The sequence below is a fragment of the Vigna umbellata genome, chromosome 1 (assembly GCF_029865625.1).
Source record: "Vigna umbellata cultivar VRB3 chromosome 1, Vumbellata_1.0, whole genome shotgun sequence".
Classification (NCBI taxonomy): domain Eukaryota; kingdom Viridiplantae; phylum Streptophyta; class Magnoliopsida; order Fabales; family Fabaceae; genus Vigna; species Vigna umbellata.
In genome coordinates this window covers 97,993,596-98,129,549 of record NC_142165.1, presented here as the reverse complement: position 1 = coordinate 98,129,549, position 135,954 = coordinate 97,993,596, and the positions used below count along the sequence as shown (strand labels likewise).

Sequence of the window (135,954 nt, the reverse complement as noted above, 5' to 3'; positions counted from 1 at the left end):
TTACAAAATTTTATACAAACTTTATATTTATTTTGCTTTCAGTCTTTTTTTTTTTTACAAATTCAAAAATTAATTTTTTAATGGCTAAAATACTTTTAAAAATGGGTTGTCAACCATGCAAGTGGTGTCAAAAAAAATATTATAAATTTGGAGTTATCTTTTTGTATTTAGATTATATTCTAAAACATTTTCCATTTCTAAAAGACATAAAAGCGACTAATATTTCTTGTTCCAAAACAATTCCAAACTAGCTTTTCATTATGCTATTATCATGTCTCATTCTCTTCAGAATTTAATCAAATTTAGTAATATATGAAGAAATAGCATTTATAATAATTGCTTACAAGATTATACTTAGAAAAATATCTGTTATCGATGATGACTAGTGTTTATAATAATTGGTAAAATCAATTTAAAACATTTTTTTCTAAATAATTGCAAGTGGATAAAAGTTTCAGAGTTGCATTATAAGAGATGGGAGAATATATCTTGTCTCTTGTAAAACTACATTACAAGATTAAGATTGGCACAGAAAAATGGCAGTTAATTAAATTGCATTTATAAATGGAACCATTTACTATTAATATAAAAGGGGACTCGTGATGTCAATAAAATATGTAAGTTGTTCTAAGATTATGAATACTTAACGAAAAGTTAATATAGTAGGTAAAAGGCAGAACCACTTAAAAATATTATCTTTCACCATTTCTATGTTAGGTTTTGTTTGGGATTTTGTCCTTTAATCATCACTGCATGTCATAGGAATTTTTCATATTAATGTTGGAAGCTTATGATATGGTCAAGTATAAGAAGTAACATCATTTAATACTCAGAAAATATTAAGATCGGGTATGACAAAGAACATCAAAGCAAAAACATGATGTAAAAAGAAAAAGAAAACTTTCAAGCCTCAGTCCAAAAAATTTAATGCAGTAATATGTACCTTGACTATTTAGAAGTGAGAGAATGAAACGCAAAGGTGGATCATGTGTGCTGCAAAGCTTTTCCGTTTTGATAGTCAAAGTTATGAACTATAACTAGGTATTTTTACCTTTTCTCATTAAAAAAAATAGAGAAAAAATATATTAAATAATACAAATAATTTTACGATACATCTACTTATAAATTTTTATTGGATATAATCAGTATTGAAGACACAATACCAACGAAATCAGAGTCTAAACATATAAGAGATTGACATCACTTTCTATTCAAAACTCTAATAAAACAAGGTTAATGAGTCTTTCATCTTTATATATTATTCTACTTTTCATTTTTATCTAATATAAAACTTATAGTCAGACTTGAATCCCCAACAATTTTATTACGTTATATATTAATTCATTTTCATAATTAGTGTAACTTAATAACATTCTCAAAGTTATTTTTAAGAATGTGTGTGATGAAAAAAAGATATCCACCATGTTTTAGCAAAAAGATTTGTCTAGTTTTTCCTTGTAAAGGAGAATAAGTGATTAAAAATAAGTATAATTTGTTTTAGAATGGAATATAATTAATTTAGTATTAGTTGGTAGGGTTTTAAAGTAGGATAATGAAAACGAAGGCTTTTGGTGCGGTGCGGCGGGGAAGAAGAGGGGAGGCTGGACCAGTGCCCATTAAATCTATGCCAGCAAAAGCACATGCATCCACTTACTATCAAAACTCATCTCTATCTTCTTTTATTTTACTTTTTTTTTTTTTACATCACACTCTTTCGAATCTTTCTTTCTTTAATATAAACTTGAGTAGGTTTCAAATAATTCAAAGTTCGATTCTTTTAATTAAGTTTTATTACAGAAATTTACATAAGATATTTAATTTTTTTTTATTTATGTGTTTTACTATTTTGCTTTTGTTGTGATGTTAGTAAATATTTTTTAGTTAAATTATATTAATATAAAAAGGAAAAAGAAAATTGCGACAGCTTGAGATACCTTGTCGATTCAACTTGCCGTGCCAAATAGCAAATAAAAAGATTGAGAGTGAGTGATACTGTGACAGTGCCCATATCCCTTTCGCTTTCCTCTTCCGTATGCCACTTTTTTTTTCTTTCTTTCTCCATATCCTTTGCCTTTTCAACTATTCATTCTTTAAGCTTTTTTATAAAGCCACTTTTTATTTATATAGAAGAAGTCTTGCTTAAAAAATTACACTTATATCATAATAATTCAAATAACTATTTTTATTTTTATTTTATTGTTATTCCTTTGAATAATTATATTAAAAAACATAATTTAATAAGATTTTTCAATTTTCTTATTATGAAATTGTCCAAACCTATGAAACTATATTCATGTATTATAATTAAATTTTAGTAATTTAGTATGTTATTTATTATTTACCAATAAATTATTATTTACTATATGTTATTATGTTTACGTAAATATTATTTCAATGAAAATACAGATTTATGATTCATAATAATCTTATAAATATAACTAATATTTTTCAAAAAATAATTTCTTTCTCATAAAGACTCGTATACTATTTATACAAACATTATAATTTTCTTATTAACTTAAACGTGGAAGAATATTTTACAAGTAAATATTTTCCTTTAATAATCAAATCACCGTTAAAATTTTATATTTATCGAAAAAGTCCATCCAAATAATAATAGATTTTAAAAAGTCAGAATTGTTGCTTTAAACGAATTTATCAATCAAATTTAAGAAAAAAAAAGTGTTTTATTTTATTTCACGTTATATTAATGAGCATTTCGTGAATAAAAATTGAGAAATATTCAATATGATATTGACATCTACCCAATATCAGTTCTTGCATTTAATCAATGGGATTGAGTTAATATGGGAATTTTAATAAATTTGGCTATCAACTGAAAATAACTTTATTCATTGTTTTTATGTATTTACAATTTTTTTAGCATGTTATATCTATAAATTATTTAATAATATTAACGTCTCAACAAATCCATTGCTGGTCTTATACAGTGTTAAATTGAAATTTCGTTTTATAATTATTGAATGTGAAATCTTGTGTTTTTACAAGTTAGCTTTATAAACTATAACATGGTGGGCCAGGGAGAATATAAGAAGGGCTAAGAAGAAGGGTAGTGTTTGATTTTTTTCAAAAACAAAACTACTTTTTAAGGGAATCCAAACAAACATCCAAAACATGATTCCGACCATTTTGTTTTTCTATTCGGATGAGAGTTGTGAAAGCGATTTATAATATATTTCCAAAATGGCATACTTCATATGAATAATAGTTCACCTTGGAAACAAATTTCTTCTAAGTTTATTATAACATTTTATTATCAAAATTTTTAATATCAACATCTACATGTTCTTCTTTTATCACATTCTGTCAAAATTTCACTCGATGTCTATATCTATTTTTTACTTTGCAAAACATTTATTAATTTATATTCATTGACATGCATTATTTCGACAACAGTGTCATTTAATTTATCGAAAATCAGAAATAATATTTTTGTATTTGGATAATTGGATAATATTTTTCAATGTCATCAGTGTTGCAGGATTTATAAAAGTTCAAAATATCATTAGAGGTGGAGATAAAAAACTTAAAACATCAACTGTCAGAACGAGTAAAAATCCAAGCACATGTCGTTAGTAGAATTCACGTGTCAAGAGGGAGGCTCGACACTCAGATGACGAACGCCAGGTGTCAAGCGAAGGAGACCCGGAAATCAGTCAGTGGAAAGCAGGTGTCGACAGATGAGGGGACGTCCGTTTTGAAGTGTGAAGCAAAACTTGGATTTTTAGAAAAACCTACCCCACTCTCTGCATGCACCCTCTTTTCAAAATTTCTGATGAACCCCATTCTCTCCTCCTTCTCTCTACATCTTCTTCATCTTTTCTCTGAGAAAAACACTCCCTTTCTCTCCTCCGATCACTATTCCGGCACCGTAGGATCACTTCTGGCGTCCCAAGCTTTAGTTTGATCCGATTGGTTTCAAATACTGAACGGGTAAGTTTTTCTTGTCTTTAACCGTTCGTTCTCGTAAATATGCAAACCAAGTTCTGGTTGCATGAGCCCTTAGTTTCATTCTGAACGAGCTTGGTCTGATGTTTTACTTTGGTTCGAAGAGTCGTTGAGCGTTGAGGGTAGAAAGGATCGTAGTTCGGCGAACTGAGTCTCAGTCTGAGGGACGTACGTTCACGCTCTCAGGTAAGGGAAGCTTATTTAATTTAATTTGTATATTGTTGTAATGGATGAACGTTCGTTGAGTTACTAAATTAAAGTGAAGTATGATTATTGTGATATTTGACTATATGATATATGATGATTGTCATGTTCTGATGTATGAAATATATGAAACTTATATGATATGGATTGTATGAAGTATGAAAGTTGATTATGATATGAATGTATAAAGTTATGAAACTATATGTTAAGAAATGAGTTTGAGAATAAATGAGTCTGGTATGAAATTTCTCATATAAAAGTGTACGTTCGTTACTGAACGGTCATTGACCGTTCGTTACTGAACGGTCATTGACCGTTCGGTTTTCCTGGTGAACCTAGTTGAAAAGGGATTCTTTCATTTGGAGAGAATCCTAGTTGAGGACGAGCGTCCTCGTGTGGTAATACTAGGCTTGAGCGTTCGGCCAAGCACAGTTGTATCTGGGTATCCTGTGATAAACTAAATTTATATATATATATATATATATATATATATATATATATATATATATATGTGTGTGTGTGTGTGTGTGTGTGTGTGTGTGTGTGTAATGGTATATTCTCGTTGTTCGTAAACACTACTTCGATAGTATCTTATTCTATTTATCAGGCCTTTTATTTTAAGTTCATTAGTGCTCGGTCTTACACCAAACACTCGAACTGAGTAGTGCTCGGTATTACACCAAGCGCTCGTTCTCGTTTCTTACATAATCTATCTTGATGAAAAATAGCGTTCGTTTAACTTAAATAGAATCTTCTTCTCCACCGTGCTCGGTCATTTACTGGCATTCGGATTTCTTGATGTAAAATCAAATAAGTTAAATATTCATAAACGTTCGGTTTCTTCATGAGAATTCTTCTAAGTATTATTATTGGAATATCTTGAAGTGTCTGTATCGATTGGTTCCAGCATAGAGTCGTAGCCTTTGACGAGGTCTTTTCAGCGTTCGGTCAGAGTTATCAAGAGTCAGTTCATATAATTGATTCACTTTGTAATGAATGTTCGGTTCATTCGTTCCTTACTATATCTATTACACTCGGTTTCTCTCTCAAACCGACAGTAAACCTCTCGGTCTCGTTCTAAGTGTTCGTCCTCGTTCTGAGTGGGGATGGAACGTTCGGTATCGGGTGTCGTTATAAATCTTTGAACAAAGAGGAAATTGAAATGATTGATAATGGAAAATGAAACTAGGATGATTGATAATGGAAGATGAGGAGAATACAATATGAATGAAATATGTTGGAATTATGAACGAGCGTTCCGGGGAGGAACGACTCACGTTTGAATATTGAAATTGTAAAGTATGAATGTGGTAATGCTTGGCTGGCGGTTCATCCTGATGTTCCGTGAATACTCGTCCTCACGTAGAGGAGGGTAGATCATGTGTGGGAACGACAGGAGGTCCTAGTCCTTAGGGGTACTTTGGACGGAACGGACTAACCTCGGGTGGCAGCTGATGAGAGTATTCCAGTTACTACATCACCCGGGTGCACGAACGTCGTAGCTACACAGAATTCATACAGTCCGGATAGTCAGTTTAGTGTTAGGCTTGGTATGATACGTATGTTGAATTTCCCTTGTGTGTGTTGGATTGTTTAAAATATATGTTGAGGCATGAATTAAATTACATAAGCTTACCCTTTGTTTTTATTGTGTTGTCTCGTCCTTGTACGTCCGTCTTGTCATTGCAATGATCATCCGTGTGGATGTGAGCAGATGGAGACGCGCTGTTGGAGGATGCGCTGGAAGAAGAAAATTTGATAGAAGTGAAAGTGAAGGTCGAGCCATAGGAGCGTTCGGCTAGTTTATAGTAGTTTTGTTATGAGGTGATCGTTCGGTCACCTCCCCTCTTTTGTTTCTATGTGACCGTACGGTATTTGATCTTTGTAAACCGTTCGGTCAAGTTTCCTTTTATCTGGGACAGATGAAGTTTGTAATTCATGTAAGGCCGTTCGGCCGTTACCGTTCGTTGTTTAGTTAAGACTGAACTAATTTATTATTCGCTGTAATCAATTATATTATATGGTTTTATTACTGTATTTTTGGGATGTTACATCAACAGTATAAATATGGTCGGAATTTATAGTTAATTAAGATTTGTGAACTTTTATTTTATAATAAAATTGTAAATATTTATTTGAATTCTGAGTATAAATTAAAAAGAGTTCATAAATTAATAAATAGGTTACTATTATTATGATCTTATTTAAAATATGTAATTTGAAAATTTGTAACGGATTCAATTTAATAGGATTTATTTTGCTAATTTAAAACATTTCATAATTGAAAAAAAACATAAATCAATAAATAATTACATAAAATGTATTTACAAATTTTGATTGAAAAATAAAATAAACTTTTGAAAGATAAATAATACTTTGATCTATACAATACAAAATTTATATATCTACATGATTTTTAATATTTATTGGCAAGTATCAACATGACTAGATGTTGTACAATTCTCTCCATGGAGTATTATATAATCAAATCCTTTTAAAATAACTTTTCACTCTGTTTGTGAAAAAAGATTTTGTAAAACCTAGTGCTTCATTCATTGTGTGATTAAAGAAAGATGTTGGATTGACACCACTCTCTACCCACAACCTTAAGACAATAGATTAATGAGTATTTCATCTTTATATAGTACTTTACTTTTTCATTTTTATCCAATGGGAGACTTAGAGTCATATTTTGATTCTCAACATTTTCCTTATATTTGTTAAAATGTTATTTTTTTCTCAATTGCTCCTTAGAGCTTTATTTTTTACAAGATGATCTAACTATCTATTATAAATCTAAATATATAACCATAATCATAAAGCGACCAAGATTCACTTCGAGTACATTTAAGTCACATATATTACTATAGATATACATGCAAGCTCAAAGAATAAATTCATCTCAAAAAAGATAAAAAAAATAAATTACTCTATAATTAAATGTGATAGGATACATATGTAAATATATCTTCGCTAGGAAAAATCCTACTCTTCTTTATCTTTAAAATGATGAAGATTAAAATTAGAAATCTAGAAAAAAATAAAAGAAATATCTAAAAAAAAGTCTAAAAATATTATCGTTTTATAAAATAAAGTTCACTTTATATATATAAAAAAACTATTAATAACTAAACCTTTTATTTTTAAAATACTTTAGTTTCATTTTTTTTAAATTACCACTATTCTTATATAATTTTCTAGTTTCTGACCCAATTAATCATTTTCATTCAAATGTTTTATGTGATTGTTCAACTTCTTTGTATATTTTTTTCAATAGTTTACTTTACATAGCTCATTGCTTTTATTTTACTTTGCTGAATATTATTTATAAGAGCAATTCCTTTTTTTTTAATATTTTACTTTACCCATTTTATCCACTCTTTCTATTATATTTTTTAATTTGTTTTCACAATCTCAAATAAATTATATTTCGAAAAATGTTTTCATTTTAAAAAATATTTGTAAGCATTTAATTAAACAACATATGTACTTTATATTTTTCTTAATGATTTATTATATAATTCTAATTAATATGGGATAAAATAAATTTACTTGGTCATGACAATTTTATTTCGAAACTAACTTTGTTATGAAACATTAAAAAAAAAAAATTATCGAAGTCAATTGAATAAAATTTTGCTGTCACAGGGATTGTTAAAAGTAAGGAAGTTGAAACCTTATGGCTTGCGAATTTGAAAATAGATCAATGATAAGCAATGATTTAAAGAAATCATTGTGATCGACCATATATATGACTTCATTATAAAAACAAAAATTGTGATCAAAACTAGAAATCAATTGAAATTAAAATTTATGTGCTACTTTTGATTATGACTTTAAGTATTTAAAAATTATGAAATATTTTCAATTGAAAGGAATAATTGTTCAAAAAACAAAATCATTTTGCTGAAAAATTATGAATATTCGGTTTTTTATTAAGAATTTGAAAATTTTAACTAAATAAAAATATATTACTGAATTTTGATTAATTTAAGTAAAAAAAATATTCTAATGTTTATTTTGTCATTATAATCATATTAAAGAACCTTTATTGACAAATAAATTATTTCAAATACAATAAATTTTATTTTATTTATAACAAAACTAAAAACTAATATTTATTAATTTGTGACAATATATTAAAGGATTGCTGTGTACATTTTATACTTCTATTTTATTCTTAAATATACTTTTAAATGAAAAAAAAAAGTATATCAATATACAAAGGAGATATATATTTAATATCTCTATTTTACTTCGAATTATATTTTAAAATTAAAAAAATAAAAGTAAACTATTCATGTATCTCAATGTAGTGTCTGACCTGTGAAAGGGTTTAAAATAATAAAAGCTTAATTCTTAGTTTGCACAACCAGTTAGGTGAAAAGTTGTTGAGAAAGACCAAAAGGTGTGGTAACGAGTACTTTTTAATCTTAATTAAACTTTTAAAATGATTAACTTTTTTTCATAAGCTACGTGTGTATTTTATTATAGTTTTTTTAGTCAAATCGTTATTATGAACAATAAAGTTTTTCTTCTAAATACTCAACATACTTGCATTAATATAACCATTTAATATTTTCTTTTGTAATTAATTGCAACTCATGTAAAATATATTAATGCTCTCTTTTTGAGGGAAAATAAATGAAAGTTGGAGGTGTTTAACTGTAGAAAAATTAAAAAAAATATAGAAAGAAAATAGAAAAAAGAATAAAAATATATTAGGATGAATCTCATTATTAAAAAACTTTTTTATTTTTTTACCAAATAATTTACATTAATTTCATCATTTTTCACTAATCTGTCAACCAATGTAATTTTGTTTAAAAAATATAAAAGTGACGTAAAATAGTTTGAGTTTCACATTTTACTTTTCGCAAATCAGTGTAGTAATTCAAAAATAATAACATTTTTCACCAAATGGTTTCCAAATCGTCATTTAATTTAAAATTATTTTATTTGAAATTTGTCACTTTCAAAATTACTTTTCTTTAATAAAATATATTTCATATTTACTTGTATTCCATTATTTTTGTAATTATTTTTATATTTTTCAAATACGTTTCAGGTCCCAAGACATTCCAAATTTTTTCTTTGAGTATGTAATAAGTTTTTCCAAGGAATGTAATGCCTAATGAATTAAATATTTTTTCCACAAAATCAAATATATATTTATATTTTTTTATTCAAGTCCGTAAAATATTTTCTTGATTTTTATTTTAGTCTATTAATATTTTTTTATGACAAAAATAAGTATATTGTTAGTGTATTGAAACGAAGCAAGTAGTCCAACTCAACTCGGCTCATCAGTGATTGCTCGCTTAGTGAGTCAATCTAACCCAACTCATTTATTAGTGAATCGAAAAAAATTGAACTTAATCCAACCCACCACGGATTGGTGGATTAAACGAGTTGTTCACTTAATGACAATTTTTTGTTTTAAATTCTAAAAAAATAACATTTTTTCTAATTCAAATATAAATAAATTTCAATCCAAAATGATGTTAAATTTAAAAAACAATTCAAAATAAAAGAAATATAATACAGTTTAAATACAGTCCAAAATCATCTTAAACTCCAAATATAATATAAGAACAAACACAAAAAATAAAATTAGGTGGATTGGCGAGCCAACCCGATTCACCATAGGTTCAATTTGGATAAATAAGATTCTTAATAGATCGGACTCAAAATTAGCTCGTATCAAAATCTCAATTTATTTTTTAACTTAATCCAACCCAAATCTATAGTAAACCAGATTAACTCACATGTTCTAATCCATTTTAACAACACGGTATATTTGACATCAACTAGTTGGTAACATGTTATATTCATGTGTTCAATTGAATGGAGATAATATTTATCATCAATATCTCAAAATTGCGTGTAACTTCAAATAATTTAATAAATATATATGGACAATAGATCGGACTTGAACAAAAAATGTGCAATGACAAAGCTCATAAGTATTACCTTTTTCTTTTCTTATTCTTTTCATTCCTTCTTAATTTTTCTCCTTTTCAATTTTTTATGCCTTGTCTCCTATACTTTCTAATATATTTCTTTTAACTATTTGGAGTCTTTTCTTACTATTTTATTTTTTTAATAATTATTCTTATATCTTTTAGCTTATCTATAAGTGTCTCAATGAATTTTATCAATTGAGAAATGTATTGTATTTTGGTTGATTTAGTGACATTTCCTTATATTTTTAGGAGTCTGGTGAGATTTTAGTTTTTTTTTTCTATTACCCAGAAAACAAACCATTATAAGGTAAAACAACTGTACTGAATCATAAATTAAATTTTATTTTAATTATGGAATGACTATTAAATTTAATGGTATCCGATTTATTGATTGTGTGTCTTCATAAGTTTGACGATGTAATATTTGAAATTATTATATGTCATTGAATTAAGTATGTTTGTGTTGGATTCTTCTTCTATAGTTTGAGTTTGCATTTAACCAAATATCATATGCAATTCGATAAGAAAAAATATAATGACATTAAATAAAGTTTTAACTTTTTATATATTATCAAATGTCATATAATTGATTATATTGTTACTCTCATTTAAATTCAATGAATCAAGTAGAAATAAAAATTTTATAAATAAAGATGTTTCTTAAGTTAAGTAGGTATTCCGATTTAATCATTTTTTTAAATAAATTATCTCAATTAAAAATTTAATCATTGCTTGAATGTCAAACTTGTCTTTTTATATCATTAAAACACTTGGTTCAACTAAACTTTTTCAAATTAAGTCTTTAATATTAATATTAATTAAAATAACATCTTTCAATTCAATAATTTAAAATAAATAGTAACATACATTCTATATAAATTTATTATTACCATAACAAAATTCTAATATTATTATAAAAAATTTAACAATTGAAATTTAAAATGAACTACATTATAATTAAATTCACAAGTTTCTATCATAGAGTTTAAGGTCTTCAAGATTTCACACTCAGCATTTTCAATATTTTAAAAATAGAAAATAAAACTAGTTTTACTTACTTCTCTAAACCTTTCAAGAAATTTCTCTCAAAACATAAAAAAAATTAACGAAGTCCTTAATATAAAACCTAATTCTTAAACTAAAACAAATTAGTATAATTCTATATTATTACGTATTTATATATTCGATTCATTTCTCATATGTGGTAAGAAAAATCCATGCACGCAAATCTAAAACCATGATGTTAGTTTTAGTTTCTATAAATAGGAAGCAAACACAAAATTTAATTCATATTTATTCAAATTCATATTACTTTAAGTTTATTTTAAATTAAAATTCATATTTTTTTAATTTCAATCTAACCAACTAGTTGGATTTAGATTAGATATATATTAAATAATTTTTTTTGTTTTTTGAAAATCCAAAATCTATATAAAGTCATGTCAATTAAAGTTACACAAAGGTAGGTTAGATCAAACATAAGTAAGGTAATATCATGTTAGTCTTGTCCTAAGTTGCATAAGACTAAGTCATGTTAGACTCAAGTCATAAAAGGTTCGGTTAATGTGGGCTTTGGGGCATGTTGAACTGGATCACGAAAAAGTCAAGCTAAATTAAGTCATACCTAAACCAGGTTGGAAAAAGTTAAACATAAGTCATACTAGATCAAGTAAGCTTATAACAAATTAATTTCAGTTAGCCCAAACTTAAGTCAAGTTGGATTAGACTAAGCTAAGTGTGCTTGAGGTGGAGAGGTCATGCCATGTAAAAATCATATAAAGTTCGTCAAGTTAAGCCTGTATAAGGTTAGGAAGAGTCAGACTAGGTTGGTGTCTATTGAGTTGGGCCACACGTGTTAGGTCAAGATTCTTACCAAGGTTTGACTGAAATGGGTAGAACTTAGGTCAAGTCAAACCCAAATCGAGTTAGGTTATGTCAAGCCAATGTTGGGACAACATCAAGCTGGATTTAATTTTTAAAAGGTTTAATGTCTCGGTAGGTCCCTATTTTCGGCGTGAATCTCAAATAGGTCCCTTTTCTTTTCGGCGTCTCAATTGGGTCCCCATTTTTGTAAAATTGTAACAATTAGGGGTCTGCCGTCAAATTGGACAAACGGCCGTTTAATTGTTTCTTACGTGGCATGAACAGTGTTTTCAGTAATGACACGTGGCATGATTCCCATCTGACACGTAAGCAACAATTAAACGGCCGTTTGTCCAATTTGACGGCAGACCCCTAATTGTTACAATTTTACAAAAATGGGGACCCAATTGAGACGCCGAAAAGAAAAGGGACCTATTTGAGATTCACGCCGAAAATAGGGACCTACCGAGACATTAAACCTTTTTAAAAAGTTGGACTAATTAGACCCAAGTCATGCAAAGTTGAGTTTGGTAAGGCGTAACTCAAATCAATTAGCTTGGGTTAGGTAAGGTCTTCTTGGACCTATTTTAAGGTTGGACCATATGGACTAGGTCAAGTCTACTTCAAGTCGAGTTGGGTTGGGTTCTACTTAAGTAAGGTCGGTTCGAGCCTAACGAAATTCAAACCAAGTTATGCCAAAACTTGGTCATGTTTAGTTTTGTTGAACTCATGTTATGTCAAGTTAGGTCATACTGTGTCAAATTAGGTTCAAGTCAAAATAAATTAGATTAGTTGGCCCAACTCATAAAAGACAAAGTCTAAGTTGAATTGATCTAAACATGTTAGATGTGGTTAGGTCTAAGTCGGGTTGGATTAAGTGAAATTAAGTTTAAATTAATTAGATTAGGTCTAATTTATGTCAAGTTGAGAACATTAAACCTATATTAATTTGAATTAAAATTAACTCGTGTTAAAATAAATTAGATAAAATTAAAACGGATTGACTTAATTGAATTACATTTAATTATAATTTAATAGAGTCAAACTGGTTAAATCAAGTTGAAATTCAATATAAATTAAAAAATAATGTAAATATAATATAATTTAAAAGTTATATTCAATTTAATTTAAATTAAAAGCTATATTTAATTTAAATTTAATTTATTTTAAAAAAAATCATTTTAAGTTGATTTAATTAAAAATAAAATAACATTTGTTTTCTTAAATATAAAATAGATTTATATAAATTTTTGAAGATAAATATTAAATCTATAATCATTCCTTACCTTCTTCATCCATGTGATGCATTGATCTATTTTTTCTTTTTTTTTATATCTGTATTGTAGAATCATCCGGTCAGCTAAAGGATTGGACGACTGACCGTCGAACAAGAAAATGATCTACTAGTCGGAAAATTATTCTAAGCAATAATAGTCATTAATAGACAATTAATGAAAATAATAGTCATTTATTGACAATTAAAAGATATAATGTCATTTATTGATGATTAATTAGTCAAATTTAATGATAAGCTTATTATAATAATTTATAAATATTTGTCTGACGAAAAAGACAAGTAATTTAACTATAATTACTAATTTTTATTACAATATTATTAAGCAAAAGTGATGGGTGTGTATTCGGCACTCCCCAGGACTAGGACAAAGAGAAGAGAAAGAATAACACAACCTGAATAGAACAAACAACTTAAAATCTTTTGGGTAAGGAATTTCAATCGTACCGAAACAATATTATTGTTTATGTTATATTTTTTTTTTACTGTTTGGTTTGGTTTGGTTTAATTGGGACATAAATAGTTTTAGGTTTTATTATTATTTCGGTATTTGTGCATAATCTAATTTACCAGTATAAACACACTTTATTTTTTTTTTTACAATTTAAGTTATGTGTGATTTTGGCTAATTGAGACATTTTCTCTCACTTAAATTTATTTGTTTAAAAAATTAATCATTGGTTCAAATATTTAAGAGGATTATGTACTGAATAGTTTGGTCAATAGAAAGAGTTTACGTTGACATGACATAATATAAGAAATTAAAATTATTTATAACTCATAAATTATCGATGTGGTCAGGAGTTAACAGGTAAGCTCAAAACCATCTCAGTATGAAGTTTCCATAACTAAGCAATAATGATCACTTCAAACAAATTACCTTGCTTAAACAATAATTAAATCACTGTAAAGAATAACGAGTCACTAAAAATATTATGAAATCCATTGAAAGTATTATAAATAGACAACAATTTCAAAACATTTTTTACTTATTTATATTAATAGTTTTCTACATGATAATATATTACATTTCGTGCCATATCCTCCCTAAGCTTTCATTTAATACTCAATTAATTTCTATTTCACTAATACAATCTAGTTGAAGATAAAATAGTTTTTTCATCCACTACTTTACATTTCGTCTGAATAAAATATAAGTTTAATATTTTTGTAAAAAAAATATTGAATTTAAATACAATTAGAAGAATAAATTGTACTAATAATCTGAACCAAAAGTTTTTATGAAAAATAATTTTATATCATTAATAAGATTGATAAGTAGCCTAGTCTTACTTAATCAGCATATATGCATAGAGACAATAAATGTGACAGAAAAGGGGCCCAAAGGCATGTGTAACGGGCTTAATTGGGCAATGGAAACGATTAGATTTAAAAGCAGATCTATAATGGTGGCCAGCCCACCATCCACCTATCACATGATGTCTGTCACTTCAGCAGTACCTTCCGTACTCTCCTCTTCTGTCGCACCTTTTTCGCAACCCTGCCTTTTTCATCTTCTTCTTTCTTTCACATTCTTTTTTTTTTTCTTTCAGATTACATTTTTATTGTTTAAAAAATAAATTTCAAGTCATTATTAAGCGAACTTAATATTTAATTTTTCTGTCATGTACTTTTATCGTTGACCTAAAAATTCATACATCACAAGAATAAATTTAATCATTTCAATGCTCTATCTTTTTTTTATTTAAATATAGTTCAAGAATTATTGTAAGCAATAATTCCGTGCATAGATTTTTTTATCACGAAGGTAAAACATCCTAAATGTCAATCAAATTTGAAAGTTAATCAATTTCCAACCAAAGATACATGAATGCATGGATTCTCAAACATATTCTAATTTTAACCACGTCTAAATAAACAGTAGAACCTACTTATAAATAAGCAACTGTTTGAAATTTATGCATTGTTAGCTAACAATTAATACCTAATTCTTATAACCTGGGTCAAACCATGAAAAAGCATGGGTTTCCATGTTAAACATACATATGTATGTTTCGAGGTTAGAATCAAGACATTTATTATTTATAATAAGTTTCATTATTTTGAAATATATTACTTTTAAAAAATTATTTTAATAGAGTTCAAGAATTTTTTTCTCTGTGTTAGTCTGATTAAATAATAGAGTTTGTATGATTGATCATTGTGATGAGCTCTTTAATTTGAACTAATCAATTTACATGTTTGTATAAATTGAGTTTCAATTTTTTTTCATGATTTATTTGTTTTTTCTTTGCATGTGAATCTTTTTTAATAAGATGTAGTGTTTCCGTTTTCTATACGAATTTCTAATGATTAGTGTTTCTAGTTGTGTGTTCTGGTCGTATTTGTGTCATTTCTAAGTATAAATAGGATATCATGTAAACTGAAAGGGATTTGAGATTCCTCGAAGCAAGTTCATCTATCTCACAGACAAAGGAAGCTAATTGCATTGTTTTTAAAGTTGTAAATACCTTAAAACTTCTAATTATATGATTGTATGGTGAATTGATAGAATGTCTGATTTGTGTGGTGAGTACAACCTGTTGAACTGGTGTTAGGTTCTTAAATTGCATAATTGAATTGTATGATGAAATTTGATGAATTGAAATTTTGGTTTGAATGTTTGATTCATGAATTTGTTGGTATAGGTTTGATTTTGTGTGTTTAAAAGAGTTATAATTTGAGTAAGTGGTACACGTTTTCATATTTAACTGTTTTGAACTAATTCACTGATAAAAGATTACCCATTTGATCAATTGAACAAATATGCGTTCTCTTAAAAAGTACAAAATATAGGTTTGATATTTGCTATAGCGTTGAGCGGTGTAAGGGTTACGCTGAACGTCCTATTTTATGAATGTGATAGCATTGAGCAATGTCAGACGATGTTGGGTGTCCGATTTTTGCGAATGGTTTCACGCTAGTGGTGACGGAGTGTTGTTGAATGCCATACTTTTACTACAGGTCTGAAGCATTTTAACTTCAGGACACTGTGCACCAAAAAGTTTGGTTGAGCACCTTTTTGAGAGAAGAATAACGCTAAGCGTCATTTCTGAGCGTCAATGTTTGTGTTTGAATTATCTTATTCTTTGACTGTTTGAAATGAATTTACAATGGACTTTATGTATGTTTGAGAGTATTATGTTGTTTATTTAGGTATGGTTTGTTGAATGTTAAAATAATTGTTTATTTATAAAGTTATTGCGAGAAATTAATAGATTTATGAATAAATATTCGGGCAAATAATGATGTATGAAATTGTGATGATGATAATGGATATGAGTATTGTATGTGCTTGGCATAAATATAGGGATCTCATTTAGAGATTCTATGATGACGTTTCTTTAGTGTGCACATTGATGTGGTAGTCCAGATGGGTGGAGGTTATCATGTCACTCTAATAACCATTTAAGCTCGGGTAAAATAGGATGAAGTGGTGAGATGTACAAAAGGTTATAGTTTATGGACTTTACCTTGACCAAAGATGATAATACACTAACCTTGAGTGTGATAGGGAGAAAACCTTTGCAAAGTTGTAGAAGTCCACAAGTGTGAGACTACTCGAGTTTTCACATAAATGTTTATATCCAGATAATTGAGTATAGTATAAGTTTTTATGTGTAATATGATTATTTTATGAATACGTGATGTATGAAAATATCTTTATATTTTCGTTATGAAAACTCTTTTGTAAATTAGTTTACCCTATTACTTTTTGTTATGTTTCTTTATTCATTGTAGTAATTTTTTTATTGGTATAAACAGATGACTGATGATAGGTGTTCAAACAATTTTAGTGACAGACAGTGATGTTACGAAATATTTTTCCTTATCATCTAATAATTTTTCTGAGTTGCTTTAAATATATTATATTATTATGATTATTTAATTTTTTTAGACAACTAATTAATAATATATATATATATATATATATATATTTTTTCTGAGATCATCTGTTTTATTATAAGTCGTTACAAATCCAATAAAAAACTTTATAGTTATGACTATTTAATCTTTTATTATTTGATAATTCAAGATTGTTTTTTCTTTTTCAATAAAATTGGTGACACTATCAGTTTTTTCTTTAACTTATCAGTTTTTTTTATTTTTATTTGAGACCTATCATACCTATTTTCTTTAACTCGTTACTGTTGCCTTATAACAGTGCACAGTAAGAAAGATTTTGAGTACAACATGGTTTGGGGACGACTTTCGTACGCTTGTTCCCGTCGAAATCTAACATGCATGTGCTGCAACTCATCATTTTCAAGATTTTTCTACACAGTTCTCTTCTTCCCAAAACTCATTATAATATGTAAAATCGAACAGTCTTTCACAACTAACGTTAAACATAATTTGCACTTCAAAAACCTACAAAAAGCTTCTCACCTCCTTATACGTGGCACATATCTATCCTAATATTTTATCCCCTTTTTACTTTGAGTATACACTTGGAAAAATTCACTACTCCTAAGATTTTAGGATGCTTCTTAAGTGGACTTTAAGGTATATATATCCTTTCCATCAGTGTCAAAAACAATTTGATTACATAATATATATATATATATATATATATATATATATATATATATATATATATATATATATATATATATATATATATATATATATATATATATATATATATATATATATAGTAATAGGAACTATACAATTAGTGTACGACAGTGTTTTAAGTACATGGCTTTGTCCTTCGTTTTTTTTTACAGTATACATATGTATGATTTCTCATAAAACGTATTTGAGATAGAGAAATGTGATGAATGAAGGTTTAAATTATACGTTGATGTTGAATATTTGTTTAAGTGTTTTGGTGTAAGATGTAGAATTGTATAGAATAGAAAGATAGAGGGACCTACGTAGGTTGTGTTAGGACCCATTATTGAAATCACGTTACATCCAACCATTAATGTATCTCTTCATTGCGACACGCTTAGGCTGGCACCCTAATTTTCTCTCCCTATATATCACCAACCATATCACACTAACTCTCCTATCACTTTTTTTCTTTCTCCTAAATCCATTTTAAATTTTTTATCAATATTCAAATTTTGGTGAAATTTTAATTTACCCACTGTCAATAGTATTCTAATTATAACAAATTCATTCAGATTTCCGTTATCAAATAGTCAAATTCCATTCAAGTCTTCTAATTTTCTTTTCAAAAATTAATCAAAAGCAAATAAAACTTTTCAGAAAAAAAAATCTCCATTAGAATTTGTCTTCAAAGTGGTAGCGCTTCTTCAGAGCATACGAGACTCTGACCCTCCAATTTTTTTAATATATATAAATTGATATATAAATCAAAATATTATATTAAATAATCATATATTTGATTTATTTAAATTTGTATGTACTCATAAATAAAATTTTAACACCCCTAATATATTTTTTAAGATCCACTGGTGGTTTCGAAGATCAAATTCTGATCAACGCTATTTTACAATAAGAATTCAACTTCTTGAAAATTGAATTCTTGATGTGAATAATGAAAAAGCTCTATTCTGAAAAATAATACTGGTATGAGTTTATTTATTATTTTTTAAAATAAATTTATTATAAATAAAATCTCTTACTTTATCAAAACTATTAAATGCATCTTTCTCTATTTCACTAATATTAATTTTAGAATGTATATTAAATAACACTCATCCTTTCTTTTGTAATTTATGAAATGTACTTTGGTAAATTTTATGTCTAACATCTTATCTATGGACCACACGTATTCTTTTTTATTTATAGAAAAGATTCTATAGTTCATATTTATAACTACATGAAAATGACTCGAATTCAAAAGTGCTAGTTAAATTAAAAATATTTTTGTATGATAATTACTATTGATCCACATATTCAATAATGCATTAGACAACATCTTAGAACATATCCAAATATTAAGAGAGTTTAACTTTCTATCACACAAGTAATAAGGCGTGATTTAAATCAAATGCTGATGTTGCACATCTAAATTAAAATAAGTCATGATCTAGAAATTTTATATTTTATATTATAAACGTTTTTTTCAAAATAAAATAAATTAGAGTAGAAATATTTATTCATTCTTAATAAGTATCGATATATAGAATTCTGCTTCCCCCATGGAGTGTAAATGCTTACGTTTATGTTATTATTATATGTACATATATTTTGTGTCTCCATGTGTCATTATGGATGAAAGATCATTAAATATCAGGTGCACTCTTTACTGAATTTGTACATTAAAGAACTTTCTATAAATGTAATTTCTGTCAATTTAAACGTCAAATGATGTAATCCTATTTTAATATTAAATTTATATAGTGTGCATGATCATAAAATATATAAAACTAATTTTAAATATTGTTTTAACTGCTATTTAAGGATATCCCATCACATTATCAATCACGTAATAATCACTGTGATTATTTTCTTTGCTTTGACTCTTCTTGGTGTGACAAAAAAATAAGTTATTAAAAGACATGAACACGACAATATATAGTTTAAAATTGAGTTCAAATTCAACAAATTTTTACACACATGAGACGAAGTTTAGAAAAAAAACATGGGAAAGTAAAATATAATTATTTCGGTTTCTATTTTTTTTAATCTTTTTCGGTTCATAATGAAAAAAAATCACTGAATTTGTCAAAAAAGTGAATTACATAGTTCGTATGATTCATACCACAATATTTTATTTTCTAGTTGTTCCTGCATTTTTGTTTTGAGTAAAAATGTTCTTTATTGTTAGAAATTTCACATCGACTAGAGATAAGACCAAATTATAATATATAAGTGGGATGTAAATCTCATTATGCAAGTCGATTTTGTAGGATTAAGTTAGGCTTAAAGCTCACTTCTTAATATGGTATGAGAGTCATGGTTAGAGCCACCCATTGTGAGGTTGCTATCGGATCACTCCATTAATTTCTACTATGACGCTCGAGATGCCTATACCTCGATGTGAAGGAAGTATGTTGGTGCAAACCTCATCTTACAAGTCAGTTTTGTGGTGACAAAAATTTTCTCGTTTCATAGATATTATAACGACTGAGAGTTATGAGCATGAAAAGGGATCACATGGCAATGACAAATTGGAGGAAGATTCACATAAGGGAATTGCTTTCTGTAAGTGGAATCGCGGCCGTAGCTCATCAAATCAAAATTCTCGACCACTTTATCATACTTTTACACCTTTTTCATTGACATTTTAAGCACTTAGGAAATTATTTAAAGTACAATGTCTCTACGTTTGCTCCAACTCAAGAAAAAGAGAAAAGTGTCATCCACTTTACCAAAGCAAAGTAGCATTGATTTAAATTACATCAATGCGACAAAATAAAATAAAAGGCATGAGAGGTGAGAATACGATGTGAGAACATTGCAATATTTTTGGTGGATACGAACCAGAAATCAATCAAATCAGTAACAGGGTTGCATGCATGGCTTGAGATTTAATTGAGCAATGACAAAATATGAATTTGTACGCACAAATCCAAGCTTTGACCTACTGAAAAGCTATATGATGTTTGAAAAGTGAGTGAGCTTGGTCTAGCTTTCATTCATTGTCATGTTGACATTTTTGCATGGGTTTTCACTGTGATACCTAATATTAATTTAGATCCTAGGTTTTGTTTGATTTACCATTGAAGTTTTTTTTGAAGAAAAGAGAATGGTATTTATGAAGGCTTCAACCACTTATCCATATGTAATGAATTTGTGGTGCGGGAGTTTAGCTAGTTGGGGAGGCAAGTAGCTGAAGGTGAGTTATAACAGTAGGTCCATTATTTAACTCACCATAACATGTTGCTATTCTTAATTTATGCTGCCTGCCTACACCAACAATATTAGCTATCATATTTCCCATATATATAACTTATATCTGTAAAACCAACATCGATTTTATATATATATATATATATATATATATATATATATATTTTTTTTTTTTTTTAAATGTACCAAGTGAAATATATTGATAGGAAGAGAAATCATAGTCAACTGATAATGAAAAATGAGAAAAATAAAATATATTATTATATAAAGAAGATTAAGTTTTTTTTTTACATTTTTTTTCAATTTTACCATTTAATAAGTATTATTTAATAATTTTACTCTTTAAATGATTTTTTAAAAAAATTTAATCACTTTTTTTTAAATTTGAGCATTTTTAAACTAAAAATTATCTACAATAAAATTATAAAACATAATTATTATAATAATAATTTTATTATTTTTATTATCACATTTGCATATGGTTTTCATCGGTGATAATATAGAAATGGATGCTAAATGTAAACAGTTAAAGAAATAAAAAAATTATTTCTGACTCGTCTATCTTTTTGGGAAAAAAACTTAAAAACACACGTAGAAAATACAGAAGAAGCACGCTCTTCTCGTATGCACCTTCGGCCTTTTCTTAATGGGCTTATTCTTTCTTTACCTCGATGACGGTGATTCTTCCTGCACCCCATATTTTTCTTCTTGCACCCCTAACTTTTTCTATAGCAAAGTTTGAAAAACCCCTGTCCAAACAGTAATCGCTGGTTAAAAAATTTTATTCGCTAAATAAATATCTCTCCCTGCAATGCAACCATAGATTATATGGTAAAGGAGAGGAAAAAACTAACTATTAAAACATCATTTTCTCTATTCGGGTTTGCGCATGTCAGAAATTTCCATTTCCATTTTTCATTCCCCTTTTCATTATTTGTTTAATTTTTTATTTGTAGGTTGGCCTGCAAGGTACGTTCGCGGGCCTGTAAAAAGCTTACCATTTATGTTGCGGTACAGTTTGGGCCTAAACAAAGGAGTTGTTAAATTGTATACCAATTTTGTTAGGGGAGTTGCTCTCTCCATCACCCAAGTACTCCCTACACCTTCTCACTACATAGAGTTCCACAGTCATATCCACGTCAAGAAAAACTACATGAGGCTTTTAATTTGAAGAACCATTTTCCCAACTTGCTCTGAGCCACTCGAAGAAGGATATTTCCAGGATGTATGTCTGCATGAATGAAGTTGTCCACCTGAAAGAAGACATTGCAATGTCTTGAAAGTTAAAACTTTATATGTTACAGTTTAAAAAGAAAAGGAGAAAGTTGCAGCATTATTTAACAAATTGAGAAGTAGCAAGAATAGTTAACTTGTTGGCTTTATTTCTCCATCAGAATAAGGTTGTATCAACCACCTTAAAAAGCTGCAAACCTCAATGTCAAGAGTTTGTCAGATTAAGTTTGCCATGTATACCTGTGCAGCAAAGGAGAGAAACAGAAAACTTAAATACGGATATCAACATCAGTTTCAACGGATGTCAATATCCGTGCAGGGATGTAGACGTCCGTCTAATAATTCAACGTATATTTACATCGTTAAATATTACTCAAAGGACAAAAAATGAATGAGGAAGTGTAGGAAGCAGTATGTAGTGGTAGAGGGAGTAACTCTCTTTTTGTTAGAGACTTGCAATACCTTTTTCATAAATATTTCAAGAATTTAAGCCCAGGTTAAATTTTAGTTGAATGTTAACATATTATTTAATTGATATAAAAAAATATGACCTAGTGTCAAACTCAGATTAAAAAACTTATGTGTATTAGTTATTAATGCATCCAAAAAAAATAATCAGAGACCGAAGTGCTGTCCGTTCGTGAACATAGTGATAGGAGTAATGTATTTGAATTCATTAAAATGCATCACAGTTTTATATATATATATATATATAAATTAAACAATTAAAAAAAGAAAAAAAAAACTGGGCACAGGATATCTATGTTGTTGTAGGACAAATTTGAATTATTTTTACAGACACTTCACATTCTCGGATATTCAGAGACAAACCCCATACAAAAAAAGTTAGACAAATGACATTTACAAATGAAATTATGGAACACCAACAAAGATATACAAAGAATACGTGATGTGACATTTTTAGGACAGCACATCACAATCTATCTATCAAACAACTTTACTATGCAGCCTCCAAAGCATACCCTATCCAACTGAAAAACCCACACAACCCAAATCTCTATGCTTCAAAACGCTCCAACACAAAACTCCCTTGCTTTCAAGGAGAGATTTTTCAAGCACAGTAAGTAGAAATTAACCGAGCGTTACACAAAGAAATAATTTCTTCCTCAAACCACCACAGCTTGACCACTAATTCCGTCATGAAGCTGAAGTGACCCATCCTTCATCAAATTTATGCTCAAGCTCTTGAATCTCTCCCTTGAATACTGTCTAGATGCTTTTCTCCAATCGGTTCCAGTTTTCATCATCGCCACAAACTCTTCATAACTGATGCGACCATCCTGTGTAAAAAGAAAATTATAAATATAGGACTACAGGTTGTAACATGATTTGTTCTAAACTATGTAATAAAATCTTATAAGAGAGAAAATTAGATATGTAGGACTACAGGTTGTAACAGCCTATCTGCTTTCTTTATGTTGCATTGGCAGTGTTTGTAAGAAAAAAAAAACCTGTAAAATGGAAAATAAAACAAAACAACAGTTATGAGCAAAAATGTCAAACCTTGTCAGTGTCAACTTCACGCATGATGTCATTCAATATAGCAGTGTCATTTTCTCCCGACTCATCTACTAATGCTGTCTCTAGCTCACCAAACTCAATATAGCCACTCCCGTCTTTGTCAAAAAACATGAATGCTTTTCGGAAATGTTCATCATTCTCCATTCTTTGCAAGTGAATTGTCACGGCTACGAACTCTCCATAGTCAAGTACTCCGTTCCCATCAACATCGGCCTAAGCAATTAATAGAATAGAAAACATCCTCGAATCACAAATTTGTTATTGCAAATCTACATTACAATTCAGAACTCCAGGCTTAGGGTGTGAATAGCAATTCGATTAAAATGTAGTCTATCCTTTTAGATTGATAAAGCTCCATTCAAATGAAATATTGGTGTTATATGAATTAGTTAAGTCATTAAAAGTAAAAGGTTATGTAATGTAATAGAATTCAAAGCCAATTAAGACACTTCTACTTCTTTGTAGAACTGCATTCCATGCCAAGAAATCATGCAACAGAAAATAGTTTCAAAGAGCTGCAACAGATCACCAAATAAGCCATCGTAATGACAATCAAAGAAGTGGATTTATACTGAAAATTTGCAATATAGATAGTATACACAGAAGCCTACCACATCCATCAGCATCTTAATCTCTGGCTCAGCCAATTGTGAACCAACCTTCTGCAACCCAGCCTTCAGTTCCTCGTATGTTACTTTGCCATCTTTGTCAGTATCCATCAATGTAAACATGTCTCTGATGATTTCTACCTCTTCAACAGATAAGTGCTCTGCAATTACCTACAGCATTCATTCAAAGAAACACAAATCACCACCATCCAAACTTCCTTATACTTCCAATACATACCAAACTCGAGTTAAAAATTATGCACAGACTGAAACAGATGCTAACCCGAAGTGCTCTCTTTTTGAATCTATTCATGACAGAGAACTGCTTAAGCCTCGTCCTCACAATATCTCCTAACGGAACATTTGAAGCTTTCTTTGCATTCTGCAACCAGGGATGTTCTGCAAACATTTTTGAGGACGGTAAACATTTAGCATCACTTTCCAAGTAATTAGGCCATTTGGCCTCCTGGTCGTAGGGTTCAAATAAGCACCAATTCTTGTTTTCTTTTACGAGAGGGCAATGGAACAAAGGGCACGAGAGAGAATACTCTTATCAAACAAAAACAAAAGAACAACGTACATGGAAAATTTGAGCAGCCTAAACATTCTGATCCCATCTTGCTTCACAAACCATAAAGTACTTACCAAGCACCTGTTCAGCCGTCAAGCGCTTCTTGGGATCAGGCTCCAACATTTGGCGCACAAGGCTCTTCGCACTGTCCGAAATCTGAGGCCACGGTTCTCTCTTGAAGTCAATCACTCCCCTCAAAATCGCCAGAGCCACCCCTCGTTCGTCGTCTACACCAAATCAAACCATTTCACCAGAATTCAAACACCCCACCAATCAACCAAAACACAAAAACACAACAGCACATTAACTATCAACATTTGTCAACGAGAAAAAAACAACACACACCTGCCCAAAACGGAGGAACCCCACACAATAAAATATAAAGAATCACACCAGCACTCCACACATCCACTTCTGGCCCATAATTCCTCTTCAATACCTCTGGTGCCATGTAGTAAGGACTCCCCACAATCTCAGAAAATCTCTCCCCTGTCCAATCATTAAAAAGAAAACATCAGCACACCGAACCCGTATAAAGAAATCAACCCACACGTAAAATCAACGTTTAACCCAACTTAATTAGCAACATCGAGTTCAAATCTTAAACATGAAGCTTTTTTTAATACCCAAAGCATTCATAACGCTCCTGTCTGATTTGATCGAAACGAAACAAATCCATTCACTCGCGTACCAGGTTTGAAAAACACGGAGAGACCGAAATCAATGGCTTTAAGTACAGAATTCTCCTTCTTATTCGCAAAGAGGAAATTTTCCGGCTTAAGGTCTCGATGCATGACGCCATTGGCGTGACACATTCTGACGACCACAGCAATGGTTCTGGCCACGTGCGCGGCCGCACGCTCGCTGTAGTGGCCACGTGCGACGATCCGGTCAAAGAGTTCGCCACCGGCACAGAGCTCCATGACGAGGTGAACGTTCTCCTGGTCCTCGTAAGTGGCTTTGAGCTTGACGACGTTGGCGTGGTCCGGAAGAGTGGACATGATGGCGACCTCGCGCCGCACGTCCTCCACGTCAACGGCGGTCCTGAGCTTGCGCTTGGAGATGGACTTGCAGGCCAGCTCCTGCTTCGTCTCCCGGTCCGTGCACAGATACGTTATCCCGAACTCCCCCCGACCTAGCTCCCGACCTATCACGTACTTGTCCCCGATGAAGCTCCGCGACGTCACGTCCTTCAGCACGCGGATCGGAACTCCCGAACGGAGCCCCTCCTCCGCGTAAGGGTTGGTGGGCTTCGTTTTCTTCTTTCTCCCGCGGTTTGACTCTGCCACGTCATCTCTCACGCACGCGTTGCAGTTCCCCATATCTCCGGCTAACTGAAACGGAGAAGAAGAAGGTGGATGGTGACGATAAAGACGACGACGATGATGATGATGATGGGGTGTTGGAATAATAGTGAAGTTTTATTTCACTTGGAAGGTGTTTGACTCTGAGAACCTTATTTGACCGTGATATTGCATTTATTGGTTTTAACAAAATTAAATCATTCTCTTAGTTGTTTTAAGGATTGCTTCCACATTATGGATAAACAGTAGACGCCGCAGGTTGTCCTAATTCATTTCTTACTTTCCAAACATGGAAATCAACCTTCTTCTATTTTTAGTTCAATTAACTCTCTCAATTTTAAATACATTGAATTATATATATTTTTAATTTAGCAGAAAAATTGGTAGAGCAATTTTTGCTGGATTATTATGGATCATTCCGTGGGGCAATGACACCTGGAAAATGTTTTTTTATTATTTATATTTTAATTTATAAAGTATAAAGTGTATGATGGGACCTATTATTGCCTTTTGGCTGGTTGGGGCCTCTGCGTCACGCTTTTTAGATTTCTAGTTATACATAAATGTTGTTCTTTTTTTTTTTCAAAATTCACATGCAAATTTATTAATCAATCATTTTTATGACCAAACATTATAAAAATAAACTTACGGTTTATTTCATTTGCTGTTGATGGAATCATATAACCGTTGTATTGGTCAGCTTGAAGTTTACTTGAAAGATTCAGTGATATAAATAACATTGCAACACCTATCAAACTCACCCACTAATTCTGAGACTTGGTCCTGATCTTTTCTTTCTACCGACGTCATTGCATATTCTTTGGTGCAAACATTGAAAATCTTGCATTAATTGTCACAACAACAATCGATTCTTCAATGATATTTAAACAATACAACCTAATACTTCCAAGTGATGTTTGTTTTTGACAAGGTCAATATCTCAACGTTAATAGAAATCCAAAAGGTATGTTCTATTTACATTTTACAAAAGCTGTGACCCACTTGGAGCAAAATAATATTCCGCAAAAGTCAACCAATTATGATGCCTTGTTTTCCCCTTTTCTATAGAAAAAAGAAATAAAAAAACAAGGATATGATTAGCTTTTTCTACATCGAAAGGTTATAAAGTGTTGGCTACTGGGTAATGTGCAATTTTTTCTCCTCTGAAAAGTTATTCCTTTTAAACCTTATCAACAAATTCTTGATATTCAATTCATACACTGTAAAATCAAGTTCATTTTCTTTATATAGTTTAATCGTTTAAGTAACTTCCTTTCTTGTATTTAGAACCAATCACTTCACAACCTTGGTCCACTCCAATAAGAGGAAATACAATAAAAAAAATAGTGCGTTTGTCTTGAAAAGTTAATTAAAAAATTTAATTATAGTTTAACTATATGACAATTTTAAACTACGTTTCACTCACAACTCGATTTGTGGAAGAAAAAAAAACAGAAGGAGAAAGACCACAGAAACAAAAATAAAAGAGAATCAAAATAAAAAAGAAAATGCACTATTTTTTACGAAATCAAATAGAAAAAGTTGGGTTTCTTTATTTCATTTAAATAAGTAAAAGAAATAATAAAATTACACATCTAAGCAAAGAACAACGAGAGATAAGAAAATTTATCCTCTCATCATTTCTACGTCAAGGAATTGGACTGTGCAACTTTAATTTAATCTCTAATTTTTTAAATGTAAAAATGTATATTAAAATAGTATTATGGTGTGAGAATGTCTGAATGAGATTATGTGTTACCTAACAAATGCACGTTGAATGATAATGTGGAGAACCCATATTTTTAATGTATGAACTTCAATGTCTCGCTACTTTTCCGGTTACACCAAAAGTAGCCAAAAACCCCATGTTAAACCATCATTGTGTTGGATCAAAAAAATTACTCTACTTTATATCATTTGTTTATTTTAAATAAATACAGTTTACAAATTGAAAATTAGAAAGTTATATCATAGGCATTTATTTTAGGTTTGTGTGTATATTTTAACTTCCATATAAGTTTTTCCTAGGAAAATTTATGGTATCGACTCGTTGTACGCACGCGTACACGTGTTTATAAATTCGTAAATTTGTGTACACCTTGCATATAAGGGAAATAAGACAATAGATAAGGTTGATGGACCTAGAAAACTGATTAAGGGTTATTTCTTTCTGCACCCCACACTGTTTGTGCACTCTTATGAGCTGTTTAAAAAGACTAAACTGTTTTCTTTGTTGTGTCATCCTTTGTCGTCATTCTTGTCTTTTATGTTCTACTGTGGATGGGTTAAGGAATAAAGTGTTTTGGATGGTATAATTTGAAAATCTTTTTTCCTGCAAAATTGTTTTGAATTTTAGATTGTATAGTCTAGAGACATTTTTTACATGTGGTTTATAAAATTTATAAACTTTTTTTTAGAAAATGATTTATGGGTTGTAAAAATTATAAATAAAAAATGACTTCACATTGAACAAATTGAAAGTCAAATTTTAATGATCCGCTTATTGTCTAATAAAGCCCAACTTTCTATAAGCCATCTAAGTTTTGTATCTTCAAAAGAATCCTAACTTCTTTTCCAACTAATATGTTTATGATTCTTATTTCTTAAAACTCATTGCAAAAAGTTTAGTGCTATAAAATTTTAATAAAATCATGACATAAAATATTTATTTTGAAGAATATGTGTAAGAAGAGAAAGATATATGGATGTACGAAAGCTTTTTTTTTTTTAATCGGATAAAATGATAAATTTTGCCGTAAATAGAACTATGTTTAGAAACTTTGATGTGTTAAAACAAACTTTGTATTTGATGTTTGTTAGATACAATTCACTAAAAAATTGAATATATATTTATAGTATATTAATAGTTTTTAAGCCTAATTCAATCCATAAAACTAACTTGTAAGGTGAGGTTTGTACCTCACTTATATATTATAATTTTGTCATGTCTATAGTCAATGTGGTACTTCCAACACTAGCTCGGTTGGTTTATTTGTTTGCCATTCTAATAACAAAATAATTTATGATGTTTGAGGTTGATTTTTGATTGGAGGGTTGTGTTATATCTTTTCATTTTGATTGTTATTAAATTTCGTTTTTAAATTTTAGAAAGAGTAATTTATCTTTTGGGAGGTTTGATACTTTGACTACTACTATGTGTCTCCCTTGTTTGGTGACTTTCTTTATTTGCTTTGCTTAACATTTGAATAACTAAATAATTGATTGAAGAATCATTAGTGTGTGAAAATTCATTACTCATGTTTATTTTATTTTACTATAGGTTGGACTTTTCTCTAATTTTTCACACGCATAATCACATTCGAATGAATTGGTTATTGGCTTGAAGTGTTTTTTTTAGAGATGATGATTTGGTGAAATTGGAGAGGTTCGTGAAAATGATGAAATCAAAGAGATTTTGAATGAACCTTTGTCTAAAGGCGAAAATGTCAATGACTCAACTCTTTACAAAGACAAATGGTTTAATAGATGCTTATAATTTCTATTGTTATTTATGTTTCTTAAATATTAACTTTTGTATTTTCATAACTTTTTTATTTATTATATTTTGATAGTTTTATACAGGAAAATATCCATAAACAATTCTAACTTTGTTATATTTTTAGAGTTTTGTACGTTTTGTTATATTTTCATAGTTTTGTACGATAAAAATGTAAAAAACTTTAGAATGCATTCGTTGTTTTGGATAATTGTTTCTCAGTGATATCTCGATTTTATATATCATATACAAAAATATATGATAGATTCATTTCTATAGAATCTTGGTAAAAGTTTTTTCTTTCTTATCTTCTAAGTTCTTATAAGTAAAGTAAAGAGAAAATTTGGAATTTGATACTACACCTCCTCAAAATATCAGGGAATCCACTTTATTACATAAGTGATTCCTACTTCTTTATTTATCATGAGATAAGGAAGCAGTTTTTATTATATCGATTGAAAACCGTGTTAATTGATCCTTACGATGCTTCCTTTATCAATTAGATCTTTTATCCATAGAAAAAGAGGATATCTAGACATATCGATCTAAAAGTTAAGGTGTTTTATTACACTCCCTCTTTACTTAAAAAAACTGTTATAAACCGATAACAAAAAAAACAAATCTAAAAGTAAAGAATATATATATATATATATATATATATATATATATATATATATATATATATATAGATTTTATTAATTCATATATTACGAGGAAATAAATAAGCAACTATATTTATACAAGTATTTGAAGAGACATAAAAATCATATAAAAATTATAGAAAGTGTTGAATAATGGGTAAGGAAGGATTGATATCTTGGTTATATATATATATATAGTTGTGTAGTTATATATATAATTATATTTTTTCATTTTTAGATTTGTTGTTTTTGTTATGGGTTTATGACTCATTTTTTTAATTAACGGTAAAATAATTACTAAGAAATAATCCTCCAAAACGCATAAGATATAGCTTATAAAACTTTGAAAATATAACAAACCCTGGACATTTCTCTTTGTCAAAGTGTACAGAATTTTGAAAATATAACAAATTTCATAAAATATTTTCAACTCTATAATATAAATATCTTTAATAAAATATTTAGTAATAAGTATAGAGAAAGAAAAACTATAATTGGATATAGTTATTGGTATATCTTCTAATGCAAGAAAGAAATAGTCTTTTATGCTTTAATAAGATATTATTTTTAATGTAATAAGATATTATTTTTAATGTAATAAGATCTTATTTTATAAAAAAAAATTGATAAAAAATTACAATAAACTATGTTACTTAGTAATAATAATTTTTTTACCACATTAATCACATTTATCACAATCTTTCTATTCGAATATATTTACTTTTAATTAATTTAAATAACTTTCCACCCTCTTTATCCTTAATTTTTTCCCCTTTCTACTCCCATTCCAATTCAAATAAACTAACATGTTAATAAATAAATTGTAAGTAAAATTAGTACTAAAAATACATCAAATTATAAATTTAAATAGTAAATATAAATGTTTTTAGAAATTATTATTTAGATACAATGATTTAAAAAGTTTTTCTTTAATTTAATGATTTTATGTTATTTATTCTAACATATTTATTATCTTTAAATTTAAATTTAATTTTATTATTTTTTGACAGACATAAAATTTAAAATGTTTTACCATACATTTAAATGTATAAATTATTTATATTTTATAAATTATACCCACAGTATAAAATTAAATGTTAAATTGTTCTTCATTATCAACTTAAAACAATTAATTTTAACTACAAGGAAAAAGCTTATGCATGCTTCCACATAGAATAATAATTATTCAACCAGATAAGATAAAGCTTGTATTTTATATCATTTTCAAGAAAGTGACCCGAAATTATTACAAAATAATACGTATTACAAAACTTGTGATATATTTTACTAGGACTATAGTATTCTCAACTTTCTATTTACTCTGTTTAATTTAATATATAATTTTGTTAAAATATATGTTTATTCTTGGTCGGTCGTTGAAAGATGACGTGATAAATAATCTGACCCATGATGTAAACCCATGTCATTCCTTAAAACAACAAAATTAAATGTCAACATTCATCTTAAATAAAATTATTCTAGAAAACTAAAATAATTTATTATATGAAAACTAAAACTTTTAATTTTTCTGTTCATGTTATAATAAAAAGAAATATGTAATTAACAGAATAGAAAAAAGAAAATGAAAAGAAAAGTGGGTGAGTATTGATCTGATTGATTTATTATTTATAAATAATTCAGTAATTTCTTCACTGTATTTTTATTTGATTAATTTATCAGTATTTTCCTGCTCTGCGTCTCATCAAACCCCACCCCTCTTGTGTGGGTAGGTGCTCTCTATTCTTCTGTTCTCTTCACTGTCTTCTTCCCTTCTCAGCTTCCCAAACCCTTCTTATTCAAATTTCTCAGCACCTTCTAGATTCTTCCGCCGATCCTTCTCCATAACCGTTATCGCCGGCTACCACCCACTACCTTCCTCCGCCACTTATCTAGGTAAGGTCACTCTTTTTCTCTTTCTCTACCTCTTCGTAGTTGGTATCGCTTCTAAATTTATTCGCACAGCCACGCTCGCTTGCGGATTCTTACACGGGTGTTTATGCACGCGAATCGGATTTGTATGAACTCAATCGATGGGGCACAAAAAGCGAAACCCTGCTCCGCGCACGAAACAACCCGCGGCGGCTTCTCCGGCGGTGCAATCCGGCGTCGGCGGAGCCGCCAACGGTGCCACCTCGCCGGACGCTGATGTTAGCAATGTTTCCGATCACAAACCACATAACCCTAGCAAGATCGAATTGGCTCCGCCTCTATCCGAGGGTTCTGAGTACTCCACAATCAAGCTCGAATGCGAGCGCGCTCTCACGACGCTCCGCCGAGGGAACCACAACAAGGCAATGAAGCTGTTGCGGGAGATTTGCGCCAGAGAGGAGGGTTCGCCTCACTCAGCGTTCGTCCACCGAGTTCACAGTCTCATGTGTTTCAAAACGGCGACGGTTATCACCGACCCTAGTTCGAAGCAGCGACATTTGAAGAACGCGCTCGAGTCAGCGCGCCGCGCGGTGGAGCTTATGCCGAATTCTGTTGAGTACGCGCATTTCCGTGCCACGGTAATGTTGGAGGCGGCAACTGAAGGTAAGGATTACGAGGATGTGGTGCATGAGTGCGAGAGGGGGCTGGCCATCGAGAACCCCAGTGATCCTGCCAAGGAGACGTTGCAGGATGAGAGCGAGCAGAAAGCATCATCTACTGAGGAGCGTATTGCGCATGTGCAGAATGAGTTGAGACAGCTTATTCAGAAGTCGAATATAGCTTCCTTGTCGTCTTGGATGAAGAATTTGAGTAACGGGGAGGAGAGATTTCGATTGATTCCGATAAGGAGGACCCCAGAGGACCCGATGGAGGTGAGGCTGGTTCAAACTAGAAGGCCTAATGAAATCAAGAAGGTGACCAAGACGCCCGAAGAAAGACGGAAGGAAATTGAAGTGCGAGTGGCTGCTGCCAGGCTTTTGCAGCAGAAGTCAGAGGCACCACAATCTCCGAATGAAGGAGATAGGGATGACAGACCGTTGGATTCTTCTGGAGGATCTGGTCAGAGGATTGGTGATAGGAGAAGGCATGGAAATGTGAAAAAGAGTGGCTTTACAGCGGAAAGGATGAAATGGGTACATTCTTATTGGAATTCGGTTAGCATGGATAGGAAGAAGGACTTTCTTAGGGTTAAAATTTGTGATCTTAAGTCGCACTATGGGTCTTCGAAGGATACTTTGCCGAATGATATCTTGTCAGAGGCTTTGTCTTATGCCGAGGCCAATAAAACTTGGAAATTTTGGGCTTGCTGCAACTGTGAAGAGAAACATTCCAACCCGGATTCTCACAGGCATCATGTTGTGCAAGAGCATATGGGGAGTCTGTCGCCACAGATGCAGAGACTTCTGCCCCAAAATGTGGATAGTGAATGGATTGAGATGATTCTTAATTGTTCTTGGAAGCCCCTGGATGTCTTAGCTGCAGTTAGAATGCTTGATAATAAAGCAAGGTTCAAAAGTCCATCACTTCCTGAGGATTTGTACTTGGATCATCATACTCTGGACTATAATGTTTGTTTTAAAGAAGCAAGCAGCTCTTACATTGAGAAGGAAAGTTCAGGGGACACTCTTCGTAATTGTTTGGAAGAATGCAATAACAATTGCAAAATTATAGAAAATGATGTAAGAGAAGGTGTTGAAGACCAACTATCTGTGGTTGATCGCATTATTGATTGTTGGCCAGTATCTGATGATCCTGAGCGTGCAAAACTTCTGGGGAAAATCCATGCCATGTTTGAGACTCTTATTAGGCATAAATGTCTTGCTGCTAGTCATCTGAACAAGGTCATACAATTTACTATGGGTGAGATACAGGGTCTCGCTGCTGGTTCGCAACTTCTAAATCATGGCGTGGACCAAACACCAATGTGCATATGCTTTCTAGGACCTTCACAGCTTAAGACAATTTTCCAATTTCTGCAGGAAATATCTCACGCATGTGGGTTGGCCAGACATGCTGATAAAGGTAGTAGTCCCACAAATGATTCACTGAATATCACTCAGGGTCCCGAGATTAAAGACAAGATTGTACTCGATGGAGATGCATCACGACTCCTACTGGATGAGTGTTTACTGCAAACACAAGTCACTGCTGGTACAAATCAGGGGTCTGTCTTGGATGATGTGACCACCCCAAGGTCTCCAGATGGAATTTCATGCTATAACAATGCTTTGCTATCCTGGATATTTTCAAGTTCCCCTATTGGAGATCAAGTGACATCATGGCTGCGGATCAGAGAAGATAAAATAAATAAAGGGAAGGAAATTGTCCAGATGCTTGAGAAAGAGTTTTATCACCTACAGGGACTATGTGAGAAAAAGGGTGAGCGTTTAAGTTATGAGGAAGCACTGCAAACAGTAGAGGATCTATGTCTTGAAGAAGGTAAGAAGAGGGAAACTCTTGGGGAATTTGTTCAGCGAAGCTATGAATCTGTCTTAAGAAAAAGAAGAGAAGAGCTCATTGAGAGTGAGAATGATATGATGTATGTCAGCAATAGGTTTGAGTTGGATGCTATATCAAATGTTTTGCAAGAAGCAGAAGCAAGGAATGTTAATCAATTTGGTTACAAGGAAGCTTATGCTGGTGTGACTTCTCAATTATGTGACTTGGAATCTGGTGAAGAAGATGAATGGAGAATGAAGGACTACTTGCATCAAATGGATGGCTGCATAGAAAATGCTATTCAGAAACTGAAGGAGCATTTATCTATAGAGGTCAGTTTCTATGTTTCATATGTCTATAGAGATAACAGCAAGGATATCCTTCTTTGCTTTTATGTTCTAACGCTCCTTTTTCACCGTGTAGCTTAGCAAAATTGATGCCCGAATAATTAGGAGTGTCACAGAGATGCAGCAATTGGAATTCAAGCTTGGGCCTATTTCTGCTAATGATTATCGAGCAATATTAGTGCCTCTAGTGAAGTCGTACCTGAGGGTTTGTATTGAAACTGGTGAAGCATGTGCTCTTGTTTTACCTTTATCTTAAGTAATTGTTCCTTTTCTATATTTTAGGCACTTTTGGAAGATTTGGCCGAGAAAGATGCAAGAGAGAAGTCTGATGCTGCTAGTGAAGCATTTTTGGCTGAACTTGCTCTAGATTCCAAGAAGACTGTTAAAAGCGGAAGTGAGAACACAAAACATGTCGAGAAAACAAAAGATAGGAAGAAGAATAAAGATCACAGAAAAGCAAGAGATTTGAAGGTGTTCGTCAAGGATGTTTAATATGTTTATATATGGAGGTCATTGACTAATTGTCTTTGACAACCGACTAAACTTTTTTTCTCTTACAGGCCTCGGGTGATCATGTGCAATTCTCAGTGGGATCTACAATTCCTGAGTCAGTTTATGTTTCCTTCTTTTTTTATTTTTTATATTTTTTACTGTGCTATCCTCTAAAATCACTGTCAGTCTTAAAATTGTTTTTGATGTGTTTCTGTAATAGTTCCAATCTTGTTGCACCTGAAAGTGACTTCCTAGATCATGAGGTTGTTTCTATGAATGATGATGACCTGGAACAACTCGAAGAGGAATTTAGACGTAAAATTGAGCTAGAAGAGGAGGAAAAAAAGCTTGAAGAAACTTTGGAGTTCCAGCGAAGGATAGAAAATGAAGCCAAACAGAGGCATCTTGCAGAGCAACAAAAAAGGTCATCTGGGTTGTACTTAGAAGTGGAAGATCTTCAAGATTTTCTGACAAAGGAAGATATGGGTTCCCCAGATTCATACAAACATGTAAGAGAAACTATGCAAATAGGAATCTCTCTATTTTTAGTTTCTCCTGCTTCACTTAGGGAGACAGAAGTTGCGGTGGTCATTAATCTTGCTGTTACTTGGTTTGCACGGTTACCAGTAGGAATTATACTACTTTGCAAACAAACAAATGAAAGGAAATAATACTTTATACATGAGAATTTGTTATTAAAGGAATATACCTCTGAACTTATGCATATTTTTCAGGACCAGTTGGTACAGGATAATGGATCCCGAAGTAGTCTGGATGGTGTGCTTATGCCCACAGCAAACGGTTCCATTTATTTGCATCAGTCAAAAGTTAAACAAGGTTGGTGGTTTGGATGTCCTAAAATGTGAAGTTTATTTATTTATTTTTTCACTTTAGGTTCTTTGCATTTATTTGTTTCATTTTTGCAGCAGATTTGCCTAATGGAGTTATTCGAGAGAATGGCCTACCTGTGGCTGATCGGCGCACTGGAAAAAAACATAAACGGAGGAATTCCTCCAGACCAGTCGATGGAAAGATTGAATCTTTTTCATCAGAAAAAGAGAGTACTGAGGATACACATCCTGAGTCTCACTTAAGAGAGAAATTTAAATTTAGTAACAGTCAAGTCAATAATAATGGTTAGTTTAACTTTGCTCAAATACTCTTTTGATGTTACGCAGTGCTGCATAATTGCCAAATTGGGGTCTTATTATCATATTTGACTCAATTCTTTTCAAAAGCAGTATTCACTCAGAATGAACTGTGTTACTACTTTGTGGCACTGTATATACTTGGCTTACAAAACGTACATTGTTTAGACATTTTGATTGCAGTGGTAGAATTGTGGGTTCAATATCTTGATATAGACCTCTTGTTTTACTTTTTGCACCACGAAGTATCCTAGTCCTTTTACATGTGTAAGTCAGTTGTTGGGTGTTTGTTTACTCATCTTTTTTAACCGAGTCCATTCATCTGTCATTGTGTCATCATTCTCTTCGAAGACATTATAACTTCACTAGCAGTAATATTATCAGGTTCATTTTGTGGCTAATACTGTGGTGGGAAATTTAATAGCCAAACTTGTCTGCGAATTATATTCTCTAATGACTCTGCTTATTTGTTTATTTTTTTGATGGGCTTAGTTATAATGATTTATCTGTTATGGATTGAATGGTTGCATGGTTTGGGATTAGTTTTCAAATAATACTTATTTACATCCTTTTCCCCCAATGTACTTTCTTCTCATAATAAAAGAAGTTTCTGGTTAAAATGTAATTTGTCACTATTGCTTTCTTTCCTGGGAGGATTCTTTCAATATTAGTTGCAATGTTTGTTCATGCTGAAATCTTATTTCAGTTGGTAAGCCTAGTCGAAGGCATTTATAAGATATTTTATATAATACTAATAATAAAAAGCATCTTTGGTGTGTGAAAATTGATTTTCTGTTGCTTGGATATGGCATCAGTGTGGAAAAACAACGGATCAAATGCGAAGAGAGAGTTGCCTGTTGAAGATGCGGAGGAGGAAAGATTCCAGGCTGATCTTGAAATTGCTGTACGCCAAAGCCTGGGTATAACATTTACATTCTAGGCTTGTATAGTCCAATTGTTTTTATCTTACATACATCTAAGATGGATTCTTATACTTAACACATCTCTTTATTAGTGCGAAATCCACTTCATTGTAAATCACTCAAGAAATAAAACGAAACTGCTTGAATGGTCTTTTTTTTGGAAGGCTTACCTTTCTCCTATTCTGACCCTTTGGCCTCTCGTTTTTTGTGCTAGCCTCCACAGGATTAATTATGTGTGTGCGTGTGTGATTTACAAACTCTAAAAGTATATTACTAGGTGTCTACAGAATATATACGATACCTAAATAGGAGAGATTTCCTCTCAACATGAGAGGCCTTCCACCCCATGCATAATTTCTACTTGACCTACAAGAAAAAGTTGACATAAACTATTAACTGAATTCTGAGAATGATGCGAATGTTTCCTGCTCTAAAATGTAATTCTGGGTTTATCTTTAGGTTTATGGAACCTGGACGATTCTCTAATACTCTAACCTCAAAATATGTTCTTCTTATCAGACACGTTTCAAGCTCGGGGAAATTTGCCTTTGGCTTCCAGTTTAAGGATGTCCCAGAGAGCTTCTTCAGTGGTAGATAGTGTTGATTGCCGGCCTGGAGAAGACCCAACGGATAATTTGGATGGAGCTACTTTGCTTGGTACTGGACTGAAGAATGAAGTGGGTGAATATAATTGTTTTCTCAATGTTATTATACAGGTAGGTCTTAGTTTTCCACATAAGGATAATATCTACTGGTGTACTATTTTGTTGATTATTATTTTCCATGGCCTAAAGCAATTTTGTTTCTCTGTTGAGCTCAGTCATTGTGGCATTTAAGACGCTTTCGAGTAGAATTTCTTGGCAGATCAAGAACAGAGCATGATCATGTGGGCAATCCTTGCGTTGTCTGTGCATTGTACGAAATCTTTACTGCACTGGACATTGCATCAAAGGATTCAAGGAGAGAAGCAGTTGCACCTACATCCTTGCGGATAGCTCTAAGTAATCTGTATCCTCACAGTAGTTTCTTCCAGGAGGTAACTACATTAACATAAACAAAGAATGAAGATATATTTTTCTTTGAATGGTTTAATTAATATACGGACTGACATTTGACAGGCTCAGATGAATGATGCTTCTGAGGTACTGGCAGTGATATTTGACTGCCTTCATCGGTCATTTACGCGTGGTTCAAGTGTTTCTGATGCAGAATCAGCTGAAAGTAACTGCGTGGGATCCTGGGATTGTGCAAATGATAGTTGTATAGCACACTCACTTTTTGGAATGAACATTTTTGAACAAATGAACTGCTATCACTGTGGTCTTGAATCCAGACATATGAAATATACTTCCTTCTTTCACAATATAAATGCCAGTGCCCTACGCGATATGAAGGTAGCTTTATGAATAATTTCTTTTTACACTAGACAAATTTTGGTGTTCCTTATTTTCTGCTGTGGGAGCACGGACAAAAAATTATGCCTGTCAAGTACCTTATCTGGATCCCTTTCACTTGTTAGGAAAAGTCTTCTGCAAGTTTCTTTGATAATCTTTTGAATCTTGTGGAGATGAACCATCAGTTGGCTTGCGACCCAGAAGCTGATGGTTGTGGCAAGCTGAACCACATCCATCACTTTCTCTCAACTCCACCCCATGTTTTTATGACAGGTACCTAAGGTTGTTGCTTATGGAATGTTGACATTTTTTTATATGCTTTATAGATACTTTCACTTACATGTTTATTATTTACAGTACTAGGTTGGCAAAATACATGTGAGAGTGCTGATGATATAGCAGCAACTCTGGCTGCCCTGAGCACCACAATCAATATCAGTGCCCTTTATGGTGGTTTAAATCTTGAATGCACCCATAACTTGGTGTCAGTGGTATGTACTTTAATGATAAATACGTAAGGAATGTTTATATTTAATTTCATTTCAAGCATCTAAGATGAATTTGGCTTTATTATTAACATTTGCCCATGAAAATTCTTTTAAAAATGTTGCCTTCTCTGAAGGAACTGCTCTGGCGGTGAAGGGTTCCATTTGCATACTAATGAGCTTATTCTAATAAAATGAAGGGAAAAAAATCTAAATGAAAGCTTGAGCTAAATAATATACTTTTATCAACGGCCCCTACGTCATTCTGCTATTTTTTTTTTGATTTAGCAACATCTTTTTTGGGTGAAAAAAACAGTTATGACAATAACACTTGCCCCAATTGTCTGTCTTATGTTTGCTAATCTGTTATTTAACCTTTTAGGTTTGCTACTATGGTCAGCACTACCATTGCTTTGCTTATAGTCATGACCATGAACAATGGATTATGTATGATGATAAGACTGTCAAGGTGAGTTGAATTTAATAAACAGATGAATTTTTTTTGTCATTCTTGGTGTTTAAATTTTTTTATTAAATGACCAGGTAATTGGTGGATGGGCGGATGTTGTTACAATGTGTGAAAGAGGGCATCTACAACCTCAGGTTCTTTTCTTTGAAGCTGTAAACTAAACTTTTGGTGGAAATGATAAAAGATCATTTGCTGGACTGAAGAGTGTTGAGTTTGGCATCCTATTGGTTTCTGGTGTGGCCTTGTTTATGCAGATGCATTACATTTCTGCATAACAGTAAAGTGATTTAGGCAAATAAATTTGCAAAGTTGCAGTGATGTCACTAGTTTTGGCATACATGTCTCTGATGGGATGTATAGCATTTTAAAATTTATGATACAATTCAGTTTAGATAGAAGCAGGTTCTGGTGGGGGAGAGTGACGACAAATGCATTTAGTGTAACAGAATGACGTAGAAGAACCCAGAGAGTGGTGTTTTGATACCGAACACATTTGGTTCGTTTTGAGGATATCAGATTCATTCCTTGTATCCTACCAATAAGAAGGTTTTGGTATTTGCTAGATGAACTACAATTTGTGGAGGTTGGGCAGCAATGTATGAAAAGATCCTAGGATGTTTTATGATGGAAATAATTGCCCATTATTATCGGGAACATATAACACATGTAAGAGGGGAGTTTATTCACTAGTCGTCGAAGAAATTTCCCTCCCACCCCCTCCCTCAAAACAGAAAAAGGGATATGTATAGTTCTTATACAATTAGATTTGTCAAAATGTCAGCTTCTTGTCACTTAAGCAGTAAAAGGAGTGCCGTTTCCTGGTCTACTATTCTCCCTTTCAAGATACATTGTGTTGGAACGTGCTGCATGGCAGATTTTGTGCAACAGTAAATTGAGGAGCTTCTATACTTTGGATCCACAACACTGTACTCTATTTTTGTTTACTTCCGCTTGGGTGTGGGATGGGGATCCGTAAGTTGAGTACGATTGAAGGTGATTAACTATCGATTTCTAGTTGCAGATGTTAACTGTAGTCTTGAGTGAGGAAAAAGCTGAGAGGTTTTGGCACAATTTTGCCCCACACTTTTTCGGAATAGCGTCATGTGAGATGGATTATTATTATATACCCCATTGTTCTATATACATTAGTGCAAAGTATTGTGCGGTTTAACATCTAGAATTGTAGTCGTGTTCCTTCATTCTGTCAGATTATTTTGAACTCAGTGCAAACATTTAAGCTAAATTACAAATGTATAAAGACACTTTTTTGATATCTTTGGTGTCATTGTCGCTGACTACATAATTCAGATTGTTAATCTTGATTTCCTGACGTGATTTCGTATTAGTGTTATTAATATTGATGTGTTAAGCTTGTTAGAAGCAATTTTAAACCCTAATAAGCTCTCTATAAATACACAGTAAGGTCCATCTGCAACTTGTATCTTTTATCATTTCAGCAATATAATGCGATGCGTTTTTTGAACTCCTCTTTTAATTTTATTTCTAATTTTTCTTTTATGATATGTTTAGCTAATTGAGGAAACAATGATTTTGTAGCAATATCAGATGAAAAAAATATTCGGTCAATCTTTTATGGTCTCTTTGATAGCTTGATTCAGTGGCCAATTTTCTATATATCGTTGCCCCAAGTTTCGTTTGTGTTTTTAGGCTCTTTTTTTCCTTTTTTATTTATTTATAGCGACGATGATATTTATGCTCTCTCCTATTTTGGACTCGTGTAGTTATTTTTGTTGTGTGGAAATGGATGGTATTGGTAAGTTTGTGGTTTAGTTGGTATAACCACCAATTTTCAATAGGAACTTCAGAAAGCGATTTTCATTTTATCCGAAAGAGGAATGCCTTTGTTTAAGTAGTTCTGGAAGGTCAAACATTCACTGACAACTTCTGTTCCTTTGGGTTACACATGTTATACTTGTTGATTTGAAAGGCATGTCTTACAGATGCATATTCTCGATCGCCTCTCTCTTGAAACGTCCAAATCTTTCTAAATTTGGATTGAATATACAGTGAACGCATAAAGAATACTTTTTTTTACTTTCCTCTTTATAAGTAAAAGGAATTGTGGTGATACGATACCCTTTATAAACGTGCGAGGGGGCGCAAGTATCAATATTTTTAAGAATGGAAATAGGTGTTCATCATGAATCAACAGAACTTTGAATGTCTATTTTTTATTTAGAGGACTGAATTTTAGATATCCCAGTTTTCAACAGTAACACACATCATTTCATCCCGTTAGATACTTTCATCCCTCTCACAAGGTTATCGGGTTTCTTAAGATAATATGACTAATGATGTGGGTTCATTTTCACCCAGTTTCATCAGTGGCATGAGTATGATTTGAGTATCTTATTTTCAAATTAAAAAAATATTTTCATTTTCATTTTTATTTTTATTTCAATTTTATTTCATTTTCGTCTCCATCGAATAATAATATACAGTATTTGTCTCCTTAATGTTTTAAATATTAATTAAATATTTTTAATGAAAAAAATAACAAAAAAGTAACAAGATGTTATGTTAGAACTTTAAAAACCCTGTGTGAGTGGAAGCCAGGTGTTAGTGAAAATCAGAAAGTGAAAAACAGGTGTGGACAGCTGAGTGACCGATCGATTTTTGACGGTGGTGTAAAACTCAAACTTTCAAATTTCGTGTCACTTTTTCTGCATGCACTCTTCATCTTCAACCTTCTGAGTTTTCATTTTCTCCTTCTGTCTACAATTTTCTTCTTCTCTCTACAAAATCTTACCATTTTCTTCTTCCGATCATCATTCAGGCAGCGCCTGAGTTCTCCTGGTGGCAAAGGCTTCACTTTGCACTGATCAAGTAAATAGTTTGAATTGGTAAGTTCATTCTCTCTTTTAGAACGGTTGTTTCTGGCACATGCAAGCCAAGTTTCTAGTTGCATGAGTTTATCATTTTCCTCTACGAAATTCTGATAACAATTCTGGTCTTTTACTTAGTTCAGTTTCGTAATCGGTGAACTCTAAGTGTACAAGATTGGTAGTGGTGAGACATATCCTGCAACTGTGAGAGTTCGGCTAAGTTTAGAGGTAAGGGAAGCTTGTAATTTAATTATGATTCTTTGTTTTGAATATTGGCTTGGATGTTTGATGTTTTGTATATATATTTGGTTGAGATGAATTATAAATGTGTTATATGATTTTCTGTATGTGAGTGATGGTTATACATGGTGCAAACTGGGTAGAAATATGGTTTGATTCTAAATCTGCAGTATTATGCATAATTTTGTAATTGTCGCCGATAGTCTTTCTTGACCGTTCGGTTTTCCTTTGGGCATTCGGTATGGACTGGATTCTTCTTTTGGAGAGAATTTCAGTTAATGACCGATCGGTTTTCTATTAGTTCAATTGTGAATAATCGTTCGGTATTGTTCGGTCTAAGTATAACTTTCTATTTATACTTTGTAATCAGCTTAGTTGAGGTATTCAATAATATTTAAAGTCGTAGATATTGTAGATATCCTTTATTGAAAATAAGTGTTATGTGTTTGTATTATATATATATATATATATATATATATATATATATATATATATATATATATATTACTTCATTTTGGTATAAGCTCAGTAGTGCTCGGTCTTAAACCAGGCGCTCGATCTCAGTAGTGCTCGGTTTTGAACCAAACGCTCGGTCTCATCATAATACTCAATTATACTATTTTTGGAATAAAAGTGTTCGGTCCTAGTTTGTAGTGTTCGGTTTAAACTCTTAGGTCTCAGATAAAAGCTGTCATCATTTTCGGTTAGGTTTAATTATATGTATTCTATAGTATTCCATACATTCTTTGAGTTCTGTCTACTAAAGACCTTTCAGTCATAATTGTTGAGTAGCTGGTAAACGTTCCGTATTATCATAAGTGTTAGGCTTCTGATGAGTCTTATCTCATATGGACCGTTCGGTCTTGTTCTGTGGATAAGTGAAAGACCGCTCGGTCTCACACCAAGTGTTCGGTTATGTTAGTCTAAAATGTATTCTCTTGTTCGTTCCTACTTCTAAGACTAAGGTTATCTATTTTAGTTCTGTTCTAAGATGGGATCTGGTTTTTATTGGTTCGGTTTGACTGTATTGATGATGAAATATGATGGTATTTAAAATGTAATATGAATGAAATAGTATGGAAATGAAAGAGTATTCCAGGGAGGAATATCTCAGGATTGGTTATTGGAATGGTAGAGTATGAATGTGGTTATGCTTAGCTGACGTTTATCCTGATATTCTGTGATTACTCATTCTCAAGTAGAGAGGAGTAAGTCATGTGTGAGAATGACAGGAGGTCCTAATCCATAAGATTAACTTGGGCGGAACGGACTAACCTCAGGTGGCAGCTGTTGAGGGCATCCCAGCTATTACATCACCCAGGTGCAAAAACGTCGTAGCTACACAGAATTCATACAGTTCGGACAGTCAAAGTAAAGTGGTTGGTCATTGCATGCATTGCTGTATGATTATAGTTGGAAATGTATGATTGGTTGTTGCATGATTGACCTATTGATTTATCTCAGAATTGTGTGAATTATATGTTCTACTGAATTAATTAAATTACATAAGCTTACCCTAGTTTTCTGTCTTGTCTTGTTGTCCGTCCGGTTATTCTTCCTGTTGCAATGATCATCCTGTGGATGTGAGTAGGAGGGGACAAATGTTTGTTGGAATAAGCTTTGGAAGAAGTGGAAGTGAAAGTTGAACCATAGGACTGTTCGATCGTTAAAATTGGTTCTATTTTGTATAACCGATCGGTGTAAGCTTAGTCTTGGAACCGTTCGATCTAGACTTTTGTTTTGTAAAGTTTAAATTTTGGAGTGTTGTTGTAAGGCCGTTCGGTCATAAACGTATCTCTTCTCTTTCAGAATTGAACTATAATATTGTTAATTGTGAATATTCTATGGTATGATTTTATACTGTATTTTTGGAATGTTACATGTTATAACGATTTAATGTCATGTGAAAAATAAATAAAAGTATTACAAACGAATAGAAATAATTAAATATGTGCAAAAAACTATTTAATTTAATAAAATTGATATTTGTGTTTTTTAAATTGCATAAAATCATTTAAATAAATCTGCACAAAAGAATATAATCAATGTTGGGATAAAAGAAAAAATATCGTAGGAATTGAAATAAACTTTATGAATATTTAACAAAATAATAAAAGAAAAAATAATCCTTTTTAAATAAAATGAAACTAAGTACAAGAGAATATAATGAATATAAATTTTCTAATTTAGTAATTTAAAATAAAGATAAGTATAAGGATAAAAATAAAAATAACAATGAGACAAATAAGTACACACTAGTTTTCATATCTAATTTTTATATTTAGTCAATATAAAAATTTCTCATAAAAATTGGAACCACATTTTAACAACACTCACCAGAAATGAATTTATTTATCATTCTTAATACTCTCATTTGATTTTAATATTGATTTAAATGTTTTTTAAAATATATTTAAAGATCATATCAATAAAACATAGATAAAATAACTTAGCTTTCATTTTTTATCAGCCATCATCATCATCTTATCTTATATAAATCACTAGTAAAAAAAAGATTTAAAAGCGCTATATATGCTTCGGTTTAAGCAAACCCGAAGCGTATAAAAGCGCGGTGGCAGAACTATAAATAAAGCTAACATATATGCCTCGGTTGCTCCAAACCCGATGCCTAAAGCATGATACTAACTCGGTCCTACGCCAAACCGAAGCATAAACCTACCAGCTGATGTGACTTCCAACCTCTGATCGCACTTACTAACTCGGTTTCGAAGAAACCAATGCCTAAAGAGAGCTACGAACTCGGTTCTGCGCTGACCGATGCATATGTGTCTGCTTCAGACCTGCCCACACCTGCCATGCCAGAAAAGACGTGCCATGCTACTAACTCGGTTCTGATGAGAACCGAGGCGTAAAGCTCTGCTCCACTGCCAACCTCTGACGTACACAGTTTAGGCCTCGGGTTTAATGAGGACCGATGCTGTTTCTTCATGATACTAACTCGGTTTTGATGAGAATCGAAGCCTAAAGGGTCTGCTCGACTTTGTTTATGCACCGGTTGGCTTTTTGACCGAGCTGGTAAGGTATTATGCCTTGGTTAAGTGAAGAACCGAGGTAGTAATATGTTTAAATTTCTTCCGCGAACAACAGCAACTGCACCACTTTCGTTCATCTTCTTCTCAGCGCAAAAAACCCGCGAGCAGAAACCCTCGGTGCCATCTCCGTTTGCTTCCATCTCCGATTGCCTCCATCGCCGGTGACCGTCGTTTATCGTCGTCGTCTCCTCCTCTCCGCGTGGTCACCACTGCCAAGTGCTTTGGTGTTTCGTCTGCTTTGCTTCCATGTCCGTCGTGTCTCAGTTTCGGTGGCTGTTGCGTCTGCTTCCATCTCCGTCGTCGGTGCTTCAATTTCAATCGCGGCTTTCAGTCTCGCCAAGCTTGCTGCCACGCTCCCAGGTATTGATAAAGAAAATTTCCATTGCTTGCATTGCTTGTGTATAGGTTATTCATCCAAATCATTTGTGGTATTGATAAAGAAAATTTGGCATGAAAAAGGAGCACGTAGTTAACCAAATCAATTTGCTTGTTTAAAAGTGACCAAAAGCAACGGAAAAATAGAAAATTGCGGAAGCAAAAATGAAGCCTCACCGGTTATTATTGATAAACTTGATTTAATTATAGATATATATTCTTAAAATTTTATGATATGCTTGAATACACTGTTTGTTGTTTTGAATTAGCCTTAGTTTCCCGTTTAAGATTCAGTACAAAAATTATTTACTATCTCCATATTTTTTTAACAAACGTACTTTTACAAATGAAAATAGAGGAGATGGTAATAATAATTTACAAGTATTGAATCTTGAATTGTTCGGTTGGACAGTTTAAGAAGAGTAATAACTTTTTCATAATTTATTATAACATATCAATTTTAATATACATTTCTTAAATTTCACGAAAATTTGTCGTTGTATTTTTGTATTGATCTTCGGGTGCATATTTGATTGTGATTTATAATCATTTTCATTTCGTGTAACCTGAAGACCAATGCGAAATGCTGGCAAAATTTCGTGAAATTTAAGATATGTCGTTTAAAATTGATATGTTTAATAAACTAAAAAAAGTGAATCTTCTTGAATGGGATAGGGTCACACCTTAAATACAAACACGATCAAAGTGATAATTCAAGATTATTGAAATTGTGTAAACAATTTCAGTAAACATGCGTACGGATAGAGGGTGGATTAATTTACCACGCATCAACACTGAGTACGAGAGAGGGGTAGAAGAATTTATAGAGTTTGCGCAACGTAATGCGAGTACAAGTGGTGATGATGAAGTCAAGTTCAGATGTCCCTGTGTGAACTGTTTGAATGGGAGGAAGTTGAATGCAACTGATATTAGGGATGACCCTCTTGGTGCGTTAGACGAGCTTGCTAAAATCATTTCAGATGCGCTGATGAATGTACACTAGGATTGTACTACATTTGGAAGAGAAGCTCAAATCCCATTGTACTTGCATCATCAAGATGTTAGGGAGCTTGCGTCGGGGAGAGAAGAAATTAATATTACACTCATTCAGCTGTGGATGATGTAAGTTTATGAAAACTTTTTTATATAATTCTGTTTCATCAACTTACTTATATCAGATTATTTCTTCATTTTAGGTATATGTTTGATGTTAGTAACAAGAAGGGGTTCAACGATGTATATGGGTTCATTGACCCCTCTATGACTCATGAAAGAAATAAATTTGATGATATCCAAACATACATCACCACCTGCTTTGGAATGGGGAAGGAGATATATTTTCTCCCTTATATACATGGGTAAGTGAAGTTTGTTAACTTCAACACATTCATTTATTAATTTTGGTATATGATTCATAAGTTATTACCAATTTCAGGTGTCATTGACAGCTACTTGTGATCTCCATACCGGAGAACACTGCAGTCTGGTTTTGTTCATTGCAGAAGTCTCCTCCCAGCCCTCTTAGACATGTAGTAGATTGGTAAGAATCTCAATGTTTCGAATTTTTTTTTATATAAATGTATGCTAAAGGAATTGTTTTTAATAGTTCCCTTGCAACACATATGATGTTATCTGGGAGATCTACTGCTACAGCTAAAAAGCTTGCATGGGTTACCCTTAAGGTTTGGTATTTTAGTCCATACTTTGTTACATTTGGTTCCATTCAATTGATGTTACTTAACATTTTATAATTATGATGATATATTGTAGTGTAATATACAATCGGGGTCATATGAATGTGGTTACTACGTCATGTTTTGGATTATGACCATTATTCGTGCACATTACACCAGTGGATGGGAAACAGTATTATTTAGGTTTCAATTTTATTATCCCTATAGTTTAGATTTCAAATACACTAAGTTAAATCATTGTATTTTATGCAGAGATTCAATAGGACTGCTCCAATTCCAGAGAAGTCACTTCAACTTGTGAGGAAAGCACTGGCTAAATATGTAATTCATTTATATAATAATATATAGTAGATATTAGGATATAGTAAGTTCTAAGTTTATGTTTCTAAGTTGTTTGATGCTTTTCTACATTACTATTAGTTTAACTTTGTACATTACATTGATTTATGCTTCAAACTTGATTTATGATTATAATTGGATTGATTTATGCTTATAAGAAGTTGATTTATGATTCAATTGAATGTATTTATGTTTTATTATAATTTTCATTCAAAATATACGTGTCTGAATTATTCTTGATTGTTCTGACTGTAAATATATATGCAGGTTTGTTTCTGTTGTTGGGAATGTTGCAGAAACAGACCTCATTTTTTTAAAAAAACAAGGATATATGCCTCGGTTAGTGTCAAAACCGAGGTAGAAAAGCAACTTATGATGACCACACCAAAGGCAGAAAGTACTGTGTAGAAAAAAAAAGACCTCTACTGCCTCGGTTGTAGCTTGAACCGAGGCAGTAGAGTGGGAAATACGGCCTCGATTCCCCTAACCCGAGGCATATAGTCCTTCGAAAAAAAAGAAAAACCAAAAACTTTTTTGCTTCGGTTGTGATTGAACCGATGTCAAATCTTCTCCCTTTATGCCTCGGTTCAAGCCCGATGCCAAAAGTAATCCACTTTTTGCCTCCCATGTATATGTCTCGATTCGAAAACCGGTGCCTATAACGTATAACAACCGCTGTCATTTCGCCTGACTGTACTAGTGAATACAAAAATAAGCTTTCTTAGCAAGTAAACAAATATTAATTATTGTTATGTTTTATTTAATAACAAATGTTACCATTATAAAATTACCATTTTTTAAACAATTTCTTGGCGAAATTTTATATAAATATCCATTTTTTAATAGTAATTATATACTATTTTAAAAATAAATATAATCATAGCAATGACTTTCAAATTTTTACTATCAAAACTTTAGACCTTGTCGTCGAATTAGCACACAAGCACTACCTTTCCAATTTCAAATTTTCTAGAAACATATTTACTCCGAAATTAAAATAAGATCTTGTTACGTAGATTATTGTCCTACGTTAACCTAAACCTAAAAATGAGACATAAATCACAATCACGTATTGAATTTTACATTAATATTTTCTCTTTCAGATTATCAGTAGAATAGATCATTACATCTTATATTTTCTTCTTACCGTTAGACTATTAAGTTAAAATTCGAAAGCAAATAGAATGTAAGTACTTCATGTTGTTGAACCATGATATGATTTATTGTGAAACTCAAATATGATTTCAACATATTCTTTAAGTTTTACCTAACTCTTTCATTATTATTAACTTTGTTGATACAATATAAATAGGATGTCAGTACTGTACTTTTGTGTGTAATAACCCAAATATTCGAGACAAAATATTTAATAGTGTTTAATTATCACATGTCTCTGCAGTATTTTGAACAATGAACTCTATAAACCTATTTATAATTGAGTCTTTTATTAATAAAATATTTATGTATTATTTTGTTAGAACTTTTATAAATTTTTAAAATACCTATTTTCTTAGTCTTCAAGTTATATACATAATTGTACATATAAATTTTAATTTTTTTTTCAACACATTTCCTTGTTCTTCACATTCTAAAAATTCATATAATTTTTTTTCAACGTATAAGTTAAGGATTTAATATAATATTTTTTTAAAAAAACAAAAACTACAATCCATCAGTCTTTATAATATTTCTAAAATAATTTCTTTCATCTTGATGCAGGTGTTATCATCTTTAGTTCCTATTTTTCTTCTTCTTTATATTTATATATTTATATAATTATCGCAAAAGAAAAAGAAAGAAAACAAAAGACGCAATATAAGTGGTAAGCTAATTTTTACTAGAATAAATTCAATCTAAATATATTTATATCTTTTACAAAGGTGGTATAAATAAACATTTGAGATATATAAAATTTCACAAAAGAGACCAATGATTTACCATATGACTACCATACATAGGCTTTTTGCTTTATGAAATAGTGAGATTTTTCACCTGTCATATTGATTCTCCTATTCTCTTTCTCTACAATAAAGATTAAGTGTAATGTTATATATCTCAACCACTGCTGATAAGGTTAACTTCACTAGCTTCTCGAGTATAATTCTCTTTCATATCATATTGTTTGTCTTTTGAAGTCTCCTTTGACTCTCATCACCTAATCATCTTCTTTTATGTGAGTTAGATACTATTGGAGTTAGGATAGTCCCACACCACAAATCCCTTCAATTAGACACAACCTAAATTTGCATTTTTCCTTAGAAATAACCAATTTGACATTCACAACATGTTCATTGTCAAACACATGGTAAAATAATCATAATTATAATGGTAGCATAGAAGGAAAACCATTTAACAAAATATAAACCACTCCTAGTATGTAGGGATGTCAAAATAGGTCAACTTAACCCATTTTAGCCTAACCCGCTAATGACTTGAAAAAATTAGATCAGGTCATGTCAACCCTCATCATTAAAATGGTGATTGCTTGAACAGGGGTGACCTTCAACGAATTTTGAAATTCGTTAAAGGTTTCGACACATTTCAAAACCCGTTGAAGTTTAGTTCAAACAAGTGTGCAGTGAGAAGAAGGAATAAGAAAGTGGATGTCAAAATAAATGTGCAGTAAGACAAAAAATGAAGAAAAAGAAAATGGATGTAAGACTCTCACTCTAAATTTGAAATTTGTGAGTTTATTAGGAAAGAGAAAAGGTTAAAAAATTTTAGCAAGGTCATATGTGATATAGAAACAATCAAGATTCGTTAAGAAGTGTTTTTCCTTGCACTATCCCATATTTCTCTCTACACTCCCACATTCCAAAAATAAATTTTTTAATAGATTTCAAAATCCGTTGAAGAAAAGAAATGGAGTGTAGGGTTTTTTGAAATATAAAAAATAATTTTGAAACTTAAAAAAAATGTGAGGATATAGAAAAAAATGTGATAGTGGTGTAGAAAAAAAAATTCTTTATTAAGCTCGTCTAAGCTCCTTAAGAATGAAGTGATGTGAAGGAGAGACAGAGAGGAGAATGTGTGGAGAAAGTGAAGGATCATGGTGTGGAGAGCGGCCCTAAAAGGAAGAGCTGCACTCCTAAAGTTTTTAATACATGGAAAGGAAGAGCTGCACTCCTAGAGTTTTTAATATATTTTAATAAAGGATAAAATTGAGAATTTAAGAATTTTGGTGGTGTAGAAAAAAACATGAGAGTGCAGGAAGAAGCATCCTTATTGTCTTGGCATTTTGTAGGGTTCTTTTATATACACTAGGTTTTTTTTAAAACATATTTACATATTACATTTTTTATAATATTTAAAAAATTTAGTTTTTTGGATTTGTTCAATAATTAAAAAAAATTATTTACATAAAATTTTGATTATCACGTTAACTTTCAACTTTACATGATAATTAGTTTTTATAATATTTTTTAAAAATTAATTATTGTTTTGGACTTGCTTGATTATCATAAAATAATCTTGAAAATTAATTATTATAGATTTACTTGATAATTAAATATTTTGTAATAATTTCAAAATTACTAATTATTATGTAAAATCTTGAATTTTTTTGATAATTAATTTTTTTTATCATGATGAGTTTTAAATTTACTTGATAACAGAACGATTAAAATTTTAAAATTAAAAATATCAATCCTATCAACATTTATTTTTAATAAAAACTATATTATTCTTTAGTTTTGAATTGGAATGAGAATACATAACAAAACAAAGTCAGTCTTTTTTTTATGATTTTTTTAAATAAACTATGATGACGAGTTCATATATTTTTATAATTTTTTTATTCCGTTACTATTTCAGTTACAAGGTTGAATTTGTTTGATAATTATTTCTTTTATCATATTGAATTTCATATTTATTTAACAATTAACAATATTAAAATTTCAAAATTGAAAATATCAATCATATTAAAATTTCTTTTTAATAAAAAATAAGTTAATCTATTTTTCATTTAGAACGAGAATACTTAAAAACAAAGTCAGTTTTTGAAACCGATTTGGTTTCACGAATTATCTTATTTTAAAATTTTCGATAATTTTTCTTAATAAACTATAGTAACGATTTCATATATTTTTATAGATTTTCTTTTTTCAGTTTCTATTTCAGTCCGGACAATGTCTATTAGAAAAAGATAAAATAAATTAAAAAAATACAATAAGATAAAATAAAATAGATATTTTTTATATGTAAAGAATTTTATTAAGATTCGCTCCAAGATAATAAAAGTACTTATTACCAAAAGTCACAAAAAGCTACCCCTTTTATTAACGTGAATTATGAACATGTTTCAAATTGAAGAAGTCCCCATATCATCTCTTCACTACACAAAATTCTCTTCACTACTACTTAACTTTAATTTACAATTATATTAATTTAATGAAAACATTGCACAACGTTTTACCTAAAGTGTTATAATCTTAAAAAGGTTTTAAAATATCATGTGTTTTCATTATAACTAAGTGATAATTGATATTTTTCATATTATCATAAGGTTAATAATGATTATAGGAATTTCTTAAGATCTTTTAATGATTATAAAATAATGATTAGGAATTTCTTAGGTATTACAACATATTAGATGATATATGAAATTAATGAACAAATATACTAATTTAATTAATACATTACACAGATTTATGAAAGTTTAAAAATAGATCTGTATTTGTCATTTGTTTTAATAGAAAGCCTCTTTCAATGTAAAAGTCGTTTCAACAAACACAAAGAAAAGCAAATATGAAGTTCAACAAATCGATCCTAACAAACAAAAGAAAAACAAAGGCAGAACAAATCAACTTAACTTATGAATCTGTTCACGACTAACAATAGAAACACTAAGAGCATCTTAAAATAAATCAGAAACTAAAAATAGTGATTTATTTTAAAACATGAAAATAACAAGTAACATTTTAACGAAATAAAAACTATATTTAAATCACATTTTATACACGAGTTTATCTTTTTAAAAAAGAATCATCACAATCACACAGTCTAATTTGACAGTCAAAATCATATTTAAATCTGAAATGTGAACAGCAGGCAAAGTAAAAATGGTTGTTTTCTATTAAACGTGAGTTGCGCTATAGTTGACATGCAAACAATAGAGAATATTTAGTAAAAAGATAAGTTATTTGAAGAATAGATTGTTTGGATGATAAGAACACAGTGTGGAAAATCTATGAAAAAATATATTACTGCTTAAAATCTGAAGCAGCAGAACAAAAAAGAAAAAGAAAAAGAAAACAACCTAGACAGAATGAGCAGATGGAACTTAACCCTAAAACCTAGGAGTTATCACATTCTCCACAAACCTATCCCTAACGGCATCACTCTTGAAAACACCATGTCCCTACACCTGGCGTTTTACTGGGTCTTTCCATGCCCAACAGATCCGCATATTAATAAAGCATGCTACCATTCCACTCTTACCTCTCTATCTTTTTCTCTTCCTCTAACTGCATCCTTCATCTCTCTCACTAATGTTCTTCTCTTTCTTCATCCATTCATTGAAATCACCACCGTGGAAACGAGGGGTTGCAGCATCGTCTCCCAACATAGCAGCTGCTGGGGGATTCAACAATGACCCTTAAGGGTGGCACGACCCAAGCCTGTGCGGCATGCAAACATCAGAGGAGAAAGTGCACTTCTGAATGCCTTCTTGCACCCTACTTCCCCGCAGACCAACCCAAGGTTTTTCTCAATGTCCACAGGCTTTTTGGAGTCAGCAACATCGTTAAGATATTGAAGATTTTGGAGCCTAACCAGAAGAAAATAGCCATGGACTCTATCATTATTCAAGCAAATTATAGGGATAAGTACCCTGTGCATGGCTGTTGGGAAGAGATTTGTAGGTTACAATACCAAACATGGCTTGCAGAAGAAGAGCTTCATGCAGTTTATCAACAGCTTCAAATATGTAGGCAGCAACAGCAACAGCAACAACAGCAACAGCATCGTCCTCCTCCCTTGCCGGATGATGTTACTTCACAATTAGAATTGGGCATGACACCATGTACTAACAATAATGCACTCCCATTGTTTAATCATCATACTCCACAACCAAACACTTACAACAATAATGTCACTGCATTCTCTGTGTCACAGCAACATTCCTATTCCAACAGTAACAGTATGGACTATAGCTCCCTCTACTTAGATTCCAAGGATAATGCCATGAATCCTTTGTGGGTTCAGTACCCCTGTTCAAATAATGACAATTCTGTAGGAATGCAAACTCCAATGCTTTCTTCACAGCCATTGCCCATTCAACAAAATGTTGTTGAGGATTATGTTGACATGCCTCCCATTTTTGATTCACTTGATGATAGACAATCGTACATTTATTCCAAGGAAGCTTACGAGTCAAGGTAGATTCATTAATCATGTTTTTCATTTGGTTAGAAATGAGGTTGATTGAGTTTCAACTTTTACATGTTCTTAAAGCTAAAACATAGTTTCGTCGTTTAATAAGGTTTTAATTTGATTTACAGTCTACATTTTATTTTTTTACTTTCGTTGAGTGTTTATCTTAGATCAGAGTAATCCTTCGGTTTCAGGCAGTTTATATGTAGACTATAGCTTATTTGAGGGCCTCTCAAACAGTTGTCACCATATCAATGTAAGAAATTAAGGAATAAAAACCAAATAATCGGAACTGATTCAAAACAATGTATCATTTTTATAATCAGAAAGAAAAAACCGTGGATAAAAATGCAACTATACATCTCTAAAATATCGAAATGGAACAATTTTATTTTAGTTTACCTTCAATTAGTTAGCAAAACAATCAGCTGAGAGTCAATGCAGAAATTGCATAAAAGGAATGCGTAGTAGAAATTTAAGTAGTTATGATGAACTTGAAGTGAGATGAGATGTTCTTATTTGATACAGTATTTGTATATCTGTGCCTGCAGTTCAGAGGAATCACTGAAAGACATAAGAAAGTGCACAGAGGATGTTTCTGAGAATGAATTGAAGAGTGCTGCTGCCTGCTTTAGCCTTACCAGTGTCAACTAATGGGCAATATGTTCCCTCTCCCACATCAAATGAAAAGATATACTAGGTTTCCTTTTTGGATTCTTTTATTCTTGGTAAGCTTTTGATAGATTTTTTTCATAGACTTTACAACATTCTCTGTAGATGTAGATACTTTCCATTGCATTGGTTATATGCAAAGACAAATAATACAATCCAAACTAGATATTTCATCAATCTTTGTGCTAAACAATTCTTCAGTTCTTAGTTGCTAAACCTTTTTAGAGTTAAGTTTTCGAGTATGATAGTATTACATTTAGTTAAAGTCCTGAAAGTACTGGGAATGTTTCTTTACTTTTCTCTCTCATCTAGTATCTTATGAGGTGTCTATTTTCAATTATATTAATAGAAAATAATACTTAACATATGTATAGAAGTCTTCATTTGATAAACACATTTTTATTTAGAGGCATCTGTTCCATACGAAGCATTTTAATCAAATTCGACAGAAGATATCAAACAACTCTAGATATGAAGTTGAGCAAATCATATTTGTTTGAGGAATTTAGAAAAATAAAACAAAGAAGTTATAAATTTACAAATCCGAGTATTCTTCTTCTCATGCAAACTTTTCAATAATTTTATATTATCATTTTATTATTATTTTTGTTTACTTTTAGCTGGTAGATTGTAAATACAAACAAATTGCATAGCTGTGTGTATGAAGTGGTCAGGTACTTTATAAAAGCATAACGAGAGTTCATTTTACTTTCTATTACTTTATTTCAAGACTATGCAAAAAAAGAAGCAATTGACATGCTCTGCATGCTAAAATATTCCCTAAATAAAAAGAATAGTTTGTTGTCGTTTCCACTCTATTTATTAGTCTTTATGAAAAATAATCAAAGTTCATTTTTCAGTTAAGTTTATAATATTTTAATTCGTATGTCAATATCTTGAGGGACAAATTTATATTGATAAGTAATAAAAATATATTTAAGTCAGTTATATTATATAATAATCAATGTTTTTTTACTGTAATCAATGTTACTTTATCACATTTTATTTTGTGACATTTAAGGATGATATTGGGTTTAGGAAATAACGAGTTTAAGCATTGAAGAAAAGATCAAGTCTGCAGAGAGATTTAACCAATTTCATGCTAGACTCTCAAAATTACTATTATAATTATATACACATTGAAAAAATTAAAAGCAATCTATTAATAATTTATGCAAATAATTGTTGAAAAATGAAATCAATAAGATAATAAATTAATTTAAAGTTAATATATATATATATATATATATATATATATATATATATATATATATATATATATATATATATATGAAACAGAGTGAACAACGAATGTCTACTTGTAGAAAGTTGTCGGTCATGACATTTCGTGTTTTTCAAACTAAAGATGCATGATTATTCTGGCGTTTTGCAAAGAGAGATAATTTAAATGTGATGGACCACAAGGGATGATTATTTAGGCACAAGCAATGCAGATAAAGATTAAATGTTTTACAATCTATTGTTTAAAAACAGGTCTTGATGGAGAGGAATCATAGAACTCTGGTGTTGTAGGAACCACAGCTAGGGCATTTGTGGTAGAGCCAGTGGAAGGGAGTTGATCCTTTCTTTTCACAGTCATTACATAATATAGCCTGCAGCTTTATAGGAGGATCCATCAAAGTATGCATTTGAAAAAACCACACAATAAATAACAAAAATAGCTCACAAACCTGAGTTTGACCTGACATCTCATCGGAAATACTCTCTTCAGCCAATAACGCATCTAACATCCTAAAATATACCTGTGTTTCCAACAATATGAAAAATGTATCTTCATATGGATTTTATGAATTCACTCTCTCCAGTGCGTGTTAGTATGTGAAATTCAATGGCAAACGAGTTTTCAACAATATGATCAACATATATCCTATTATATGATACGTGATAACATTGAATAATAACTAACCTGCATGTCTCCAAGTGACTTGCTACATATGGGGCAGATATAATTAAAGCTTGTATATTCCTGAAAGTACCGTTCACAAATGCTACTAAAGTTGTTTCTGTACTTGTTGGATGTTTTTGAGGGGAAAAAAATACAAGGAAGTACCTGAAAACATGTTGAGTGCATCACATGACCACATGGGAGGGCTTTTACAGGAGAGCAGGATGTGAAAATATATTCATGACAAATTGGACAGTAGTCCTCTAAATGTTTCTCCCTGCATGTATGCGCCATAAGAGAACGGGACATACAAGCATTGCAATTCATACAGTGAAAGTAGTCTACACCCAAACCCTTTCCAACTCGGCACAGGTTACAGTAAGGACAATGGTAGATTTCCCTGTTGACCATTTCAAAAGAGGTTTTCATTAGCAATAGCTAAAATAAATTGTTAAAGAAGCAGTAACAAAAATTGAGAAGTTTAGCATAGAAATGTAAACACACTCGGGTCGACCTTTGTTGTTTCTGGTAATTAATTATAATGGGAATAATTTTTCCACTTCCGATTAGGATCCAATTTTATCGAGGAAATAATCACTTTCCAACATTCAAAATATCACACATTTGAAAAATGATATCATGTATTGCACACTAACACTAGCAACTACAATAATACCTTTCTGGGCAAACTAGTAACTATGTAGACAAAATCAACAACTACTGCAAATACAAGAGCATTCTTGTCTTCTAGATAAAAAAAGATGAAGAGAGTATGGCTAGCATTCTACAAACTTATGGATCAAGATTGCTCTATTTCATGTAGAGGCAGGTTTTAGTGCTGTGGTGTCCTCGAGTGAAAGAAATCACTGCACTCTGTTTTCGGACTAAAGAGAAAAGGAAGGTCGTCATACAGTGCAGCCATCAATACATGAGCTCTGAGTGGACATTCAACATTTACTATAAATATAACCAATGTAATCTTTCAAAGTTTGGACAGTCCTTATTATACAAGTCTTTTCTTTCTTTCACTTAAAATCTAAACTTATATTCTAAAATTGTAATAGAGTTTATTATAAATCTATAGTTCAGTCTATTTTTAAGTTTGATAGTTCTCACCTTACAAACCTATTTATTGAGGTTTAATTAAGTTCAAAACCCAAATTTTAAAAATAGGCATTCACATATTTGCTAGCTGATAGCATATAATTTAAATACTATCAATGAAAATCAAAATTGTTTATATAGTTACACAAAGTCGCCAATCAATAACGTAGTTATATTTGGCCTTTGATCAACAGTTTTTACGTTAAGTTGCTGATGTCAATTAATTATTTATTAGCTCCTTCCTAGACTCCGATTATCTCTTTAACTAGTGGGATTTATACCATAAAATAAGAGATTAGTGTGCAATCGCGGACACACAAATCTCAAAAACTATTGAATGTTCTATAGTATGGGTAATTTCATAGAACCCGCCAATGAATTAAAGTGACAAAAATATGAAATTTTCTATTAAGGTAAAGTATAGAAAAAGACCAACAAAGCTACTACTACCTTTCATCATCAAATAATTTGCAGATTCTGCAGTAATATTTTGCCATCGATAAATTGCAAGAAATTGTTGAGCATGTGGCACCGATTGGTTGAATCATCAAGCACTTCATACACATCATCTTTGTAATAGATTTTCTATATATATTTAGGCAATTGGCCAATGATCAAAATAGAAGTTATCAGTTCAAAAAATTAAACATTTAATTTTTTTAAACATAATTAAAACATCAATTGAACACAATAATTTTACCTATCAATTGAATGATCTGATTCGTCGTTATGACAATGTATGCAGGTATGAAGTTGGTTGCAACATGGAGCAAAAAGCTTACAATTCCTCTTGTAGTGTTTACATCCGTAGATTAGTTTGAGAGGATCCCTGTACGATGGATGCTTCCCAGGAAATTCCGGTTCATCATTTTTTATACTGACTTCTGTAGAAGAGATCTGCTGGCTAATAATCCAACGGCTGAAATTATGTGGAAAGTAAAGTTAAACTCCACACGAGCGGATCTGTTGCGTGAAATAAATTACTGAAAGCTGCAATTTAGCTCCCCATATCACATTTCAATATATTCATTTACGCAGTAGAATCCCGGCTGCTAAGAAATGTGTAGGTGCCAAATCTATATCAATATTCTATACTGGTGTTACAGTATCCCATTTCTAATTCACAGGCATTCAATCAACTATCCAAGGCATCATTTGATTCACAAGGACTACGGTAGGTTTACTCTATTCCAAATATTAATGGTAAGGAAAATCACGCTAAATTGCATAACTTTGTCATTACTGAATGTTAGAATTAGCTTATTTTAAAATTTGAAAAAATTGTCTAAAGGATCATTCAGCAGTAAAACTGACAAATGAAACCAACCGGGTACTGATAAATTGTTACGCTAAAATTGAAGATGAAACTGTAGTTTCCCAACTCTTTCAAAAGCTTAAGTTGGTTATAAAGGATCTAAAACCATGTCATTTACCAACTCTCCCATAAGCTTCAGATGTTAGGTGAAGGCATGTGAATGGATTTTTAACTGACATCTAAAAAAAGAACACCAGAAAATAACCAATAAAACCAACCTCATCAGTAGGTTCTGTATTATGTACGACTTTTTCTGAGGATCTAAGCAAGAGTCACGAGACACCCTTCTTATCACAGTCTCCAGATCATCTTGGCTCAATTTCAAAAGTCGGTCATAACGCCCAGACTCGTCACAAAGCTTAGACGACTTACCTACATTGACTACCGGATTCATGAAGTCTGCTACCTCATTGCAAGCATGTTTGTCGTGATCATGAAATTGATTTGTGCTTTTTGAACATTGATTATCTTCTTTTTCTGCATTATGAACCTTAACATTATCATTGTGGTTGCAGTTAGACAGCTCAACATTATCACCGACACGATCCTTCTCCAAAAAATTTATGCTCTTGTTGGCAGATGATTCTTCTTGCAATTCATTTAGAATTTCTTCAGATAAATATTTGGATATGATCTCCATTGGCTCAACAGGCTGAGGAGGGGCATCATTTGAGCCCTCCGTTACCTTAGCTAAACTGTACCCATCCCACCATTCACCTAACCATTCACCAAACATTGTATTTTTAGTAGCCATGGACCATAAGAACATTGAAACGTGTTGTTCTTCCTGTGTCAAAGATGCCATTAGCCAAGGTATCATATCTTGTAATATTTCTGCTCTTATTCTTCCAAGCATGCATCCCATGATCTTCCCTTGCTCCTGATTTGTGAAGAATTTTCTAATTATAGGCCAAATTTCTATTTCCTCACGGTTTATATGATTGGAAAGCGATGTATGCATTGATTTGCACATTTCTTGCAGCTTCCTGCATAAATGCTGATACCTCCTCAGTCCCGCCTCCTTTACATTTGAATCAGTTGTAGAAACTGAAAGATGTAATCTAGACATCTTATCAAGGATGTGAGATATTTTATTGAAGTGTTCAATTTCATGTTTGTGATCAAAAGTGTAGGCATGGCTAATGTTTTTTAGTTTTCCTCTTGCCTCCAAGGCTGGAAAAACTATCTCATCCTCAGCATCACTGTGGATTTGATGAAGAAAATATATGAGATGGAATCGTTTTTGGAAATCCATAAGCAACTTACCATTTTTTTCTAGCTGGGCTGAGCCAAGAACTAGGAACTCCAAATCTTTCTTGATAGCTTTGTGAAAGAAAAATATTAGGTCAATTGGTTTCGGATCATCAAGAAAGGAAATAGAAGATAGTTCTGCTGCATGTAATGCAGGATACTGATATAACTTCCCAACTGTGGCAGGAAAAAATATGTGCAGATTAATTCCTATAGAATATGGTATCTCATGCTTGTTTACATTACTGGATCCAGATGAGGAGGAACAGGACAAAGAATTCTGGTCTGAGATTTTATAAAGCTGCTTCTCAGAATTTAAGAAAGAAAATCCATGAGCTTCCTTAATTTGTTCAGGTGACTTAAAGCATCTTCTTTTGAACATGGTTTGCAAGTCTAGTCTGAATTTTTCAATAGAGGTTTTACCTGAATAACCAATGCGGAACCACTCATGTAACAATGATGAAAAAGCTTTACAGACAGAATTGTTTCCTTTCTTTATGCAATAGAGAATTGACCTGGACTCTTTTTCAGACAATCGAACTGAAAACCAAGTTATAACACATTTGAGCAACCCCAGAGGCATCATATGTAGGCTCAAGCTTAGAAGTCTCTCTTGCATTCCATTTCTGCAGTTCTTTCTAAATATGGTAAACACCTGATAAAAAACATAAGGGTTCCAAATTGGTAACTCTTTTATATGTTAGCATGTAGCATCCCTCTCGGGTAGGAAACTCAATTTGTTGAAAAAATATGAAAGTCTAAAAATTGATTTTCTAAAACAAATAGAGATTTGTTCTATTCTCTGAGAGTAAGAAAATTTTCATGGATGAGAACATTACATCAATGTTTTTTATTAAGTGGATAGGTTAGGTACTCTACTTGCTATCTTAATAAAAAAAATGATACCATATTACTAATTTCATTCCCTGCCTTCCCAGGTAATGAAATTAGTGATTTAAATATTATACCTCATTTTCTTGAAAAGCAAATTGTTTGTTGACTCCTGACACAAATGATTCAAGTTTTCGGCAAAGCTTCTCTACGAACTTGGTCAAAGGTATTCCACTTTCTGAGTTATAGAATAGCAACTGTTGTATATCTTCAATGTTACTTTCACTCAGAAATTGTTCAATAGACTTGGACAACCAGCCATAAGCATATTTACTCAGTACAGGATTAAAGAATTTTTTCTGAGCATTGCTGTAATAATTGAATTACATCAAGTAATTAGACGATTGAGAACTACAATAATAAGCATTTTAGATAGCAGAGAAGAATAGACCTACAGGAACTTTAGTAAATAACATAAAACAAATTAGTCAGATTCCAGTCACGCCAAAAAAAAATTGTCAGAAGCACTACCTATAGAAGATGAGGACATCGGCAAAGAACTTTAGTTGGATAAGTACTGAGTCTAAATTCTGAAAACAGCTGGATTTTCTTAGTAGGTAAAGTTCTTTCAGAATTTCTTTCAAATCTTTCTTGATGGCATTATGCCAAAAATGAAGGACGTTAACCTGGTTGGCCCCATCTTCTATTTCTCGGCCATTAACTTCCGTCATACTTGAAGTTTCTTCGCTTTTCCTAATAGAACTCAGCTCTAGTGATCTTTCTATATGTAGGAAACCCTCAACACCTTGAAATTCTCCACTCTGAAAACAGGTCTCAGTAAAGGTTTGTTTGTTGCTTCTAAGCCAAGAAACCAAAACCTTCATAATGGTATCTAAGTTAGTATAAAAAGGAAGTTTATTCAAATACATGAATTACTGAACTGTGTGGCCTACCTCTTGCAGGGCTTTTTCCATTGGAACGATTTCACTTAAACACTGGGTAACTTCTGATTGCTTACTTGCAGAAAGGAAGGATACCATCCATGGCAAAACTTCCTCCAGCAACATTATAGGAACACTACATATGAATTGCCACACAAGAGAGGCCTGTTCTTCAGTTGATAATTTCTCCATCAACAGGGGAAAAACCTGCAGTAGCAGTAGTGCACAAAATTGATAATACGAGTTTCAGAATTCCAGACTGTCTATATACTTGCTCACGTAAATATACACACACACACACACATTAGATAATACGGTCATAATTTAAAATACGCCACAAAATGTAATTTAGTATTGCTTGTTTGTCTTGTTTTTCCCCATCATACGTTTTCTTATCCTAGAATGAACGTAGTGATGCAGATAGTTGAAATTGACAAAGCATATGTACAAGAAATTAATTGCTGCAAAACTAAATTTTAACCATGCATCTAAGATAAAGGTGTACCAAGCCAAATAGCTAGTCATAATTGACACCAACGTGAACACTTTCATTGGTCGGATTAACGTCTGTTGAACATAGGTTTTGTCTTGCACATTCAATAAAGAAAGAATGAGTTCTCGTCCTTTTCAAATGTCAGCGAAAATAGATCTTAACTCGATCACTCAATTAAGAGTCTTCAGTGATAAAGATGGACGGTTTGACCACTTGATAAAGTGTACATAACTAAAGTTGAAAGCAGGCTTTTTTGCATTTTACCATATATTGTTAGTTGTTTTCTTCAAGTGAATCTATTCATAACAAGCTGTGACCTGAGTAAGCTCCAAGTTAAGAGAATGTCATAATACTCATCAAGACTAGTTAGCATATTAATATAGATTTGTTTTCTTATACAGCAATGCTATAATTAGTCAGTTATAATTACGAAAAATAATTAGCTGCGTGGTCAGTCCTTTATTCGCCTCTGTTCTTAAACATTTACTACACAAGTTAATTAGGAGTAATGTATAGTGTTTCTCCCAAAAGCTCCTTATTTCTAATAAAATACACTATATCACCATAAAATCTACCAATAACAACTTAAAAAGAGTAGTCATGATAACAAAGAGAAGTTAGCTTTCGCAATAATGCAGTAAAGGGCTTTGGGGCAGTTTGATCTTTTTTAACAAGATAAAAGTGCCTACCTACTCATTACAAGATAGCGCTAATTTCCCAGTATAGTTGCTTTCAACATCATGGTCTGTATCCCATAAGAAAAATGGAAGCAAAAAATCAAATATTTCCTCCAATTCTTACAAGACATATTTTAGAAGAAACTATCGACCCCTTTTAGAAACCCTTCTATAATTTAAATACGATTTTATATTATTTTTCTCATTTACTCCTATCAAATATTATAAGTATTTGTGTTTTGTATAAATCAATAGTAATAAAAGTTTATTAGATTAATAACAAAAGCTAATTCGAAATATTAAAAATTAAACTAAATTAATTCTTTTCATTGATAGTGTGTTTATATTAAAAATGTCTTACATTAAGAATCAGAGGAAGTATATTACAAAAAATTGTATTATATGCAATAATCCAGTGTTGATGTCAACAAATTAATGGAACGTGTTTAAACTGCACTTAATGAAGCAAGTATCTTTCACAATAGGTTCAGATTAATGGGAATTAAACAAAACAAAAGCGAAACAAATTAACCAAATAAATGCCTTTCTGTCAGTAAAAAATGACGGAAGAACATTTCATGTAACTAGAGTATATTTTCATAAATCACAAAAAATAGCAAACAGCCACCTGTTTTTCTTCTTTCAGCATATGTTTGTAGATGCAGGTTTGCAAGATACCAATACAGTACACAAGTTCTTGGAACAGCTTCGAAATATTCTCTTTAGGAACCATCAGCTCTTCCAAGAAGTGGAAAACAGATCCAAAAAGCTCCGAGGTGCTGTTATGTTCAAGCGAATATGTACAAACGACATTTTTCACATGAGCATCCAGTGCAAGAAAGATAACCTGCCAAAAAAGTTTCAAAATTGATATTCAGAAGTGTCAACTTGACTAGAGATAACAATCACAAAGCTCATCGTCAGTTGTCACAGACAGGCATTTCAGCTCCAAACATGCGCTTGCAGTCATGAAGACAAATATTTGAGAAACGTATCGAGCGAGAAAAGAAGGCAATGCAATCCTCTTTCCATACTTTTGTTTGTAGAGATGATTGAATAGGAATAGAACGAGAAAAGGTCAATTTAGTTCTTAAAATTGCATCTCACTTTCATATTCCCTTGAACAAAGAAAAACTCAAACTAGTCCCTGAAATTATCTAGAGTTTCATTTAAACCTTTGAAATTAACTTCTTTTTTACTGTAGGGTAAAGTTAAATTATAATAATGGCATATGGTTAGCGATAACATGAAAAAATAATTGATTAACTTTGAAGGCTTAATGAAACCTTAAAAATTTCAAAGACTTATTTGAGTTTTATTTAATTTTAGGAATTAGAGAATTTTATAATAAAACAATGTTTTTATTAATTAATAATTGTATTGATCAGTTACTCAACTAGTGGCAATCCAAGTGTACCATCAACATTAGTCGATAGGTACCAACATGTAAAAAGTCAAAAAAAGATCATTTTGTCACAGTTAATTTTAGGATTTGACATTTCTTATTTAATTTTCCTTGTAAAAAACAAAAAATACTGAAAACTACATAAGTGAAACACCAGTAGCAGCAGCAGTAAGAATATTATTTTTGCATCCCAACTCAATAATTGTATACCTAGATAAGACAAATAAAGTATCCATGAATATTATTAAATTTAGTTTCTGACTTGTAATATTTAGATTAGTCAAACATGTATCTAATATGTCTATAGTAACATAAATATTTTTAAATTTTTTAAATTAAAAATGAACAAAAAAATAAATATCTTTATATCTATTTTTAGCTTTATATAAATTCTTATTTTAAATTATAAAATTATTTTATTCTATTTTTACTTTATTTTGGAATTAATAAAATTATAGTTTTCTTAATTGTTATTCGGTATTGAAGAGAAAAATTATGTCTTCTTTTTACATTAAATTCTTAATAATACAATTTTTTATAAAATATTATTTAATACATATTTGAATAAACATGGTACCAGAACAATATGTATTACCTAATATGAATAAATTTAAGACATAAATTTTACATTCATTTCATATAAAAAATAAAATATAAATATAAATTGTTATTTCAAAAATGAAAAGATAAGCATAATCAAATCCGAATCACCTTAAATAATTCAGTAAATGTGTGTATATAAATTAATTTAAAAGAAGTATAATCTCTATTAAAGCGTAACCAAAAGTAGGTTAATTCTCTAGACATTACTATATATCAAATATCCCATGAACTCTGTCTCTTATGTCTCTTCCTATCACCACATATCACCTGTTATACCTACATTTTTCTCTCCATCGCTTGGTTGGGTAGGTAATGCAATTTTATTTATTTTTTGCCTCATGTCTATATCCTACAGTTCACCGTCAAAACATAAAATTAACAAATTAATTAATTAATTAAAACTTACCCAGAAGATGAGTAAAGGGATTTAGCACATAAGAATCAAGCATTTTAAGAAAGAAATAATGAAGTTTGAAATCAAGGGTTCATTTATCAAATTACTCAAACTAACAGGAGAATCTGGACACAAACAAATTATATTTTGCTGCCTCATTTGCAGTAGCAAAGTTGGAAATCATAGCTGAAACAATAGCACTCAATACTTGATCATTTTAACTGTTAATTACAAACTAAACTACTTTCACAAGTAACGTGTATTTCGTCAACAACATATATTTCTTAGCAACGAAACAGAGCGTAGACTGAAACTGACCTCGTCTTCCGCAGCACAGTGATACTTATGTGCTAATTTCAGAAACTGGAACCTACGTTGAAGCAGAAGGATCAGTTGGTGGCAACGGCGTGGCTCGTTCTCCAACGACGCCGTTTCCGCCAAGAGACGAAGGTGATCGAGTTCAGAGCGAAAAGCCTTGTGAAAGCAAACAAAGACGAGTATGGGAGCATCGACGATCGGAATTCGCAACAGAATGTCTGCCACGTCTTCCTCATCGTTCTCCTCCTCTTTATCGGACAGGGAAGGATCGCCGTCGTCCATCCACGGCGGAAGTTCCGGCAGCAAGCACCATCAACGGCGAAAGAGGGAAAAGGGAGGTTCTGGTGGGAGAGTGGCATGGAATTTATCTCTCCCTCTAGTAATTTTTTATGCGGAAAAATAAAAAATGGAAAATAGAAAAAGAGATTGACGCTGACAATTGGAAAGAGACCTCGTAACTAACGGCCAAGAGCGTTTGCGTCTTGCGAAATAAGGAGAGAGGTGGCATGAAGAGTGCCTGTTCTAGGGTTTAATAATTGCCGCGTCACTGTCACGCGCGTTTTAACTAATGCCTTTGGCGCGCTGAGAATTCCTTTGAATAATAATGGGTCGAATTCTCTCCTCTATTTACTTTCTTTATGGTGTGGTTTTTCTCTATTTTTTAAATTTAGAATAAAATTACTTAACAAAAATATAATGGGGATTTTTTCACTCAATTAACACACTTTGGTTTCTTTTTTAATAATTTATTCTGTCAATTATTTACGCAAATAACATACTTTATTATACATATTCAACTTTTTCCATCTTTGAAAAGTTAAATTATGAACGAAGTTATTGAATTCTAGTAAAAAAGATAAGTCGAAATTTGATTTCCCACGGATTTGAATTTTGAATTGGGTTTTAATATTTTGTGTTTTTAAATTTAAAATGGAAGAAATGAATTATTTTAAGAAAATATTAAAACACAATTGGTTTAAAAATATTAATTTATAAAAATAACTGCAGAGAATATAATAATTTATAAAAATAATTATTTATAAATGCATATATTTTAAACCATTTGTAATTTTTTTTAAACGTGTGAATAAGAAAAGATTGTTAAAAAAGAAAGAAATAGTTGTAAAAAACAGTGCGAAGTATTTGTATAAATTATTAATTTGTAAACAGTGAATATAATAACTAAAATGTTGATAAATTGAAAAAATAAAATAAAACAATTATGCAAAGAAACATAATAATTTGTAGAAGTATTTTTTTAAGTAACGTTATTTCTCCTTTTTATCTATTATTGTTATTATCATCGTTATTATAATAATTATACTCATGAATATAAATTAATTATAAAATCATATAAGTAAGAAATTTGAAATTTTATTTGATATAAATTAATAAAATTTTGGAATGATAATTGAAATGAAGTAACTTACAAATAAAAAAGTTGCCAAAAAAATATTTGAATATTTAGTTGAGAGTAATTAAAATTTCATTTAAAATTTTTAAGTGAAAGATATCAAATTAGATTAACATAAATATATTTGAGATGAAATGAATAAACACTAAATCAAACATGGAACTATGTTGTGATGGTTGATATAGGTAGTGTCTTATAAGTCATAATAATTTCTTCTAGGTTTTTTAGGTAGATCTTTGGTTTGAATAAATTGTTTAATATTGTTATGAGATTCTTTACAACGCACGCTTAGGTATAAAACTTGAATCGTTTTTTTATGGAATAAGCTCATCCAATAACTTAAATACTATGGAAACTTCCAATGGGTTAGTAGTTATGGAAGCATAATGGTGGTGGGAATATGGTGCATATATGGTTAGTTTGATATGTGAAAAGATGGTAGCTTCTTCTCCAAGTAGTATTGTCAAAACAGACCACCTTGTTCAACTTGGTTCGATCCACAATGTATTGACTAATTAATGAGTTAATCTAATCCGGTTCACTTATCAGCGAGCCGACAAAATTGAAACCTAACCCAACTCACCACAGGTTGATGTATTGACTCATTTAATCACAATTTTTTTTAATTAATAAAAATAACAAAAAAATTACAATTCAAATATAAATAAAGAGGAATGATCATAAACTATATTTATGATTAATCAAACATAAGATTTCATTCACACAAAGAAATCATAAAATCTTTTCAACAAAATTTTTAGTAGATTCATATCGATTCAAAATTGTTTTTGTATAAAAATTGAGTTATTAGGTATAGATTTATGGATTTTTCATGTTGTCAAATTGTTTCATACAAAAATAATTACATGCGAGTCTTGATTTCAATATTTTGTAAATTGACTAACCCAACAAAACATACTTATTAGAAAAATTATGTGGGTTATTGAGTCAATCTAGCTCAGTACAAGTTCAACTCGGATGAGCCGAGTTCAAAATTAGCCCGTATCGAAATTTCAAAAAAAAATTCAACCCAACTCGGCCTGAATTCGTGGTGGACAGGGTTTGCTCACGGGTTGTTCCAACCCGTTTTGACAGCACTACCTCCAAGCTATATGACTCAAGTAAGATAAGAGATCGCCTTGGTGTTTAATGTGCTCTTGATAGAGGTTTGATCAACTCTTAAGGAATGATGACTAAAGAAAACAAAAATGTGGTGTTCTAGCCTTGGTGACCTAAGTTAAGTAATATGACACAAATTTGACATCATAACAATACTTAATTCAAAGGTAAATTTGCTTGGGAAAGACACCTCTTAGGTAATCCTAAATGTGTTTTCAAATTGTAAAATTAAAACCCCAATACTTTAATTTGGAGACCAAGGTAAAACCCTCTCCATTAAGAGGATGACATATGGTCACTACTAAGAAGAAATCATCTCCATTAGGAGCATGACACTTGACCATTACTAAGGAGAAATTCTCTTCATTATGAGCATGCCACATGACAAAAGTATGTGTCTTGAAAAAGATAACAACTTGGAGACTACTCTAGCTAAGGGCCAACGAGTTTCTAAAAGGTTTGCTCACCAAGTTAAGTTTTTACTCTAGATCCATGTTGGTTCATCCCTCTAGACCTAAAACCTTACACTACAACCCAAGGCCCAAAAGAAATCATAAACTATTTGACTCGTTATACAAGGCTTGACCTACAAGGGACTCATTGATGACCCATGATAACAAGAGTTTGGGTCCACCTTCCACAAATGACTTCAACTCTTTTTTAGTGTGTTTGGCTACTAACTAAGGGGTATGCCATCAATTTTTCAATGATTGAGCATTCATGCAACATTGATATCATACTTGATATGTAAGTATTCCTGGACAATTTATTTGTTAATTGATTTAAGTGAATAACATACTATATTGGAGTAATTAGATTATGTAATCCTTGATAAGTCCAATCATGTTGGATTACCATTGTTATTGGGTTGTAAAATGTGTAGGTAAAATCATAACTATTTAAAATTTTCATTATGGTGGCTATTTTAGATAAATCATCCAAAGTAAATTATTATAGTAGTTTAATTAAATCATCAGAGAATTATAACTCATTTTGTCATATTCAATCTTTGTACATTGAGACAACATTGTATGTTTCAAAGTTCACAAATTCATCATGAAATTGTTATTAAAAAACATTTTAAAGGATGAGAGAGAAATATGTATTAAATTGACATTAACACCAACTCCTAAATTATGATAAACTATTGAACATATTGAAACATGTATTCTAATAAAATTCTAAAGAAAATAGGAGTCTCAATTGTTTGCTATAAAACTCAAAATTTCGTTATGATTTTCTCCAAAAGCTTAAGAGACTACTAAAGAGAGAAAGATATATTCAAATTATCTTTGGTTTTAAGATATACTACTAAACATACAAAAATACTAAATTTATTTTTCTAAATTACTATTCTTTAATATTTCTTTTCTAAAATATTATAGTTCGACATATTTATCTTTTTGAATTTTCAATTTTATTTTTATTTTTCTAAACTTTTATTTTCAAAATATTCATTTTTTTAGTTACTTAATTTTCAAATTATTTTATTTTAGTTTATTTTTTCTTTAATTTTTCCATCATTGTCCTTTATTTTTAAATAAAAACAAAATTTTAAATTGAAAACTAACACGGTATTCGATTTTTCGGAAATCAAATTTCATCTTCGATTTTTTGAAAACTAAATTTTAAATTATTACAGTAGACCATATTATCTATATAAATAAAAGTGTATACCGTGAAGAAAAGATCTACAATGGGAGAATATCTTAATTTCTAACTCACACATAATATATATATATATATATATATATATATATATATATATATATATATATATATATATATGTGTGTGTGTGTGTGTGTGGGTCCTTAAAAGGTGTACTATGTTTTTTAATTCACAACCTAAAATATTATTTGACTTCACTCGTTAATACGATTTAATAATGTCACCTACTCATACTCCATCTTACATTATTTTCATTTTAACCCTTATCACTTAATTAAAAAAATTCATATAGTTAGCTGACAACTAATAATGGTAAACTTAATTTATTCATTTTTTAGTCATTAACAGTTATTTAGTCATTAATAACTATATAAGACCCATCAAAAATATTTGTCTTAATAGTAACAATTTTATTACTAGTAGTAATAAATTTTTTTTGAATGGAAAATATAATAAGTTTATGTAAAAATAAAATGTGAAAAGCTAAATAAGAAATTTTGATAGCTTAAATGGTAGAAAATTGTGGTGATTTCAATAACATGGGTTCAAACTTTTTTCTACCTTTTTGTTTTAAAAAAAATTTAAAATATTGATAGTAGATAAGCACTCCACGTTTGAAGACATTATTGAGAAATCCAATATGCCAACTGGTGATTAAAATATTAATATAGTAAGATAATATTATAAAATAATAAATAATATTAAAAAATTGTTAAATAGTAAAAATTTTGGACTATAAATAGCCATGAGAGGGGAGGTTATTCTGCATAAAGAGAGGAAGAATCAAGTGAGAAATAGAGAAGAAAGAGTTAAGAAGAAATTTTTAGTTGCAAGAAGAGTAGAGGTTCTGGAGGGTTTTCGGGGAAACAAATTTTGAGTAAGAGATTAAGTCTGGAACAAAGGTAGGGGAGCTAACCTTTCTAAGCTTTTATATTATGATCTAGTATTGTTTTATTACTATTCATGTCTAGAAATTATGTGTGAATACTGTTAATGAAAAACATATGTTATTGTATATCTATCTATATTGAATTTTTGTGTTAATATTATATGTTGTCCATTATGACGCACCTCTCTTTCGTGGAAGTCTACTCGACAAGTTTTTAACTTAAATCTTTTTGAACAGATTATGTACTGTTAAATTATTGTGCAATATATCTTGTTGAAATGAAATTTTTTGATGAATTCATGTTATTGTGGTAGATATGGAATTATGAATTATAATTGTGATGGTAGGATAGAGGAATCCTAAAAACCGGAGTTGGTAAATCCCTGATCATAGAGCAGCCCTGGTCAAATCCAATAAGTTTGTGAGTTTGATTCGTCAAACATTTGATTCTTCTCCGGTGACCATTTATGGTGATATTTTAGTATTGTTAATTTATTTTGTGACATATTCATTTTGTATGATTTCTGTGATGATTGTATTTTATTATATTGGATTTTAATTTATGCATATGAACATGATATGAGTATTATGCAGAGATTTTGTAATGGTATAATATGAGTTGAGGAATATGAGCATGGTATGAGTCTCGTGGAGAGATTCTGTAATGATATGGTATTAGTGTATATGTTGATGTTGAAGGTCCTGTTGTTGGAGGTTATCCTGATACTAGTATTTTGGGGAGATTTTGTAATTGTATAATATGAGTTGAGGAATATGAGCATGGTATGAGTCTCGTGGAGATATCCTGTAATGATATGATATTTGTGTATATGTTGATGTTGAGGGTCCTGTTGTTGGAGGTTATCCTGATACTCTAATAATAATTCAGTCTCAAGTATAGAAGGATGAATTATGTGTGAGAGGGGCAGGAGGTCCTAGTCTATATGTCAGTTTTGGACATAGTGTTGAGGACTAACCTTGTGGATGGTATGGAGTATTTTGGAAGTGTATTTGTAAGAAGAAGTAGAAGTCATCACAAGTGCATAACCACCCATGACCGCTCATCAACGTATCATCCGAATGAGTGTCTACTGGGTATTGTGGGATGAGCGTCTATTGGGTATTGTGGGATGAGTGTCTATTGGGTATTGTGGAATGAGTGTCTATTGAGTATTGTGGGATGAGTGTCTATTGGGTATTGTGGGATTAGTGTCTATTGGGTATTGTAGAATGAGTGTCTATTGAGTATTGTGGGATGAACGTTTATGGGGTATTGTGGGATGGGTGTCTATTAGGAATTGTGGTGTGATGGGATGAGTATCTATGGTGCGATTGTTGTATGATGATATGAGGATGTCTGAAATAATTATTATGTGATGTTTGTTGAGTGTATCAAAGTAATTATGCATGTTTTATAAATGATTTGTTACATGTTAGCTCACCCTACTTGTTTGTGTTTGTGTATGTGCGATGATCGTACAATTCGTTATACGGGAGCAGATGAAGGAATATCGTCTGATTCAGTGCCAATGAAATAAGATATAGAAGAATAAATTAGAAGAATTCAAGTTATATTTATGAATTTGTAGAAATCTGAGTTTAAAATATATATATATATATATATATATATATATATATATATATATATATATATATATATATATATATATATATATATATACACATACATATATATATATATATATATGCATACATATATATATATGCATACATATATATATGTATGCATACATATATATATATGCATACATATATATATATATATGCATACATATATATATATATGCATACATATATATATATATGCATACATATATATATATATGCATACATACATATATATATGCATACATATATATATATATGCATACATACATATATATATACATACATATATATATATATACATATATATATATATACATATATATATATATATGGGTTTGCTAACGCGCGATGTTCAGTTAGTACATTTTAGCAATGTGTACCGGGTTTTAGTAGACAAAAATACTCTTATATATCATGGATTCTAAGTTTTAAGGTTAAGGGTATTTTAATAATTTTCATTCTCAAAACTAAAAAAAAAAAAGAAACCCCCTAAACCCTTACTCACCTCTCTCATTCCTCTCAACCATTTCTCTTTCATCTCTCTCACTCCAACCTTTTCTCTGTCATCCCTACTATAGCCCCAATTCAATGGAAAAAATAAAAAACACTCAGCTGTTAAACAATTTCTTACAAAAAATGATTTTATAATGAGTTTTCATTTTATAATTTTTGTCTTATCTAATTTTATCTAATTTTCACAAGCATAATGACATCAAAGGAATTGGTAATTAGCCTGGAAAAAATCAAAAACACTCTGTTGTTAAACAATTTCTTACAAAAAATGATTTTATAATGAGTTTTCATTTTATAACTTTTGTCGTATATAATTTATCTAATTTTTAGAAGCATAAATCCGAAGGAATTGGTAATTGGCCTGGAGGGTTTTTTTAGAGATGATGATTCAACATATGTAGATGATGAAATTAGAGAGGTTAGTGAAGATGGTGAAATTGAAGAGATCTTGAATGAACCTTTGCCTGAAGGTGAATATGTCAATGACTCAACTCTTTACAAAGACAAATTGTTTAACGGCAAGTGTTTCTGATTTTTTCAATTAGGCTACAGTTTCTGATTTTTTCAATTGGGACTACAGTAGGGATGACAGAGAAAAGGTTGGAGTGAGAGAAATGAAAGAGAAAGAGTTGAGAGGACTGAGAGAGGTGAGTAAGGGTTTAGGGGTTTCTTTTTTTTAGTTTTGAGAATGAAAATTATTAAAATACCCTTAACCTTAAAACTTAGAATCCATGATATATAAGGGTATTTTTGTCTACTAAAACCCGGTACACATTGCTAAAATGTACCAACTGAAAAACAGACTATAGTACATCAATTATGAATTATCAAGTGTGAGATTATAGGATGTTACAAACTATGCTCGCAAGCATTTGTTTAATGATTTTATACTCTATAAATGTAATTCACATAAATATTATGATCTACAAATTATCCCTAGGAATTTTTAAAACTATGCTTGGTTACACTTTAAGGATATTTTAAAATTAAAAACTAATTAAAATAAGAAAAAAAAAATTGAAGTTGGTTATGCGGGACGTTATAAAATATCTCCTTAATTATAAAGAAGATTTAATTTATCCACCATTTATCATGGGAATAGAAACCATACAAATGAAAAATATGTATAACTTTTTTTCAAAATAAAACATCCAAGAGAAAAAAATATAACCTCTAATAAATATTCGCACTTTCATATTCTTAAAATTATGCAAATATTCAATAAAATAGACTGCAAAAACTTAGTAAATTGTTTAGGAATAGAGTTGACATAATCAATATGAATATTTTATTAATTACATATAAAACTTAAAATATAAAAAATATTGAAATTTCATTTTAGAAAAACCTCCACTTCTCTAAAACACATTTTCTTTATCTTTTCTTTAGATTTTTTTAAGAACTCACTCATATTTTTTATAAATCATAATACACCTCAGAAATTATGGTGAAAAAACAGAAAAAATCTATCTGAACATGATTTTTTTTAGTGTAAGTTTTCCTTTACCTTGTTATTGTGTTGATTTTGGGAGATTTTGCATGTTGGAAGTTAGGAAATTTTCATGTGTGGTTCTTTTAGAATAAATATAAACCTTTATTAGAAAAATTTATAGAAATATATTTAGATAATTGATATGAGTTTGATGTGTAAATGTTTAGTTTTCTTTATTGGAGTTAAAAACTTAAACAAACAAGCAGTGAACCTAATTAAGATATGATACTATTTTAATGTAGATGATTTGTTCGTAAAACTCACGTAATTATTGTGTGATTGTAAGAAATATTATTTTAATGTATTAAAATTGTTTGAATATTGAGATGAATGTTGATGATATATATGTATTTTTTAGTAGTGTAAAGTTATAATATTTTAATAAGTTATTTTGGTTCAAGTTGATATTATTTTGGAACAAAATAGTCATGGTTGGAAAAAAAATGAAAAATATCAATTTGAACCAAATAGACCCCTTATTATATATATTGTACATTTTTTTTAAATTATGCATAGTTATTTTGCTAGCAAAACTCTTGTTAAGTGAAATTCATTTAATTGAAAACTCAATATGTTTGATTTATGGGTTGGCCAAATCTCTATCGACAATATTAATTTTATTGAAATTTCAAGAGTTTAGGTTGTTGGACAAACATTTCCTCGGTTGGACGATTATTTTTGTTGAAAACTCCTCAAGGTTTTCATTTATAATTTTGGTAAGTGAATAAAAATTCATTAAGTGTGTTAAGGCCTTTGATTAGGTGAGCAAAATGTTGGTTTGACGAATTACAACATATATAACTAACCGGATGGATCAAAGTAAGGGGAGAATGTTTATGAACTTAAAAAACAATCTGTAAATGTTTCTAAATGTCAAAAATGACTCAAGATGTATATCTATTGATGGAAGTGTATGATGTTATGATTGTGATATTGTGAATGTACTAGTATTGTTTATCAATTTTGATTATATATGTTACATAATAGGGATTCACCAAATAAACACAACAACAATGAGCATGAGTTCAATCTACATACAGGATTAATACTACATCTAATTCAAATGAATTTATGGATTTTCTTTCTTATATGTTGTTTAACTTTCTCATTTTGACTTGATGTGAAATTTAGACTCACACTTGGATACCCAAAATCCCTCCTCTAAATGCTGAGTCCTTTCATATTGGTATATCCCCTCAAACTAACCACAAGTACCATTTACTTGTATCGTCGTTTATCATATCGAGACACACTTACTTGAATATCTATCAAGAAGACTTTCAATACATATTTGTACTTTAGTCATCTAAGTCATATAAGTTTGATATCATTAATGAGTCTTTTTAAAAAGTATTCACCAAAAAAATACAACCATAATAAGACATAAATATGAGATACACAATACCTCAAACCTAAAACTTTAAAGTAATGAATTTATATTTACATTATTTATGTATTGCTCAACTTTATCATGAAATTTATTTTTATTTTTTTTATAAAAATATTTGAATTTAAACAAAGTTAAAAAAATGAAAAAAAAAATATGTATTTATACATTATTTATAATTTTATTTTTAAGATATGTAAATATAATATAATTCCTCGCAAATATGAAAGTTTCTTTAAACAAACCTTTAAATGGTAATGTAAATATTATATACATTATTTAGTTTATCTCCTGTAATTATTAGTAAAATGTCATATAAATGACATGAAAAACTCGGTATCATTTTCATATTTTAGAAAATACGTTTTCTTTACATATTTATTCACTTGACATTGAAAACAAAAATATCTAAAAATAAATAAATCCAATGATTGAGAAGGCGTGCCTTAACTCTCTTAAACATTTACTATTCAAACTCAAAGTATAATGATAGTCAAAAGAAAGGTAATAGTTTAGTGAATTAGATTCATTTCATAAAGAATATTAGTAAAAGAAGTGATATTAGCTCATTCAAATTATACACACACATATATATAAAAGCAAAATTATATCAAATGAAAAATGTAAAATGTTTTTGAAAGTTAAAATAATTATGTTTTTGAAGTGTTTATGAATTTTTTAATTGGGTCACTCTACATCAAGTAAATATAACGTTATCCTTTTTGTAAATTGAATTATAAAGGTTTTAAAATCGTCACAGATTATTATTTTATAACATTCAAGTTACTATGAACTAATTTCAGTGATTTAATAACAAAAAAAATACAATCTTAATATTTATCATTTTTTTTAGTTTAAAGACCTGGTTACAAAATTTAAGTAGTTCAAATCCTAAAAATTGATTTAACCAAATTTAAATTATATTTATTTATAAAAATGGAAATGAAAAATTAGCATATTTACAATAACTTAAACACTCTAATTAACCGTAGTTAAGTTAGTGGTTAGATCTTGATAATGTTATGAAAAAATAGCTGGAATTTACAATAAAAAAACTCTAATTAACCGTAGTTAAGTTAGTGGTTAGATCTTGATAATTTTTTTATTAAGTTAAACACCGAAAACTTACTTATAATTTACACATTATTTGTACACAGAGTTTAATATTTGGTAACAATTTTTTATTACATTATTATTGTTTTTTTATTCAAGGATTTTGTACGTGTCTGCATTAGCATTATACACGTCCTTGTCTGTTCGGTTAATGGATGGACGTTTAATATGCTTAGCCTTGGTGGGTGAATCATTCATGTGTCAAGGCATGTTTCATGTATTAATTTTCTCTTACGCAATAATAGCATAAGTAAAATACAATGTATAATCATAAAGTCGTAAATATTATATATTTTTTTATAAATACACGAATATATAAGGATTTTCATAGTTTTAAACTTAGCAATTATATATATAGTTTTTTTATTTCATTAAAAAATACTTGTAATTATTTATATTATTTTATTTTTTATAAATACCAATCGTTTTAGTAATATAAAAATTATATATATATATATATATATATATATATATATCCTGCTTGATGCATAAAATTATATTATAATAACATTTCTCCTAAATAGGTTTAATACTTTCTTTGATTCCTACTTTCATTTGACAATCTCAATTCAGTCTCCATTTTTAAAAGTGTTTAGAATATGTCCACAATTAGTAAAATTTGAGTCTAATTTGTCCCTTCCGTTAAGTATAACCAAACGGAGTTAGTGTGTTAATGATGTAGCACGAGTTATTGACAACATGTCAATATATTGTTTTGTGCATGCTGACGTGTAACTGACTTATAAAAGATACAATGTTTTATTAAGATAGGGTTTTTTTAATTTGGGAAAAAATTTATTTAGGGCAGAACCAATTAGGGTCTTCTTCTCCTTTCGGTTGCAAGGGGTACTGTAGTTCGGTTCCGACTCATTGGTGTCACCCTCTTTTGGGCTCGGGCTCGGGCTCGGTTGGGCAGAAAAGAGCCCGTGAAAATGATAGTGTTGCTGCCGTGAGTGGGGCTGAGGGTGGTTCGTCACAGAGTGCGTCACAGGAAGAAATCGGCGAGAGGAGGAGGAGATACAGAGGGGTGAGACAGAAGCGTGGGGGAAATAGGCGGCGGAGATTCGCGATCCTCACAAAGCGGCAAGATGTGGCTTGGCACCTTCGACACCGCCGAGGCTGCTGCCAGAGCCTACGATGAGGCCACATTGAGGTTCAGAGGTAACAGAGCCAAACTCAACTTCCCCGAAAACGTTACCGCAGTTCGACCTCCTCCTTCCCGATTTTTCGGCAACCTCACTCTCGGGCTTCGGTGATGTTCCAGCGGTGACTGGTTATTCTCTGACGGTGATGCAGGAGGCGCCACTTCAGAGACTATTGGGGTTATTCTCAGCTTCTACGGAGCACAAGGGAGTTCCATGGACTCGATCAGTGGTTCTATGATTTGCAAATGCCAGCACTTCAATCCTCTTCATCGTCGTTGTTGTTGCTATCGCCTGCGTATGCACCATCCTCTGCTTCCTTTCTTCTTCTTTGCAGATCGACAGTGCGGATTATGGTTTCAATTTGGGACTTTGGGGTCCTGTTATTGGGTTCTTAATTGGGAATTTCTTGTGTATCTGCAATTGCAATGAATGAAATTAGGGTTGTGATTTTGTTCTATTTCGTTTTGCGATTTTCGAATGTGAGATTTTCCGTTTCGAGTTTGGGTCTGGGAATTTTGTTTGATCTGCGTTTGGGTTTCTTTGAGAGCTTGGTTGCGTCTGCTTTGGGTTTAACTGTAGGGATGTCCACCTTCGAGATAGCCAGTAGGTTCAGACTAGATGGCAGTGAATTCTTGGGTTGAACCTAGATGGGGAAGCTTCCCTAGCCAACCTCTCGCACGAGTCAAAGAAGCATTTCTATTATGGCAGCCAAATAATAACACGTAAGCACTATATGCTGCCAGATCATCACTCCGTTAACATTGTTCCCTTCTATTTAACGGAAGGGATGATTTTGACGCAAAATTTAATAACTGAGGATCACTTTTAAACACTTTAAAAATGGGGACTAAATTGAGATTATCCAACGAAAGTGGAGACCAAAGAGGGTATTAAACCAAAAGAATATTACCTTATAATAATTACAACACTCAAATCAAATCATCTCATCACTTTATCTCTTTATCTTAATATCAGTTTCTTAAAACTATTATCATAATCTCAATATAATTTGACATTAATTTCTCCATAATTCAACTAGTATATCAACTCTGTATTTAACAAACTCATTTAGTGATATTACTCACGCATCTAATAATAACTAGATGTCTCATCCAATAAGTCAAACATTAGGACAAAACACAAAATAATTCACCTAGTGATAATAGACTTATTAATTAATGTGTCATCCTGCTTTGACTTTTTGTCAAATTTGAGTTTGGTTTTCACTCAACGAAAGTATACTCGTCCAACGAACATGCCTCTTCTAACTCTGCCAAACTCAATTTTGGAACTCGTCAAGGAATGAGCTTGCTCAACAAATATTCATGATGTAGACACCAAATTCAATATAATTAAACCATACCTCTAACCTCAAAGAAGTGTTTTCCTTCTCTAATCAAGTCCAACATAACAAAATTAATCAAAATGATCCATTGGATTTAGGAGTACCAATCCACAATATAAACTACAAAATTACACACTTCAACATATATGCTTTTTTCAATCAATTACAATTCCATCAATCAAATCAACAATGCAAAAAGACCACCATGCAAACAATTCAAGTAATGGAATTGAAACACACAAGACTTATAATTAGCTTCCCTTACTTCGATTAAACACTCATTTTCTCCTACAAATGCTTTCTAAAGTTTTATTGAACACGAGATGTCAAAACTAGACAAAAATATCTTAATTAAAAATCTAAACATATTATCATGATCACATAACAATAAATATTCACTTAAAACACCTTTTAGTCACATGCATACCCTCTCAACCTCCATACAACCTAAAGAGAAAAATATATATCTTAAAAAGAATAAAAGTAAACTTATTTCATTCTTTCACTAATAGAGTAAATGTATAAGTTTTTCACTAAGATGTTAATCTTAAAAAAAACGAAAATTAGGATAAAAAATCTAGAAAAAATGAAGAAAAAGTTGAGAAAGAAAGTTTTAGAGATTTAGTCATTTTTAATGAATGAATTTTAATTAACACAAAATATATTTACATTTTTAAACCTTTTATTACTAAAATATTATAGTATAATTTTTTAAAATTACTATTACTTTTAGATTATATTATAAATCATCCTAATATATATATATATATATATATATATATATATATATATATATATATATATATATATATATAAATATTTTGTGTGTTTACATAGTTTGAGTAAAGTCTCATTCTGGTATTGAGATTTGGTTGGTGGTTTTTTATAAAAGTAAAATAAAATTTGAGATTTCATTGAAATAATCGTTATATTTATTGAAAAGACAAATAAAACTAGTAGTAGATCATTGTGTACGTACGAATCGATTTGGTTCGAAGAATTTTATTTTTCAAGACCAGCAATAAATGTAAACGATTTATCATTCACGGGTTAACGAGACGAAATATTGTACTGAGTTAAATATTAATCAGAATAAATATTACATTAATCTAAATATTGAGCTAAATTAAACACTGTCTCAACAAATTAAATATTTTCAAATGATTTTTTCCGCATAAAAAATGAAATAAATAAAAAGATTGAATAGGCAATGAAAATACATTTCTATGTTTTGATATCCAATAAATTTATTATATCACAAACGTATAAAAAAGAAGAAGCCAAACTCGTATTGTTCACTAAGTAGTCGATTAACATATAGTGTAAAAACAACAATATTTTAAATACTGTGTAATAAGATTTGTCAGACCCTTAAAAATCCACTAAAAATTCAAGTAGTGGGATCCATGTGTCAAGGAGTGAGTGAGTGTTTCAGTTAGTGAAAAATAGGTGGCTACAGGAGAGTGGTCGTTCGGTTTTTGGTGATGACAATACTTAATGCCAAATTTCAAATGTCGTGCACTTCTCTGCATGCTTTCCTTCTTCTCCAAACTGCTAAAACCATTTTCTCCTCCTTCTCTCTAAAATCTCCACCTTCTCTCTAAAAAAATCTCACCTTTTCTTCTTCCGATCACCTCTCAGGTACCGTTTGAACACTCCCGGCGTCAAGAGCTTTCATTTAAACCGATCGGTTGGTGGTTCTAAGTCAGTGAGTTCCTTTCTCTTTAGCACGTTCGGTTATTCTCGCATGCGAAACCTCTATTTCTGGTCGCCTGAGTGAATCGTATAATTCTGAGTGTTTCTGGTTTTCTGTTTGGTTCAGTATTTCTAAAACGTGACTGTCGAACGTTAAGTCTTTGGTAGTGGGGAACTCTATTCTGCACCGTTGAGCGTTCGGTTACGTATAGAGGTAAGTGAAGCTTATATAATTTGATTAAGATTCTTGTTTTGAACGTTGGTATGTTTGCATGATACATTGTTTGATTGTTTGATGAGTATGAAATATGCATGTAATGCTTGTTTGGATGTGTGGATGAATGATTGATACATGTTGTGAACTGAGTTGAGATAGGGTTTGATCTTCAAACTGTAGTATTCTGAGTAAAGGTGGTAGTATGGTCGAACGTCATTAGTGAGCGTTCAATTCTTCATGGAAGTGCATGGTCTTAACTGATTTCTCATGCGTTAGGGATATTGTCTAAGAGTCAACCTGTAATACTCTGTAGGATTAGGTAAACTGTGACCGAGGGTTAGTATTAACCGTTCAGTTTTCCTTTGAGCGTCCGTCTATACTAAGTTCTTCTTCTAGAAAGGATTTCGTTATTAGTGCTTGGTCTTGGACCAAGCGTTCGATCTCAGTGGCGTTCGTTCCTGATAAGTACTTGGTCTTGGACCAACGCTCGTTCCATAGTGTTTGGTTTCTACAGGGCTCAGTCTTAAACCAAGCGTTGGGTCTCGTTTCAGTAATATAGTATTACCGTTTTTAAAATAAGAGTCTTCAGCCAAACTCGATATTGTTCGTTACCTCATAGTTTCTCATCAGTATTAGTATTGGGTGTCAAACAATATTGGTTTTAAAAGGTGTTCGGCCTAGAGTCTTAGTACTCGGCCTGGGCTTCGTGGCGTCTAGTTTAAGCTCTTAGGGGTTTGTTTATGGAAGTGGATAAATTCGTAAATAGCGCTCGGTCATGTTAGTTTTTAAGAAGTGTTATTCCAGTCGTACTTGTGCTATGATGAGAAAGTGTGATCTTATTTTAGTTTAATATATTGATGATAAAGTATGAGAGAATTTGAAATATGATGTGAATGAAATAGTTTTGTTATGAACGAGTATTCCAGGGAGGAATATCACAGAAAGTGGTTATTGATTTGTAAAGTATGAATGTGGACAAAGCTTAGCGAGCGTTTATCCTGATATTCCATGATTACTCATTCTCAAGTAGAGAGGAGTAAGTCATGTGGGGGAATGACAGGAGGTCCTAGTCCATAAGGTTAACTTGGACGGAATGGATTAACCTCGGGTGACAGCTGTTGAGGGTATCCTAGTTACTACATCACCCGGGTGCATAAACGTCGTAGCTACATAGGATTCATACAGTCTGGATAGTTAGAGTCAAGTGGTCGTTCTTTGTATGCCTTTACGCATGAATGATGATTTAGGTGTTGTTGACTTAATTACGAATGTTGTATGTTGTTATTGAATTAATTAAATTACATAAGCTTACCCTGTTTATCATTGTTGTCTGTGTTGGGCGTTCGGTTGTTGTCTTGTTGCAATGATCATCCGTGTGGATGTGAGCAGAAGGAGAAGAGCTGTTGGAATAAGTATTGGAAGAGGCGGAAGTGAAGGCCGAACCTTAGAAACGTTCGGTCAGGTGTTGACTTCATCTTTTGTAAGACCGTTCGATAATAGTTTATTTTGTAAACCGTTCGGTCTTGTTGTAGTTAGCGTACAATTTTTAATTCTCTGCTATTATGTAAGGTCGTTCAGCCATAATCATATCTTGTTAAGTGTAGATTGATCTATAGTATTATTAATATGTGATTACTCTCGTATATGATTTTATACTGTATTTTTGGAATGTTACAAGATTCTCCTTAATAGTTAAAATACAATATCATAGGATAAAATACAAAAATACAACAATAATAATAATAATAATAATAATAATAATAATAATAATAATAATAATAATAATAATAATAATAATAGTGATGTGATATAAATAGAGCGAAAATATGATATGATAAATGTAACATCCCAATAAATAGTAATTACCATTAATCAGAACTAATCACATTTACAGAAAATTACAGTGCAGTCTTAATATTTACAACAGCTGCTCAAAATTTAAAACTGAACGTACTACAATTTACAGTGTTCAGAATCTACCAAAAATAAAACGAGTCCCTGGACAAACGTTCTGCAAAACTATACACCTAACGTCCCAAAATACTATACAGAAAGATTAACAACTGCCACAGGACGAACGCTCTACTGCTCAGATTTAACCTCAACTTCTACCAAGTTGGCATCCTCCAAATTTTCTTCTTCCAGCATTGTTTCCAGAGGTGCCTCACCATCTGCTCACATCCACAACGGATGATCATTGCATTGACAAGACGGACATACAGAAACAGCAGACAACACAAGGAAAACGCAAGGGTAAGCTTAGGTAATTTAATTCATACAATCAATATGTTTTAACATAGTAAATCAGTCATACATTTCTTACAACAATAAATAGATATCCAAGCATACAGTAACTCATTCAAACTCTCTTAATTAAGGACTGTCCGGACTGTATGAAGCCATGTATCTACAGGCGTTCTTGCACCCGGGTGGTGTGGTAACTGGAACCGTCCATCAGCTGCCACCCGAGGTTAACCCTATCAGTCCAAAGTACTCAGTAGGACTAGGGCCTCCTGCCATTCCCACGCATGACCTACTCCCCTCTACATGAGGATGAGCACTCACGGAATATCAGGATAAACAGCCATCAGCAGCTTTACCATGGTCATACTACACTACTTCTCATATTCACATCATGGAGACGTTCCTCCTTGAAACGCTCATTCACAATCCAATCCAATAAATCCATTCACACTATCATTCGCACATTGTTAAACATTCCTCTTATTTAGATTTCCATTCTATGTTCCACTCTCTTAATTTAAACCAAGTTTATCGTTTAATCGATCCAGACGAATGTATTACAGTACACTGATGTCACGTTTCTGAACAAAAGAAACGAACCATTACCCATTCACGGACGTTAAGACAAAGGAGTAATGTAACTGAGATTGAGTTTAAAATATCAGAATAATACTTAGGAAAATTCTAAGTATAAGGACTTGAGGTTAAATGAAAAGGACCATCACGGTTTAAGTGAATCCAAATAAATAATCAGAGTATTAATAAATTCGGAAACGAGCACTGCCAGTCAAAGACCGAACGTTAATTAATAAATTGAACGAACACTATTGAAGTTCGCTCACGAAGCAATGATAAGGACGAGCGTTCAGTATAAACCGAACTCTCCTTAGGACGAACGCTAGGTCAATGACCGGGCACCAAATAGAACGAACGCGCATTTGAACGATCATTCGGTATCAGACCGAACGCTAACGATGACGAACGCTCAATCTAAGATCGAGAGTTCATTTGGACGAACGCTCAGTATAATACTAAGCGCTGCTTATGACGAACGCTGGTAAACAAAACCGAGCGTCCTAACTACACTTCACTTTATTTTCAATTGTTGGACACACTAGGCTAAGCCGAACGCTCACACCTAACTCTTGACACCAATAACGCTCGTTCTTAATCAGAGTCCTTTCCAAATGAAAGAATCCTTATTCCAAGTGATGTTCCAGGGAAACCGAACGGTATAAGACCGTTCGATAACGAGCGTACATGATCAATCAGAGAAGATAAGATTTCCAGATTTTTCATTCATATTAACTTCACAGTTTTCATACGAACCATAACTTAGGATTTATCTCCAACATAATTCTCATACATTACAGAATTCATATCATCATCTCATCAATACAGAATTTTCCATTTTCCAGTTCAAACATATCATCAATACAGTTCAAAACATTTTCATTCCAAACCATACAGAAATTCAATCATATTCAACCTCACACATTTCATTCTCTGCATACAGTTCAAACAACATTAATAATATACATCCAGTGCAACCATGCTCATTCGCGCATACTTAAACATCAATTGTTTCATGCAGTTCAGACATCCAATACATTTCATTGCTTTCATACAAATCAAACAAGTATTAAATTAAATTACTAAAGCTTCCCTTACCTGGTCTAGCAGTGCACTTCCAAATGCTTAAGGTTTTCTCTCGATCAATAACAGCTTTCTACCCAATGAATCACTCCACGACTTTCACTAAATCTAAGATACCAAAAAGGACATCAGATTCAAACCTATAACCCATGCATGCAACCAGGATTTGGTTCGCATGAACTAAAACAGACTAAGTGCAGGGACGAGAACTTACCAGATCAGTTCTCAGTTCTGTTCGGATCAAAATGATGCTCACAGTGCTGAGGAGGTTTCTACGGTGTCTGAAATAGGATTGGAGGAATTGATAGTGAGTTATCTTAGAGAGAAGATGGAACGGTTTAGAGAGAAGTCAGAGATGAAGAAAGGCTAGAGTTTCGTAAGGAAGAAGGTGATTGCATGCAGAGAATGGGAAGAGTTTTCCTGAAAATTCACTTCCTTCCTTCACAGAAACTAACTCCCATTCTCCACACACCACTTGTCTTCCACTAACATTCTCAGAGTGCTCTAACCGTGACACATGGCAGGCGCATGCAGTGTGAAGGTGAGTGGAGTTTTGACGTGGCACAGTGCATTAATTGATGATCAGAGAATGAATTAGTGTGTATTAATTTATCAGGTTCTCACAATAAAAGTAAAATAAATACTAATTTTATTTAGTTTTTATGGGTATAATATACTACCAACATAAAATGTTAATAGGTGTTGCGATGATAATAAAAATAGTATAAAAAATGATAATAATAATAATAATACATTGTTTTAAAAACAAAAATATTGATAGAACAATAATCATAAGAAAAAAATAATGACAATATAATAATAGAAATGATAACGGATAATCACAATAAGAATAATGCAATATGATAATGATAATATTTTGAATAAGAATAAGGGTTAAATATGATAATAAAAGTAATAATAATGATAATAATTATTATGATAACAAACTGATATTGATAATAATAATAACACAAATACTGATATTAAGATATGATTACAGAAAAAATAATCGTGAAAGGTTTTTTTTATAGAACCTTAATAATGGTAGTAGACCATCATTAAATTGATGAAATAAAAGGACAATGGGATAAAAATATGTATCTTATCCTATCTATATAATTAAAATATGATACGATAATTATCTTATATCATATCTATATCAGTGAAAAAGTTTGTAGGATTAAGAGGCGATAAGCCCAAGAAGAGGAGACAGCGTTAGTGGGCCGGGCTTTAATTAATGTATAATATGGTCCTGGACCTGATTTCGTTCCTCCTCATTTGTACAGAAAAAGCATCACAATTTCGTGATACGGATATAGATATACATAAGTTGTTATTTAGTATTCTTATCATTATTACAAACATTAGTCGATGCGTGAAGAAGGGTCTTGTGTTGTTTGCGTTTTTGTCCCAATTTTTAAAATCGTGACAGAAGAGAAAGAGCGAAAAGGGGAAAGGGTTTCGATTTCGGAAGAGGAAGATTAATACTGAGTAGCTTGTGAAAGAGAGGGTTCAGTCTTCCACAATGAAGACGACGAAGGGTGGCAAGGTCATGAACCCAACCGATGCTTACCGGAAGGAGCTTCGGAAGAAAGAATTGAAGAGGGTATTCTTCACTTCCTCAACCCACGCTCCATTTCTCTTTCGCTCTTAATCTCTTTTTCTTGTTCCCCTTTTTCTCTTATCCCTGCCCTAATTCTTGTTTTACCCTTTCACTGCTCCGCTGTTCTTAATTGATTGATAGTGCAAGTAGTTTTTCTCTGAATTTGATAATGCGCAAGAGATGCAAATAGGGTTTTAAAACAAAGGAGCTGTTTGGTTTCGTTCAAATGAACTTAGCTTAATTTGTGACGATTTCTATGTTCCTTAAAGTGTTTGTTCTTGTTATGTATTGCTTGTGTTTTCGAAGAATTCAGCTCATGGTCGGATTTTTTATCCTTGACAACTTTTTTATTTGATTTGGACAATAGAATAAGAAGGAAAGAAAGAAGGTGAGGGAGGTGGGGATTTTGAAGAAAGATCCTGATCAGTTGAAGAAGCAGATTGAGAACTTGGAGATGATGAGTAAGTCGTGCTTTTGTTTTTGCAGTGGAAGGCTGTAAAATTCAATATACTTTCTCTCACTTATTGTTATTATTTTTATTATCGCGAATTGATTGTTGAGCATTGATAAAGGGCTGCTTGATCGTGCATGTTGTAGTTGTTGTTTGAATGAATCTCTTATGCCTTGTTCACTTGAATGGATTTGGGGGAGAGGAATTGAGGGGATTTGAGAGGATTTGAAGATAAATTTTGTTGTTATTTATTTGAGTGAATTTGGAGGTAAGTGAGAATGAATTTGGAAGTAAAGTTTGTGAGAATTAGTGTACGATTTGACGACGGGACAGATTAACAAAATTTACTTCCAAATCCACTTTCATTTACCTTCAAATTCACTCAAATAAACAACAAAAAAATTTATCTTCAAATCCTCTCAAATCCCTTCGATTACTCTTCCCCAGATCCATTCAAGTGAATAAGGCCTTAGTTATTGTAAACACGAGAACCCATTTTCATGGACTAGGAACAGATGTTGAAACTTCTATTAGAGTAACAAATAAACTGTGATGATGAAGGAGAACAAGCTAATTAGATTTGTAGAGACTAGCAAAACATTCAGATTAAATTTGGTGAACTTGCAAATGCTTACGGTGAATAAAAAACATGACATTACAGTGGGTAGGGAAGTTCATTTGAATTCTGTACGAAGTTTCTTTTATCCTTGAAGAATACCCTTTTTGTCTTCATGGAGCACGGGAAAGATAGTTGTTTTCTGGGATGCAGTTGTATAATTACAAATTAAGTATGATGTCTTTTAGGATGATTTTACCATTCAAATTCACTGTGCATTGTTGGTTGTGGCAGAGGCTGATGGTGCTTTGGATAAAGCAAGAAAGCACAAGAAGAGACAGCTACAAGACACACTTAACCTTGTCCTAAAGAAGAGGAAGGTAAGAACTTATTATATGTTCTTTCTGTTGAAAATAATCATTTCATAATCCAATGTGCCCTTTGTATGATGCAAAATATCTCAGTTCTTTATTGTCTCCAGTATCTTTTTCTCTGCCATGATCAAAATCCATTGGTTTCCAAGAACATAGGCTTATGTACTATTCTTGTCATGGGCAAGTCCCATTAAGAGTATCTGAATAGCATCCTCTCGTGTTTATCTCAATCTGTAAATGATGGTTTAGGTTGATATTTGCTTAGACCCGTGTAAAAGGTTGCTTGGTCATGGCTATAGTCTTCAATTAGTTTCTATTGACACACATCTATTGTGGGTCATTGTTAATCTGTTTTCTGAGAGACACTTTTTTTACTATGATTTTAAGGCTTGAGTGTTACAGACAAGGCAAAATCAAAACTTAGTGCATGTTTGGTTTCACGTCATATCAAAGCACATGTGGATCCATTATCCATATTCTAGGTGAAGCTTCTTTGAATAGGTTTCATTTTTCACATTGAAAATTTAGATCTTAGACTCCAACATCAAACCAAACATGCGCTTAATGTAAGTGGAAATTTATGAACTGATTTTAATATTGTATTAGTAGTAGAAACTGTCTGGTTTAGCTAGTGGGAGACTGAAAATTTAATCTTCAGGATTTCAACATTTTATTTGGATATATGCTTTATTTAGTTAAATGGTTTCTGCCAATTGTTAATTAGTGATGATCTAGGTATAATCCTTCTTGTATAGGAATATGAAGATAAAATGCGGGAGAAGGGTGAGGCCCCAGTTATGTTCAGGTGAAGAATTTTTTTGTCATTTTAAAAACATAGATTTATTCCCTATTTGTGTTTGTGTGATTTACACATTCTAGGATGACTTTTTGGCAGTCATTTGGGGCCTCCTCGAAGGAGAACAACTGCAGAAGAAGAAGAGAGGGTTAAACACCCAAAGCCTGAGGTAGGATTTAAGCTGTTTCCGAGTGTGTGCTTTATTTTTTCCCATGCTCTTCCTTCTGAACTAAACTGGCGTAGCTGTCATTGATGATTGGGTGACTTACTGATTTTTCTACAGGACTCTGTTTATTACCATCCTACATTAAATCCTACTGGGGCTCCACCACCAGGGAAACCTCCTATGTTTAAATCATCTATAGGTATGCTGAGCTTGTTTTTCATATTTGTGTTGTAAAATCATGGATTAATAAATGGTGTTGGTTTGACTCTTCTGTACTTATCAGTCCACTATTGTGCTCAAATGCAGGACCAAGAATTCCTTTGTCTGGTGCTTCATCCAGTGCTGGTGCTTCATCCTCGGCAATGGAGACAGAGGATGATGTATTAGCTGTACCTCCACCTCCTCCACCGCCTCCACTGCCTGATGGTAGCAATGCAAGTTCAGCAGATGGCACTGTTTTACCTGCATCTTTACCATTGCCTCCTCCCCCTCCCATGCCTCCAAAGCCTGCTAGTGCCGTGTCTACATCATTACCACCACCTCCTTTGCCACCTCCACCTCCTGGTCCCCCACCTAAAGATCAAGTTGCAAATCGTCCTATTCCTCCTCCACCTCCTCCCCTTCAACAGTCTCAGCCACCCCCACCTGGCACTAGTGGAGGTGAAGGGAGAAATCAGTCTGCATTAACAGATGATTCGCCTTCCAAGGATCCTAGTCAGGTATATTTGTCTTACTAAATGACTTTGTTTTCTCTGTAAAGGCACGACCTGATTATAAAGGCATTGAAAGAAATGATGTTAGAGATATATTGAAAGCATTCATGGTGCTGGTAGTATCTGAAATGATTAAGTATGCAGATACAGTGATTTTTCAAAATTTAGGATGTGGAGATGGCAGACAATATTGAATAAAATACTAAAACATATCTTTATGCTTACAGAAAAAATAGATATATTTTTAAATTTTAAAATTATCAAATACCGATTTTACAGGGTGGATAGGGTTGTCTACATTTTTTTGCTCTATTTTATCATGTTTTAGCTTTAGTTGGAACCTATTTTCTTTGTTTTGAAACATTGCAAAGCATATTTTGGATTTTGGACACATTAGAGACATTTTGTAATGGTTAAGACTCAAAAAGGGACTGGATCTTTTTTGTTTTTTCTTGTATGTGTTTTGGTCTTGGGTTCAGTCATGCCTATGGTTATTTTGGTACATTCGTGCTTTGCTGATGGGTAGGTTACTTAATAGATGGGAAACAGTATACCTTTATCATGGTATGATTCTTCAAAACAAAAGCTTGGACGGTAACAATTTCTAAAATGCAGGGGCAGCTTCCTCCACCTCCTCCTCCACCAAAGACTGGTATGGTTCAGTCTGATGGTTCTGTTTCAACGGAGAGTAAGAATTCACTATCAAACCAGGAGATTCCAAAAATGGTTGCCGGGCATCCTCCTCCAAGGCAGCAACCTCCTGTTCCAGGGCCTGCTTTAATCCCAGGTTTACAGCCTGATGTATTACCCCCAGGAATATCCCGTTTTCCACCACCCCCACCACCACCTGACATGAGGCCTCCTTTACCTGGGGCAGTACTCCCTGGTCAGGCACCACCACCTGGAATGATGGTTCCCCTAATCCATAGGCCACCATATGGCCCTCCACCTGGTCCTCCACCAATGATGAGGCCTCCACTTCCACCTGGTCCTCCTCCAAACTTCCAGGAAGAGGATCATATGGCAATTAGGCCGCCTCCCCCCCCTCCGAAACCATCTTATGTTAAATCTGCTGCTTCCACTGTTGTTAAAAGGCCATTAGCGCAACACACTCCAGAACTCACAGCTATGGTAAGTTGAGGGACTTTTTGGCTTCCATTTATATTGGCTCTTGAATTTTTTGCTTTTAGATTTGCCTGATCTATATTATTTATTTATACTTTAATTTTGTAACAAGTTTTTGAGTAAAAACTTATTTCTGTTGTATTTTGATAATAAGCTTTCTTGAACTCTAACTAACGAAGTTAATGTCATCATACTGTAATCAAGTCTGGTGTTAATTTTTTTTTGCTACTGCATTTAGTGTTTTGGATATCTTATCATGAACCAAACTAATAACAACTAAATGATTTATATGTGCATTTGCTCATACTCGTACGGGGAAATTTTCTTAACGAGAAGAAATGTTGCCTGTGAGTTTGAATTTGTCTGAGCCTGAGGAAGTTAAATAAGTTAATTTAACCGATGAGAAACAATGTTTTGATAATTCCTTTCCATGTATAACCAATTAACACATCTTTTACAAGAATAATATAATAATATCTGGGCTAGTCAATGATGTTTTCACAAGTGGTTAAATAAGTGATTGTTGACTGGTTATATAGTTTTGTCAAATTGTCAATATAACAATATCCCGAGCTCTTAACAACTGAGAACTTAAAAGTAGGATCACTTTGTTATTATTTGAATCTATCGTGTATTCCTCTAATTGCTTTATCTTGTTTTTTACTAGGTTCCTGCATCTGTGCGAGTGAGAAGAGAAACTGCAATGAGTAAAACAAAACCGAAACCAGCAGTGCCAACCTCTAGGACCGTCTCTGGGACATCAGGGCCAACTATTGTAAAATCAGAGTCAGTGAGCTCGTCATCAGCTCCAAAAGGCCCGAGCATTGATGACTCTTATACGGCTTTCTTGGAGGACATGAAAGCCCTTGGTGCACTTGATGGTTGAGATTACGACGAGTGGCGGTGCGGTTAATGGTGATGGATGTGCTCAATGTAATTTGTTTATGTTCAAATATTCACTCTCTTGACCTCACTCAATTTTTTGTTCTTGATGAAAGTTAATCAAGATCGTCTACACTCGTTACTTCCAATTTTTCTCCTTTGTTACTCTAGTTTAAATTAGTGAACTGTCTTTTAGTTTATAAAACAATGTTCGTTATTAACCAATGTTGTGTAGATACTTAAAAAAAGGTACATTATATATATTAAAAACTAGATTTAAAATTTTGAAAAACACTTTTTAAAGTAAAGTGGTACAAGTTTTTTACCTATTGGAAGTGTAATGGGTATGGATTCTTGTATGTTGAATTTGTACTATAGTATGTTATTTGAAAATTGAGTCTATTTTATCTTGAAAACTAAGAACACCGAGAATTTTATATTCGAACTCGTGGACATTTAAGAAGAAAAATAGTCAAATTTTACAGCATATTTATGTGAGAGTGTAACTTTACGAGAATGTATCTTGAAGCATAACCTGGGTTGAACAAAATTAATTACGTACCCCTTTAACTAAAATGACCAATTTTAGATTAAAAAATAAAACAAATCATTTTAAATCTCACGTGACCGATGGGACGTAACAAAGCATGAACATATCGGCATGGATGCTCGTAATAACCATAAAAAGGCTAGATTGTTTTTTCTATTAAGGAAAGTTATCTGGGAAAGTATGAACAGAAAATTAAACTAATTTTGCTACAGTATCCAAGCAGACCATTTATTATGTGGTTAATGATGTAACAATTTCAGTTATTATATTGATGAACAATAATGCAGCATCTTACAATTTACTTGAGGTCAAGCTAGAAGAAGTGTATTTCATTATTTTGTGAATCCTTGATTAATCCTTTTTAACTAAATTAGAGGAATAAACTGAACAGCATGCATTCACTTAAATTAGTTCATCGCTTACTGCAATACAAGATTCCGCTTAAGACATTTTATAACCTTGTATTGAAAGCAGCCCAAACAACTTGGATTATACAATATGACAACATAGTTACTAGCAGGGTTGAATGAAATGAAACTATGCGAGCTGATTTAAATTGGATTTCATTTTTTAGTAGAAGGAGACAGATTGAAAGGGACCGATTCATTAAAAAAAATTGAATTTGAGAGAGAAGAGAAGAACTTTTTTGGTGGGGAAACCATAAAAGAGGCAGAAAGTCAGAAAGATGAAGCTCTTTTCCTCTAAACATCATCTGGGTGCTTTTTCCATCAGCTTCGTGCTTTGTTGCTTCTTGCTGCTTTTGGATTCTTCAACTGCACTTCCTCTCTGTCTCAACTCAACTCAGGTCTGCATACTTTTTCTTCATTTGCCATTAAATTTTGAGTTTTGTGTTGGTTACGAGGGATCAGGAGGGCAATTAGAACATGATGTGTCAAGTCCCTTTGTTGATCTAACCGACCAAGTTCATTTTGATACTCAACTTGGAATGATGGGAATGACATTTCATCCAAACTTTGCAAACTATGGTCGATTCTTTGCTTCATTTAACTGTGATAGTAGTCCGGATATATTGAAAGTGTTGATGCACTTGAAGCCACAGTACACAGAGCATTTGAGAAATCATAACTCCACGATCAGCATTCAACAATAATGAGCTTGGAGTGCAAACCTTGAAAAGTGTTTGATGCGTCTTAGCTATACCATTTGTCACAGTCCAAACAACTGAATAGTGTTGCTATTTTTGAAAAAGATATCATTGAACTGAGGCTGAGCAACTGTTTGCAGTAATTGGAGTATGGTAGCAAACAACAAATGTCGACAATCTCGTCCATACAAGTGGCAATGTTGGAATGACATAATAGTTTGGGACGGTTTGTTACAGCTGGATAAGCAATTACGACATGTAGAGGTAAAATCAGTTTGAACATTCAAGAATTGACAACTCACTGCAAAAGAACACTGTTCAACCTGACACTGAATTTTGCTTTGATCAATTGGTGTCCTTAATTAAACAGAGAAAGAGGACAAGACAAGGGAATCAAGACTAATTTCATTTATACACCAATCAAAACCAATCATCAATCAAAATGCTATAATGGGGTATTTTTTTTATCTGCAGTACAACACAATTAATGGTACAATGCATTATTTTATCATTCAACTCTTTCTTGGAGACGATGCTTGCCAAAAGGACTGAAGAGTTGAGATAAGGATCAAATATTTTGTATTTATCAATTTCGAGTTATTCAACAAAAGTCAAGTTGTTATATTGCTAAACATTTTAACGAATAGAGTGTATTATTAAGAGTTTAATTGGTATGCTAGTATATATAGTTTTACACTATTAACTAATAAAAAATATCTTTAGTACAATTTAAAATGGTTATTGTATTCATAAAAACTATTACTGTAAAATACAATAAAGTTAATATATTATAATTAAAATTTTCTGTCAAATGTTGTTTCAAATGTGAAAATGGTTATGCATGTACTAATTAATTAACCACCTATGATCATAAACCAATGTGGTGGTATCATTCCATTTGCATTGCATGCAGGCGAAGTTGAAATTCCCTATCACCATGGCATAGTGAAAATCTCAACATCAAATTACATACTCTTTCTTGTCTTTACGGAATGCATATTTAAGGTTTCACCGATAGAAGAGAATATGTTCACGAAGAAGAAAATGCAGAGAAAAAAAGAAGAAATAAACTTCAAACATTAATTCAAAACACTTTGATTTTTTAATCACTAGTTTTATAATATCATTTTTTTATTGTAATTAATTTTTGGTGGAACATTTGCACATTTCCGTTACACTAATTAGTATGAATGAGTTAGTCGGGTTAATATATTTTTGGTGGAACAATCTTCCTGTTAAGGGTGAGTCCCTTCATATAGGTACACTCCTTATTCAGTGGAAGCATTTTTATTCAACTACAACCATGAGTAGCCCTTTGTAGCATCATTCATCTTAATATGATTTACTTACCTGAATATCCTTTTCTAGGAAGACTTTCGGTATAAGAACCAATAGTCACCAAGACGAACCATCGACTCTGATACCACTGTTGGTCTATCAAGAGGATGTTTATCGGGGAGACACAAACACTAATGAGATCTAAACCCAATCATATAAGAGATTGACACCACTCTCTACCAAAAATCTTAAGACAATGAGTTAATGGGTCTTTCATATTTATATAGTGATCTACTTTTTCATTTTTATCCAATGTAAGACTTAGATTCACATTTGGATTCAACACAAAAGTATATGAAATAAATTAGGAGAATACAATATATTCAAATTTACTTAATTATAAAAATTTATTTTTTAAAAATTCAATTAACTTATTCTTAACTAAATTCATAAGGAGTTAATTTATGTTAAATAAGTTGTTTCGTTTTAATATTTGTGATATTGAATATTCAATTTACATTGAGGTTGTTGGTGATGTTGTTTTAGAAAATAAGTGTGATCCTTTTAGTCATTTTAGTATATGAGTGTTTAGTAAAATCAAATCGATTTCTTATTTTTGTTGAATAATATTTGCTTGTTCTAATGTGACATTGTTATTAATATGTCTATTTTTCTTTTATGATATACTGTGACTCTAATTTTAGTCAATACAAAACTTTATCCTCATGATGTATAAGATAATCATGGAATCATATTTATCTGACAAATAAAAAAGAGAGTTTCTTCTTATTATATTTATATAGATAAAATTATCTTTGATGTTTCTTAATTGAAGCTCTGAGTTTTTTACCTAGTTTTGGTTTAATTCACAATATAAGTTTTAAGGATATCTATATGTGATAACCCATTCACAATTCATGACTTTTTGAGTTGTGAATTTGTTGATTCAAACATCCAATATTTTAATAGATTGTATTTCTGGTGTAAGGTTGGATGTTCATTTAAAATAATTTCCTAGTTTTCACACTTTAATTCTATCCTCTCTGTGTTAAAGTAATTTATTCGTCAACCAATCGAGAATACTTGTTAAAGCTGTTTTGATGCTAAAATTAGCTTAGATTTGATCCGTTAAAACAATTAATGTTATAATAAAAGTGAAATTAATATCCCAACAACCATACCTTTTTCTGTGGATTTTTTGATTAGGGTCGGCTTAATTACGACCAATTTCCCTTTAAGTCTAATTATTGATATGTTTACGCTAATTAGATGTTTGACTAATTTTAATCGGTCACACTATTGCGGTTGGTATGTATTAGTTGGTGTTGGAAGTCCCACATCGACTAGAGATAAGGTCAAATTATAATATATAAGTGAGGTGCAAACCTCACCTTACAAGCCGATTTTGTGGGCTTGAGTTAGGCTTAAAGTCCATTTCTAACATGGTATCAGAACCATGGTTAGAGTCTAGGATGTTGCTATTTTAAATAATTTGAAACCCTAATTTTACTTTCCCAACACCCACCCACGAAACTCTCTTCCCCTTTCCCCATTTCCGTTTCACCTCCCCACCTCCCGCACTTACATTCCTTTTTCTTCTGAGTGTTTTTTTTGGTTTGAAAGCTTCCATTGCCGCCGTAGTGTGAAGGAGTGTCGCCGCCGTGGTGTGGAGGAGCGTCCAGAGCGTCGATCAACGTGAGGAAGTATACATCAAAGAAGGTGACATCCTTCAACGGATGTCCCCTAATAAAACAAATCCTAAAATAAAAAACGTAACCCGAAAAACGGATGTCGACATCCGTTTTACCTTAAAGATGTTGACATCTGTTGAAGGATGTGACCTCCGTATGTCGACATCCGTTTTACCTTAAAGATGTTGACATCTGTTGAAGGATGTGACCTCCGTATGTCGACATCCGTTTTACCTTAAAGATGTTGACATCTGTTGAAGGATGTGACCTCCGTTTAAAGGTTACATTTTTTATTTTAGGGTTTGTTTTCAAGGTTTATTCGAATACGCACTTGGAGGAAGCACGACAAGCACTGCACCACGAGAGCGAATGCATACTTGATAATTCTTTCCGCTACCACCATCCTTTGCAACTTGTAGTATCTCACAACGATGAAAGAAAGAGAGAAAGAAATATAATGTTAAAATGAAAGAAAAATATTTTACTCATGTACGGGACTAGAATATGTTATTAGTAAAATAGGTTATGAATGGGTAAAATTAAAAAATAATAACCCTAAAAATAAAATTTTAGTGAGGGGCAAAATAATAAAGGGGAGGTGGAGGGAGAAAGGTGTGGTGGTGGAGGGAGCAACACCCTAAAGTCTATCCTAGCGATATTTGTTCGGATGTTGCTCCCTCCACCACCCCAAGTGCTCTTGCACCTCTCCACTATTTTCTTTTATTCCAAAAATACTTTACACCTCCCCACTATTTTCTTTTATTTCAAAAATACCCCACACCTCCCTATTATATTCAACAATATTTCTCTTTCTCTCTCCACATTAATGGAGCATTCACATGGCTCAGATTTAAACTTGTGATATATTGCAAAATTTTATTTACATTTTCCTTTAAATAAGTTTGATTCGATCTTATTTTCACTGTTAAATATATTTTTTTTTTCAAATTACTTAATAAATGGTAAAATTTTGTTCTAAATTTCTAGAAAAATGTTTATATATATGTGTGTTTTTTTTTACATTTAATATCTATAATTTTTAACATTATATTATGTTTTAACTTACTCACATGTTTGACTCAAATAACTTGAATAAAGTATTTAATTTATTAGATAAATAATATAAAAATATTATTAAATACTTAAAATATAAAAGAAAAGTTATTTGTTAAAGATTTGGAATTTATTTAGTTCTTTCGTCGTTATAAAGTTAGTATATAATAATAATAATAATAATATATTATTTATTATTAATATTATTATGTTTATTATTTTGTATTTGCATCTAACTTTTAAGTTTATAAAATGGAAGTGGTAGAAGCACTAATAGTGAAGTTTCCTCTGAATTTTATATTTTGCAATATATCACAAGTTTAAATGTAAGCCATATGAATGGTTCATTAATGTAGAGAGAGAAAAAGAGAGATTGTAGAGGATAGTGGGGAGGTGTAGGGTATTTTTGGAATAAAAGAAAACAGTGGGGAGGTATAGAGTATTTTTGGAATAAAAGAAAATAGTGGAGAGGTGCAGAAGCACTTGGGGTGGTGGAGGGAGCAACACCCTATTTGTTGTTTGTTGGGCATATTGTTTCATCCCCTATTGGGCCACTATCGGACCACCCATTAAAAATGTCTAGTCCCCCGGTCAAGTTAAAAATGTCTAGTCCCCCGGTCGAGATGTATATACCTCGGCGTGAGGGGTGTGTGTTGGAAGTCCCACATAAGTGGGCATTCTATTATTCTATTTCACCCGCTATCGGATCAGTAAGGTGCAAACCTCACCTTACAAGCCGGTTTTTGTGGGGTTGAGTTAGGCTTAAACCCACTTTCTAATAGTTGGAACATATAGTACATAGATGGTCAAACCTTAAGTACAATTATAGACTTGGAACATATAGTACATAGACGGTCAAACCTTAAGTACAATTATAGACTAGAAGAGAAAATCGTTTGTGGTCGCATACATGGATGCCTCGCGAATAACGCTATTAGCGCTGACACCAAATTTGTAACATCATGTTCCTTCAACTATCAGATGGTGTTGGATATGACGATCTTGGTGGCACTGATTACATCATTCTTTCTTGGACTATAATATGTTAACAACTTTTTTTAATAACTTTTTGACAATAGACTATGTGTCACTATTTTATTGGTTCGTATATTTAAAATAGACCAATCACAAGCTATGTAAAAAAGTTATAAAAAAAATTTGTTAAAAATACATTTTCATTCTTTCTTACTTTCCTTTACCTACTCTCTTCCTTCATTTCCTTTCTTATTCCACTTTCTCCTTATCCCTCTGCAACAGTCACCTTCAAGTTGTTTTGTAATTAAATAAATATAAAAAAACAAATAAAAATGTATTTTACAATGTATTTATAAAGAAGAGAAAGCAAATAGAAGATTTATAACTTATGATTAGGGATGATACAGCATAAAAATTATATAAATAACATTTAAAAGAGATTAAATAAAAAATTAAGTTACAACTGTCCTTATTTAAGACAAACAAGTTTCACAAGGTGGATAAATGTTCTTAAATATTGATTATTAGGGTATACTAACTTTTTTTTCTACTTTCTTCTACATTTATTATAACATGTAAGGTAATGCTTGGTACAAAAATGATGAATATATAGCTAAAAGAACTCATAACTATAATCGTAAAAGATACAGTGTTTTCTTTTTTTCACAAGTTGATATAAATAAAAGCCTACTTAAAGATGACCCGAAACAAAAGAAGGAAAGAAGTACTGAAGATCATTATGAAACGTGACATCCGATCAAATCCAAATGTGCAGTTTGAAATCACGTTCATGCTAATTAGGGATTCTGAAAAAAGTAAAATAATTAATAATACTGATAGATATAGGTGAAGTAAAAAATAACTCAGTTGAATTTATCTAAATTATTTTTTTAAGTTCAGTTTAATTCTTTTAAACTATTTTATAATTTAATTATAAATTTTTATAGTACAGGACAGTGCAGATTTTTCATCCTAAATACTGTTGTCCTTTACAGTGAAATTTCAGTACAATTGTTGTAATGAAAAGCTTTACAGATAATTACATAGCTATTTCTTTTCACCAATTTATTCAGTTATTTTTTGTAATATCCAACATTTCGTGCATTAATTTCCTATTCTTATTATCTTGGGGATGATTCTTTTTCACAGAAGAATTTGTTGTGATATACTGTGTGACCGTATCAGAATCTTGCAAAGACAGACCCAATCAAGTTCAGTCATATTCCATTACATATCATCAAGAGTGGAATATTTGACTCGACCCAATTCACTGAGTAGGCTCGTACGAACCATAGCTTTAATAATGACAATTTCTTTTTCACGTTTCTGACTCTAATTTCTCTTTTTCATCTTCTAACCTCTTCCACAAGGAAGCTATAAACTTATTAAAAATAAAACCAAAAGAAGTTAACAAATTTCAATCTAGCTTTGTATATTTGCATGATGATGAAGAAATTATGCCCCACATGCACAGCAGAAAACCTAGTATTAATTATACTTTTCTGTCTCTCCACTCCCTCGGCAATTATGGTAAACAGAACATTGATAGTTAGGGAAAAACTCCCTCACATTCTTCAAACACTTTTTTTCTTTTACTTTAATCAGATGAATTGACTAATAAACTTAACAATATCTATCCCTGTAGGAATATGCAATCTGATATTATGTATTACTTTACATTACTTGCTTTTTTCTTCCAGCGACAAGAAAGTTCAACTTGTTTTCATTCTGGATCAAGCTTTAAACTTTTGTTGCACTGATGAATTTGCAAAAATGCTACCTACCTTTTTAAGGCAGAAAGGAGAATCAAATCAGTGATGTCGAAATTCTTCAGTTTGAACACTTCTGTTCGACAAGTTAGAGCTTTCCGTTTTTAAACTTAACATGTCAGATTTAGCTTTTGAGAAGTTGAAAATCATTGACTGAACAAATTGTAACTTAGTCAAAACTATAGTCTTACATTTTGAAAAACAAAACCAATCTTGTTTAGCCTCTTGTGTTTACATCAAAGTTTCTCAAGCAGCACAGTAACAAACTGTTTCAACTTACACACTTGGTCATGGTTAAAATCTGTTAAATAACACAGGAAAAGATAAGAAACAGTTCAGATTTTATTGAGGTAAGGCTAATCCAAATTCAGTCAACTTATCGAAATAGAAGAATGAAAACTTATCGAAATAGAAGAATGAAAACGTGTAAACTAAATCAACAGTGTAATCCAAAAGGGAAGAAAAAAGTAAAAAATTTTCAAATACCACCAAAGTAAAGGCAATGAGCAGTGTAATCCAAAAGGGAACAAAACAGTAGATTTAATCTTTCTTAGATTTGACCCAAGGTGAAACCAAATCTAACCTCATAGCACCAAATTTCAGGTACTGTCCCTCTCTCTATCATCACTGCCAGTGACCACTCTTTCTATGTCTTCAGTCTTTGTTTTTCGTATTTTGCAGTTACATTCATCCACTTGAGCTTCTCATAGGAGACACTCAGCTTTGGATTTGAGGGTTTGGATTGGACCCTTTGGTCCTTCCCATCTCCTCTCTCTTTTCTCTTTTCTTTTTTAATTTCTTCTCTTGCTCTTTCTAGTTTCCGCAATCTAATGCTAACTCATCAATCATGATTCTCCAACTCTAATCTCAAACTCACTTCCCTAAACCCTAATTTAATATCTCTTGTCATGTCCAACGGATCCCCTCCTCCGGTGACTGGCGAACACTCCCTGCCACCGGAAGCCGACCCCTCAAACCATGTTTCCGATTCGAAGGAAGAAACTGCGGTGACTCCTCCCCTAACCACAAGGAGTACCCGCCCGTCCCGGGCGTGCACCATGCGCGCCGCCTCTCGCCTCCTTTCCTCGCCCGTGGCTGCTAAGAAGGAGGTTTCTCCGCCACCGACGCTGCAATGCAGCAAGATTGTTACTCCGCTGGTGGAGCCGCCCTCGCCGTCACAGTTGTCACGGTGGCACCTGCGGACGATGTGGGAGTTTGCTTCCGTACTGAATTTCTTGCATGTGAGTTGGGAAGTGTAATCTTTGACTTTGGTTTGCTTTTGTTTGTGTTTTTTGTATGTGAAAAGTTGTGCCTTGTTGCAGCTATTTATGCCTCTTTTGAATATCTCACTGGAATTTTCTGCGGAAGAGTTGGAGACAGCCCTTCTTAACCCCAACGATACTTTGTTTCATGTTCATATGCCTTTGCTAAAGGTTGGTTGGTGTTATTACTAATTTTTGTTTACTTTTCCTTTTAGTTTGTTTTTTGGTCCTTGGTTGTTGTTTATGGCATTACTTTTTTCTTATGTGGATGTATATCTTAATCTTTGTGGTTGAGTTTGTTTATTGCTTGTTGTTGTTGTGATTACTCTGCACGTGTTTATTATGATTCTATCATCATGTTTTTTCCTGTTTTGGGCTGAATTCTCTTATTTTGAATGTTTATGCTCCAATTTTACACCTTCAATTGGAGAATATAGTTTTGTAACCTGGTCGAGTTGGATGCTTGACTGTGAGAGAGATTTTAGAGTTATTAAGTAAAATCTTTGTTATTATAATTTGTTCAGGGAAGCTTCTGTGTGGTTGAACGAGAGTAGAGTGGATCAGACAAATATTTTGCATTGGTGTTATTTAGTTTTAGATCAAATATAATTTTAGTCAGCTGTTCGAATGTTTTTATGACCAAGCTAAAAAAGAAACCTGTGTTTTGGGATTGCTTATGAGTTTTGGCTTAGTCCCCTTGTGTCGTGTTTTTTATATTTTCTTTTTCAGTTTTACATATTTTTGACATAATGCAGATGATTGTTTCTCATAGGGTTGGCTTCTGTAATGCTGGATTTGATGGGTGGAAGAAGGCCTGTTATTTTTTGTTTTCAAATTACATTAATGATTGATGACTTAGCAATGAATTTGACCAATTTAATATTCTGAGATGAGATGGATATAATTCCTTGAATGATTGCAGGCTTGAGGTTGACCGAGGTTTGTAAGTAGAGAGAAGATTCTTGATTTTGAAAGTTTTATTAGAATTATGGAAAGCCCTTTATTCAGTAGCTAAAAGATAAATTTGAACTTGCCTTGTTCTTTTCATCTGCATTAGTGTTAAATTAGGAACATGTGGGGATTGTGATAAGCAGATCTGAAGGCACATTCTTCTGCTGAAGCATTGAATGCAACCATTAAGTTTGTTTATTCGATGCAGTTATAGCTTTTAAGAACGATAATGACCCTGTTTTCTTAATGTAAAGGTTACAATATGCAAAACAGTCTGAGTAAGTTTTAAAAGCTGTCACATTTATACATATGTTGACTTTGAACTCGCCCTTGATGTTCTGGATGCAAATCAATCTCAAAGGTGCTGTTGCAAGGAGTAATATATATATATATATATATATATATATATATATATATATATGTATGTATGTATGTATGTATGTATGTATGTACCTTGGATAGCATAAGGAAAGGCCAACTTAGTAGAATTTTCTAAACTTTGGGGTGCAAGTGACATCTACATACCTAGTTATTACTCAGTTTTCTTATATGAGTTCATACATGATTTAAATTATATGACTTGTGATGATTTAGCTCTTTATTGTATTGTTGCTTGTAAATGTATGTTAAAGGCAGGGTCTTCAACCAGTCTCTGATCTAATGAATCATCTACCTATGTTTATATAACTTTTGATTTTGAATTATTATAAAAAAAACCAACCATGATTTAGAATATTGGTGAAGGAAAGTGAAGGTTGTCAATTGAGTAATCACACAGTTTCAAATCTAATAATAGTTGTTTGAACTTGAATTAGTCATTTAGCTGTAATTCTTCTGCAATTATCTTTCTCAAGGTTTATTCCATAGCGAATCAGTACTTGCTTCTCCACGTGTTTGCAGAGCTGCTACTGGTCTGATAATAACATATATTTAATGTTTTGATAGGCAATCCCTCCTATTACCCGAATGGCACTCACACGAGATACTTGGATAACCGTATTGTGCAGGAAATTGAGAGATTGGTGGCATTGGGTAATAAGTTACTTTCAATCGGCAAGCTGATATTTTATAATAATGTCTATTTTACAATTTCTAGAGTTAATAAGAGGTTGGAATCCAAATGTAGGTTGCTGATGGGGATCTTCCAGTTGTTGCTTCCCATGGGTAAGCGCTCATGCAATTTTTGTAATCCTAGAATCTTAATCTTCAAATATCACAGGTCTTACGTTATGCTAATGTGACAGGCTGGAGATTGAAGTGTATAATTCACTTGATCCAGGGATCCGTGTTGTCATCTTAAAAGCAATATGCGACATTCGTGTTGAGGTATATTTTGTTTTTTAGTATTCATATATTAATATCTGTTTATCTCAAATGGATGAATTTTGGAATGGTAGGATGCGGCCCCTCTGTCTGATGTTTATATCTTAATGGATGACTGTATACATTTATGCTATGTAAAAGTTGTTCATGTTCTAGCATGGCATTTTCTGTTTTTTGGCATGCTCCTTGCATCTTTCTCATAAGCGAGTCCATTATACTTGTCTATTTAACGAGTTGTTCTAGTTTCTGTTTTTGAGGCCAATGCCTTTTGTGGCTGATATTCACCTACCATCCTAAAACTCACTTGGTGACACTTTACTCAGTTTTGCCGTTGTTTTGGAACCCTCCATAGATAGCCCTTTCCAAGACACTAACAACAACTCTGATACCAATGTATAAGCACTGAAGTATATGGGCAACCCACCTGTAAAAGCTAACCATTAACTGGAAAGAACTGAGCGCTTAAAACTCCATCAAGCATCCCATACTACTCAATTTAAGACATAGGCATCCTCCTAGGATTTTTACTTGGTCATGGTCGTGGGGAGCCCAATATCAAAACCTACTGGGTGCATCCACGATTCCCAAATTTTTTTACTCTATTGTCCCTTTTTGTATTATACCAGTGATGTAATAATCCAATTTGAGTAATTATTTTGCAGCAAGAAGACATCCGAAGTTATATTGACAACTCAATTAAACACGGTGTTAGGCTTTCAACGTTCCGTAAAGAGCGTATAGGAGGTGATTCGAACGGAATTTCTTATTGGTAATAAACTTTTTGTTTTGGGTTGTCATGGTCAAATTTTTAAATCTTATATTAGAAAGTATTGTGCTTATGGTTTTATTCATTTGAAATTTGACTGGTGCAGGTATGAAGATGATCCCATTATTGGACATAGGCTGTATCGAGAAATAAGGAAAACTGAAGTGATTCAAATGAAGAAAGGGAAAGCAAGAGGTTCCCAGGTTCTTTCTAGCACATCATACCAGTGGGAAGCAGTTGCTACCAATTTTGATGAATTTCAAGATGTTTCTGTAAGTTACTAAAGCTGGGGGTTGATCAACGTTCATTTTAAGGAGTTACTTATCACTTAAGCCTAGAACAACTAACATTTGTTGTAGTTGTCTTGATTGGAGTTGAGACTTTGGTGTTATAGATTTGAGATTTTGATAATTAATCACTTGTTAAATGTAAATGTAAATTACACAATAGTTTGTCATGCTAGAAAACACCATAAATCTACTTTATTGTGATTATAAACCCAAACATATAGTCTTATCAAACTTTCTTAGAATTTTAACTTTGTTGGAAATCCAAATTAGGCGTTCTCCTTGAAATCTGATGTTAGATTCAAAACTTATTTATCAGAATCTAATTATAGATCAAATGAAAACTTGCATGATTAAAATTACCTAAGGTTTTTTTCTTGCGATTTTTGTTGATTCTTTTTATTGTTTAATTTTGTAAAATCAAGAAGAAAATCATTAATTTTCATGGGTTCAGATTGTCTGTGCTAGAAAGAGAAATTTACTTTTGCAATAAGAAACTACGATAGAAAGGGTGGCACATCCTTTAGGATACAAATGCATACATAAGAAAATCAAAAAGTTATGTTGTAAGATATCTGTAGGGAAAAAGACATTGAAAATAATACTGAAGAAGCAAACATAAATGTGATTTCTAAAAATTCTGCGTGGAATTTGTTTTTTTTCAATTTTATAAATTGCTAGATAAATGTTTTCTTTTTCTTTAGTTGGTGTTTATTGGATTTAGTAGTTTTACCTCCGAAGGGCTGACAAAATCTTCTTTAATCATGTTGTGAGTGGTTCTCAAAAGTCAAAGACACCTTCATAGTAAATTGCTTCTAAACTAATCTGAAAGTTATTTGATCTCACAAGCAAACATTTTATATTCTTGTAGCTAAGCCTTTGTTGATTATATGATACGATCCAGAGATCAATGTTAGCGATTCATGAATCTGATGTTGAATGTGGAAGCATTTGCATTGTTCAACTGTTTGATGATTTTGCGCTTTAGTCATTGTTATTTAGTGAATACAACTTTATCCAGATGATCGGTTTGACCCTTATTTTTCTTTTTCATTTTCAGTAAGAACTAGTGTATCCTGCTATTGTTATTAATTAGGTTCATTTTTTTTCTTTACATGAGCCACGTCATGTATGAATTTAATCAATTCTTTCATCTGCTTACACAGGAGAAGCTTTTCTCAAGTAAAAACAGAACAGAGACTTCTCTGGGGAAAAAGCTGAAGATAGACATGCTTCCTGAAGTTGAGAAAGCTCATAAGGTAGGGGTTGAGAAATTTGAGAAGAATTGGTGTTTCTAAAATTAAATTCAATTTTTTTTTTAAAAAAAATATTGATTTATGGCCCTTGAAGGATCTTAATTGCATTTTCATTCAACTGTTACCAAATTGGTTTGGTTGGCACAGAAAAAGGAGAAATTGCTGAAAAAGCAACACAGACAAGCTCTTCTGCTTGATAATTACTTGGTTGTTGATGGGCTTGGTCCAGGGCGTTCTCTTCGTGACAGGAAACCTGTTACCTACACTTTTGGTAAGAGCTAGAAGTTTAATTATAACTGGAGCCATCATTTTCATGGTATTGGTAGTTGATACCTATAATTGGTTGATTTAAATTTTGTTTTAACAACTGTACTTTGTTTGTTAGTCCCGGCTCCTTCTGTATAAATGTATAAAATATATCTATATCTGGATTCTATTGTTCAGTTTCTAGAGCAATTTTTTTATCTCAACACCCTGCAAAGTAATCTGGGGAGTTGTTTCCAATATTTCCTAGTTGTTTTTATTCAATTAAGATTAATAACTTTGTCGTATTAGTGAGCTTGGGATTGTCTATTAATTCTACCTAACTATCTGGATAAATAGGACCTTTGGATATTTTATAGCACTAGATTGCAAAACATTTTGATGTAATATAATAGGTTGCTCTCCTTTTCCAACATAAACAATATTTCTTAAACAAAAAATGAGTTTCTGTGATTGCGCTCTGCTCCCAGGTACCTCCTATTTTTCTAAGCACTTAGGCTGGATCCATTGACCCATAACCTGCGGCTTATCTGGTTTTATTAGTAACCCGTTGCCCGGGATTGCCAGTGCTGCCATAGGGATACTGCAATGGAAATATTAATTGCGGCTCGTCTTTGTATCATCCAATGAGTATCTAATATATAATGTCATGTTGAAATTTTCCTTTTTACCCAGTCAGCCTTTACAACATGGTAGACTTCTTTTATAAAAATCTTATATTCTGTTTCATTCTCGGTTCTTGAGTAATTTTAAGAGGGTTAGCCCTTTTGCAATTGTAAGATAAACCTTGTGATTTGGTGGCCCCCAGTTTTAGGCTTGGAAACAACTCCCCTCATCTCATGGGTTGAAAATGCATATGTGACCCTCCCTGTTACCGCAATGGTTGTAGATTTTTCTTTTTCAAGCCATGATGCTTCAAGATCCAAAAAAAGACAACTCATGTTGCTCCCATCTTCACCTGTAGATTTTTTCATTTTCAGCAAGATGTTTGTGTCCTTTTTATTACTTGGGACATGATGGTTTGAACCTATGACTTGCAAATTAACCAAAACACTCACATCTAACCCACTCCTATTAGTTTTGTTCAAATTGTTGACTGAATTTTCTGATTTTCTTTTTTATTGAACTTGAATCAACTTACCCTTAGAAACCACTATGTGCTTGTTCTAAACCTAACCTGAAATTACTGTTATTGCAGATGATTTTGACCGGTCAATCAATGAGGCAATTAAAGTAACCAAGTATGTTCTTCTATCCTTTCATTCTTTGTTTGGTGTATGTATGAGGAGGGAGACAGGTCAGTCATACGCATTTACTTGTGCCATGTACTCATTTCTTGTATATATGTTCATTCCATTGTCAGGCAGAAACAGCCATCTCCAGAACGTATGCCCAGGAGAGAATCGGTAGCAAAACCTGAAGCTTTGACTAATGGTAAATATGGTCCTCTGCATGCCACACAAGATGCGAATTTTGGTATACCATCTTCAGAATCAGCTGACTCTTATGATGACAAGGAAGACCATGAAAATGACAACTTGGATCGAAGGTGTGTATTTTTTGTTTCTTTCAAATATGCTGAGATGTTTCTTCTCAAATCTAATTTTCACTAATTATCTGATTTCAACGTTAGCAATCGTCAAAGACGGAGACCTAATCGATATTCAGAAAGGGAGTTTGTTGGAGCAGTATCATACAATGAGGCAGACTTCGATAGTGATGATGATATTGTTGGCGAAGCTGTATATGATGAAGAATATCTAGAGAAACGCAAGCATAAAAGGAAGTCTTCCAGTAGCTCTGAAGGAGAAGAAGAACATGAGTGGGACGAATACAATGTTGAAGATGACGAAGAAGAAGAAGATGATGATGATGATGATTCCTTGAGCATGAGTGAGGATAGTGACAAACCCCGCAAGGTCAAACAGGTGCCAGGCCGTACTAGGAGAGAAACCAAACTGAGATCTGTGGGTGAGATTCAATCAAGTCTAAGACGCAGTAAAAGGGCAACTAGAAATTCTATAAATTACCGTCAATATGAGGCCTCAGAATCAGAAACCGAGTTTATCAAATCTGACAAGTCTGATACATCAGCTGATGATCACTCAGAACCCAGTGAGAATGGTGAATACATGATGGAAAGTGAAGATTCAGGTGGAAGTGATGATGAAGAACAAGAAACGAAAGTAGATGAGCCTATTACATATCCTGCAATAGAAGAGAATGAACAAAACCAAGCTCCTGAAAAATTAAGTAGTCCTGGTCAGGAGGATCCTGGTCAGGAGGAAGTTGAGAGCACAGGAAAGAGACGCTTCCTTGATTTGAATGAGCTTGCTCCTACCACTGGTTTTGATGATGGTCCAAACACAATAATGAAAGATGAAGACAATGATTACTGAAGCTTCTCATTCTGCTCGAGAGCAGGAATTGTAGTTTTCTATCAGAGAAGCCAATGTGTATGATAATAGAACTATAAATTTTGTTAAGCCCCAGAGAAAGTTACGATCAGGTTTCTTCTTGAGGCACAGTCTGAGAAGCCCTTGGTGCATGATTTGCCACCAGAAGCAGCGTGATACGCAGTTATGTAGATTAGGTAGTCACTTTTTCTTTAATATTTTTACTACATTCAAAGGGTCCTCCAAAATGAATGAGAAATTGTTGGGCGTTATTTAGCCCGTCCAATCCGTGTACAATAACTGTCAACAGCTACTGTAACTTTAGAAAATATGTGGCTTTCAGATTATTAAGCCTCTGTACTTTCTCCTTTTTATTTAATTTATACTTGTTTGCATTAGGTTCAAGAGATCAATTGAATCGAATTAATTCATCAAAGTTAGTTTTTTTATTTGACGAAATTTTCATGATTTATTTGGTTAAATGCTATTTTATAGAACTTAATATTTTATAACTTTATGCATTTCCTTTCTATTTTGTTAGTTTGTAATAAAATCGCATTATGGTTCTCATAGCTAAGACTAGAGTATTAACGTCCAACTAAATTTCTCATGTCTATAAAAAAAAAAGTTTTGAATATTTCCTTAATTATTTTGGATTAGGTTAAAATTTGCTTATCGGTCACTTTCTTTCAATTTCAAATCACAATCAACAAGGACGTGAGTCTAATATTGATAATCAGATTATTGCAAAGTATTAAAGTCTAACATCAATTATTTCTTCTAAATGGTAAACTGGCAACGCATGTGCTGTTTCTATGAAGAGATTATATTCCCATTTCAATTCGCGGTGGAATCTAATGCTATATAAAAACCAAACCAAATTGAGAGGTGAACTTCGAATTTATTTTTAATATTATAGTATTCGTATATTGTACTCTTTAATCTTGGCTATTCTTTCACCGTATATACTTTTCAATCTCCTTTTAAATTATTAATTATTTTATATTTTCTCTATGCACTTTCTTTTGGAGGTGTTATCGTTTTCAAAATAATCACATTCTATTTTTACTGCTTTTATTTTGTTTTGTCTATATCTCAACTATACTTATATATTATTGAATATTTTGCTTTTAATTTAAAACAAAAAAATACACTCACTTATATTTTTATATTTATTTGAATTCACTTGCAAGTTTCTTATTTTATAAATTAATGGTTTAAAATTTTACTCTACTAAAAAGTACTGATACAATGCATAGATTTTTCATTCAATTTTGTTTTGCTTCCATAAAAGACAAATAGATTGCAACTCATTTTTTAAAAGTAGCTCAAGAAAGTAGGATTGTGCAGATCTCATAAAGAAAATTTTGGCCATATTTTTACCAAAGATGAGACATCTCAGCACCCCTTTCCTCAGTGATCAATCAGAGCTAGTTTGCTTTTTTCCGTTTGTGCAACCTCATTTACTAAAAACCAGAGGACAAAAATTGCTTTTCTGTTTACATGTAACAAAAAAGCACTCACAAGTACTCCCTCTTTCATGTTACCTTGTGCTCTTACCTCTCTACATTTCCCTCATTCATGATTCGTATCATTTATATCAGTGCATAATAGAAACAATATTCAGCAATAGCCCACACAATATAAGGTTCCATTATGAGAAACAATAGCCTTCATATTATGATTATGTTGCATTTTGAAGGCACCTTAACAGCAAGGTATTTCAAGGGAGAAAAGAACAACAGGGGAGGGACCTATCCCAATAACAATAAATCTTCTCAAGTCTCAATACAAGTTCAAAATTAATCAAAAAAGTAGGAGGATTTAGCAAACCCTTTGTTGTTGAAGTACATAATCCCTCCCTTTTTAATAATCTCATGGAGTTGACTAACATAGATACATAGTATAATAAGAAATGTGCCTGCTTTGTCATAGCTGGCATTCATTCACTGCTTTGTCAGGTGGAAGCTCACCGTTTTCCTTAATGGAGCCATTTTGTTGAAGAAGTTGGTCATGTTGAATGGGACAATTCTGCTCCAGCTCCTCAGCTTTTGCAGCTTTCTCAAGTGCTTGAATCAAGGTGGAGAGGCACTTGTGAGGATCATCCAGTGGGGACTTGGGCATGAGATTTTCAGCAACATCAGCTGGGGTGATGTTGGCCTCATCTATTAGCCTCTTGATGGTGTCAAACAATGGATGAGTTTGTAGCTTAAAGTAATTATTTGCAAGCACTTTAAAGCCATCAAAAGTGCAATAGGAGAGTTGAATGTGTTTGTCCATTCTCCCCCTTCTAATGAGTGCAGGATCAAGTTTCTCCACATAATTGGTTGTGAACACAATCAGCCTCTCCCCTCCACAGGCAGACCAAATCCCATCAATGAAATTCAACAGCCCTGAGAGTGTGACTTTGCTGCCACTCCCTCCTTCTTCCTTGGCCTCTTTCCTTCCAACAACATCCTTATCAGTTTCCTCGTCCGACAACTTATCTGCCTTCTTCTTCCTCTGCCCTGTAAGATCAAGAGAGCAATCAATGTCTTCAATAACAATTATAGACTTACTGGTTGTCTCAATCAGAAGCTTCCTCAACTCTGTGTTGTCCTTCACTGCAGTGAGCTCCAAGTCATAGACATCATAGGCCAACAAATTGGCCATTGCAGCAATCATGGTGGACTTGCCTGTCCCAGGAGGGCCATGAAGAAGGTACCCCCTTTTCCATGCCTTCCCAATCCTTGCATAGAAATCCTTGCTCTTGCTGAAAGTGATCAAATCCTCAATGATCTCCTTTTTCTTCTCAGGCTCCAAGGCCATTGTTTCAAAAGTAGCAGGGTGCTCAAACACAATGTGGCTCCACATCGTCTGCTTGTAACTTGGCCACTTATAGCCAGGGCTATTAGTGTACAACTTCCTCTGCCTGTTCCTCAGACGAATCTCCTTCCCCTCCCTCATAACATGCTCCAAATAGGACTCAGTTATCAGGTCTCTATACTTGTTGTGAAAAGTGAGCTTGTAGAACCTTCTCTCCTGTTCTGGATAATAGGACATTGAAGACCTGCTTGGTGACATCACTTTGCTAGAGACCCACCAAACTTTGACACCCTTGTGCTCATCCGTTACCCTTTCATACTCATCCATAGTCAAAACCAAGTTGCTGCTATCCTTACCCATTTCAGCTTTCAGCCTTTTAGCACTCTTTGATGTGTTGGCACTGAGATATGCCTCCACAGCCGCATAGGCCTCACTGCGCTTTAGCCTGTCTCCCATGTACTCATGGAAGGAGATTCGAATATAAGGGGAAAAGTAACTCATGATCCTATGTGTGTACTTCTCAAAGAAACGTTGAACCCCGTAGGGACAGTACTGTCTCATGATCGTCCACAAGAACATCAAGCTAGCTAAGGTTGACCCCATTGTTGTCCACATCTCACTCATCATCTTCATGTTGCCCTTCTCTTTTCAGGAGGTGGCTGTCAAATTGCTGTAAGGTAAGGGAAAGAGAAAAACTAAAAGGTAGTGAGAGTGAGTATGTGAGTGGGTGGGGATGAGAATTGAGAAAGAATACAAAGGCCAGCCAGTGTTTATAACCAAAATGAGTCAAATGACACTACCAAAGCAACAGTGGAGTAATTTTAAAATGAGAAAAGTACAAATGAAATAGAATATTAGGTTCCACTGAGTTATTTTGATTTGGTGGGACTATGTGGAAGGTGGCCCAAAAGCTTAAATTTATGAACTGATTCATGGTATGTTGTGTCTTATTGGACACTGCAGAGAAAAAAAGCTCTGAAACTGAGCAAATTCCTTAACAAAAAACAAATGTGGCCCCTATCTAGCAAGGGTTTTTGCTCATCACTAGTGAAAGAAACTCTCTCTATTGAGGTTGCTGCTTGGCTGTCAATGGAGATGACGAGCTTCTCAATTAAGGCTTAATGGGGTCCTTCTCATGCTCACAATACTTAAATTTCATGTCCTTGTGTCTATTTCTCATTGTTTGATGCACTTATTGTCATTTTCCTCCTCAAGTTGTAAAACATAGCACAAAGACCAGCATAATTCCAAGTTAATAAAGCTATACCACTAATGTTTTCCAAATTAGATCCATGTTACATGTTTGTTTCTTATCCAGTTTTACAATTTTTTTCCACTAACCATTTTATAAGATTTTTTTCATTATTGAACTGTCTACACAGTATGTGACGGATTATTCACTTGTAATAATGACGCAAAGAACTTTGAGGTCATCAAATTGATGTATAGGGAGTAATTTTTATTTTCCTGACATTATATTTTCATCGGATTTGATCAATATCATAGGAGCAATTGATGTATAGGGAGTAATTGATGACAGAATCAAACACACTTCTGCTAAAAAAATTAAAGAAATTTAGAAGCACTATCATTTTGTGTTTCATTCTTTTCTCCCATGGTTGAATAATTTCTCACTTGCAGTTTCACGAAGAAAACTTGTGGACTTGAGCATATTCTGTTCACACTTCATACCTGCCGTCACCTTTGAAATTTGAAGAGGTTGGGTTGACACTTCCATCACATCTCAATCATTTCGAAATAACTTTTTGAAATTTATATTTTGTTGAAATAAGTCAGAATTTAAGTTTTACATTAAATAAAAATAAAAATAAAAAATATTACTGTTCCTGCTAAGGACATGGACCTCGCATAAGCCTCACAGTAGTAAACCTAACTCTCGTCTCTTAATTTATCTGCTCTTCATGTTCTTTCCTTTTTCTTTTCAATCCCTTCAAAGGTTTTACATTAAATAAAAGTAAAAAAAAGTAATCATTATATAAAAAAATTAAATCTATAAGTTTATTGTTTAAATATTTGAGTTAAATATAGTTTTAACAAGAAGTTTAACTCTTAACTATTTGTCTAAAAAGTTAATCAAGTTCATTTTCTCATGTCTTTCAGCATTTGAAAAGTGTTATTTTTTCACTATTTGGTAAAGATAGAAAAGAGAATAAATTTGTTGATATATTCATCGAACCACATCAGTAAAATTACGATTTTTTTCAATCACCGATTTTTGTTTCATTTATGGTTAGATCAAGTTTAAATTTTGACAAAAAGTTCACAACATAGAATTCTTCAATTTTATTATTGAGATCATCAAATAAAGGTTTTTATTAAAGAAATCGGTTTTACATTATTACTCTACGTTTAGGTTCTTTTTTGTTTTTCTTTATATTTAAAAACATTACTAAATTAATTTATTAAATGAATTTATGTGAATTTTATCATGTTTTTGAGTTGATTTTTTTATACTCATAAAAATATTAATGTTTATTTTATGATTATTGTTATCACTTATATTTATTGTTGTTAAGAATTATGTTCGCTTCATATCTTAGTTTTTTTTTTTGCTGTTATTATTGTTCTCCTATAATAATATCTTTATGGAAAACTGACTTTGATCAGTGATGTGATTGTTATAAAATCCATAAAATCAACCATGATATTTCACATGTAAGAGTGAATAGAAGATGATAAAATATGAGGTAGACAACAAAAGAAAGTCCAATTTGTAAGTGAATTATCCTACTCCATTCTCCATTATAGAGCTCCATTTAATAAAGCATCCAAAAACTCAAGTTGCCCATGGGGAAGGGATATAGGCCTTTTTCGGTTATGATGACTTTCATTCAAAACAATATGATATCACAAAGTTTTTCATAAATAAGAAAGAAATAGGAGGAAAAGAGAGAACAGGATAAAAGTATACTGTATAAATTGTTATGTGACTGTGGTATATATTTAACCAAAAATATATGTTAATTATTCTGCTTCAGCTTATTTCTATCTGTATTTCTTTTAATTAAAAAACAAGATTAAAGTTTTGATTAAGTTGTTATTTATAAATATATTTTGTTAGCGACATAAGATTTTGTTTCCTCAAGACTAATTGGGTATGGAAAGAGAGACACATGGAGGGAGCAACACCCCGCGGAATTTGGTATGCGGAACATAAAATTATTGCAAACATGTAACCATACGAATCAGACACTATTTATTCCTTTTTTTCTTTTTTATTTGTTCTTTTGCATTTATTATATTTTGGAAATAATTTACTCAAAAATAATAATAAATGTAAATATCATTTATTATTTTCTTAAATACATTTATTAATAAAAATAATCAGTGTCTCAACTTGAACTAACTTTTTAAATCTTAAAATTAGACTTTTCAGCCAAATCCTCATCCAATTCTCTTTTCATTTATAAATCATGTTATTAATTTTTTTAAAAGAATTCATTTAAAAATAATTTTTTTATTATTTTTAATTTCAAATATATTTTATCACGGATAATTATTTTAAAGAAAAACAACTTACTATTAAATTATGTATATAAAAAGTTAACTAACATCCAGATTATATAGAAACATATAATATAGTAAGTCCACATTTTAATATAAGAGAACAGTTAAAAGTGGACTGGAAGTAAAATATTAAAGTTATAGTTAGGGATGACAAAAAATTGGCGACCGCGGATATTCGCGGATAAAATCTGCGACGGATAGTTGATACCCGCAGATATTTACTACCCGCAACCCGCGGGTAGCGGATATTTTAATACCCGCTTATAAACGGGTCGGGTGCGAATATTATACTATCCGTACCCGCGGATACCCGCTACCAGCAAAAAATAAAAATAAAAATTTAATTTATATTTTATTAAGTTAAATTTAATTAAAATTAACATTAATTTATATTTTACAAGATTAAATTTAATTAAAATTGAATTTATATTTATATTTAATTTAATTTATATTATATTTTATATATTTTTTGTAATTCTATTTAAATTTTATTTTAATAATTTATTAAAATATATTTTTTTTAAATACTTGCGGGTATCCGCGGATATCCACGGGTATCCGCGGGTATCCGCGGATATCCACGGGTATCCGCGGGTTTTAAAATACCCGCGGATATTTTTAAGCGAGTATCCGTGCGGGTAGTGGGTGGATTTTTTTTGTCGGGTCGGGTTGCGGGTAGACACTATCCGTACCCGACCCGACCGTTGTCATCCCTAGTTACAGTCATCCCAAAATAAGTCTTATTTTAAAATTTAAACAGAGTAAAGTATTTCAAAATGATAAGGAATAACTAAGAGTCCTAACTAGACTAAGCTGCAGGATCATCTCCCTCCAAAGCTTGCTCCAAAGGCACCTCATCCACCTCTACTCACACCCAAGTGGATAATCATTGCAAAAGAAAAGCATACCCAAGCATAACACAAACACAGAAGCAAGTGTGAGCTAGATATACAAAATCATGTTATAATAATCACATACAATATGCAAATAAAGATAGATATACTATACTATACAAACATGACTTGTTTCACTTTAAACTTGACTCGTCCGGACTTAGAATGATTGTCGAGCTATGGCGGGTCATGCACTCGTGGTGACCTCTACTGCTTTGCAAAGCCATTGTCAATGGGTTTCACCCTGCCACACTCACGAGGTTAGTCCGTTATCACTCACCTTGGGCCATACTGGAAGCACCCAAGACTATGACCTCCTGCTACTCCTCACCACATGGATCAATCCTCTCTACTTAAGAATGAAAGACTATTGGAGCGCCAGGAAAACCCCCAAGACTGAGCTACCATGCAAATCATTCTAAACACTAAGGGCACCACCATGAATCTTCTCCTTGAAGATCATGGAATTACGTCCAATAATATAGGGCACCACCATGTAACCTCCCTTTGAGATCTATGGAATTACGTCCAATAACATAAGGCACCACCATGTAACCTCCTTTGAGATTCATGGAATTACGTCCATCAACCATACTGTCACTTTGAAACTTAACTCAAGACATGAACAACCAAATACCATAATATTATCACATCGAATCCAAACATATAGCCTCACCGATCATACAATATCATAGATACTTTTACACCATTCTAATAATCAAAACATAGTTCAAGGTTATCATAAAACAGGAATAAAAAGAATAAAAACAGGTTCTGGGCAAGTCGCTCAGCACACCAAACTCGTTGTGCAAATAACAAAAACAGTGAGTTTTACTCACTCACATTTGCTCAGCGCACCAAGCATGTGCGCTATGCTAAACTGAAAATTCTGCTACACATTATCAAACCCTAAACCCTCGCATAGCACCCCAAATTCTCTATTCGAATTAAACTAGCATTTTCCAGGAAACCACCAGTCGCATAGCGACCATATTCTCTATGCGAATCACCAAACAGAGAGAAACCTTCTCTAGTCATTCGCATAGCGCACCAACTCGCTATGCGAATGCCCTGACAGAGAGCATCTCGCCAGGGTGACTCGCTGTGCGAAACAATTCGCTCAGCGAATCTGCATAATCTGCAAAACGCAAATTCTGCAAAATTATGCAACTCACACACTCTTTACCATCTCTAGTCATTTTCCCCAACTTCTAACACCCGTAATTCGTGTTTTATACTTAATTAAACTTATCTAATTGATCCTAAACGTTCCTACTACATTTCAAAAGGGATTACTACTCAACTTTTACTCCTTAACATCAATTTCCACAACTTGAAGATCCCAAACCCAAATCTAACTCTTTGTACCTATTTGGACCACTTTGGTGACTCAAACAAGTCACAATGCACTGGTTAAGTATGCCCCCAACAGCCCAAAAATACTTTAGACCTCTAATGCTTAAAATCACTATCTCACTTCCTCTCAAAATGAACTAAACCCTAACAGAACACCAAGTTTTTTACCTATTCACTATTACAACAAATATCTCACCTCAAACACTTCAACATGATTATTACAGAAATTAGATACATCCAAAACAATTTACAATCATCACACTCCAGTTTCACAGTCATACATTCCAGCACATGCAACTAAATCTTCCCCAATCAAAGCACAACGCCAACAACATAGCAGTACAAAAATCAATATACATACACCACATGCAACCCATCTAAAAACGTATTGTAGCTCCCCTTACCTTAGGGATTCACAGCTAAGCTCACAACTTGATTTAACAGTGCCTGACTCAGCAAGAACTCAACCAAACCCTACAAACCACCCAATGAGTGATAGAACAACTCTTTAGAGCTAAGTTTTGACAAAAAATTGAAGGAGAAGGTTTCTAGTTACATGAAATCAGTAGAATAACATGTCTTAGGTTCCAAAACAGAGGAGGAAAAGGGAGAACTACTTACCGGTCCGAATGAAAGAAGTAATTGGTTCAAAATAAAGCCCTCTACGCTGTGGACGCTTGGGCACCACCTAAACGGACATGCACTGAGTCAGTGAGTGTGGAGGTTAGAGAGAAGGCACATGAACTTAGAATTCTGAGTTCTAGAGAGAGATTGGATGTTTATGCTAATGAACCAGGATATATTTAAAATCCATTTATATTAAAATAAAATCTGATCTCATTAGTATAATACACATATTCATTCTTTAACCCTTTTCCAGGTTCTCACATTAACAATTGACATCTGACATGATAACAAAAATAAAAAATGTCTTTAAAAGATAATACAACAATAATTAAAAAATAATTGAATATTTTTCAATATATATATATATATATATATATATATATATATATATATATATTACTATTTCAGCTTAGTGTTGTATAATTCTTTTATTGGGATGTTTAGACAAATATTTCGAATTTTTCCTACAATCTTTTAGATAACATAATTGATTAAATTCTTTTAAGACAATATAATAGTTATGTTGACAATATTAACATCAGTTTTTAATTCAACAAAACTGTAAATAACTAGGAATGAGAAACTTCAAGGGGATGACTATATTCCAATGTTTGAGACTTATTTGTTGTCTCTATAGTCCAACATTTATATGATATTCTAGATCACTAGGTCTGTTCAATCATTATTTTTCTTTCACTGGGACAAAAAACTTAGCATTCCTTACATATATAGTCACCAAAATAAAGAATTCGTTAGGTGAAATTGATAGGGTTTTGTTCATGATGTTGTAATGGTTTGTGTTATTGTGTCCAGGGTGCTTTCTTCTGTCAAGGGTGCCAAAAATGAGAAGTGAAAATTTGATTTATCTTATTGATAGGTAATTTTTATTGTAATATAAAAATTGAAGTTAGGTGTATTGTTTTAAATACAAACATTTTTTGGTTGAAAAAATTAAAAAGAAATCTTTAAAATATTAATTATTAATTTCTAATTATAATTATAAACAAACTAAATATTTAATATAAAAATAAAATTATAAATTTAACAAACAATCCCTACAAATTTATCACGTTCTTTCTCTTCATTTCACACTTTATATTTTCTTCTCAAAAAAATTTCTAGAAATTATCACAGATCACTTAAACCAAATCACATTCTAACACATCATTTCAAATCAATCCCCTCAAATCCCCCAGAAATAATAAATTATATCTACCAAACATTATATAACTCAAGATATTATACCATATTACACTATTGGTAGATTTGGTGCCATAAATAATACAGAGAACAATTATGTTTGAAAAAGAAAGTAAATCTAACAAAATTAAGAAAAGAAAAATAACTAACGTATTTGACTATTTTTTCATACCATCTTAATTTTTTTTTTCAAATTTGAAACTATGTTTTAAACCTGAGGATTATAGCATCATAAATCATATCAATACATTATCCTAAATACTATAATATTCAACTGGGATAAAAAAAAATTACCTGCCAAAAATGGATTTCAGAGCAACACATGTAATTATCTAATATGCTTAATACCTTATTTTGTCCCCAATTACGTCCTTACTTAATAAAATTTATATCAATGAAATCTCTTCCGTTAAATCCGTACAAACGACGTTAATTATTTTTTTCTGTCTTCTATTAACGCTGTTTGTACGGATTTAACGAAAGAGATTTCATTGATATAAATTTTATTAAGTAAGGACGTAATTGACGCACGTTTTAAAGGATAGACTAATTTGACATTGTCGAGCGAAACTGGAGACAAAATAAGGTATTAAGCATTATCTAATATAATGACTAGGTAAAAATAAAAAAAAATGTAAAAAGATATAATCGATGAATGTTAACTAATTAGAACCATCAAAGATAAGAAAAGAGACAAGAATAAAAATATCATGTTAGACAAAGAAATTGATACAATCATAAGAGCGAAAAAGTCACAATTTAATTGAATGGATTGATAATTCAAATAAAAATTCTTATAAAATATTAATTTCTTTTAAGAATTAGAGTTTTAACTTAAAAATTAGAAGAATTTTCTAACTTCAAAATGTTTACATCAACTTTTAGTACTTTTACATAAGTTTAAGAATAGAAACTTTAAAATAAAGTTCAAAGTCCCAAATAAATAAAAATAACACAAAATAAAGTTCAAAGTCCCAAATAAATAAAAATAACACAAAACGAAAATTATCATACTTTTGCTTAGCAAGACTCGCTAGCCCAACGAACACAAATTGGCTCATCCAGCTAATTTAAAAGTTTGTTTTCCTTTCATTATTATTGTCATTGTTCCTCCTTGATGAATAAATATTTCCTATGTAATATCATTCTTTCTTTTTCCTATTGTTAGTATCACTGCTTCTTGATAAACAACTATTCTCTATGCAAGAAAACAAAACAAGATGAATTAATACTTCCTTTAAATGACAAATCAAAATGTTATTTTCTTTCCTTCATTTTCTTTCCTTTTGTTCTCCTCTATTTATTTTACTTCCTTTTCTCTATTTTCTCTCTTTTGTTTTGCTTCCTTTTATGTAAGCACTTTCTTTTCTTGTGTTCTCTTTAGCTTTTACTCTTATTTTCTTTTGAACACATCTAACTTTTGCAAAGTCCTCTCTTCCTCCTCTTTCAAGTATAGAATATAGTTCTTGAGGTTTTCATTAATCATGGAAGTTGCATTCCAATTAGGACATTGATGAGTTTCATGACCATAGCCTTCACTTTTAGTGCATCTCAAAACACTTGTACTATTAGTTGACAAATATTTTCTGTCATACTTGTGTCTTCTCTAAGCTCATCTATTTTTCCATTTAGGTTATTATGTGTGACATGACTTCACTGACTTTCCCCTCCAAGACCACACAAGCACTAGATGTATTTCTTCGTGCTTTCATTTTCTATAATCAATTGATTTTAATGAGGAGTAAGGATATGTTAAACCACTTCCTAAAGGATGCCTATGTTGAAACATGTTGTATTGTTAAATATTTCTAGAAAAGGTTAGGAAGACAAAATAACATAATATATTTAAAATATCATCATTCTTCTAATTGTTTCATTCAAAAGTCCACACATGTATCACACTTCTAGGCTCTTTTTTTAAAAGTACTCCCTTGTCTTTTTTTCACTCAAATTCCCTTTAGCACTTGGTAGAGAACTTGAGTAACTTAAACAAAGAGTGACAAATCAATATGAGAAACATTATAATATCTTAACCTTAACTGAAGAGGTAAAGGAAAATACAAAACTCTAGACAAAACTTCAAAGAACTTTGAAAGAAATAAAACAATAAAAATAGAAAATAATAAGACTACCAAAAAAAAGTTAAATTAAACACTACAAATACTCTAAAAAAAGACTGGATGTAATTCAATAAACTAACAATTATAACAATAGTGTAGCATAATAATTGTCTTGAACTCTATAATTTTTTTACCTTGGATCTTTACCCTCTCTTTCTTTTTTTCCCATATATATTTGTTTCTTTATTACTTGAATTTACTATTCTTTTTTGTTTTTTTTTCTAATTTTCAGTTAAAAACACACAAATAAAACTAAACAGATTGTCATTCAAAAATCAAAATTAAGACAAAATTAAAGGTAAATAGTTAATTATCACTACAATTAAAAAAATAGATTGTTTTCAAAAATCAAATGTAGAAATAAATAATTTAACAAAAAACTTGAAAAATTAAAAATTAAACGAAATTGGATAAAATATTAGAGTTTTATTCCTTATATAATTCTAAGAGAAAATAACCAAACAAAATTAAAAAAAAAACACAAAACACAAACATTCAAGACTTTTTAGGTTTTTTTAATATGATAGAAAAATAAGATAAAAGAGATATTCAAACTAAAACATTTCTTTAAATACCACGATATTTTCTAAGAGAGTGTACCACTGTCTTTGAATTTAAATAATTAAGAAGCATAACAAAAATAAATTAAAAAGGAATGTAAAATAAATCGAGAATAAGAACATGATAATCTAATAATAAGTTAAGTTGCTATAATATTTGATAAGAATAAGAATTCTAACCTAAAAATTAAGAGAAAATTTTCTCTAAAGAAAATGCAACATATAATATAACTTTTATATCATTTTTTTTACCACTTCATAAAGAAGATATTAAGACGACCATTGGAGCAGCACTCGGTATGACAAAGATGAAATAAACTAATATTTTTAAGAAAGCGGGATGAAGAATAAAGTGTGAAAAAAGAGTAAGATATAAAAAAATGTCAGAACTTGTATATATGTAAGAGCATGTTCCCGCAATCCTAAAAATGATATCCCCACTCACTCAAACCTTACGTTGATCGTCCCATCCCACGCTGAAACAACAAGGAAGAAGATAGTATCGAGTAACCTAAATAATGGAATTCGCTATCTAAAATAAATAATGAAATTTAAAAGGCCACATTTATACAGGACTACAGTTAACTAACCATCACTATATATACAATATTGAATCTAAGCTATGACTGCAAAATTTTCTCTTTTCCTCGCTGAAGTCAAAGATGGCGACCAACAACGTTATCTCATGTTGCAGCACTCAGGAATTGTCTGCATCTGCAATTTATCCCACAGGCACATCATCTGCCTAGGCGATTGGTAATGGGCAGTGACATAGCCTTCTACACAACCATACTGGCAGAACCTCAAGCTATGAAAGTAGTATACTGGTTTTGTTCTGTTAAATTGTTCTACCCACATTCCCATACTCACATCTTCCATTTTAAACAACTGCATAAAGAAGAAAACATTCACAACTTCAACCACTACAGACACCAAATGCACTAGCATCAAGATTCTTGAGGCATTACAGGACAAAAGAGAAAATTTGCAATGATATATTAGAATACTAACCCTTAATTTATGCTCCTCGAATTCAGATACTATGTAGCTTGCAATATCAGAAGACAAAATATAACCCGGTCCATTAGCATAGGGTGGGTATTCCTCTTCTGGCCACTCCTAAAAGCAGAAGACAACAAAATTATCATCAGCAAGAAGATAGATGTGAAAAAACAACGAGGAAGTAAGAACCATTATTAATTCTATCACGGCCTATTAGAGTAAGAGTTCTGAATACACAATAAAGCGTTTTTGCTGAATGCTGTGTGATATGTTCAGTTAGGGATCGTGGTCTCCAACCCATAAAATTAAGATTAAGATGACTGACAATATAGTGCTACAACGAGGTGATAACTATAAACAATGGAGACCTGATGACTGATTGAAGAGAGGGAAGAATAGCAATTCTTCATGAAGTAATTACTGTATAAGCAAAATCAATCAAAAGGTTGCACAATACTAAAATAATAAGTGGAGTCAATACTAAATGAAGTTATTTTAGAGTCTGTTTGAATACAAACTATACGTGCCTTTGAGAGGTTATCCGCTATATATAGAAAGCTTTTTCCAATGAAGAAACTTTTAAAACAATTCAGATTTTGTATCGAACTCGAACATACTCTTAATTTCATTTTGAGCTTTCGCTTAGTTGCCAAAAGAAACCAATGCTCTAGCAGAGATGATACACTCTTTGATCAGATACAGACCTTTGTTGGTGACGAATTATAACAAACTAATTTATAAAAGAATTTCCCATACGACGCTAACTCCTCAACTATGGTAAAAGCATTGCAGCAGCCAACAGGTTTTGATTACCTCATATGTCACGGCCCATTTACCATGGCGCATGGGTCTGTGGCGGTAATTGATGTTCCCGATATAAAAGCTCATAGAATATGGAACATTCCTTACTCGAGTCATAACATCATCAACTTTTATAAAAGTGTCATCATCTCCCTTCATGATATACTCCGCAGAAACTGTGCGAACCTATGAACAGTACAGCCATCTCGTACATTAACTTAAACTATTTCCTTTTTAAAGTGGAAGTTTTTTAAACAGTCAACTTACCCCGTATTCACAGATGGCCACCGTTTTCAGCACAACAAGGTCATAGTTATCCACGTAAGGAACTATAACAATATCACCAAAATATTCTGCCTCCTTCTTCAACTCCACGTTAATTTCCTTCCTCGTGTGCTGTCAAAACCATTCAATTGTGAAGAAATCTCCAGAACCAACAAAATGACCATAAACTGAGAAACTTGTTCGCATTACCAGTGCTACAAAGAAGCGAGCTACCACTTTTGAAGATTGGATTAAGTTATGCTGCATCCATGACTTCCTCACAGCCATCCGCTCAGCAAAATGGTTTCCGGCTGAAAGGATCCCAACAAACAATTCCACGCCAAAGTGAGGAAGACTTGGGGCACGCCATCTGGTTGAAAATTCAAGATGCTGCTGCGAGGAAATGTTGGGATGCACCAAGGGCAAAGAGGCAGCAAATACAGAACGGACACTAATGTCCCCGCTCAAAATAAGACCAGTGGCATCCTCAAGAGTAAAGCCCTGTTCGAATCAAAACAGAGCATTATTATGTAAAACCCACTTCAAACTACGAAGTTGAAGGACATTGATTACCCACAGTGCGATAAGGAAAAGAGGTGACATGCCTCCCATCAACATAAATATGGTAACCCTCCAACCCAGCACTGAGAGTAAGAACAAATAGCTTGTTCACAGAAAATGGAAATGGCCAATCAACTGCTACTCGTTTTGTCCGACCAATCAATCTCTTCAACCACCACTCTGCCTTGGACTCAACTGCATGTCTGTCACCATCATCACCCCGAATCCACTTCTCACATTTCACCAACCCATCCACTGTATCAAACACGAGTAACAACTTAATTTAGCACTATCACAACCTATGATGCACATTAACGATAAATGTATCAGGTACAATAGTATCAAATACAACAATAGTTCGAAGATAAGACACATAAAATATGCTTGAACTGAAACTTTATTTATGTTTTTAATAGAATCTTAGGACAGATGACCTGATGATCTGGATGTGGAGGATAGATGATCTGATGATCCGGTCACATTATCTTAAGTTTAACGCAGGGGTTGTGGATTGTTTGGACATGATATTAATGTTTGAGAAAGATATGAGATTTGTATAGTTTTAATAAATGAAATTTATTGTGTAATGAGATTGGTAAAGTATCCATATACGGGGAGCAAATTAAAGTGTTTCCTATGTCACAACCATAAAGAATAAAACATACTTTTTCTTACCAGTATCTTCACCAGCTCTTGATTTCCAACCATCACAGCGCATTGCAGTACCCCAATGCATGCGGTAACAAGTGTTGAGTTCAATCACAGGCTTTCCACTCCAATCCCCTCTCAACCTAGGATTGAAATGTAAGACCCTAGGTGGTTCTTCACCCTCCACCGTCGTCAGCCCCTGCAACTCCATCATAAACTGCCACTTCTTCCTTTGCGCTCTTAACGGCTCCCCAACCACGGTTACATAGGACCCTAACGTGAGCCCACAGGGAATCACCATCGACCTCCCGCGGCTAAAAAACTCGGGCCCGGATACCGATATGGATTCGGGGCATGGCCTGGATTTATTATCGAGCTTGGAAACGGGGGCCTGCACGTTACCTGATTTAAGTTCGGCCCAAAGAACCCTGCCGAGGCGGCAAGCAGATTGGTAGAGGAAGGAATCAAATGCGGCATCGTTTAGGGTCAAACCCGAGACGACGTCGTTTGGGGGCCGAACGAGCGGCGGGAGGCGAAACGGTCGTTCTTGAGTGGTTCTGAAGACGAAGGGTATCTCGAGGAAGACGACGAGAATGTAGAAGAACCCAAGAACGATGAAAATCTGAGTGGATCGCTGTCTGGTGAATGAGACAAGAGTATCTAACTTCCCTATTCTCCCTCTTTTCATCTCTGGTTTTGGCGCCTGAGGATAATCGATTTCAGCTTGGTGACAACTACGTCGTTCTTTCTCTTGCTGGCATTGCAATGTGGTTCACGTAACCATGATTATGCTCTCTCTACATTAATATGAAATTTACTATTTCCCTGCCACATTTTGAGGTTGTTCAAAACCAGAATTTTCCGATGCCTTTTCTTTTCACCTCTATATATTCCACGAACCATTTATATGTGCCTAGTTTTTAATATATTAAAATTTCTCTAGAATTAAACATATTAATCATCCTAAATTCAAAATATAAAAATACTTTTAGTTCAAAAAAGTTATAAATACACTATCATTATGAAAATATAATTTCAAAGTTCCAATTTGTAAATAAGGGATGTGGAAACTACAGTACAGCGTGACTGGGAGTAAAGTGTACATAAATAAATGATGCATTTTAGAATAGCAGAATATCTATATTATATTATCTCGGTTGAATTTGTACTAGATCGATTGTACTCCTTTGTTTTGTTTTTTTTATAGTTTTTTTCGAAAAGTAATCCACTTTTTGATTAAAAGAGAGCAGAGAAAAAAGACAACCGATCCTTAGACAAATTCAAATGAAACGTATATCTATTTTATTTTTTAAATAGTTTTTTCAAAATTAAAATAATTATTTTATCTGTTTTTTAAAATTTGATATTTCTATAAATTTAGCCATTTTCTTAATTATAAAACTACATATAAATGGATAAAAATTATTTACAATAAAATTGTAAAAATTATTTATATTTAATATTATATTTATAATAATAATAACAATTTTATTATTTTTTATTGTCACACAAAATAAAATAGTGCATGATAAATTTTGATACAATTTGTTAATTTTGGTTAATATATATTAACCACGTTGGTTTTTTTTTTATAATAAAATTATCATGTGTTAAAATAGATATCTTGTTATCTCACGTATGAGTGCACTTAAGTGTAATAGTGCCATGTGTTATTACTATAAAAAATTTATCATATTAAATTTATTTATCAACTTTAACTAAAGTTAAAAAAATAATTTATAAAAGTTAGAAAATATATCTTTAACTTAAATAATAATTATTTGTATTTTAATTTTATCTTAATCAATAAATGGTGATATTCCTGCTTATTTTATGTAGTACGGGATATATACAAACAAATTTAAAAGAAAGTTTAATTATTAATTTCATGACGTAACTTTAATTCATTTTAGTATTTATATTTATGTTTGACTCAATTGAATATATATATATATATATATATATATATATATATATATAATTGAATTTTTATTTTTTAAAATAAACTTAATTTGATCACTTATGTTAAGTTAACATAGTCTTTATAGCATTGTTTTAGTTCGTAATATTTTTTATTTTTTTATATTTTTAATATTTTTTCATGTGTCAATATTAATATTGTGTTATGTGATCATATTGTATTAGTATAATATGTCAATGTTTTATATTTAATTTGATATTTATGACTCAACGAGTTCCAATTTCATTTAAAATCAAATAATATTATCCTATCTAAAATCAAACAAAATTAGTAATTGAACTTAATTATAACTATTAATTTATATTCATATTAAAATAAATTTTTAAAATTACACAATAAAACAATATACTTAAATATTTAAATTAATTTTATTTTTTAATTTAAATTTGAAAAATATACTTATTTTAAACTTATATTTTAAAAAAATTAAGATAAAAAAAGTTTCCTATCAATCTTGTTTACTCTATCAAACAAGTTGACTAGAAGAATCACCTCACCTTTAAAAAAACAAAAGCAAAATATATAAATATAATGTTCGTAACTTTTTAATTTAATATTTAAAAAAATATTTTCTTTTGTTATCTTATTTATAAATTCAATTCCTTTAATAAAAAAATAAAATTTACATGGGATTTAAATTAAATTATTAAAATAAATATATTTTACATATTTTAACTTAATTGTCTAATTAAATCAATTTTATAAAATAAATAATATTTCTTTTATGAATTTTCATAAAATATAACAAGTTTTGTAATTTATTGAACGTTTTAAATAAAATTGAGACTCACTTGTTAAAAGAAATAATTATAGGAAACGTTGTTTTAGTTCTCGGAATTTTGGTTTTAGTTCTCATTTGTTGCTAAATGAAGACCAAATTTTTAAACAGTGTTTAGTTCTCGAGGACTAAAACGAACGTTTCGAAAAAAACGAAGACCAAATTGTACCTTACTTTGAAACAGGGACGAAAACCAGAAACGGCCAATAGTTTAAGGACTAAAATCATATTTAACCCTAAACTTAATGTGGCATCGATAATAAACTTATGGATAATATTTATATATGACACTAACACGACAATAAAAATATTATATGATAAGTGAAAAAAAACTTTAAAATAAAAGTTAAAAAGAATGAAAAAATAAACAAAAATACTATATAACACTTATAAAAACGACGTTAATTTTATAAAAGTGATTAAATTGAATTTATTTAAAAAATAAAATTTTAAAACTCAAGTAAATAAAAAATAATATAAAAACTTAAGTCAAATACAAATATAAATACCAAATCAAATTAACGCCACAAATAAAAAAACCAAATTAGTACTTAAATATAAACCTGTGAATTTTATCTTTAATCAAGTCAATGAAATTCATGTAGTGAAATTCACCTCTTCAATTAATACTGTCAGACTTTTGATGCTCTTTGTACTGTATGGACTGTGTATTGTATGGACAGGCCGATCCAGTACTGTATGGACTGTGTCGTGTATGTACCGGTCGGTCCAGGAGCAATCTCGAGATTCAGTCAACCACTAACATTTTTCCCATCTTACTCTTAACAACATGGGAGGATTGTTGTTCGTGTAGAGATTCACTTCACACGCTGTCATCTGACCGACCGTTCCACCATTCTGGAGTAATGTCGGTTCATCGCTCGGATAGTCTATTAAGACCAACCGGCAGGTAAGCCAGGTAGTTAAGATAAAAGATTAAGGTAAATCAGGATTAGAGCTATTGGGTTGGAGTTGGGCCGTAATTAACTTTTCATTAATCCCAAGCCCATAGCAAAAACTATAAATAGAGGTCAGAGGTGAGTGATAGGCCAGGTTGCATTTACTGCACATTTAACTTAGTCTCCAGATAACCGAAAGACTCTTATATTTAAAATAACATTTTAGCTTCAACAAAAGTTTTATATGTTATTGTTTCCACATCATTATTATTTTCTCCTAAATAACATTATCCCGGTTTTCTATTTAAATTACAAATTGTTTTATTTCTAAACAAAATTATAACTAAAAAAATATTAAGTTAAAAAAAATACTAGATAATTTTTTTTTGTATTTGAATTTTTTTTTCAAAATGCAGTATCAATATTTATAAAAACTTCAAGTTAATTTTAATTTTATTTAAAGCGAGTAAGATGATTATTATTTTTTGTTAAATTCATGTTAATATTGTTAAAGAGAACGATAATGTAACACATTAAGCATTGAATGTGATAAAGACCTAAATTGGGAACTTGAGATTCAAAATATAGGGTCAAGCAACAATTTCAAATTTATCTGCTTCATTAACAATCTATCTTTAACTTTTGAGTTTTCACTCCTATTTCCAATCTTCCATTTTTTTTTTGTGTTGTGCAGTTTTACAAGAACAAAAAATGTAATGATATGTTTTTTGGATGTTCACAACGGTTCAACTGAGTCTTAAGAAATCTCATTTGTTCTTTAATTAATAAATTATATGTCTAGATGTTCTTGCATAAAATGCAAAGTGTTTCTTTTTATCAAGTTAAACATAGAAAGATTTAGTAGTCAAATTACTTAATAAATTACATATTGCAGCAGCTCGCCTGATACATTCATTGAAAATCATTTTAATAAGTGAATTTTATATTAGTAGTCTCATTTTGAATCTTTTTTGTCTTTTTTTTTCTCTCTTTCTCTTATCGACATTGTTCTTATTGTCACTTTATGATTTTATAACCTCTCATCTTTTAAGATTGGTTTCTTTTCTCTATACGAATAATGATCACTAATTTTTTACTCTATATACTTTTGGTATAACATTTATTACCTACACCAATTTTGTCATTTCTACAATGTGAAATGCTTATCATGTCATATATCACTACGATTTTAATATATATTTAACAAAAGGGGTTACATTAACTTATTTTAAATTAATTTTGTATCTCACAAGACATTTGAATTTTACATTAAAAAAAAGTCGAAATATAAGAACTATAAAACTTGTTTAATATTTAAAAAATTATTATAACTTATCATATATATATATATATATATATATATATATATATATATATATATATATTATTCTTATTAAGATTTGAAGCGTTTCTTTTATGATAACAATATATATAAGTGACTTGATGACTTATGATAAATACTTCTAAAGATTGAAATAAAAGCAAAGATCCACTTGTCAAAGACTATCGATGTTAAAATTAGTAAAATAGTTTGAATATATATAAGTGAATGAGATAGTATGTTATTCTCTAAAAGAATGACATTTATTTATAAAGTGTGTAAGTCTTTACTGGATAAATCATAAAGTATAGAATATTAATAATAATAAAAATTTAATATATATAATATAAATCAATCAAATATATTATATATTATGGTGATATATGATATTAAGAGATATATAAAATATAATCAAACTATAAATATGTAGTCATATATTATGTTGATATGTTGTAACTAAGTCAATAAATATTTATCAAATATTAATTATTACTTTAAGTCAATAACATTTAAATGACTTTGTTGAATTATATTTTTAAACATATTTGTTGAGTGGGTCGGGTATATATATATATATATATATATATATAGGGGTTTGCTAACGCGCGTACGCCTGTTTTTCAGTTGGTACATTTTAGCAATGTGTACCGGATTTTAGTAGACAAAAATACCCTTATATCATGGATTCTAAGTTTTAAGGTTAAGGGTATTTTAATAATTTTCATTCTCAAAACTTAAAAAAAAAAAAAGAACCCCCAAACCCTTACTCACCTCTCTCATTCCTCTCAATCCTTTCTCTTTCATCTCTCTTACTCCAACCTTTTCTCTGTCATCCCTACTGTACCCCAATTGAAAAAATCAGAAACACTTGCCTTTAAAAAAATTGCCTTTGTAAAGAGTTGAGTCATTGACATATTCACCTTTAGGCAAAGGTTCCTTCAAGATCTCTTCAATTTCACCATGTCCACTAACCTCTCTAATTTTATATGTCATCATCTCTAAAAAATCCCTTCAGGCCAATTACCAATTCTTTCGGATGTCATTATGTTTGTGAAAATTAGATAAAATTATATACGACAAAAATTATAAAATGAAAACTCATTATAAAGTTATTTTTTGTAAGAAATTGTTTAACAACAAGTGTTTCTGATTTTTTTCCAAGCCAATTACCAATTCCTTACAAAAATTATAAAATAAAAACTCATTATAAAATCATTTTTTTGTAAGAAATTGTTTAACAGTAGAGTATTTCTGATTTTTTCCAGGTCAATTACCAATTCCTTTATACTTGTGAAAATTGGATAAAATTAAATAAGACAAGAATTATAAGATGAAAACGTAAGATTGTTTAAGGGCAAGTGTTTCTGATTTTTTTCAATTGGAGCTACAGTAGGGATGACAGAGAAAAGATTGGGGTGAGAAAGAGGAAAAAGAAAGGGTTGAGAGGAATGAGAGAGGTGAGTAAGGGTTTGGGGGGTTTCTTTTTTTTTTTAGTTTTGAGAATGAAAATTATTAAAATACCCTTAACCTTACAACTTAGAATCCATGATATATAAGGGTATTTTTGTCTACTAAAATCCGGTACACATTGCTAAAATGTACCAACTGAAAAACAGGCGTACGCGCGTTAGCAAACCCATATATATATATATATATATATATATATATATATATACATTAGTAGACAAAAATACCCTTATATATCATGGATTCTAAGTTGTAAGGTTAAGGGTATTTTAATAATTTTCATTCTCAAAACTAAAAAAAAAAAAAAAAAAAAACCCCAAACCCTTACTCACCTCTCTCATTCCTCTCAATCCTTTCTCTTTCATCTCTCTCACTCCAACCTTTTCTCTGTCATCCCTACTGTAGTCCCAATTGAAAAAATCAGAAACACTTGCCTTTAAACAATTTGCCTTTGTAAAGAGTTGAGTCATTGACATATTCACCTTCAGGCAAAAGTTCATTCAAGATCTCTTCAATTTCACCATCTTCCCTAATTTTTCTAATTTCATCATCTGCATATGTTAATCATCATCTCTAAAAAAATCCTCCAGGCCAATTACCAATTCCTTTGATGTCATTATGCTTCTGAAAATTAGATAAAATTATATAAGACAAAAATTATAAAATAAAAACTCATTATAAAATCATTTTTTTGTAAGAAATTGTTTAACAACAAGTATTTTTTATTTTTTTCAGGTCAATTACCAATTCCTTTATGCTTGTGAAAATTGGATAAAATTAGATAAGACAAAAATTATAAGATCAAAACTCATTACAAAATCATTTTTTTGTAAGATTGTTTAACGGCAAGTGTTTCTGATTTTTTCAATTGGGGTTAGAGTAGGGTGTTTCTGATTTTTTTCAATTGGGGCTACAGTATGAATGAGAGAGAAAAAATTGGAGTGAGAAAGATGAAAGAGAAAGGGTTGAGAAGAATAAGAGAGGTGAGTAAGGGTTTGGGGATTCTTTTTTTAGTTTTGAGAATGAAAATTGTTAAAATACCCTTAACCTTAAAACTTAGAATACATGGTATATAAGGATATTTTTGTCTACTAAAACCCGGTACACATTGCTAAAATGTACCAACTGAAAAACAGGCGTACGCGCGTTAGCAAACCCCATATATATATATATATATATGTATATATATATATATATATGTATATATATATATATATATATATATATATATATGTATATATATATATATATATATATGTATATATATATACATATATATATATATATATACATATATATATATATATATATATATATATTTTTTTTTTGTTTTCTAAAATAAAAGCAATGAAAGAATTTTTGTTGTTGACATGGACTGATTTATTTATAATAGGTTTGGTGTAGATTATGTTTTGTAAATTGAATTATAATTTAGCATACTTATACTTTTTATTTAATTTTTTTAATGATGTGTTCTTTTAAGTGCACGTTTTTATGTGTTTGGGGTTCAAAAATTATGATTAATATAGTCATCATCACACTTTCCTCTTTGATCATGTTTTATAATTGTAATAAATATATTTTTGTTGTTTTAGCGTGTTTTTTATAAAACTTTTAGGTTTGTAGGGAAGTAACCTAACTTAGGTTGATTTAATGCATACAGTAACTTTTATCACTAATAAAAGCATTTTTTTTTTCAACAAAACAAATTTTAGAAGAAACATTTAACCAATAATATCATGTTTATATGACCTATTGGGCTATCACACTACAAGGTATAATTTTAAGAAGTTTGAAACTTTCAAACTTGCATAACTAAAATTTTGTTGTGTTAAATGAAGTGTTTTTTTTGAGAAATGATAAATAAGATAACATTTTTTGAGAAGTGTGTAAGTTAAATTAATCTATCATTCTAAACCAACTTACACATAAATTATTTTTCTAAAGAAATAAATCAATTACATTAAACATGCAATACAACATTAAAAGTTATGTATTAAGAAGTGAGCTTTAAACATAACTCAATTCCACAAAATCAAGTCCACAAAATCAACTTGTAGAGTAAGATTTGATTGCACCCCATCTATATATTATAATTTAATCTTATCTATAATTAACGTGGAATTTCCAACATTATGTGTTCAAACATTATTGTTTGAGCATCAATTTAGTGTTTGAACAAAATACTTTAAAAAAAAACTATCTTATTATATTTCTTGTTCAAACAACTAAATGTTGCTTAATATATATATATATATATATATATATATATATATATATATATATATATATATATAAATGACAAGTGAAAATTTAATATGTGTGAATGAAATTTTAATCACCATAATACTTTTTTACATATATAAATCAAAACATTTTTGTTAGTTTTAGAATATTATCTAACACTTATAAAATTTCATATATCTATAATTATATAATATATAAAAGAAGATACACTTATTTAGTTTTAAATTTTACTCTCTTAATTACTACTTTTTAAATTTAAATAATTATTTATAATAAAAAATATTCAATTTTATTATTTTAGTAACTATTTTTTTAATTCAAATAATTACTCATTATAAAATAATTATTTACTTTATATATAACTATATATAAAGAAAGTCTTCTTTTATTTTTCCAATTTTATCCTCTTAATTACTGATTTTTAAATTTAAATAATTGTTCATAATAAAAAAAATATTTTAAGTTTTATCATTTTAGTTTAATTATTTTTTGAATTCAAATAATTACTCATTATAAAATAATTATATCCTTTATTACTATTTTAGTAACTACTTTTCCAAATTTAAATAATTATGTATAATAAAAAAAACTATTTATATACAGTATTACTTATAATTTTTTTTATTTCAATAAATAAAATTTATTTTATCCATCCATGTCTAGAACTATATATATAATTATATACACAATTTGCTTTTCTAATTTACCATTTTAAAACTTAAATAATTTATAAATATTTAAAATATCATACACGATAGCATTTGTATTTACACTAATTTATATAATAAAGAAAAAATTCAGTCACTCAACCTTTTGAAAAATTGTTATTACTTTCACTTCCATCACTTTAATTCATTCTTC

The 135,954-nt window shown here is 31.6% G+C and overlaps 7 protein-coding genes, 1 long non-coding RNA gene and 2 pseudogenes across 13 annotated transcripts; 6 read left to right on the top strand and 4 right to left on the bottom strand.

The window, feature by feature from the left end:
- Nucleotides 1-23,041: 23,041 nt before the first annotated feature.
- Nucleotides 23,042-26,496, bottom strand: LOC124834654 (calcium-dependent protein kinase 10-like). Its single transcript, XM_047309402.2, has 7 exons — nt 25,712-26,496; nt 25,366-25,509; nt 25,095-25,247; nt 24,733-24,848; nt 24,453-24,620; nt 23,824-24,054; nt 23,042-23,600 (listed from the first exon to the last, which is right to left on the bottom strand). The coding sequence occupies exons 1-7, from the start codon at nt 26,340-26,342 to the stop codon at nt 23,427-23,429; spliced, it is 1,617 nt and encodes a 538-aa protein (XP_047165358.1). The 5' UTR covers nt 26,343-26,496; the 3' UTR covers nt 23,042-23,426.
- Nucleotides 26,497-32,154: 5,658 nt separating this feature from the next.
- On the top strand, nt 32,155-41,360 carry LOC124834653 (uncharacterized). Of its 2 annotated transcripts, XM_088105020.1 has the most exons (16): nt 32,156-32,354; nt 32,424-35,161; nt 35,253-35,381; nt 35,459-35,647; nt 35,737-35,783; nt 35,889-36,177; nt 36,403-36,505; nt 36,595-36,804; nt 37,632-37,736; nt 38,259-38,455; nt 38,560-38,775; nt 38,858-39,133; nt 39,259-39,406; nt 39,491-39,624; nt 40,001-40,087; nt 40,162-41,360. In XM_088105020.1, the coding sequence occupies exons 2-16, from the start codon at nt 32,492-32,494 to the stop codon at nt 40,246-40,248; spliced, it is 4,887 nt and encodes a 1,628-aa protein (XP_087961146.1). In that variant the 5' UTR covers nt 32,156-32,354; nt 32,424-32,491; the 3' UTR covers nt 40,249-41,360. The 2 variants fall into 2 exon arrangements, with proteins under 2 accessions (XP_047165357.2, XP_087961146.1); XM_047309401.2 differs by having other exon boundaries at nt 32,155-35,161; nt 36,598-36,804.
- Nucleotides 41,361-42,841: 1,481 nt separating this feature from the next.
- On the top strand, nt 42,842-45,003 carry LOC148206951 (uncharacterized). Of its 2 annotated transcripts, none has more exons than XR_015786648.1 (3): nt 42,842-42,951; nt 43,072-43,161; nt 44,765-45,003. It is a non-coding gene; the product is annotated as an uncharacterized LOC148206951 (long non-coding RNA). The 2 variants fall into 2 exon arrangements; XR_015786647.1 differs by having other exon boundaries at nt 42,857-42,951; nt 43,077-43,161.
- A 9,099-nt stretch (nt 45,004-54,102) lies between these two features.
- LOC124834660 (LOB domain-containing protein 27-like) lies at nt 54,103-55,750 on the top strand. The gene is made up of 2 exons (XM_047309407.2): nt 54,103-55,011; nt 55,558-55,750. The coding sequence occupies exons 1-2, from the start codon at nt 54,224-54,226 to the stop codon at nt 55,658-55,660; spliced, it is 891 nt and encodes a 296-aa protein (XP_047165363.2). The 5' UTR covers nt 54,103-54,223; the 3' UTR covers nt 55,661-55,750.
- Nucleotides 55,751-56,997: 1,247 nt separating this feature from the next.
- On the bottom strand, nt 56,998-67,386 carry LOC124834652 (zinc finger protein BRUTUS-like At1g18910). Of its 3 annotated transcripts, none has more exons than XM_047309399.2 (12): nt 66,917-67,380; nt 64,825-65,043; nt 63,039-63,233; nt 62,617-62,963; nt 62,223-62,454; nt 60,222-61,909; nt 59,389-59,607; nt 59,139-59,273; nt 57,750-57,984; nt 57,606-57,665; nt 57,370-57,441; nt 56,998-57,297 (listed from the first exon to the last, which is right to left on the bottom strand). In XM_047309399.2, exons 1-12 carry the CDS (start codon nt 67,196-67,198, stop codon nt 57,190-57,192), a joined length of 3,792 nt encoding a protein of 1,263 aa, XP_047165355.2. In that variant the 5' UTR covers nt 67,199-67,380; the 3' UTR covers nt 56,998-57,189. The 3 variants fall into 3 exon arrangements, with proteins under 3 accessions (XP_047165355.2, XP_087961144.1, XP_087961145.1); XM_088105018.1 differs by having other exon boundaries at nt 56,998-57,291; nt 66,917-67,377; XM_088105019.1 differs by lacking the exon at nt 59,139-59,273 and having other exon boundaries at nt 66,917-67,386.
- Nucleotides 67,387-78,292: 10,906 nt separating this feature from the next.
- Nucleotides 78,293-79,927, top strand: LOC148206950 (uncharacterized; annotated as a pseudogene).
- Nucleotides 79,928-87,767: 7,840 nt separating this feature from the next.
- On the top strand, nt 87,768-93,258 carry ELF5 (proline-rich family protein). Its single transcript, XM_047309405.2, has 9 exons — nt 87,768-88,049; nt 88,414-88,507; nt 89,348-89,433; nt 90,183-90,232; nt 90,323-90,392; nt 90,507-90,588; nt 90,696-91,108; nt 91,718-92,233; nt 92,895-93,258. Exons 1-9 carry the CDS (start codon nt 87,969-87,971, stop codon nt 93,111-93,113), a joined length of 1,611 nt encoding a protein of 536 aa, XP_047165361.1. The 5' UTR covers nt 87,768-87,968; the 3' UTR covers nt 93,114-93,258.
- Nucleotides 93,259-102,143: 8,885 nt separating this feature from the next.
- LOC124834651 (DDT domain-containing protein DDR4-like) lies at nt 102,144-110,440 on the top strand. Its single transcript, XM_047309398.2, has 12 exons — nt 102,144-102,771; nt 102,853-102,963; nt 104,689-104,775; nt 104,870-104,907; nt 104,988-105,069; nt 105,729-105,835; nt 105,939-106,104; nt 107,286-107,378; nt 107,523-107,646; nt 108,838-108,880; nt 109,003-109,188; nt 109,273-110,440. The coding sequence occupies exons 1-12, from the start codon at nt 102,439-102,441 to the stop codon at nt 110,036-110,038; spliced, it is 2,136 nt and encodes a 711-aa protein (XP_047165354.2). The 5' UTR covers nt 102,144-102,438; the 3' UTR covers nt 110,039-110,440.
- A 1,316-nt stretch (nt 110,441-111,756) lies between these two features.
- Nucleotides 111,757-114,003, bottom strand: LOC124834648 (AAA-ATPase ASD, mitochondrial pseudogene; annotated as a pseudogene).
- A 9,492-nt stretch (nt 114,004-123,495) lies between these two features.
- On the bottom strand, nt 123,496-127,257 carry LOC124834649 (hydroxyproline O-galactosyltransferase GALT6-like). 2 transcript variants are annotated; one of them, XM_047309393.2, is made up of 7 exons: nt 126,428-127,257; nt 125,769-126,007; nt 125,402-125,692; nt 125,195-125,323; nt 124,940-125,113; nt 124,136-124,243; nt 123,496-124,012 (listed from the first exon to the last, which is right to left on the bottom strand). In XM_047309393.2, exons 1-7 carry the CDS (start codon nt 127,086-127,088, stop codon nt 123,803-123,805), a joined length of 1,812 nt encoding a protein of 603 aa, XP_047165349.1. In that variant the 5' UTR covers nt 127,089-127,257; the 3' UTR covers nt 123,496-123,802. The 2 variants fall into 2 exon arrangements, with proteins under 2 accessions (XP_047165349.1, XP_087961143.1); XM_088105017.1 differs by having other exon boundaries at nt 123,496-124,243.
- Nucleotides 127,258-135,954: the final 8,697 nt, after the last annotated feature.

Excerpts from the sequence above, each read along its gene's own strand:
- LOC124834654 (XM_047309402.2), bottom strand. The coding sequence starts at position 26,342 with ATGGGGAACTGCAACGCGTGCGTGAGAGATGACGTGGCAGAGTCAAAC. Across the intron at positions 25,510-25,711 it reads CTCCGTGTTTTTCAAACCTG|GGGAGAGATTTTCTGAGATT; the intron begins GTACGCGAGTGA and ends ATGATTGGACAG. Across the intron at positions 25,248-25,365 it reads GGTTCCTCCGTTTTGGGCAG|ACGACGAACGAGGGGTGGCT; the intron begins GTGTGTGTTGTT and ends GATTTGGTGTAG.
- ELF5 (XM_047309405.2), top strand. The coding sequence starts at position 87,969 with ATGAAGACGACGAAGGGTGGCAAGGTCATGAACCCAACCGATGCTTAC. Across the intron at positions 90,233-90,322 it reads GAGGCCCCAGTTATGTTCAG|TCATTTGGGGCCTCCTCGAA; the intron begins GTGAAGAATTTT and ends ACTTTTTGGCAG. Across the intron at positions 91,109-91,717 it reads CTTCCAAGGATCCTAGTCAG|GGGCAGCTTCCTCCACCTCC; the intron begins GTATATTTGTCT and ends TCTAAAATGCAG.
- LOC124834649 (XM_088105017.1), bottom strand. The coding sequence starts at position 127,088 with ATGAAAAGAGGGAGAATAGGGAAGTTAGATACTCTTGTCTCATTCACC. Across the intron at positions 125,324-125,401 it reads CTCGCTTCTTTGTAGCACTG|CACACGAGGAAGGAAATTAA; the intron begins GTAATGCGAACA and ends TGGTTTTGACAG. Across the intron at positions 124,244-124,939 it reads AATGGGCCGTGACATATGAG|GAGTGGCCAGAAGAGGAATA; the intron begins GTAATCAAAACC and ends TTCTGCTTTTAG.
- LOC124834660 (XM_047309407.2), top strand. The coding sequence starts at position 54,224 with ATGACCCTTAAGGGTGGCACGACCCAAGCCTGTGCGGCATGCAAACAT. Across the intron at positions 55,012-55,557 it reads AAGGAAGCTTACGAGTCAAG|TTCAGAGGAATCACTGAAAG; the intron begins GTAGATTCATTA and ends CTGTGCCTGCAG.
- LOC124834652 (XM_047309399.2), bottom strand. The coding sequence starts at position 67,198 with ATGGACGACGGCGATCCTTCCCTGTCCGATAAAGAGGAGGAGAACGAT. Across the intron at positions 62,455-62,616 it reads GATGTCCTCATCTTCTATAG|CAATGCTCAGAAAAAATTCT; the intron begins GTAGTGCTTCTG and ends CAATTATTACAG. Across the intron at positions 61,910-62,222 it reads TTGCTTTTCAAGAAAATGAG|GTGTTTACCATATTTAGAAA; the intron begins GTATAATATTTA and ends GTTTTTTATCAG.
- LOC124834651 (XM_047309398.2), top strand. The coding sequence starts at position 102,439 with ATGTCCAACGGATCCCCTCCTCCGGTGACTGGCGAACACTCCCTGCCA. Across the intron at positions 105,836-105,938 it reads TCGAACGGAATTTCTTATTG|GTATGAAGATGATCCCATTA; the intron begins GTAATAAACTTT and ends TGACTGGTGCAG. Across the intron at positions 108,881-109,002 it reads GAGGCAATTAAAGTAACCAA|GCAGAAACAGCCATCTCCAG; the intron begins GTATGTTCTTCT and ends TTCCATTGTCAG.
- LOC124834653 (XM_088105020.1), top strand. The coding sequence starts at position 32,492 with ATGGGGCACAAAAAGCGAAACCCTGCTCCGCGCACGAAACAACCCGCG. Across the intron at positions 35,162-35,252 it reads AGGAGCATTTATCTATAGAG|CTTAGCAAAATTGATGCCCG; the intron begins GTCAGTTTCTAT and ends TTCACCGTGTAG. Across the intron at positions 38,776-38,857 it reads ACAGTAGTTTCTTCCAGGAG|GCTCAGATGAATGATGCTTC; the intron begins GTAACTACATTA and ends GACATTTGACAG.